Here is a 144,179-nt window from a genome sequence, read left to right on the forward strand (position 1 = left end):
GATATGTGGTGAGAACTTTGAACCCACATGGGCTTCACAGAAGTTTATAACGTTCAGCGGTACAATTAAAAAATCAAAAAAATCATATTTTTTCCACAAAAATGATCTTCTCAGCACCAATTTTTATTTTCCCAATGGTAACAGGACCCTAAAAGTTATTGTGCAATATGTCCTGAGTACGCGGATACCCCACATGTGGGGATAACCCACTATTTGGGCGCATGGCAGAGCTCGGAAGGGAAGCAGCGCCATTTGACGTTTTTGGCTGGAATTGAGATCGGACACCATGTCGCGTTTGGAGAGCCCCTGATGTACCGAAACAGTGGAAACCCCCCACAAATGACACCATTTTGGAAACTAGACCCCCCCAAGGAACTTATCTAGATGTGTGGTGAGCACTTTGACCCCTCCAGTGCTTCACAGAAGTTTATAACGCTCGGTCGTGAAAATAAAAAAATCGTATTTTTTCCACAAACATGATCTTTAAGTCACCAATTTTTTTATTTTCCCAAGGGTGCCAGGATAAATTGGACCCCAAAAGTTGTTGTCCAATTTGTCCTGAGTACGCTGACACCCCATATGTGGGAGAAAACTACTGTATGGGCACACGTCGGGGCTCGGAAGGGAAGTAGTGACGTTTTGGAATGCAGACTTTGATGGAATGGTCTGCGGGTGTCATGTGCGTTTGGAGAGCCCCTGATGTACCTAAACTATTGAAACCCCCCCCACAAGTGACACCATTTTGGAAACTAGACCCCCAAGGAACTTATCTAGATGTGTGGTGAGTACTTTGAACCCCCAAGTGCTTCACAGAAGTTTATAACGCCCGGGCATGAAAATAAAAAAATCATTTTTTTCCACAAAAATGATATTTTTGCCCCCAATTTTTTATTTTCCTAAGGGTAACAGGAGAAATTGGACCCCAAAAGTTGCTTTGCAATTTGTCCTGAGTAGGCTGATACCCCATATGTGGGGGTAAAACACTGTTTGGGCGCATGGCAGAGCTTGGAAGGGAAGGACCACCATTTGACTTTTTCAACTCAGAATTGGCTGGAATTGAGATCAGACGCCATGTTGCATTTGGAGAGCACCTGATGTGCCCAAACAGTGGAAACCCCCCAATTATAACTCCAACCCTAACCCCAACACACCCCTAACCCTAATCTCAGCCCTAGCCCTGGCCCTAGCCCTAACCCTAATGGGAAAATGGAAATAAATACATTTTCTTTTAATTTTATTATTTTTCCCTAACTAAGGGGGTGATAACGGGGGGTTTGATTTACTATTTATGGCGGTTTTTATGTTTGGCAGCTGTCATACGCTAAAAGACGCTTTTTATTGTAAAAATAGTTTTTGCATCACCACATATTGAGAGCTATAATTTTTCTGTATTTTGACCCACAGAGTCATGTGAGGTCTTATTTTTTGCGGGACGAGTTGACGTTTTTATTGGTATCATTTTCGGGCCCGTGACATTTTTTGATCGCTTTTTATTCCGATTTTTGGGACGCAGAATGAACAAAAACCAGCGTTTCATGAATTTCTTTGGGGGGGGGGGTGGGTTTACACTGTTCCGTGTGCGATAAAATTGATAAAGCGGTTTTATTCTTCGGGTCAGTACGGTTACAGCGATACCTCATTTAGGTCATTTTTTTTATGTTTTGTCGGTTTTATGCAATGAAAACTATTTTATATAAATTATTATTTTTGCATCGCTTTATTCTGCGAGCTATAACTTTTTTTTATTTTTTCACTGATGATGCTGTATGGCGGTTCGTTTTTTGCGGGACAAGATGACGTTTTCAGCTGCACCATGGATATTTATATGCGTCTTTTTGATCGCGCGTTATTGCACTTTATGTTCGGCGGTATGATAATAAATCATTATTTTATTCGGTCGTCCATGACAGCACCACCTGAGAGAGGGGATCCGCCCTTTAGGAACAGGAAACCTACAGATACAAAAAGGGTGGCACCTCTCCCACGCATCAGTTGGTTTCCTGTTCCTAGAGGACAGGACTCTACAGATCGTCCGTCATGGAATCTTCATTGAATACCCAGGCCGGCTGACCGACCCAGGTAGCGAGGGGGTCTCCTACCTCGGTCAGTGCGGGGTCCCTGGAAGCGCCACGGTGGGGCCGGGTAGGTCACCACGGCAGTGGACGAAGCAGGTGGAGCAGGGGTCCGGTGGATGCCGTCTCCAAAGCCAGCACCTGGTATGTATGCCCCGGTGCGCTTCCCCAGGCCCGGTCCTTCCGGTCGGTGCTGTCCCCTGGCCGGGCTCATGGCGGCGGGCGCGTGGGGGGGCTGGCACTCCGGGCAGGGCTGCGCGGCTCCGCGCGCGCTCCCGCAGGGCTCTGTGAGCGGCGGAAGTGACGCGGCGGAAGGGGCGGAGCGATAGCGCCGATACCGGAAGTCGGGTGCCGGCCGACCTCCGGCGCGCGCCGCGGGTGCATGCCGATCCGGGGGTCGCGCGGCGACCCGGCGCAAGGGGGGCCGGAGCATGGCACGTGCGAGTGTTCTCCGACAATCGGGTCACCGTGGCATACATCAATCACCAAGGCGGGACCCGTTCCAGACCCTGATGTTTGTAGCAGAGCGGTTGTTCCATCTAGCAGAACAATACTTCCTATCTTTAACAGCATTGCATATAAAAGGAAAAGACAACATCACGGCAGACTTTTTAAGCCGCAATCGGCTAAAGCAAGGGGAATGGTCTTTAAACACCTCCATATTCAATCTGATTGTTCAAAAGTGGGGATATCCAGAGGTAGACCTATTCGCCACCAGAGACAACACGCAATTGAAACAATTCTGCTCCCTGAATCCCAGAGAAAATCCTCTGGCGGTAGATGCCTTCCTGATAAACTGGGACTTCAAACTAGCCTACGCCTTCCCTCCCCTATCTCTTCTACCCCTGGTGATGAGGAAAATCAGGAAAGACAGAGCGAGGGTTATAGTCATCGCTCCATTTTGGCCCAGGAGAGCATGGTTCTCATGCCTCAGGACCATGTCGGTGTCCGATCCTTGGGTTCTGCCGGACATCCCGGATCTCCTGTCCCAGGGCCCAGTCTTCCATCCTCAGGTGGCTGGCCTTCATCTGACGGCGTGGAGTTTGAACGGTCATTATTAGAAGAGAAGGGTTTCTCCGCAGACCTAATTAACACCCTACTTAAGAGTAGGAAAATCATTACCACAAAAATTTACGTTAGAATTTGGAAAAAATTCCTTCAAAACTCAGAAGTAATCGCTGGGGATTCAGCACCTATAATGCAGATATTAGAGTTCCTACAAAAAGGTCTAGACATGGGACTCTCTACCAGTACCCTTAAAGTACAAGTGTCAGCCTTGGGGGCTCTGTTTAGCTGTAACATTGCTGGTAATTATTGGATAAGCAGATTCATTAAGGCAGCAGGTAGATCCAGGCCAATAATGAAGGATAGGTTTATGCCGTGGGACTTGAACCTAGTCCTCACTGCTATGACAGAGACTCCATTCGAACCTATCTCGTTGGCTTTTTATTTTTTAAGGGGTTCTCTAAAGGGGTTAACTAATGGGACAGTTTAATAGGGCAGGTCGTTACGGACGCGGCGATACCAAATATGTGTACTTTTATTGGGTTTTTTCTTTTCCAAAAAATGAATTTATTGGGGGAACATTTTTTTTTTCCAATGTATTTGGCGATTTATTTTTATTTATTTTTTTTTTAAACTTTATTACATTGTCCCAGGTGGGACATCACTGTCCTGTGACAGATCGCTGATCAGTCACATCACAGATCACTGTGACAGATCAGCGATCTGTCACAGGCAGTGCAGAAGGCTTCCTCATGCCTGCACTTTGCAGGCACTGAGGAAGCCAGCTCCCTGCAGGCCCCCAAAGGTCCCCGTCGCCATCTTGGATTCGGGGGCCTGCAGGGAAGGAGCTCCCCGCAGCAGCGCTGCACATTGCGCTGCCATGGGGGGCTCAGGGAAGCACGGAAGGAGCCCCCTCCCTGCCGATGCTTCCCTTTAACCCCCGGTACACCGCGATCGTGTTTGATCGCGGTGTGCAAGGGGTTAACGTGTCGGGTTGTGCCGGGTGTCAGCTGTGATAATCAGCTGACACCCGGCCGCGATCATCGGCGGATCTCACCATGTGGGCGCCGCTGATTGCTATGACGTACTATCCCGTCCCTGGGAAATTAAGTCCCAGGGCACATGGACGGGATAGTACGTCATATGGGATTAAGGGGTTAATCTTTGATCTACAGGTACATTAGCATCCTTCTTTATAAGTAGCTCTCCTAGATTTCTCTAGAACACATGATGCCCACAGGTGATGGTCATTTTACATTTATCCACATTGAACCTTATCTGCTAAATAGATGCCCAAACACTCAGTTTGTCCATGTCTTCTTGCTTCCACAGACTGCACTATACTACAACCCCAATTCCAAAAAAGTTAAGACACTGTAAAGTGTAGAGAAAACAATGCAATTAAATTTCATATAGCCATATTTTATTCACAGCAGAACAGAACATATATCAGAATCTTAAAGTTAGTCATTGTCTCTTTTATCTGAAAAAAAATAAATGCCTTTTAGGAATTAATGGCAGGAAAACGGTTGATACTTATCAAAAGTCAGGAAAAATAAGTGGTCCTAATGAAAAACATTAATGGTGCATAGTGAAAAAAAAAAAAAAAGCTTGAGGGCTAATTTTCAACAAAGTCTGTGTGTAAAAAGAGCATGTTAGGCTACTTTCACATTAGCGTTTTTTAGCTTTTTAGCACTGCGCTTCGTGTGCAATAGAAATGCTTGCAAAAAACGCATCATGCATTTTGCATGCGTTTGTGGTTTTTAGGCGCATGCGTTTTAACCAGTTTCTAGCCATGTTAACTCTTAAAACGCATGCGATTTCAAACGCAGGCATGCGCATATCCATGCGCACGCCTGCGTTCCTAGACTGTAATGTGTTATTTTTGCGCATTCTATGTGCCGTTGGACGGACCCCAAAATGCAACAGATTGCGTCGGGCGCGCCTAGGCGCGCACTACAAAAGCGCATGCGCGCGAAAACGCATACGAACGCGTGCAAACGCTTGACCATGCGCCCGCCATGTTAAACAGAGGGGCGCATGGATACGCACGATGCGCTGCGCTAAAAAATGCTAAAGTGAAACCAGCCTTAGAGAGACAGAGCCTCTACCAAGCAAAGATGGTCAGAGGTCACCAATCTGCGAATAACTACAGTTGAAACCAGAAGTTTACATACACTATATTCAAAGACACATATGCATGTTTTTCTCAATATCTGACATGAAGTCAGAATGACCTAAAACGGGAAAGGATTAATTAGGATTACCATAATTATTATTTGCCAAATGCCAGAATAATGAGAGATAATGTTTTAAGGTATTTTTATTACTTACTGCGACGTCAAAAGTTTACATACATTTCATTAGTCTTTGGTACTATTGCCCTTAAACTAAATGACTTGGGCCAAATGTTTGGGTTATACTTCAACCCCTTCTTACAATAGTTGGTTGGAATTTGGGCTCATTCCCCCTGACAAAACTGGTGTAACTGATCCAGGTTTGTAGGTCGCCATGCTCGCACCTGCCTTTTTAGCTTTACCCATAAACTTTCAATAGGATCGAGATCAGAGCTTTGTGATGGCCCCTCCAAAACATTGGCTTTGTTAACCTTAAGCCACTTTGTTACCATTTTGGTAGTATGTTTTGCATCGTTGTCCTTTTGGAAGACCCACTTCCACCCAAGCTTTAACTTCCTGGCTGATGTCTTGAGATGTTGCTTCAGTATGCCTGAGGAGGTGGTGATGGCGAAGTCAGACGAAGGGTTCAAGAGAGGCCTGGATGTCTTCCTGGTGCGTAACAATATTGTATCTTACAATTATTGTTAGGTTCTTTAGAAGGACGTAGATCTGGGGATTTATTCTGACAGAATTTTATAGGCTGAACTGGATGGAGTAATGTCTTATCTCTTCCTCCCACAACCGCATACAAGACTTCTCCCGTGCTTCCCCCATACTCTGGAATTCTCTACCTCAACACATCAGTCTCTCGCCTACCATGGAAACCTTCAAAAAGAACCTGAAGACCCACCTCTTCCGACAAGCCTATAACCTGCAGTGATCCTCCACCTACTGAACCGCAGCATGACCAGTTCTACCCTCTCCTAGTGTATCCTCATCCATCCCCTGTAGACTGTGAGCCCTTGCGGGCAAGGACCTCTCCTCCTGTACTTAAGTGTGTTCTGTATTGCTCAAGTTTATTGTACTTGTCCATATCTGCCCCTTTTCACATGTAAAGCGCCATAGAATAAATGGCGCTATAAAAATGTATAATAAAAATATAGTGATGTCCCATACTGGGACAATGTAAAAATAATACATATTGTAAAAATATTTTTTTTTAAATTCCCTAAGAAAAAATATTTTTCCAATACATTTGGTGTCCATCACCACCCGCTCTATAAAACTGTCTCGCTAGTTAACCCCTTCAGTGAACACTGTAAAAAATAAACTAGGCAAAAAAAAATGCTTTATCATCATACCGCCGAACAAAAACAAAAAGTGCAATAACACGCGATCGAAAAGACAATGTAAATGAAAATGGTACTGCTGAAAATGTCATCTTGTTCCGCAAACAAGCCATCAAACAGCTCCATCAGCAGAAAAATAAAAAAGTTATAGCTCTCAGAAAAAAGCGATGCAGAAATTATTTTTTCTATAAAAGTACCAAAACATAAAAAAAACATGTAAATGAGGGATCACTGTAATCGTACTGACCCAAAGAATAAAATGCCTTACAAATTTTACCACACACGGAACGATATAAAAAAAGCAATTCCTGAATTCCTGGTTTTTGTTCATTCTGTCTCCCAAAAATCGTAATAGAACACAATCAAAAAATGTAATGTGCCCAAAAATGGGACCAATAGAAACGTCAGCTCATCCCAAAAAAAACAAGACCTCGCATGACCCTGTCAGCCGAAATCTAAAAAAATTATAGCTCTCAAAATATGGCGATGCAAAAACTAGTTTTAGCAATAAAAAACGTCTTTTAGTGTGTGACAGCTGCCAAACATAAAAACCCAATATAAATCTGGTATCGCTGTAATCGCACCGACCCAAAGAATAAAGTTGCCTAATCACTTATACCACACGAGGAACGGCATAAAAAATAAATAAAACCAATTCTTCACATGCTGTTTATTTTTTATTCTGCCTCCCGAAGATCACAGTAAGGCTCGGCGCACATTTATCCTGTGCCCTGCGCTGAGCGCTTACACCGGAGTTTCCATGTAAATCTCTGAAATATGTGATTCAGACAGAACCTCTGGCTGAATATTCCCTACAATGAGGCAGATGGAGGCACTGTGGACTCTGTCTGACCTGCGATCCGGTGGCGTCCATCTTTCTAGGATTGCATAAGTGCCATTGGCCACAGTGTTGTGCACTTCTGAAAAGAAGGTACCGCGGAACAGAGGTCAGACGGAGTCCAGAGTAACTGCTGCCTCATTATAGTGAATGGATCCCTTGGGGGTTTCATCGGAATCATGTCACTCAGAGATTTAGATGGAAACCCCAAAGTAAGTGGTCAGCGTAGAGCGCCGGATAACTGTGATCCCAAACATTATGCAAAATGTTTCCAATAAAAGCTTCCACTCAATCCACAAAAAAAGCAAGTCCCCACTCAGATCTGTCATCTGTTAATGGAAATATAGGGGGCTTCCACGTTGCTGGTAGCACAAAGGCTCTGGAAAAGCTAAATGGCTCCTCACCCGCCAAAAGAAATTCAGCAAATTCTCTGCTCCCAAATCCCCCCCCTACACACACACTTCTGAGGCCTAGTGTGCATAAACCATATATAGCGCCCGCATGTTTGGCATTTCTGTGGTGATGAGTACCCGCCTAATTTACAGGTGCGTGTCTACAGAAGCATGAGCTGGGCATAATGTACTGGTGACTGCAACGTACTAATCACCATAACAGCAGTTTGCAATTTTCAGTCAGTAACATCCACTGCTGCTTGTTTCTGGAAAACATCCACGGAGTCAAAATCGTCACTACAGCTGTAGATAAATTCCGAAAGGGTTATAATTTCCAAAATGGGGTCACTTTAGGGGGATTCTGCTTTTCTAGCACTTAGGGGCTCTTTATATGGCATCCACAAACTAGTCTAGGAAAATCTGCACTCCAGGAGGCAAATGGTGCTCTGTACCTCCCGAGTCACGTCGTATGGCAAAGTAGTACTGTACAACCACATTCAGCAGAAATTGTGGGACCAATTCTGGTGCCATTTTTATCCATTTCCCAGTGTGAAAATGTAAATCTTGGTGGTAAAAATGTAAACTATTTTTTCTTCACTGCCCAATGGTATAAAAGTTATTGACACCTATGGTGTCAATATAATCACTGCACCCCTAGATGCGCTGTAATATGGCGCTAAATCTCTTTTGAGTTTTGACTACATATGGGGTATTGGTGAATTCAGAAGAAGTTGCACAACAAACTTTGGGGTCCATTTTCTCCTTTTGCCCTTGTGAAAATACAAAATTCGTAGCTAAAAAAGATTTTTGTGGGAAAAATGTGATTTTTATTTTAATTTTCACGGCTTAATGTTTGAAAACTTCTGTGAAGCACATGGAGGTTCAATGTGCTCAATACACATCTAGATAAGGTCCCAAAGGGGTCTAGCTTCCAAAATGGTGTCTCTTGTGGGGTGTTTCCACTGTTTAGGCACATCAGGGGCTACAAGCATGGCGTCCGCTAATTATTCCATCAAATTTTGCATTCCAAAGATCAAATGGCGCTCCTTTCCTTACAAGCCCTGCCATGTGCCCAAACAGTTGTTTTCCTCCACATATTGGGTATCGGCGTACTCAGGAGAAATTGCACAACAAATTGCATGGCAAAATTTCTCCTTTTACAATTATTTAAATGCAAAATTTGGAGCTAAAAGATTTATTTGGGAAAAATGTAATTTTTTTTATTTCCACGGCTCTACGTTATAAACTTCTGCGAAGCACCTGTGGGTTTAGGGTGCTCAATACACATCTAGTTAAGTTCCATAAAGGGTCTAGTTTCCAAAATGGTGTCACTTGTGGGGGGTTTCCACTGTTTAGGCACATCAGGGGCTCTCTAAATGCAACATGGTGTCCGCTAATCATTCCATCAAATTTTGCATTCCAAAACTCTAGTGGCGCTCCTTACCTTCCAGGCCCTGCCGTGTGGCAAAACAGTTGTTTTACACCACATATTGGGTATCGGCATGCTCAGGAGAAATTGCTCAACAAAACGTATGGTCCATTTACTCCTGTTACCCTTGTGAAAGAAAGAAAATTAGGTCTGAAGGAAAATTTTTGTGAAAGAAAAGTAAATGTTTATTTTTTCATTCCACATTCCAAAAATTCCTGTGATCACTTGAAGGGTTAATAAAGTTCTTGAATGTGGTTTGTGCACATTGAGGGGTGCAGTTTTGAGAATGGCATAACTTTTGGATATTTTCTGTCATATAGGCCCCTCAAAGTGACTTCAAATGTTATGTGGTCCCTAAAAAAATGGTTTTGTAAAATTTGCTGAGAAAATGAAAAATTGCTGGACAACTTAACCCTTATAACTTCCTAAGAAAAAAAAAATTGGTTCCAAAATTGTGCTGATGTAAAGTAGACATGTGGGAAATATTATTTATTAAACTATTTTGTGCGATATGACTCTCTGATTTAAGGGCATAAAAATTTAAAGTTTGAAAATTGCAAAATTTTCTTCTAATTTCCGTTTTTTTTTCACAAATAAATGCAAGTCATATCGACAAAATTTTACTGCTATCATAAAGTACAATATGTCACTAGAAAACAGTCATAGAATCACCGGGATCCATTGAAGCGTTCCAGAGTAATTACCTCATAAAGTGACAGTGGTCAGAATTGAAAAACTTTGCCTGGTCAGGAAGGTGAAAACAGGCTTCGTCTCAAAGGGGTTAAAGGCATAATAATCTTAGTGTATGTAAACTTTTGACTTTGCAGTAAGTAATAAAAATGCCTTAAAACATTCTCTCTCTCTCATTATTCTGGCATTTGGCAAATATTAATAATTATGGTAATCTTAACTGACCTAAAACGGGAAAGGTTTATTCTGATTTCATGTCAGATATTGGGAAAGACCTGCATACAGTATGTGTCTTTTTGTATAGTGTATGTAAACGTCTAGTTTCAACCGTACATCTAGATATTGTGGAACAATTTCATAAAACTGTAGGAGGAGGAGTTCCCGCTGTGTACCCGGCCCGGAACCAAGGGGACTGTCACCAAGGTTCCTAGGGGGACTGTTTCCGGGGGACATAATAAGGGGACGGAACACAGAGTTCTAGAAAGGTTGGGGGTGGAGCCAGTATAAAAGGGGCCGAGGACGCCACCAGAGGGCAGTCGAAGCAGGAGAGAAGGAGCAAGGAAGCTAGAGGGCGCTGGAGAGCCAGAGCAAGGAGGGGAGAGCAGCGACTGGAGTGACTGAAGGGAGACGGCACCGAGCCGTCCAGAGGAGAGACACCGACTGCCCGACCGCACTCCTAGCGGCCGCCACCGCTCCACTCCGGCCCACGGTTGTGGCCTGTCCGCTGCCGCCCGCGGCCGCGCCACCTCACTTCAGCCTGCGGCTGCGGCCTGTCCGCTGCCGCTCACGGCCCCCGCAGCTTGGCTCTGGCCCGCGGCTGAGGCCTGTTCGCCAACACCTGCGGCCACCGCGGCCCGTCCCCAGCTTGTGGCTGCGGCCTCCACCTTTCGGTCCCTGGGCAACGCTGTCCCGCCTTCCCAGGGAGGTGCAACGCAGTGGAAATCTTCAGGGGCCTGTTGTGCCCCCACTTTGCCTGGGCATAGGAACGTCCAAAGTCTCCGCTACATCCTCGTCGGCTGGGCCCAGTGGCTGAAACGCCGAAGCAGCACCAACCACCACTTTGCCGGACATCAGAGAGGATAAGTGACACGTTGTAGATAATACTCAGGACCCGTAGTCGGCCATACCGCGGCCCTATAGTGACCAGCCGTTGCCGGGTTAGTTTTGATCCCTGTGAGGATAACTATTGTTAGCTTGTTTGGTTGCTCTAGATAGCCCTATAGGCATATATATATATATATATATATATAAGTTACATCTTAAGTTTATCCCGTCTCCTGTCTCGTCACTGCATCCCGCGTACCTGCGATTACTACATTTGGCGTAGTCGGCAGGATACCGCAGACCAAGGAGGGGCCGTGGACTCGACAGGCAATGATGGCCCCTGGTCCAGTATATCCTTGGGGGCTATGCTGAGCAACTTGCCTAGGTTCTCTGGCACCAACACCATGCTGTAGAGCTGGACGGAATGGATGCGAGGGCTATTTAGAATGCACCCGACTTAGAAGCAGAGGTGGCCCTTATGACATTGGTCGGGGAGGCTCGGGATTCCGTAATGTTGAGACCCCCAGGACAACGCAACACCTTTGTTAGGGTCTTACAGATATTGGTGGAGACTCATTGGGGTCCGACGAATGTGGGGGAGCTGAGATCCCAGTTGTGCAGTCGTATGCAAGGGGAAGGGGAGACGGTCACCCAGTACATGAACGTCCTTCAGGAATTATACACGGCCACTGAGCGGAAGGACGGCGTAGGTGTGGGACCCATCGACATCACTCTACGCGACCTTTTAGTGACCGGACTCCGAGACCCTCTGACTAAGCAGGCATTACGGGAGCCAGTCTGGGTAAACCCGCGTATGGCTTTCTCCGAGGTGGGAAGGTCCGGAGCACGGAGGTCTCCGTGAATGCCAATGGAGAGCCCCAATGGGTGGAAGAAATTAAACGGGAGCTGAAGAACATCAGGGGCGAACTGGCCGAGGTGAAGAGAAGGGCCGAGGCCACCAGTAAATGACCTGGTGTGTGCCTGGGGTCCTCGCAATCCCAGAGGCGGTCGGCCCCTGTGGCCTCGGGAATGTTATGAATGTGGAGAACCTGGCACCTCGCCCGAGAGTGCCCGCGGCGTGGGAGATACCCACTCAGAAACCACGACATGGAGTAGTGGAAGTCCCGAAGGTCTGATCGCGAAGTGTCCAGTGATATGGGCAGAGTACGAAGGCCGTGCTGTACAATGCCTAGTAGATACAGGGTCGCAAGTAACGACCATGCCAGAGACTTATTTTCGACAGCATTTTCCCGAAGCAGTGAGACCTCAGTGGGGGTCTGTGATAAAGTTGCTTGCCACCAACCAGCTACCAGTTCCTGTTGTTGGAGTAGTCTGGATGCAGATTTCATTATGCTTCAAACAACTCGGCCGCCGAGGAGTGATCCTGACCCAGGGAGACACAAATGACAAACATCCGGTTACCCTGAGTATGAATATACTGCGAGAGTTCGGCAGCCTACTCTTCAATGAGCCCACACAAGAGACTCTGAGCCAATGGGGTTCCCGCACGCCCCAAGGACAGGTCTTCCAACAGTTGGTGCGGGGAGCGCGAGTCCTACAGGACTGCCAGGAGGGCGAGGTGCTGGGGAAGGTGATCGTGCCGGCGGCCCCTCCACTCATGCTGCCACCCTGGCAAACGGTAGTGGCCTTGCCTGCCCTGGCCCCTGTGCCCCTGGAAGGAGTGGAGATGTAGGTGGAGCCGTGCTTCTCAGAGCGCCTGCCCCCTGGAGTCCTGCTGGCCCACATCTTGACCACTGTACGGAAAGGGACCGTCCTGGTGCGCTGCGTCAACCTAGAAGACCAAGACATCGTCCTGAAACCGCGGGCCGAAATGGCAAAACTGGTGAGACCTCTGGAGGAGATGCTTCCGACTCCTGCGTTCCAATTAAAAGTGCAAGTAGGGGACCCCTGGGCGATATCTATCCGATCTCTTCAGACCACCGTGTCCTCGGCCGAAGGAAAGGGCCGAGCCATCCTGGAGAAAATGTGAGCAGAATTTCATTGCTTTGAAATCTCTTTAATAGTAACAATATGGAAGAGGCCAGGAGCCATTTGGTGAGCTGCATTTCTTGCTACATGTTCACAGACTTACCAGTGGAAAAGCCAAACTTCACATGCCACAAATGCAAGCTTGTGTCCCTGTTGGAGGAAAAGTTGCAAAATATCGAAGAGAAGTTAGCTACATTGAAAATCATTAAGGAAGGTGAAGAGTTCTTAGACAGAGCAGAATTATCTCTTCATGTTACAGAAAGAGAAGAAATTCGAAGTGCACCTGAAGAAACAGAGGAATGGAAACGTGACCCAGAGAAGCAGGAGGACCGGGAGGCAGTCAGCGCCCATACTGCTCAGGAACCAGTACCAGGCTCTTACACAGGAGATCGATGAAGAAATACATCAGGATAAGACTTTGCCCACAAACAGCAACCTTGTACGCCCTCAGAGTCGTCCTGGATGGAGAAAGAAAAATGTTGTGAATAAGAAACAGAGTGGTGGTCATGGGGGATTCCCTGTTGAGAGGAACAGAGGCCGCTATCTGCAGACCGGATATAACCTCAAGAGAAATGTGCTGTCTTCCAGGTGCAAAAATTAAAGATGTGTCTGACAGGATATCAGGACTCTTCAGACCTACTGATGACTACCCATTCCTGCTAATACATGTGGGGACAAATGACACAGCAAGAAATAACCTGGAAACCATCTGCAGTGACTTTGAAAACTTAGGTAAGAAGGTGAAAGAACTAGGAGCGCAGGTGGTCTTCTCTTGCATACTCCCAGTGGATGGCCATGGAACAAGGAGGTGGAATAAGATTCTGCAGGTGAACAACTGGCTACGTCGATGGTGCCGTCAGCAAGGATTTAGATTTCTGGATCACGGAGTGAATTACCTATACGATGGACTACTTGCTAGAGATGGGGTGCACCTTGCAAAGACCAGAAAACATGTATTTGGAAGTCGCCTTGCTACACTTATAAGGAGAGCTGTAAACTAGAACAATGCGGGAAGGGAAGCAAAAGGCCAGAAAAGCCATACACCTGACAAATGCTATTGAGAAATCTGCTATTAGAAGTGGAAAGCAAGAACAAAGACAAAAGAATCTAAATAATAAAAATATTGGAGAAAGAGAAACCAATCACAAATCGAAATGTTTCTATACTAATGCACAAAGCATGGGCAACAAACAAGGAGAATTGGACCTACTAACGCAGGAAAAGAAATATGACGTCACTGGAATCACAGAAACTTGGTGGGACAATACACATGATTGGAATACAAGGCTAGAAGGATACAACTTATTTGCTAGAAACAAACTTGATAAACGAGGAGGAGGTGTTGCATTGTATGTTAGAAAGACGTACTGTATATCTGTACAGAGATTGAAGCTTCAGAGACTGGGAGTTCTGTGGAAACTGTTTGGGTAAGAATACAAGGACAGAACAATGGAAAGGACACCATTGTAGGCATTTACTACAGGCCGCTTGTGCAAGCTGAAGATATGGATGAATTTTTTATGCATCAAATAGCAGAGTTCTCCAAAAAATATGACATAGTTGTCATGGGAGATTTCAACCATCCAGACATTTGTTGGAAATCTCTCTCAGGCAAAACTAAGGAATCAAGGAAATTCTTATCCTCTCTTGCTGACAACTTTATCTTCCAAAAGGTAGGGGAGAAAACAAGGGGAACTGCTACCTTGGATCTAATCCTTATAAACAGGGAGGAAATGGTTGAGGAGGTAAAAGTGGCTGGGACCCTAGGAGGCAGCGACCATGCTATTTTAGAATTTTGGATAACTAGAGGAGGAAGACCTGTGAAGACTCAGACGTCAAGGTTAAATTTCAGAAAGGCAGATTTTAAGGGATTCAGAAAGAGAATTGGAGGGATCCAATGGCTGGATATCCTTAAGGACAAAAATGTCCAGGAAAGATGGGAAATCTTGAAAAATGAAATTCTCAAAGCACAATCGTTAACAATTCCGAAAAGAGGGAAGAATAGGAAGCATTTAAGGAAACCAGGATGGATGAACACAGAACTTAAGCACATGCTAAAAAGGAAGAAAGAAATGTTTATAAAATGGAAAGAGGGAGGCATATCTAAAGAAGAATATAATGCTGTCTGCAGAACCTGCAGGGCAAGAATCAGATTATCTAAAGCTGACAATGAATTGAGGCTTGCAAGAGACCTCAAAAGCAATAATAAAGGATTTTGGGGATATGTCAAAAGTAAAAGAAAAGTCAAAGATGCTATAGGATTTTTACAGGATGAAAATGATGAAATGGTAAGACAGGATGTTGAGAAGGCCGAACTTTTAAATTCCTATTTTGCATCTGTTTTCTCTCAGAAAGGAAATGTAACATCAACTATTCTTCACTGTCCTATTAAGGGAATAGAAGAATCCAGGATATCTATAAACAGAAATATAGTGAGGAAACACTTAGATAACCTAAATGAATTCAAGTCTCCAGGTCCAGATGAATTACACCCCAGAGTATTGAAGGAGATAGCAGAAGAAATTTTTGAACCGCTCTCCATAATATTGAAAATTCGTGGAGAACAGGAGAAGTCCCAGAAGACTGGAGAAGAGCAAATGTTGTTCCTATCTTCAAAAAGGGAAGAAGGTGGACTCAGGCAACTATAGGCCGGTGAGTCTGACTTCTATACCAGGAAATATCTTTGAACAAATTATTAAACAACATGTATGTCAGTACCTGGATAAGAATGAAGTGATTAAATAGAGTCAGCATGGATTTGTAACTAATAAGTCATGTCAGACTAACTTAATCAGGGAAATGCTGTAGATATAGTATATCTTGACTTCAGCAAAGCATTTGACAAAGTATCTCACACAATCCTTATTGAAAAAAATGACTAAGTATGGAATGGACAAGGCAACTGTTAGGTGGATTCATAACTGACTTAGTGATAGGACCCATAGAGTGGTCGTAAATGTCTGCACATCCAGTTGAAAGAATGTCTCAAGTGGGGTACCACAGGGCTCTGTCCTGGGCCCTGTATTGTTCAACATCTTTATCAACGATTCAGATGAAGGAATTAAGGGTAAACTGATTAAATTTGCTGATGACACAAAGCTGGGGGGATAGCTAATACTAGAAAAGAGAGAGAGAAGATTCAAAAATATATAAATAAACTGGAGCAGTGGGCAGCAACTAACAGAATGTTTCTTAATGGAAAAATCCAAAGTACTACATAAGGGCAATAAAAATGAAAAAAGCATATACAGAATGGGAGGAATAGGGCTAAGCAATAGCACATGTGAAAAAGACTTGGGTATACTAATAGATCACAGACTGAATATGAGTCAACAGTGTGATGCAGCAGCAAAAAAGGCAAATGCAATTCTAGGATGTATTAACAGAAGCATACAGTCTAGATCACGTGAAGTCATTATTGCCCTCTACTCCTCTTTGGTCAGACCTCATCTGGAATACTGTGTCCAGTTTTGGGCGTCTCATTTTAAAAAAGACATCAACAAACTGGAGCAAGTTCAGAAAAGAGCGACCAGAATGGTGACCGGTCTGCAAACCCTGTCTTATGAGGAAAGGTTACTCTGCATAGGAATACGTGGATTTCGTCCGCACTGCCCAAATGATGAAATTCCAGAAGGTTAATAAAATTTGACAGTGGTTTATTCTACGCATTTCAAGGTTTTTTGCAACCTCTTCTTCAGGAAATACCACATGAAGCATACATAGGTGGTGTATTAAGTACACACAGAAAAAAAAAATGAGCTCCAAACAGTCATAACAGTCAGATGACACATGTCAAAGTTCATAGTTAGCAGACAGTATAAAAATTCATAGTAATAGTTAGAAGCTGTTCTTATATTGACATGTCTATTTTAATTTCACAGGTTGTTGAACAAAAGGAAAAAAATAAGGAAAATTAAAAAACACATATATACTGAGCAAGAAAAGCAAATCTCGGACACAAACTCCTAAAGATATGCCTCAGTTTCCTACAGATCTGCCACCTGATATTTTGACCACTCGGCTATACTAACAAGTTCCTGCAAGCGTGTCCAATGTGGGGTTGGCCGGATATTACCGTCGCTTCGTAAAGAACTTCACCCGTCGAGCCCCAGCCCTGCAGGACCTGCTGAAGGGGGCCCCTGCCGGAGCAAATGGATGGAAGATTCAGTGGCGAGAATCGCAGGTGGAGACCTTCCGAGATCTCAAAACCGCACTCTCGGACGCCCCAGTGTTAGCTTATGTGGATTTCTCGCAGCCGTTCATACTGTACACCGACGGGAGTCTACACGGGCTAGGAGCTGTGTTGTCACAAGTCCAAGATGGCCGGGAAAGAGTGATCGCTTACGGCAGTCGATCACTCCATGACTCCGAACGTAAACCCGACAATACAGCTCCTTTACGCTCGAGCTCCTCGCGGTAGTGTGGGCCATGACGGAGCGGTTCGCAGAGTACATGGCGGGCTCTGAGGTGGTGGTACGAACTGACAACAACCCGCTGGCCCACCTAGATAATGCCAAACTAGGAGCCCTGGAGCAACGATGGGTGGCGCGAATGGCCAAGTTCAAGTACAATATCATCTATAAACGGGGAGCGGAGAATGTACATGCTGACTCCCTCTCCAGGATTCGACGTACAACCCCGGGGCGAAGCCAAGAGGACGAGCTAGAAGGAGAAGTGACACCATTCGCTCTGACCCCTGCCAGAGTCACAGCTATGACCCGAGAACAATCCCACAGAGGACTCACTAGGGGCATGTTAGAACAATCCCAGGACAAATGGATCCAGCAGCAACAAGAAGATGGTGAGATTGGGCCCCTGCGTCAATGGGTGGCCACAGGCAAAATACCTAATGACTCTCAGAGACAGACTTTGACTCAGAACACTTTGTTAATGTTACATCAGTGGGAGAAATTGGTAATCAAAGGAGGACTATTGTACCGAAAAGCAGTATCGCGGATGACATCAACGATAGCATGGCAGGTGCAGGTAGTAGTACCGGGAGCCCAACTTAGTGAACTAGCTCGAGAGGCCCATGAAAAAGGGGCTCATTTTGGGGCTCAGAAGACTTTTCAATGGTTGCAACAAATGGCCTACCATCCTCGCTTGCAGACCGCAGTGGTAGAAACTTGCCGTGCGTGCCGCCTGTGTGAGCTAATTAAACCACCCGAACAACGGGCCCCAGTACAGACAATAGTAACGTCAGCACCCCTCGAACTCTTGATGATAGACTATTTGACCATTGGCCTCGCGCACCAGGGGTATGAACACTGTCTCGTCATGGTGGACCATTTCACCAAATTCGCCGTGGTTACCCCTACTCAAGATCAAACTGCGGAGTCGTCCGCCTACGCGATTTGTAAAAACTTTATCCACGTATACGGCTGCCCCCAACGAATTTATTCAGATCAGGGTGCGTGCTTCTTGGGAAAAGTCATGGAAGAACTACACCGTCTATATGGTATTGATAAATCCCGAACCACTACGTACCACCCACACGGGAATGGGGCCTGCGAACGATTCAATCGGACATTGCTCCAAATGTTACGCACCCTGAAGAGCAGCCGAAAGGCCCGCTGGCCTGAATACATCCTTGAACTGATATTTATAACAACCGGGTACACCTAGTCACCCGTTACACTCCTTACTCGCTGCTATTTGGCCGGGAAGGCAAGGGAATCACGGAGGTGGAGTTAAACCCGGAAGAGAAACAACCATGGACGGGTCTCCTCGTGGGTCTGGAATCACCGGCATCGGCTGCAAACCCTGCACCGTATCGTCCACACAAAACTTCAGGACCTGGAACATCCAGGGGGGACTCTGTCTCAGTTCATCAACCTCCAGGCTGGAGATCGGGTACTCGTATGAGATCAGTGGCCCAAAAACAAGTTGGAACCCCGCTGTGAAGAAAATCCCTATCGGATGTTGCGCCGAGTAAGCCCCGATGCACCGGTGTACAAAATACAATCTGAAAAAGACGGGGATCACCCTACCCTTACCGTGCACCGTAATATGTTACGACCCTGTACCTCCACCGACCCTGCACGACCCAAGGCGCCTCCTCAGGTCTCAGAACCCCCGCCAGCAGTATGGGATGAGGACGACGAGGAAGACCTCCCAGGAGTACAAGCGGACACTTCGAGAAATAATACTCCAGCGGAACCAGTCGACCCACCAGGCCCGGTTGACACACCACCGTCCACCACCCCAGAGGACTCCACCACAGTCGAACCATCACGCTCCGAGCGGTCAACAGCTGGCAAACCCAGCGAAAGCTACGAACAGGATCAGTTTGTGTGGCAGAAAAACTGTCGACGCAAGAAACCGGCCCAGGTCTCTCCAAGCCGTCGCCCGAGGACTGGTGAGCATACAGGATGGGGGAGTGTAGGAGGAGGAGTCCCTGCCCCGGAACCAAGGGGACTGTCACCAAGGTTCTTAGGGGGACTGTTTCCAAGGGACATAATTAGGGGACAGAATACAGAGAGTTCTAGAAAGGTTGGCGGTGGAGCCAGTATAAAAGGGGCTGAGGACGCCAGCAGAAGGCAGTCGACGAAGCAGGAGGGAAGGAGCAAGGAAGCTAGAGGGCACCAGAGAGCAAAAGCCAGAGCAAGGAGGGGAGAGCAGCGACTGAAGCGACTGAAGGGAGACTCAAGGCAGACAGAAGGGAGATGGCACCGAGCCGTCCAGCGGAGAGACACCAACCACCCGACCGCGCTCCTAGCGGCCTCCACCGCTCCACTCCAGCCCACGTTTGCGGCCTGTCTGCTGCCACCCTCGGCCGCCGCCAGACTCCAGTCCGTGGCCGCGGCCTGACCCGCTCCACTCCAGCCTCCCATGTAACAGTTAGAATGGGGAGAACCCCATGGATTCTTGGGGCACCTCGCGATAGGCAAACAGGAGGTGTGGCAAGAATTTCTCCCAGTCCCTGTGTCATGATCCATGCTGGATCATGTCAGATAAGAGCACTGGTAGCCTTTTTTTCTTCCTCTCTCTAAGCTTTGTGCTTAGAGATAGTTTTGCCCCCGGTGGCCAGTATGGTCATTGCACTGGTGTTTTTAGAGATAGTTTTGCCCCCCGGGGGTGGTTAGTGTAATTGCACGGGAATCACTAACAGGTGTGTTTACTCAATAAAGGTGTGTCAGTTGTGCTCACTCACGTTGGTGATATTGTTGGGCTTTTCCAACCATCCTGGGTGAAGGAAGGAGCTAGGAGAGTCCTGGAGTGGCAGCTATGGTGTCAGCGAGGAGTTCGTGTAAAGCATGGTGGAGTGGCAGCTATGGTGTCAGCGAGGAGTTCGTGTAAAGCATGATGGAGTGGCAGCTATGGTGTCAGTGAAGAATCCTTGCAAAGCTTGGTGGAGTGGCAGCTATGGTGTAGAGCTGCACTCAGTTGCTGGACTCCGTTGCTGGACAGTTGCACTCAAGTGCTGGATACTGTTGCTGGACAGCTGCACTCAGGTGCTGGACTCTGTTGCTCCAAAGCGGCACTCGGGTGCTGGACGCTGTTGCTGTGGAGCTGTACCCAGGTGTTGGACACGGTGGGTGGAAGATGCACACAGGTGTTGGACTCTGTTGCCGGGAGCAAGTGCATCAGAGCAAAGATAAATGTTTCCCTGTTTGTCACTTTTCCTCATGTTGGTGTTAGTGCAGCGGTGGGGCCAGTGCCTGCGCCACCCAGCTCCCTAGCAAGGGATAGGTGTAGGGTGTGCCAGGGCTACAGGTTCCTGAGCGGCGCCCGGTGCGGAACCGGCATAGGGAACGTTAGGAGTGTTAGGGACACTGACTCAGGGGAGTGCAGGAGGTCTCCACGGGCCCCGTTCCCTATCGCAGGGCCCACCGTTGTAAATGTTTCCCTATCCCCTTTGTCTTGTTGTATTAGTTACCGGCCTTCGGGCCGCGTCACACTGGACAATTACACGTGCCGTGTCCTGTTGTATTAGTTACCGGCCTGCTGGCCATGTCACACAGGACGGGGAATGTGACATTCTGTAGGTCCTGGTAAAAGTCCCAATGAGTTGTTTTAATGTTCCGTTAAAACGGTCACACAACCCATTGGTTTGCGGGTGGTATGGGGCGCTTCTAATGGACTTTACGCCGCACAGCTTCCACAGTTGGTTGGTCACCTCTGCTGTAAACTGGGTACCCTGGTCCGAGATAACCTCCCGGGGAAATCCAACCCATGAGAAAACCTGGAGCAGGGCAGCCGCCATTGTCTCTGCCAATATGTTAGGTAATGCAACCGCCTCTGGATACCATGTGGCATAATCTACCACTGTCAATATATATTTTTTCCCTGATGGACTGGGTTTGGCTAACGGCCCTATCAGATCGACCGCTACTCGGCTAAATGGCCCCTCCACAATGGGAAGGGGGTGTAGTTTGGCCTTGCAGTGATCTCCCCTCTTGCCAATGCGCTGGCAACTGTCACAGGTCTGGCAGTACTGACGAACATCATAGGTTACCCCCGGCCAAAAGAAGTTTTGTGTCAGACGATGCCTGGTACGACTGACGCCGAGGTGCCCGGCCAAGGGTATGTCATGAGAGATGCTCAGTAGCTCCTGCCTATACTTCTTGGGAACTACCAGCTGTCATTTTATAGTGGGGCTCGTCCCTGTGTGGTGCTGCTTTGTAACCCGGTAGAGGAGTCCCTGATGCCATACAAACTGTTCGCCTTCCAGTACTCCTCTCCCCTCCTGTGCCTTCCCACGATACCCCTGTACAGTAATGAGGGATCCTCAATTACCTCCCTTTTAAACTCAGCTGGGGTGGCCCAAGAAATGTGTCTGGCTATGGGGATACGTGTAGGGCTGGGGTGTCTTACCTGGGCCTCCTCTGAGTGTGATTCAGCCTCCTCAGCTCGAGCTTGTCTCCGGGTGGTCACAGGATAGGTCTGAGCCAGAGGGGCGACCGAGAATGCAGACAACATGGGCCCCAAGTCATTTCCCAGCAAGACGTCTGCAGGCAAATCCTCCATCAGGCCGACCTCAACAAGGCCAACCCCGACTCCCCAGTTCAGGTGAATCCTGGCAGTGGGCAGTTGATGTATGGCTCCCCCTGCTACACGGACGGCCACTGTCCGGTCTGTCTTCTCTTGGTCCCGGACGAGATGAGGCTTCACAAGGGTCAAAGTTGCTCCGGAATCTCTTAGTCCCTTCATACATTTCCCATTAACCCACACCGCCTGTCGATGCTGTTGTCGATTATCTGCCCGGGCCGCCTGCACGGGGTCTACTTCATGCAGAACTTCCTCCATCTCTTTCATCCCCGGATTAGTCATAGCACCCAATGCCGGGTCAGCTTTTCCCTGGTAGTAGTGTAAAGCGTCCAGGTTGACGGTAGCCCTTCCCGCCTTTGGCCACTGGGTACGCTGAGTCCGGTTGGGACATTGTCTTTACAGGTGGCCCAGCTGATGGCAGGTTTGGCATCGCACCCCAGGGGGACTCTGGTAAGCCGGGGTTTTAGCTGGTCCCCCGACAATCTTCTGTGGTTTAGGGGCCTCAAGACCCAGTGGCAGTCTTTGATCCTGACAACTGAGACCTCCTGGCATCATGATGTTCATCGGCCAGACGAGCGGCCTCCTCAAGAGTCATTGGCCGTCTGTCCTGAAGCCATTCTTGTGTCTCGGGGTTTAATCCAGTAAAGAATCGCTCTAACAAGAAGAGCTGGAGGACGTCCTCCTTAGTGGTTGCTTGGCTCCCTTGTGTGACGAGCGTCAGCTTACGCTGAGTCATTTTTCTTCTTAGAGTGAACCCTCTGGGCCGTGGCACCCACCCACCTAGGGCGAGCTGACCTAGTGAGAACCCACCCCCTGTACAGGGAGTGTCAGGGGCAAGACCAAGGGGGTGAGCCACCACGGCAGCTGGACCAGACGGCCGGCTCAGGGAGACACTATTGAGTGTCTAGCAACAGGACGAACAGGATACGAAACATAAAGCGAGGTCACAGGGTTTCTTCAACAAACGTGGTTTCACACTTTAATCAGGTGCAAGGCATAAACAGAGAATCCGGTGCAGGGCACAAACAGTGAAACACGGCAAGGCGCGTGCAAGGGCACGCCAAATGTTCCAGACATAACACGTGCTAGAAAACATACCAGGGTCCTGGGCAGGGTACGTGTTAGGGGTCACACCAGAGTTCCTAGGAAGGATGCGTGCTAGGGCACGCCAGAGTCCAAGACAAGGTGCGTGCTAGGAGACACGCCAGAGTCCAAGGCAGGTATGTGTGCTAGAAGACACGCCAGGGTCCAAGGCAGGTGTGAAGGCATCGGACTCCAAAAGACTGGCAAGGACTGAGAGGATCCAGGCATCAGGATGTAGTCATCTGGTTCCGGACCTCTGGCAGCGGTCGGCAGGCTTCGGGAATCCGGCAGACAAACCAGGATACGAGGCAGGGTGCGTACTAGGAGACACGCTAGGGTCAGATTCAAGGACGGAGGCCTGCGCGTGCAGTGGGCACGCCAGGGACAGGTACAAGGACAGAGGCCTGCGCATGTAGAGGGACACGCCAGGGACAGGTACAAGGACAGAGGCCTGCGTGTGCAGAGGGACATGCCAGGATCAGGTTCAAGGCAGAGTCCTGCGCATGCAGAGAGGTATGCCAGGGTCAGGTTCAAGGCAGAGTCCTGCGCATGCAGAGGGACACGCCAGGGTCAGGTTCCGAGACAGAGTGCGTGCTAAGAGACACGCAAGGGTTCAGACTAAGGAAAGAACCTGTGCATGCAAGGGGCACGCCAAGGTAAAGGATAGGGCCTGTGCGTGCAAGAGGGCATGACAGGTTACATGGCAAAACCTGCGCATACTTATACAGAAGCACGGGGAGGTATGCTTTAGAGAGCATGTAGAGTACAGTGCAGAAACAGCGTGAAGTGCAAGGAAGCACAGAAAGCACGGCTGGGGCACTGGCTAGCTGATCGGTCTGCAGCACTAACAGACGGGCAAGACTCCAGCGAACCCGACTGATTCATAGCAGGCGACACAGCTGTCACTGACCGACGAGCACGGCTGAGGTACAAGCAGGCGGGCACGACTAGGGCGGGCACGGCTGAGGCACAAGCAGGAAGCTAGGAAGGCCAGGTGCATGCAAAGGGCACACGAAGCAACAAAGCAAAGCAAGACAAGAAACAAGGCAGAGCTAGGCAGGTACGGAACACGGAGCGGAAACTTAGGCAGAAACACAGAGCGAGATCAGAGCTAGCAGCGGAGCACCATAGGTAAGAGAGGCGGAATGGTGCGTGTGCCAGGAGGCACAACAGAGCACCATAGGTAAGAGCAAGGAAGAACTTAGGCAAGATATAGCGAAACAGGCTAAGGCAGAGAACAGTGGAAGTACTACAAGGCTCAGAATAGCAAAGGCCAGACATGGCGAAACAGGCAAGGCAGAGAACAGAGGAAGGACTACAAGTCAAAGAATAGCTAAACTGAGACATAGCAAAACAGGCTAAGGCAGAGAACAGCGGAAGTACCACAAGGCAAAGCAAGGCAAAGACAAACATGGCACGAGAGACAACACAGGACATGGCACGAGACAAGAGACAGAGTACAAGCACAGAGCGTGTGCAGAGACGCACTACAGAGCAGAGTGCAGGGGCACAGAATACAGGGAGCGACTGAGCAGACCGAGCAGACCAAGCAGCCATGCAGGGAAGCAACACAATACTCAGGCCCTGACCATAGGGAGGGGCGGTCTGATATAGCACCATAGCACCAGTACTTCCGGGTCAGGACCAGGGAGGGACTTTGGGTTCAGATCCTCCAGGATCATAGAGAGCATCGCTAGAACAGCCTGGGTAGAACCATAGAGGAGGTCACATGATCAGGGGTTTCCAGGAATACAGCGGATTTCAGAATCAGAGCAGGACTGGAACATAGGAAAGGTCACATGATCACGGTTTCCAGGAATACAGCGGATTGCAGCGTCAGACAGAGACGGATGGTTACCCAGCAACAGCGTGCAGCCATGAGGTAAGGCACGCATGCACACTGCTCCAGGCATCTTGCGGCATGACAGACATGGGGGACATGACAGACATGGCGGACATGACACCTTGTACCCACTGTAGCAGTGACCGCCGTAGTTTACAGGCCCATTCAGCGTGGGTATCTGTTACCTGTTTTATAAGAGGCGGTATGCCTCTGGTGTCAGCACATATCACTTCTTTGACCCGCTAATAGTCCATACAGTTCTCATCAGGTACCGTGCGATAGGCGTCCGCTGCCCAGCCTGTCAGCTTGCTGGCCAGAACCTGAACCCAATCCTCCAGCTTCACTTGATGAAGGGCACACTGCCGCTCAAAGTCCTGCAGAAAGCCACCAATGTCTTCCTCTGCCTCCCCCAACTGTCGGAAGGCATTATACTAGATTTTTTTGTGGCTTACTGCTGACGGTACCTGGGCGGAGGCCAGAGCTCCCCCTGCTCGCTGAAACTCCTCTCTCCGCTCTGCCTTCTCCATCTTGGCTAGCTCTATCTTGGCTAGCTCTACTTTGGTCCACTCTGCCATCTCCATCTTGGCTAGCTCTATCCTGGTCCGCTCTGCCATCTTTTCCTTCAGATCAGTACGCACATCAGCCATCACCTCTCGTATGATCTCTACTTGCAGGGTTTGGGCCATAGAACGCCAGTCTGCTCTTTACCTCCCTCTGGAATTCAGTCTCTTCCACATTCACATTGGGGGGCGCTGCACTGTCGTATTCCATGATGGCTGCTATCAAATCCGCTTTTGTTTTGTTGCTGGCGATTAATCCTCGAGCTTCCACCAGGTCTTTTAATGTATTCCTCTTTAACTTCTGGTAGTTGTTTTCCATTCAGTCCTTTACTCCTATAGACAGGGTACCATATCCCGCTGTCTGCCACCAGTGTAACGGGGTCTTCTGGGCTGTAATACCTCTTACATTACCACCCTGTATTCCAGGAGGTCCACTCTGCTTTTCCTCACTTCTGGATGAAGGTTGCTGGCTCGAAAGGCTTTGTACCATGGGAACATATAAAAGATCACTGCTACTCCATGTATTTCCAGTATGACAACATTTTACTCATCTGTCTCAGAATATATATACATTCAGAGGGCAGGACAATCAATGTGTGTCAGGCCAGTAGATAACAGGCTCCAATTAAGACGCCAGACCTACATTACAATAGCCGTGGGAGTTACAAAGGTGGGGGGAGATCAGAAGTGGGATATCTTGTTTACCTCTGCCCAGGGGGTCGCAGCCGGTCGGTTGCTGCATTAAGGGCATACGGCACAGAGGTACACAGCACAGACGTGTACAGCACAAAGTCCCACAGCACAGAGGTGCAGAGCAGAGAAGTGTACAGTACAGAGGTGTACAGCACAGAGATGCACAGCACAGGGGTAACGTGTACAGCACAGACGTGTATGTCACAAAGACGCACAGCTCAGGCGTGTACAACACAGAGTCACACAGCACAGATGCACAGACGTGTGCAGCACAAAGTCACACAGCACAGACGTGTACAGCACAAAGTCACACAGCACAGACGTGTACAGCACAAAGATGCACAGCACAGACACGTACGGCACAGAGGTGCACAGCAGAGATGTGTACAGCACAGACGTGTACAGCACAGAGGTGCACAGCAGAGACGTGTACACCACAGAGTCACATAGGACAGACGTGTACAGCACAAAGACGCACAGCACAGACGTGTACAGCACAAAGACGCACAGCACAGATGTGTATAGCACAAAGATGCACAGCACAGACGTGTACAGCACAAAGACGCACAGCACATACTTGTACAGCACAAAGACACACAGCACAGACGTGTACAGCACAAAGACACACAGCACAGATGTGTACGGCACAGAGGTGCACAGACGTGTACAGCACAAAGACGCACAGCACAGACGTGTACGGCACAAAGACGCACAGCACAGACATGTACAGCACAGAGGTGCACATCACAGACATGTACAGCGCAAAGACGCACAGCACAGACGAGTACAGCACAAAGAAGCACAGCACAGACGTGTACAGCACAGACTTGTACAGCACAAAGACGCACAGCACAGACATGTACAGCACAAAGACGCACAGCACAGATGTGTACAGCACAAAGACGCACAGCACAGACGTGTACAGCACAAAGACGCACAGCACAGACGTGTACAGCACAAAGACGCACAGCACAGATGTGTACAGCACAACGACGCACAGCACTGACATGTACAGCACAAAGACGCACAGCACAGACATGTACAGCACAAAGACGCACAACACAGACGTGTACAGCAGAAAGACGCACAGCACAGACGTGTACAGCACAGAGGTGCACATCACAGACATGTACAACGCAAAGACGCACAGCACAGACGTGTACAGCACAAAGACGCACAGCACAGATGTGTACGGCACAGAGGTGCACAGACATGTACAGCACAGAGTCACACAGCACAGACCTGTGCAGCACAAAGACGCACAGCACAGCCGTGTACAGCACAAAGACGCACAGCACAGATGTGTACAGCACAAAGTCACACTGCACAGACGTGTACAGCACAAAGACGCACAGCACAGATGTGTACAGCACAAAGACGCACAGCACAAAGACGCACAGCACAGACATGTACAGCACAGAGGTGCACATCACAGATATGTACAGCACAAAGACGCACAGCACAGACGTGTACAGCACAAAGACGCACAGATGTGTACGGCACAGAGGTGCAGACTTGTACAGCACAAAGTCACACTGCACAGACGTGTACAGCACAAAGACGCACAGCACAGATGTGTACAGCACAAAGACGCACAGCACAGACGTGTTCAGGGCAGAGATGTACAGCACAGAGATGCACAGCACAGGGGTAACGTGTACAGCACAGACGTGTACGGCACAGAGGTACATATCACAGACGTGTACAGCACTGTCACACCGCACAAACACGCACAGCACAGACGTATACAGCACAAAGACGCATAGTACAGATGTGTACGGCACAGAGGTGCACAGCACAGACGTGCACAGCACAGAGGTGTTCAGCACAGATGTGTACACCATAGAGGTGGACGGCACAGAGGTGCACAGCAGAAACGCATTTACAATAAAGTATGAAATGAGTATTAAATGGTCCCTGCACTTTGCGTGAAACTTGATGTCATTTGATAATGTGATTAAATAGACAAATCTGGAAATCACTATTCACATGTTGCATTTTTGCTGTGCCTTTTTCAATGGTAAAAATGCTGCACTTTACAGTAACAGCCAAGTGAATGAGATTTATGAAATCTCATGCACACGCTGCTTATTTTTCCCTTTGGGGTTTTAACCATCAGAGTGTTTTCAAATCTGCAGCAGGTTTTTCATCCATTTAAATTATTGGGTGAAAAACACAAATAAAAAGATGTAAAAAATGTACAAATTTAACGCTGTGTTTTCCTTGCCAACACTTGATGCAGAAAAATCTACTGCAGAACACAAACCCATTATAGACTATGGGGCTAAGTGCCTGGAAAAAAATACATGTCTATTTGTGATCCGAATCACAAATCAAACTCGCCAATGCACGTCAATGGGTCCTTGTAAAAAAAATAAAAGAGGATTTACATGGTTTCATAGGCCTGCTGCCTGTTCTTTTCTTAGTAATGGGGAGGAGATATTTGGAGGTTTTTTTTTTTTCAATAGATGGAAATTGCATTCTGCACTGATGGAAACTGGATTAAGAGCTCTTAGGAAAAATGATCCAATTTTTCTTGAAAGATCCTACACCTAAAGTGCTGGCAGAATGCTGTTGAATAACCACCTACTCATAAAAAAGAGCAGGGGAGTCGGGATAGTTTCTGGATATACTGTAGTAGATGGTATGTGAAGTTTTAACTTGTTGTAGGCCATGATTTCTACAGTGCATACCAGAACTGTCAAAGTCTAGTGCACACAAGAACCATCAGAATTATTGAATTCGTAAAAAATTCCTTTTTTATTGACAAATATTAAAATACATAAATTCAATAAAATGAGTAATCGAGATGCCCCATAACCGAGGGAACACCATCTCCCGAGCATCAAGTAACATATAAATACAGTATGTATACACATGATACAATATAACAAAGGTGGACACTCCAAAAATTATATATATGGCCAAGGCAAAGTAATAGGAGTGACAAAATGGTTAAATAATCACTAGTAGTACACCTTACTGCAAATCGATAGTATATAATGTGCTGTGGTGGGAAAAGGTACAAGTGCCTCCTCATAAGCACCCACTACAATATTCATAGTAATATAACATATACTATTAAGTAAAGAAACAACCTGCAAGAACTTTACCTATATTACTGCCATAGTTGATAGGGGTCCACAGTGAGATGCCCAGTACATGCGGCATTACCTACCACCCCAACGCATGTTTCGGTATCTTCTTCCTCAGGGGGCGTATGTATGTAGGAAGAAAAAGTCACATGGACTTATATATGGATGTTAACCCCGTACCCTGTGCGCATGACCATTAAGGAGCTTGTAACTTCCGGTATGTGGAACTCAGAACAGCAGTGCAGTCAATTAAATGACGGCAGTGCGTTCCAGCTCGCCATGGTAACCGGAACCCAACGAGTCCAGGTCCCTGCACCAGAATCATCTTCGGGGCAAATGCTCAACTAGTAATATCGAGAGAATATTACATACAAGAAGCGTGGAAGGCACATATACTATCGTCATGTTGTAATAACTGTGACTAAAGTGCAGAGTGCTGATAAATGTCGTTATGGCAAAATTACATAAAGTATAATAAAGTGCAAATATAATTATATGGCAGAAACTACAGTGCTGTGTAAATTAATTGGGACAAAGCATTTTTTTTTTAAGAAAAATCGTAAGTTGGTTACCAGTCAGTGATTCAAACCAGTTTTAACTGCTTTGAACAGGCACTCACACCTGTTCAAAGCAGTTAAATCTGGTTTAAATCACTGACTGGTAACCAACTTATGATTTTACTTGAAAAAAATGCTTTGTCCCAATTAATTTGCATAGCACTGTATATATAAAGTGACTAAATATCACACAAAAAATCCTGCCAAAAAGTGCAAAGTGGTAGACAGCTCTAAATGCAACAAAATAGTATACAGATAATAATACAAAGTGACATGTGTGCATAGACAGTACAATAGATGGATATGTGCTATGACACAATATAACTCATAAGGACAAAAACCTTTTAGTGCAATGTAATTACAAAATAGTGGAAAATAAAAAATACAAAAATGATATGAAAAGACGTTTTGTCCAGTATATAGGTAGTCCTTCCATTCTTCATTAGGATGATGACCAAGTTAGAGGAATACAATTCAAGAGACTTTTTCAAGGATGCCAACTCTATCAGAGTAACACATTCCATGCAAATGGAAAATTATCAAAATGAGAGGCAAAAGAGTATAGGTCCACTGTGTTTTATCAAGACCAAAGTCAGCGCAGCCGTCTACCAGGAAACTTTAGAGCACTTCATGCTTCCCTCTGCCGACAAGCTTTTTGGAGATGGAAATTTCATTCTCCAGCAGGACTTGGCACCTGTCCACACTGCCAAAAGTACCAATACCAGGTTTACAAAAAACAGTATCACTGTGCTTGATTGGCAGCAAACTCGCCTGACCTTAACCCCATAGAGAATCTATGGGGTATTGTCAAGAGGAAGATGAGAGACACCCGACCCAACAATGCAGACGAGCTGAAGGCTTCTATCAAAGCAACCTGGGCTTCCATAACACCTCAGCAGTGCCACAGGCTGATCGCCTCCATGCCACACCGCATAGATGCAGTAACTGATGCAAAAGGAGCCCCGGCCAAGTATTGAGTGCATTTACTGAACATACGTTTCAGTAGGCCAACATTTTGGATTTTGAAATCATTTTTTCAAGCTGGTGTTATAAAGTATTCTACCGTAATTTACTGAGATAACGACTTCTGGGTTTTCATTGGCTGTAAGCCATAATCATCAATATTAACAGAAATAAATACTTGAAATAGATCACTCTGTCTGTAATGATTCTATGTAATATATGACTTTCACTTTTTGTATTGAAGAACTGAAATAAATTAACTTTTTGATGATATTCTAATTTTGTGAGATGCACCTGTACTTACCCATAAATGCAGGCACTGCTGAGAGAGTTGTCCACATTCACCCATAAATTCAGACCTCAGCCTAGGAGTGGTACCCATCCGTTTTTGAGGCCACCTTGACGATGGTTGATGTGCAGATATAATTTGGGCAAATTTTATGCTAAGAGTCTCAAATGTTTTTCCTAATATTCAAAAGCCGTATAGCTATTCACATTGCATATATTTCACATTGCCATGCTTTAGCATGATATGAGTGCAACCTTTTTTGTATACAGCAGTGATAGTCAGTGATATTTAAAGGGCTTTGTGCAAATTCTCCCATTTTAACCCCTTCATGACCAATGACGCAACGTAGGCGTCATGAAAACTGGTGCAAATCTGACCAGTGATGCCTATGTGGCGTCATGACTTTAAAGCCCCCCTGCGGGTCGGGTGACCTAGGTCACTGAAAGGTCACCCGACCCGCAGACACAGGGGGCTTTGTTCTTCAGCATAGGGGGTGTGGCTTCGCCCCCACGTGACTACGATTGCTCTGATTGGCTGTTAAAAGTGAAACAGCCAATCAGAGCGATAGTAATATTTCATCAATGAAAATTGAGGAAATATTACAATCCAGCTATGTCCGACGCTGCTGTAGCATTGGACATGGCTGGTGACAGCGATCCGACCCCCCCGCCCGTTAACGGGGGCGATCTGCCCCCCGCCACTGAATGACAGCGGCGATGTGCTGCCGCTGTCATCATCTCCCCCCGCCTTCCCTCCGCTCCCCCCCGGCTTCCGATTGCCCCCCTCCCACCTCCCGGTACTCACCGAGTGCCGTTATGGCTCCCGGTGTCCCGCGGTCCCGGACCATGGGCGCCGCCATATTGGAAAATGGCGGGCTCATGCGCAGTGCGCCCGCCGGCTCCAATTTCCATTCATTCATTTTGATCACTTTCACAGTGATCAAAATAGAATGAAATGTAAATAAACCCCCCCCCGTTTATCACCCCCATAGGCAGGATCAACTGATGAAATAAAGAAATTATTTTTATTTTTCCATTAGGGTTAGGGTTAGGGTTGGAAAGAGGGTTAGGGTTAGGGTTGGAAAGAGGGTTAGGGTTCGGGTTGGAAAGCGGGTTAGGGTTAGGGTAGGAAAGAGGGTTAGGGTTGGAAAGAGGGTTAGGGTTGGGAAGAGGGTTACGGTTAGGGTTGGAAAGAGGGTTAGGGTTGGAAAGAGGGTTAGGGTTGGAAAGAGGGTTAGGGTTGGAAAGAGGGTGAGGGTTGGAAAGAGGGTTAGGGTTAGGGTTGGAATTCGGGTTAGAATTAGGGTTAGGGTTGGAATTAGGGTTAGGGTTGGAATTAGGGTTAGGCTTGTGGTTAGGGTTGGGATTAGGGTTAGGGGTGTGTTGGGGTTAGGGTTGGGATTAGGGTTAGAGATGTGTTGGGGTTAGGTCTGTGGTTAGGGGTGTGTTGGGGTTAGGGTTGAAGTTAGAATTGAGGGGTTTCCACTGTTTAGGCACATCAGGGGGTCTCCAAACGCGACATGGTGCAACCATTGATTCCAGCCAATTTTGCGTTCAATAAGTTAAACGGTGCTCCCTCCCTTCCAAGCCCCGACGTGTTCCCAAACAGTGGTTTACCCCAACATATGGGGTATCAATGTACTCAGGAAAAATTGCACAACAACTTTGGGGGTCTAATTTCTCCTGGTACCCTTGGGGAAAAAAAAATTGGGGGCTAAAAAAATATTTTTGTGGAAAAATTTTTTTCTTTTATTTTCACATCTCTGCGTTATAAACTTCTATGAAGCACTAGGGGGTTCAAAGTGCTCACCAGACATCTAGATAAGTTCCTTGGGAGGTCTAGTTTCCAAAATGGGGTCACTTGTGGGGGGTTTCTATTGTTTAGGCACATCAGGGGCTCTGCAAACGTAACGACGACCGCAGACCATTCCATCAAAGTCTGCATTTCAAAACGTCACTACTTCCATTCCGAGCCCTTATGTGTGCCCAAACAATGGTTCCCCCCATATATGGGGCACCAGCGTACTCAGGACAAACTGTACAACAACTTTTGGGGTCAAATATATCCTGCTACCCCTGTGAAAATAAAAAATTGCTGGCTGAAAATCTTTTTTTTGAGGAAAAAAAATTATTTTTTATTTTCACGGCTCTGCGTTATAAACTTCTGTGACGCTCTTGGGGGTTCAAGGTGCTCACCACACATCTAGATAAGTTCCTTGGGGGGTCTAGTTTCCAAAATGGGGTCACTTGTGGGGGGGTTCCACAGTTTAGGTACATCAGGGGCTCTGCAAATGTTACGTGGTGCCCACAGACCATTCCATCAAAGTCAGCATTTCATAATGTCACTACTTCCCTTCCGAGCCCCGATGTGTACCCAAACAGTGGTCCCCACCCACATATGGGGTACCAGTGTACTCAGGACAAACTGGACAACAACTTTTGGGGTCTAATTTATCCTGGTACCCTTGTGAAAATAAAAAATTGAGCACTAAAAAATAATTTTTTGAGGAAAAAAAATATTTTTTATTTTCACGGCTCTGCGTTATAAACTTGTGTGAAGTGCTTGGGGGTTCAAGCTGCTCACCACACATCTAGATAAGTTCCTTGGGGGGTCTAGTCTCCAAAATGGGGTCACTTGTGGGGGGATTCCACAGTTTAGGTACATCAGGGGCTCTGCAAATGTAACATGATGCCCGCAGACCATTCCATCAAAGTCAGCATCTCAAGATGTCACTACTTCCCTTCTGAGCCCTGACATGTGCCCAAACAGTGGTTCCCCCCACATATGGGGTACCAGCACACTCAGGACAAACTACACAACAACTTTTGGGGTCTAACTTATCCTTGTACCCTTGTGAAAATAAAAAATTGCGCACTAAAAAATAATTTTTTGAGGAAAAAAAAATATTTTTTATTTTCATGGCTCTGCGTTATAAACTTTTGTGAAGCACTTGGGGGTTCAAAGTGCTCACTATGCATCTAGATAAGTTCCTTAGGGGGTCTAGTTTCCAAAATGGGGTCATTTGTGGGGGAGCTCCAATGTTTAGGCACACAGGGGCTCTCCAAACACGATATGGTGTTCGCTAACGATTAGAAGTAATTTGCATTTCAAAAAGTCAAATGGCGCTCCTTCCCTTCTGAGCCCTGGCGTGTGCCCAAACAGTGGTTCCCCCCACATATGGGGTACCAGCGTACTCAGGACAAACTGGACAACAACTTTTGTGGTCCAATTTCTCCTGTTAGCCTTGTGAAAATTAAAAATAGTGTGCTAAAAATCATTTTTGAGGAAAAAAACATATTTTTTATTTTCATTGCTCTGTGTTATAAACTTTTGTGAAGCATTTGGGGGTTCAAAGCGCTCACTACACATCTAGATAAGTTCCTTAGGGGATCTACTTTCCAAAATGGGGTCACTTGTGGGGGAGCTCCAATGTTTAGGTACACAGGGTCTCTCCAAACGCGACATGGTGTTCGATAACGATTGGAGCTAATTTTCCATTCAAAAAGTCAAATGGTGCTCCTTCCCTTCCGGACCCTGCCGTGCGCTCAAACAGTGGTTTATGACCACATATGAGGTATCGGTGTACTCGGGAGAAATTTATTAACAAATTTTAGGATCCATTTTATCCTGTTGCCCATGTGAAAATGAAAAAACTGAGGCTAAAAGAAAATTTTTGTGAAAAAAAAGTACTTTTTTTTTTTACAGATCAATTTGTGAAGTACCTGGGGGTTCAAAGTGATCACTATGCATCTAGGTAAGTTCCTTGGGGGGTCTAGTTTCCAAAATGGGGTCACTTGTGGAGGAGCTCCAATGTTTATGCACACAGGGGCTCTCCAAACGTGACATGGCAACCGCTAAATATTCCAGCATATTTTCCATTCAAAAAGTCAAATGGTGCTCCTTCCCTTCTGAGGCCTGCCGTGCGCCCAAACAGTGGTTTATGACCACATATGAGGTATCAGTGTACTCAGGAGAAATTGCCCAACAATTTTTAGGATCCATTTTATCCTGTTGCCCATGTGAAAATGAAAAAATTGATGCTAAATGAAAATTTTTGTTGGAAAAATTAAAATGTCCATTTTTTCTTTCCACGTTGCTTTAGTTCCTGTGAAACACCTGAAGGGTTAATAATCTTCTTGAATGTAGTTTTGAGTAGCTTGAGGGGTGCAGTTTTTAGAATGGTGTCACTTTTGGGTATTTTCTGCCATATAGACCCCTCAAAGTGACTTCAAATGTGAGGTGGTCCCTAAAAAAAATGGCTTTGTAAATTTTATTGTAAAAATGAGAAATCGCTGGTCAACTTTTAACCCTTATAACTTCCTAACAAAAAAATATTTTGCTTCCAAAATTGTGCTGATGTAAAGTAGACATGTGGGAAATGTTATTTAGTAACCACTTTGTGTCACATAACTCTCTGGTTTAACAGAAAAAAAATTCAAAATTTGAAGATTGCGAAATTTTCTAAATTTTCGCCAAATTTCTGATTTTTTCACAAATAAACACAAAAATTATCGACCTAAATTTACCACTAACATGAAGCCCAATATGTCAGGAAAAAACCATCTCAGAATCGCTAAGATCCGTTGAAGCGTTCCTGAGTTATTACCTCATAAAGGGACACTGGTCAGAATTGCAAAAAATGGCCTGGTCATTAAGGTCAAAATAGGCTTGGTCTATCCTCAGGATCATCCCTATTAGAAGGGTCCCTTGACAATAGGCTGCTCAGCTCTATCCACTTGCCCACCAGATATTGCCATCAGTGGGCATCTGATGCGAGCACAAGGAAAGGATTTGTATTTGATGTTTTAGAGTCCATGATTGATTTCATGGTGATTAGAATTGAGCGAAACGGGTCGAAAAAATTCCAAAGTCGCACACTTTCGCCAAAGTCGGGTTTCATGAAACGAAACCCGACCTTAGCGTGAGGTCGGCCACAAGGTCGGCGACCATCGCGCCAAAGTCGCCTTTCAAAAGATGCTTTAGCGCCCTTTTTCAGCCAATCAGGAAGAACGGACACTGTGGGCAACGTGATGACATAGGCAGCGGTCACCACCATCTTTGAGAAGGGCATGCAAGTGATTGGCTTGCTTTGTGTGGCATCACAGGGGCTATAAAAGGGCGTGCACGCCGACCGCCATGTTACTTATGCTGATCTCACAATAGGGAGAGCTGCTGCTGCTGCTGATTCTGTAGGGAGAGCGTTAGGAAGGCCAAAAGAAAAAAAACCTGCTTCTGCTGATAGCGCTTTTCACTGTAGTTAGTGTGCAGTGAAAGGTGAAGATTTTTGCTTTTGTGCAGCAGCGCTGGTGGTGATTAGGCTGCCTTTTAAGGCTACCTGCATTGCTGTGTGCACACTGGTGTTCAAACTGCTTTTTTAAAAGCAATCCAAATTTTATTGTTTTGTCCTGGTGAGGTACTGAGCGTTCATTTTTTCACACACCGTACAGTGGTGTACGCTCCTCACACAGTACCGTGTACCGGCTGTTATCACGGCCAAATTGAAGCTACCTGTGTGGGACTCTGTAAGGAAAAGCCGAGGAGTTTGTCCGTTCTTACAGACCTACACCTTAGAGTTTTGTCCGTTTTTCAAACAGTTTTGTATATTTGCTGTTTGATTACATTGAAAACTAGAGAGAGCGTGTGTCAGTCCGTATACAAAAACACGGAGCTTGACAATTTTACATACACACACCGTACAGCGGTGTACGTGTACGCTCCTCACACAGTACCATGTACCGGCTGTTATCACAGCCAAATTGAAGCTGTGTGTGACTCTGTAAGGAAAAGCTGAGAGGTTTGTCCGTTCTTACAGACCTACACCTTAGAGTTTTGTCCGTTTTTCAAACAGTTTCGTATATCTGCTGTTTGATTACATTCAAAACTAGAGAGAGACAGCGTGTGTCAGTCCGTATACAAAAACACGGAGCTTGACAATTTTACATACATACACCATACAGTGGTGTACGTGTATGCTCCTCACACAGTACCGTGTACCGGCTGGTATCACGGCCAAATTGAAGCAATCTGGGTGTGACTCTGTAAGAAAAAGCCGAGGAGTTTGTCCGTTCTTACAGACCTACACTCTAGGGAGTTTCCAATTCTGCCCAATTCTATATACACCTTGTAGTTTGTCATACACTAGGCAATTTCTGCCTGTTACATTGCGGTGTAATATACACAGGGCCTGACAGAATCCAACTGTGTCCTGAAGTCTGTAGAGAGATTCCATTTCTCCCCAGTCCTCTATACACCTTTTTACACCATCCAGAATCAGCCTGTTAATTTGAGGTGTAAAATACACAGGGCCTGACAGAATGCAACTGTGTCCTGAAGTCTGTAGAGAGATTGAATTTCTCCCCAGTCCTCTATACACCTTTTTTACACCATCCAGAATCAGCCTGTTACTTTGAGGTGTAATATACACAGGGCCTGACAGAATAAAACTGTGTCCTGAAGTCTGTAGAGAGATTCCATTTCTCCCCAGTCCTCTATACACCTTTTTTACACCATCCAGAATCAGCCTGTTACTTTGAGGTGTAATATACACAGGGCCTGACAGAATACAACTGTGTCCTGAAGTCTGTAGAGAGATTTCATTTCTCCCCAGTTCTCTATACACCTCTTTTACACCATCCAGAATCAGCCTGTTAATTTGAGGTGTAATATACCCAGGGCCTGACAGAATCCAACTGTGTCCTGAAGTCTGTAGAGAGATTCCATTTCTCCCCAGTCCTCTATACACCTTTTTTACACCATCCAGAATCAGCCTGTTACTTTGAGGTGTAATATACACAGGGCCTGACAGAATCCAACTGTGTTCTGAAGTCTGTAGAGAGATTCAAATACTCCCCACTACTATATACACCTTGTACCTTGTTTTACAGTACCATATAGTTGGTGGTATTTTGGGTACATTTTCCCCAAAAATGAGGAAGTGTGGTGGAAGAGTCCGTGGAAGTGGGCGGGGGTTGCCAGCTGGTAATGATGGTGTTGGTGTTGGTGGTGGATCTGCTGGTAGTGGCAAAAGCAAAATAGCACCAAATGCAGGAGGTGTTGAGCATGCGTCATCGTCTGGCTCCACAAGGCCTCGAAGGCTCCCTTTTCTGGGAGGAGGTAAACCGCTTTTAAAGCCGGAGCTTCAGGAACAAGTTTTGGCTTACATTGCTGACTCAGCATCCAGCTCTATCGCCTCCTCTTCTGAAGTTTTAAAAAATAAAAGCACTGAGTCATCATTGGAGGCTCATGGTCATGAACCACACCTTTCCTTGTGTCCTTCACCCCAACCAAAATTGAAGGATGCGGCAGGCCACAATACAGATTACTCCATGGAGCTGTTTTCACATACCATGCCTGGAAAATCAAGTCAAATCGTGAATTACCCAGGCCAAGATGAATCTGACATGGAGTGCACTGATGCACAGCCACTGCTAGATTTATCTGCTGGTACATTCACTCAGAGCACTACCTTGTCCTCGCAGTGTACTGAGCCAGAATCTGACCCTGATGAAACTCATGTGCCCCTTCCCGCATACTATACCACCAGACACGGTGACACAGAGGAAGGTGCACATGACATTGAAGAGGAGGTGATGGATGACCCAGTTGTTGACCCAGATTGGCATCCATTGGGGGAAGAGGGTGCCGCTGCCAATAGCTCAGAAGAGGAGGAGGAGCATCCGCAGCAGGCATCGACATCGCAACAGCTGTTATCTGGCAGTCCCGGAGCAGTCCAAAAACGGGTTACAAAAACCAAAAGAGTTGCAGGACAGCTTGGCCAGACGGTCAAAACAGCACAGCGTGCAAGGCCTCAAAATGTCTTCCATAGTAGGAAGAGTGCAGTGTGGCCCTTTTTCAAACAAAATCCTAATGATCAGGCAAAGGTTATCTGTAAGAAGTGCGCAAAGACCTTTAGCCGAGGGAAAAATCTGAGAAACTTGAATACCAGTTGCATGCTTAGACATTTAACCACCATGCACTTGCAAGCGTGGACGGACAACCAAACCTCACATACCACATGTGCAACTGCTCCCAAAGAAGGTAGTCAGCAACGCTACATTTTTTCCCCCACTGTAAGCCCACCGGTTAGCACACCACCAGCAGCAAATGTTGAGGTGTCGTCGCAAGGCCAAAGCAGTCAGGGAATCACAATGTTTTATCAACGAAAGACTGAATCTAGGCCATCAGAAAGAACACCAACTCCATCACCATCATCAACCTTCTCTCAGTCCGCCATGTCCACTGCTAGTTCCACCATATGCAGCTCTCAAGTCCAGCTCACCCTACCAGAGACTATGAGTAGGACAAGAAAGTACTCATCCTCTCATCCGCGTACACTGGGTTCGAACGCCCACATTGCCAAACTAATCTCGTTTTGGGGAGATGCCCTATCGCTTGGTTGAAAGTGCAGCTTTCTGCGAACTCATGGCCTACGCAGTACCACGTTATGACCTAGCCAGTCGCCACTTCTTTTCTCGCAAAGCTATCTCAGCCCTCCACCTTCATGTGAAAGACCGCATTGTCCATGCACTCAAGCAATCAGTGAGTGGAAAGGTGCACCTCACAACTGATGCATGGTCCAGTAGGCATGGCCAGGGCCGTTACGTGTCCATCACTGCGCACTGGGTTAATGTGGTGGTTGCAGGATACACAGGGGACAGCGGTGGTGGGACAGTGCTGCCTAGCCCACGGTATAGGAAACAGTTGGCTGTAGGCGTTCGACCCTCCTCCTCCTCCAGAAGCGAAAGCTCGTCCACAGAGCGCAGTCGCACGAGCACTCCATCCGCAGCTGCCAGTGTTGCACACGAGGTGTCCCCCTATCGATCAGCTAGTGGAAAGTGTCAGCAGGCTGTGTTGAAGATAATGTGTTTGGGCGACAGACACACCGCGAAGGCTGGGCAGTCTACATCTTGAGGCAAGCAAGGTAGTTAGTGATAACGGCCGGAATTTTGAGGCAGGCATAGCCCTTTCAAAACTCAGACACATACCTTGCTTGGCTCACACCTTGAACCTGCTGGTGCAGTGCTTCCTCAATAATTATCCGGAGTTAACAGGCCTGCTCCATAAGGTTCGAAGACTGTGCGCGCACATCCGCCGGTCGCCGGTACACTCCAGTCATATACAGAAGCTGCAGTGATTGCTCCACCTTCCCAGGCACTGCCTAATTATCGACGTTGCAACAAGGTGGAACTCCACTCTGCACATGGTTGAGCGGCTGTGCGAACAGAGGCAGGCCATAATGCATTTGTGGGAGGATACACGGGCAGGCACTTTGAGGGCAGACATGGAGTTGACAGGTGTGCAGTGGTCGAAGCTGAAAGACCTCTGTAAAGTCCTTCAGTGTTTTGAGGAATGCACACGGCTGGTAAGCGCAGACGATGCCATCATAAGCATGAGCATCCCACTTATGCGTCTGCTCATGCAAACTTTGACGCACATTAAGGAGCAGGCGTCTGCAGCCGAGGTTGATGAGGAGGAAGAGGAGGAGGGAAGCCTTGATGACATTCAGCCATTGTCTGATCCGGGACCTCTCCTGGACGAGGTGGAGGAAGAAGAGGAAGAGGAGGAGGAGGAGGATGATGGGGATGATTATTTAGGGGAGGCGGATGCTTCTCGTGGGGCAAGAGAAAATGTTGGCGTGGCAAGGTCTGGTACAGGGTTTGTGCGTGACTGGAGGGATGTGGATTTGCCAGAAAGTGCTCCTCCACCCAGCACTCGCAGTGCAACATTGACACCGGGAACATTGGCCCACATGTCAGATTATGCCTTGCAGATCCTAAAAAGGGACCCCCGCATTGCCAAAATGAACGATGACGACTACTGGTTGGCCAGCATCCTGGATCCACGCTATAAAGGTAAATTCCAAAACATAATGCCACAGGAGAACCTTGACCTAATATTGGCTAACAAACAAGCAACTCTGGTAAACCGGTTGGTTGAGGCATTCCCAGCACAGAGCAGCGGTGATGGTTCTCACACGAGCCGTAGGGGCCGGGGGCAGCTTGGAAGAGGTGTTCGTGGTGCAAGCATCAGAAGTGGCGTTGGAGACAGGGGTTTCATGACCATGTTGTGGACTGATTTTTCAAGTCCCTCTCACACGACTGGTAATACTGCATCGATTGAAAGTGACAGGAGACAGCAGTTGTCAACTATGGTTACAAACTACTTCTCGTCCCATATCGATGTTCTCCCTCACAGGTCATTCCCATTTGACTATTGGGCCGCTAAACTGGACACCTGGCCTGAATTGGCACAATATGCCTTACAGGAGCTCGCTTGCCCAGCTGCAAGTGTGCTATCGGAAAGAGTCTTCAGTGCAGCTGGATCAATCCTGACAAAAAAAGGACCCGTCTGTCGACCCAAAATGTGGATGATCTAACCTTCATTAAAATGAACCATGCATGGGTTTCCAAGGATTTTGTCCCACCTTACCCTGATGACACCTAGGTTGCCAGAAAAATGGCTTGCTTTGGTCCTCCTTTTCCTCGGACTTGACCAATTTCGCCTTTAGCAGCAGCTGAATGTCCCACATCACCATATGCCATTTTGTAAACCTCCCTAACTGGGCTGCCTCCCCCCCCACATGGCCGGGGTCACCACCTAGCGCATGCAACCGTGCGAGTGCCGTTGCCCTGGACAGGTGGGTAGGCTGACTCTTGGGCGCGGGCACTGGCACAGGGTCCCTCATAGTGCAATCAAGTGTCTCTGACGGTGGGGGTGCACACCCGCCGTCAGACACACCGCCGCACTATGAGGGGCCCAGTGCCAGTACCGACGCTCACGAGTGTGCCCCCCTTGCTTGGGCAGGGCCACAGCATTTGCAATGTTTACCACTCCCTGCTCCTCTGCTGTGTAGTCTGGGCTGTCAAATCCTTCACTGGGACTGCCACTACAAATTTGTTGAACTGATAGATGATGGTTAAGACGTAGCTATGCCCTGTCCCACTGGCCAGGCTCTAGCTTCAGATGATCAATGGCTTCCATTTCTTATGGACGTCGACTCACAATGACATGCAGTGGTGGTTTATCATCAGCTTTCACAGTTTTCCTACTCACAGACGTGTGACATTCCGGCGCACATTTTTAAATGTGCCCTCTCATGCCAATCCCATAGAATTGCCTACGGCCTGTGACTTCTGTCTTTTGCACTCCAAAGTTAAGTGACAGTTCATGATAGGCAGTGAGCACCATGTTTACATCTCTCCCTGTGATCAAAATTTGATGGAGATGAGTAACGGTGATGGGATCAATGGTACTGCGATACAGCAACACTTTCTTCACAAAGAAATGTTTTCGCTGTCTCCACACACAAATTAATTGAGGGTCAGCATCGCCTCTGAGAATTGTGACGGAAGTTTTTCCCGTGACTAGTAATCCCTAGATTTCTGCAATCACTAGACTTTATGTCAGTAATTGTATGCATCTCATTTCCTATTGCGGAGAGGCTGGACTGTCTTACTGAGACAGAAATATATATGAAGATTTAAAAATACCACCAAAAGTGTATACTGGTGTACAGTTCAAATACATTTCCTTTTTTCTACTTTTTAGATTGCTGTCTAATCCATACTGAGAACACAGAGATTTTAAATGTTTAAACTATGCTATATATACCTGGTATCCAGTGATAATGTACCCTTTCTCAACTTTGTACAATCTGGTCAAATCCATACTGGGCCTGAGACCGTCTGAGCCTGCCTCCTGATCTATAGACATATATTTTTAATGTGTAAACTATGCTATACATACCTGTAATCTGGTGATACGTTACCCTTTCTCACCTTTGTCCAATCACGTCTAATCCATACTGGGCCTGAGACCGTCTGAGCCTGCCTCCTGATATCTAGACATAGGTTTTTAATGTGTAAACCATGCTACATATATACGTGTTATCCGGTGAAACTGTACCCTTTATCAACTTTCTACAATGTTGTTGAATCCATACTGGGCCTGAGAACGGCTGCCGAGCTGTTAAGCAAGCTACAGCACCTGTGGTTTGGACACGTAATTTTTTCATTTTTTCAGGAATGCCGGTTAGGCCTAATTCCGGAATTGCGGTTGACCTGCACTTACTGGGAAATCATCGTTCGCGGGGAATAATTAGAATCCCAGATCCCCATCACTAACGGTGTTCAGCGGGTTATCTGCACCTGTAAGCGACAAAAGCTGGTCCTTTCAGTGTAGCGCGCATGCAGCCCCGGACATGTAAGGGCATGATAGACCTGTTATTGCTCCATCTCGCGTGCCAGAACCTCGCGTATCCCTCTAGTAAGCTTGACGCGTACCGTGTACTTAAGGCTGAGTTCACACGTGGCGTTTTTTTTCGCGTTTCCGCGGCTGTTTTAACCGCGCGATTTTGCCGCGAAAACGCGAAAAATAAGCATCCCATGCATTCCTATGGGATTCCGCAATGCTGTGCTAATGCTGCGGTTTTTACCGCGGCGGAATCGCTTTGCGGTAAAAACCGCAGCATGCTCATTAATTTGCGGAATCGCGGCGATCCCGCACCCATAGGAATGCATTGTTCCGCTTACTTCCCGCATGTGGCTGTGCACACCATGCGGAAAGTAAGCAGAACAATGGCGGATGGTACCCACGGTCCGGAGGAGAGGAGACTGTCCTCCGGGCTTTGGGTACCATATCCCTGTAAAAAATAGAATTTAAAAATAAAAAATATTGTTATTCTCACCCTCCGACGTCCCGCGCAGTCTTTCCGCTTCTCTTCACGCTCCCGTTCCCAGTAGTCCTTTGCGAAAATGCCCGCGATGGCGTCCGTTCTCGCGGGATCGCGAAGTCTCGCGTTCATTCGCGTGACGTCATTGCGAATTACCGCGAGACATCGCGATCCCGCGAGAACGGACGTCATCGCGGGCATTTTCGCAAAGGACTACTGGGATCGGATGCGCGGGACGTCGGAGGGTGAGAATAACACCATTTTTTATTTTTTTTTACATTTTATCTTTTACTACTGATGCTGCATAGGCGGCCTCAGTAGTAAAATGTTGGTCACACTTGTCAAACACTATGTTTGACGAGTGTGACCAATCTGTCAATTAGTTCTCCCAGCGATTACTACAGATCGCTTGGAGAACGCTAGCATTTTGCAAGCTAAATACGCTTGCAAAATGCTAGTTTTTCCGCGGGAAAATTGCGGGAATTTAAAATGCGATTTTCCCGCGGACTGGAATTCCGGAATTCTCGCGGTAATTTCCGCGAGAGTTCCGGTACGTGTGCACATAGCCTTAAGGTTCAGCTTTGCAATCATACTGCCCCCGGAAACCAAACACTTTGCCTTCATGGACGCTGTTTGGAGGTTCGTGGGAATAACGCCGCCCGATCGGCAGTTGGCATAATTTATTGGTGGGAAGTCCGACGGTATATGATCGTGTTCGATTTCAGAATTTTTTTTTTTTGTGTTTGTATTTTACATTTTTATTCCAGCCTTTCTTGACTTCATAAGGGCATGACAAGCCTATATCTGTGTCTCCTCCACCTCCTCCTTTTACTCCTCCACCTCTTTTCTAAATGTAGTTGCCCTTTTCCATATGTTATTTTTGTCTTCTGAGCATTTTGTCTGCTTTGGGACACCTTTTAAGGTGTTTTGTAATTGTTTTCTATGTGTTTGTGTTTGCCTGCCATTGTTTTCAATGGGGTTCGACGAACATTCGACGAACTTGCCTCCTGTGCGATGAACCAAAACACTAGCGGGGTGGCTCAACACTACTCCTGATATATAGACGTACATTGTTAATGTTTAAACTATGCTATATATACCTGGTATCAGCTGATACTGTACCCTTTCTGCCAGGAAGTCCTCCTCCAACCAACACTCTAAGTGTATCATTGACACCTGTAACATTGTCCCACATGTGTGATTATTTCTTGCGGATCTTCTTGTTATATTGTGGTGTGATCCATCCTGAGCGTTTGAGTGTCTATGGGTTACTCCTGCAATTTAGATGTACATTTAAAAATTACCCCAACACTGTATACAGCTCTACGCTTGTGATACATTACCCATTTACTTCTTGTTATATTCTGGTCTAATCCAAACTGACCAAGTGAGAGTTATTTTCTGACTGTGGAAATAAATACTGAAATTGACAACAATGACACCTACACTGTGTACAGCTGTACTCTTGAGATCCATTACTGATTTACGGCTTGCTTTTTAGATTGTGTTGTAATCCATACTGAGCCTGAGAGCGTCTGTGTCTGCCTCCTCAAATAGCTACGGAGATTTAGAATGTTTAAACTATACTATATATAACTGCTATCTGATGATACTGTACACTTTGTCTAATTTTTATATTCTTGTCTAATCCATAGTGAGCCTGTGAGCGTCTCTGTGTGACTGATGGAATATATAGGGAGATTGACAATTATCCTTTGACTGAATAGAGCTTTACGCTTCTGATACAGTGCCATATATCTGATGTTATGCTGGGTCTATTTTCTGCAAAATTTTGAAGTTTGGTGGAAGAGGCCGCAGACGTGGGCGTGGGGGGGGGGGGGCAGCTGGTGCTGATGGTGGTGGTGCATCTGCTGGTAGTGGCAAAAGCACAATAGCAGCTAAGGCAGGAGGTGTTGAGCCTGCGTCATGGTCTAGCTCTGGAACGCCTGGAAGGCTACCTTTTCTGGGAGTAGGTTAACCGCTTTTAAAGGCGGAGCATGAGGAACTGGTTTTGGCTTACATTGCCGAAACAGACTCCAGCAAATATGCCCTCCTCTTCTGAAGTTTCAAAAAATGCAAGCACTGAGTCGTCAAGTGCTGGCTCCTGGTCAGGAAGGACCCCTTTCCTTGTGTCCTTCACCCCCACCAAAAGTGAATGATGCAGCAGGCCACACTTCACATTAGTCCATGTAGCTCTTTCTATCATACCAGGCCTGGGTTATCAAGTCAAATCGTGAATTCCCAAGTCCAAAATGAATCAGACATGGAGTGTGGGTGGCCAGCCAGGGCAGTGGGGTTAATCGGTACCCGGCCGGTGTCTCACAGGAATGTGTCACGGTGGTGGTGACCCGTTCCGCGGCCCTGGGCGTCCATGCAAAGGGGTGAATTACGTTTATAGGTGAATGATACGTGACGCCACCTGTGGTTTCTGATTAGATTGACCAGTGCTGCAGTGTCGCTTCTCTGGGACAGATGTTGTGGTGCAGCTAAGATGTAGAAGCCCTGGACAGGTAGGGCCGTAGTCGCAGAGCAGATGAAAGATTTGGTAGATGGTGTGCAGTGCAGGATGTAGCAGAGCCGTGCGCCAGGCGCAGGAGAAAGATTACAGACACAGTCGTGCAGTTCCTTTACCTGTACTTGGTAAGTGCCGTCCAGTACCCAGAGTACAGATGGAGAAGGAGTTGGTCAGCCTGGAAGCCAATTTCGAATTCTCTCTCTGCAGATAGGTAGTGTGGCCTCCGTTCTAGCGCTTATCTAAGGTACTCGCAGTGCTGAGTTCAATGAAGTTCCCCCTGTTGACTCTCTTTTGGAACTTTCTCGTATGGCAGGCAGCCGTAGCCTTTTCCTTCTGGCTCCCACACGTCGATGCTGGGGCCTCCGAGCCTTAGTTGGGTACAGAGCATTTACAGCTGCTACTTCCTCCGGTTTCTGCTGCAGGAACGTCAGTGTCCCTACAAACTCGGAGACCGGAATCCGGACCATGCGCTGCGCTCATCCTCCAGCTCCCCTTCTCACGTCCACACACTTCCCCTTCCCTGCACAGAGTGCCCTAACTTACCTCCTCCTGACCACTGAGAGCAGCTCCTCAGCAGTCAGGTTCAGAGGTCTCCCTGCTGGCCTGGAGTGGGAAATGTGTTGTGTGTTGGTTTAACTGCTAGAGAGATCCTTCGTTGCTCCCAAGCATGACACTCCCTAGGAGGAAGGTAATGCCACTGTGGCGACCGTACTCTTGGGGACGCCACAAGTGCACTGAGGCCCAGCCACAGCTGGATGATGCTGCTGGTACATTGACCCAGACCACTACATTCCCCTCACACTCTACACAGCCAGAATCTGACCCTGAGGAAACTCAGGTTCCTCTTCCCGCATACTATACCACCTTACACGGTGACAAAGAGGAAGGTGCACATGAAAGTGCAGGTTCCTTGAGCAGGTGGGGGGGGCATACTCATGGGCGACGGCACTGGCATAGGGCCCCTCATAGTACACAAAAGTGTCTCTGCCGGTGGGAGGGGAGGCCCGCCGTCAGACACACCGCCGCACACTGCCGTACTATGAGGGGCCCTGTGCCAGTGCCGTCGCCAACGAGTGGGCCCCCCTGCTTGCTCAGGATCACAGCACTTGCAAAGTTGAAATACTTACCTCTCCCTGCTCCACCGCCATGACATCTTCAGCGTGTCCTGACAGTGATATTCTGATCAGAGAGCGCAATGACATCACGTCTGTACGCCCTCTGCCTAAACAGCCAAGTGCAGTGAGATGGAAGATGGGGACGACGAGGAGTCCAGACTAGTACAGGGATTCCCTAGTGAGGAGACTTATTTAATTGTTTTCAATGTTGGGACACCAATTTTTGGGGAGCACTATACTCTGGAGAATGATATATGGGGCCCACCATACACTGGAGCATTCCAAAGGTGGACATCAGACACTGGAGCAGCATTTACAGGGCACATTATACACTAGAGCATTAGAAATGGGACCCATTATATATGGAGCATTATTTGGGCCCATAAGACAGTGGAGCTTCATCCATGGGGACCAACATATACTGTAGCATTATGTGGAGCTCATCATATACTGTTTCAAACATTATATGGGACCAATGATTCTGTATGGAGAAATAGATGGGCCTCATTACTCTGTATAGCGCACTATGCGGTGCCCATAATACTGTATGGAGTAATATGCTGTCCGTTTTTGGAGCTATTGGAGAATTTAAAATCGATATCAGTCATGAGATGTAAAAAGTGAAGTATTTTTCATTGTACTATACCGCTATTTCTCTGCCGTATCGGAGCATGATGAGTTGTGGTATGTGTTAAAGGGGCGCTCTTTGGCCCAGGGCACATGAAAACCTGGAGCCAGCTCTACCCCCCCCACAACTTTAGCCAAATAACCCCCATTTTTCAGTGCGTAACTATTATTATGAAGTAAATTAAGGTTGACAAGCTTCAGTAACAAAAATTGATGTTTTTGACATTCAAATGGCCACTGTAGATGTGTTTACTGTCCTCCACTCCCTGCCGACTTTGCTTCCCCATTGACTTGCATTGGGTTTCGTGTTTCAGTCTGCCTTCGACTTTTCATGATAATCGGCCGATTTCGTTCGACCCGACTTTTGAGAAAGTCGGGTTTCATGAAACCCGACTCGACCCAAAAAAGGCAAAGTCGCTCATCTCTAATGGTGATGTATCTGTGTGGTCTGATCACTGCAGGACGCAGATTTGCAACACCCAGCAAGTCACAGGATGACGGGGGGTAGGGAATGGGCACATCGGTTCTCCGAGATCACATGCAACAGAAAAACCCCACCTGAAATCATACAGGTGCCCTCGATCCAGTAATACCAAGACCCCCCCAATCCAGTAATACAAGGACGCCCCCGGTCCAGTAATACCAAGACCCCCCCGATCCAGTAATAGTGGGACACCCCCGGTCAAGAAATACCAGAACCCCCCTGATCCAGTAATACCAGGACGCCCCCGGTACAGTAATACCATGACGTCCCCGATCCAGCAATACCAGGACGCCCCCGGTCCAGTAATATCGGGACGCCCCCGATCCAGTAATACCGGGACACCCCCGATCCAGTAATACCAGGACGCCCCCGGTGCAGTAATACCAGGACGCCCCCAATCCAGTAATACCGGGACACCCCCGATCCAGTAATACCAGGACGCCCCCGGTCCAGTAATACCAGGCAGCCCCCGATCCAGCAATACCAGGACGCCCCCGATCCAGTAATACCAGGACGCCCCCGATCCAGTAATACCAGGACGCCCCCAGTCCAGTAAAATCAGGACGCCCCCCGGTCCAGTAATACCAGGACCCCCGATCCAGTAATACTGGGATGCCCCCGATCCAGTAATACCAGGACCACCCCGATCCAGTAATACCAGGATGCCCCCGATCCAGTAATACCAGGACCACCCCGATCCAGTAATACCAGGATGCCCCCGATCCAGTAATACCAGGACGCCCCCGGTCCAGTAATACCGGGCAGTCTCCGAACCAGTAATACCAGGACCCCCGCGATCCAGTAATACCAGGACGCCCCCAGTCCAGTAATCCCGGGACACCCCCGATCCAGTAATACCAGGACGCCCCGGTCAAGTAATACCAGGACCCCCCCGATCCAGTAATACCAGGACGCCCCCGATCCAGTAATACTAGGACCCCCTGATCCAGTAATACCAGGACGCCCCCGGTCCAGTAATACCGGGCAGCCCCCAATCCAGTAATACCAGGACCCCCCCGATCCAGTAATACCAGGACTCCCCCGGTCCAGTAATACCGGGACAACCCTAGTCAAGTAATTCCAGGACCCCGTGATCCAGTAATACCAGGACTCCCTCAACCAGTAATATCAGGACCCCCCCGATCCAGTAATACCTGGACACCCCCGATCCAGTAATACCAGGACACCCCCTGTCCAGTAATACCAGGACACCCCCTGTCCAGTAATACCAGGACACCCCCGATCCAGTAATATCAGGACGCCCCCGGTCCAGTAATACCGGGCAGCCCCCGATCCAGTAATATCAGGACCCCCCCGATCCAGTAATACCGGGACACCCCCGATCCAGTAATACCAGGATGTCCTCGGTCCAGTAATACCAGGATGCCCTCGGTCCAGTAATACCAGGACACCCCCGATCCAGTAATACCATGATGCCCTCGGTCCAGTAATACCAGGATGCCCTCGGTCCAGTAATACCAGGACACCCCCCGATCCAGTAATACCAGGACGCCCCCCGGTCCAGTTATACCGGGCAGCCCCCGATCCAGTAATATCAGGAGCCCCCCCGATCCAGTAATCCCGGGACACCCCCGATCCAATAATACCAGGACACCCCCTGTCCAGTAATACCAGGACACCCCCCGATCCAGTAATACCAGGATGCCCTCGGTCCAGTAATACCAGGACACCCCCCGATCCAGTAATCCCGGGACACCCCCGATCCAATAATACCAGGACGCCCTCGGTCCAATAATCCCGGGACACCCCCTGTCCAGTAATACCGGGACACCCCCGATCCAGTAATACCAGGATGCCCTCGGTCCAGTAATACCAGGATGCCCTCGGTCCAGTAATACCAGGACACCCCCCCGATCCAGTAATACCAGGACGCCCCCCGGTCCAGTTATACCGGGCAGCCCCCGATCCAGTAATATCAGGAGCCCCCCCGATCCAGTAATCCCGGGACACCCCCGATCCAATAATACCAGGACGCCCTCGGTCCAGTAATACCAGGACGCCCCCCTGGTCCAGTTATACCGGGACACCCCCGGTCCAGTAATACCAGGCAGCCCATACACACATGGCTCTTTATTTTCCTTTCCGTAAAAAAGATTTAAGGAGTCCGCGATTTTGAGGCTGAAGAAAGTTCTAGATTATTCTGCCTAAGGGGAACTTCACACATAGCGAGATCGTTAGCGAGATTACTGAAACGTCACAGGTTTTGTGACGCAACATCGACCTCGCCAGCGATATCGCTACATGTGACACATAGCGGTGACCGGCCCCCCGCTGCGATGTCACTGAGGCTGGTTTCACATTTGCGTTTTTTAGCGCTGGAAAAAAACGCACACCTGCGCATGCGTTTTTTCCCCTATATTTAACATGGGTGCGCATACCTGCGCACTGGTCAGCGCATGTATGCGATTTTCATGCGCTGCGTTTTTTTGGGGTGTGCGATTGGATTTTCCAGACGCAGCATGTTGCATTTTTTGGCCCTGCAAAAAAGCGCATGCGCACATATGCGCACGTTTTGCGCTAAAAATGGCCATTATAGCCTATGGATGCGCATATGTGCGCACTGGCATGCTCATGTATGCGTTTTTTTGCATATGCGTTTTTTTTTTAAACCATGGAATTTAGGGGTTTGGGTTAGAGTTAGGGTTAGTTAAGGGGGTTTAGGGTTAGGGTTATGGTCAGGGTCAGGGTTAGGGTTAGGGTTAGGGTCAGGGTTAAGTATGGTTTTGTTAAGGATTAGGGTCATGGTTAGGGTCAGGATTAGGGTTAAGTATGGTTTTGTTAAAGGTTAGGGTCAGGGTTAGGGTTAGGGTTAGGGTCAGGGTTAGGGTTAGGGTCAGGGTTAGGGTCAGGATTAGGGTTAAGTATGGTTTTGTTAAGGATTAGGGTCAGGGTTAGGGTCAGGATTAGGGTTAAGTATGGTTTTGTTAAGGGTTAGGGTCAGGGTTAGGGTTAGGGTCAGGGTTAGGGTTAGGGTTAGGGTCAGGGTTAGGGTCAGGATTAGGGTTAAGTATGGTTTTGTTAAGGATTAGGGTCAGGGTTAGGGTCAGGATTAGGGTTAAGTATGGTTTTGTTAAGGGTTAGGGTCAGGGTTAGGGTTAGGGTCAGGGTTAGGGTCAGGATTAGGGTTAGGGTCAGGGTTAGGGTTAAGTATGGTTTTGTTAAGGGTTAGGGTCAGGGTTAGGGTTAGGGTCAGGGTTAGGGTTAGGGTTAGGGTCAGGGTTAGGGTTAGGGTTAGGGTTAGGGTTAGTTAGGGTTTAGGGTTTGGGTTAGGGTTAAGTATGATTTGGTTAAGGGTTAGGGTTAGGGTTAGGGTTAGGGTTAGGGTCAGGGTTAGGGTTAGGGTTAGGGTCAGGGTTAGGGTTAGTAAAGTCATGGTTTGGGTAGTGTGAGGGGCCACCTAAAAATGTTGGAAAAAAACGCAAACGCGGTAAAAACGCGCTAAAAACGCATACAAACGCATAAAAACGCTGCGTTTTTTTCATGCATGCTCATAAAAATGCTTGAAAAAAACGCAGCAGTTGTATGCTTACGCTAGTTTCACATTAGCGTTTTTTTGCGCAGCGCATCGTGCGCATAAAAAACGCAAAGAAAAACGCAAAACAAATGTGCGTTTTTTTTTCTTCATGCGCACGCTGATGCGTCAAAATAACGCAGTGTTACTTGCGTTTTACATGCGTTTTTGCATGCGGTTGCGTTTTTTATGCGCATGCGTTTTTAGGTGTGACATTTCACAATAGCAAAATCTTTGACCACCAATGGGTCACCAGTGGGCGTGTTTCATTGGAATGTTTTATAGACCCTGTACTGCTGAATTCATCAGATTTTGCTGCTGTTTCCGGTGTCAAGATGGACTTGCGTCTGGATAATTTCCGCTTCAAGCTGGATCTTGACATTGCGCTGTCTCAGGCGTATGTCTTTTGTTGCCAGCAAGAAAGGGAGAGGGAGAGACAGCAGAGACGGCAGCGGCGTAGGTTTTGGAGGCATCCAATCATCGAACTCCGGCCAAGCCGTGGAGCATATCACACGCTGTACAGCGAGCTACAGGAAAACCCGGAGAAATTTGCTGACTATACACGGATGTCCCAGGAAAGCTTCCTTGACTTGCTGGGTATGGTTGAAGGAAACATCCGGAGAAGGGACACTCAGCTCCGGCGTGCCATTCCTCCCGAAGAAAGGCTCCTTGTCACCTTACGGTATGTATGTTGTTATGTTTGCATAATTTTTTTGGCTTTTTATTTTTTTTTTTTTTGGTCCAAAAAATTAGGTTTTTTTTGGCTATTGATTTTTAACATTATTTTTGTGAAATTGCTTTTTTGCATAATGGTTTTTCTTCTGGCATGTACTAATCCCAAGCCTTTATAAAATGTTTTTTTGCTATGTTGTATTAAAAAAACATGCAAAATAGTTAGGCCATGTACTTTTTTATTTTCAGTGTTTTTAGTAATACCCAAGACAGAAATATAATTATTTTTTCTTTTTATGTTTGGCAGGTTCCTGGCAACTGGAGAGAGTCTTTCATCCCTGCATTTCCAGTACCGGCTGGGAATCTCAACTTTATCTGGGATTGTTGCCGACACCTGCAGGGCTCTGTGGGATGTTCTGTGTCCGGAGTTTCTGCCATTGCCCACTGCCGAAAAGTGGCTTCAAATATCGGAGAAATTCTGGGCAGTCTGCAATTTCCCGAACTGCCTAGGAGCGGTGGACGGGAAGCACATCCGCATCACAAAACCCGCAAGAAGTGGCTCCGAGTACTACAACTACAAGAAGTACTTTTCCACAGTCCTAATGGCCATTGCGGATGCAGACTGCCGGTTTGTGGCGGTGGACATAGGGGCATTCGGACGGGGCAACGATTCACAGACTTTTAAGAACTCTGATATGGGCTGGAGGTTGTACGGCAACCATTTCAATTTTCCACTGGCACGGCCTCTTCCCCAAACCCAAACTCCACCACTGCCATTTGTAGTGGTTGGGGATGAGGCATTTCAGATGTGCCCAAACCTGCTGAAGCCGTACTCCAGCCGTGACTTGGACCACCGCAAGAAAATTTTCAACTACAGGCTTACGAGGGCTCGCAGGACTGTAGAGTGCGCCTTTGGCATTCTAGTGTCCAGATGGCGAATTCTCAGCACCGCCATCAATCTCAAAATGGAAACAGTTGATGAGGTCGTGAAGGCATGCGTGGTTCTCCACAATTTTGTTATGGCAAAGGAGCGGCCGAACTTTGACATGGATGAGCCTGCTGCCAACCCTTTGCCAGATTTTACTCAGCACCCTCTTCGGTCCTCAGTCGAAGTTGCCCAAATGAGGGACCAATTTGCGGACTACTTTTTATCCGATGTTGGTCGTGTAGCATGGCAGGATCAAATGGTTTAATAGTTTTGTTAAAAATAAAATACATGGTTTTTTATACCTGTACCCAGTGTACTGTGTCTTAATAAACTCCACTACTCATCTGCCCAGGTTAAATTGAAGAAAGGGAAACCACCATAAAAAAAAATAATATATATATATAAATATATATATATAAATATATAAATATATATATATAAATATATATATATATATATATATATATATATATATATATATATATATATATATATATATATATATAGAAAGTAAAGAAAGGGAAACCACCAAAAAAAAAAAAAAATTTATATATATATATAAATATATATATATAAATATATTTATATATATATATATATTTATATATATTTAAATATATTTATATAAATATATATATATAAATATATTTATATATATATAAATATATATATATATATTTTTATATAAATATATATCTATATAAATATATATATATATATATATAAATATAAATATATATTTATATAAATATATATTTATATATTTATATATATATATTTTTATATATATATATATATATATATATATATATATATATATATATATATATATATATATATATAAATTTTTTTTTTTTTTTTGGTGGTTTCCCTTTCTTTACTTTCTACCGGATGGTCAGCCATCCAACTCTGAAAGGGATACTATATTTCATTTTTGTTTTATTTATATATATATATATAAATATATATATATATATATATATATATATATATATATATAGAAAGTAAAGAAAGGGAAACCACCAAAAAAAAAAAAAAATTTATATATATATATATATATAAATATATATATATAAATATATTTATATATATATATATATTTATATATATTTAAATATATTTATATATATAAATATATTTATATATATATAAATATATATATATATATTTTTATATAAATATATATCTATATAAATATATATATATATATATATAAATATAAATATATATTTATATAAATATATATTTATATATTTATATATTTATATATATATATTTATTTTTATATATATATATATATATATATATATATATATATATATATATATATATATATATATATATATATAAATTTTTTTTTTTTTTTTGGTGGTTTCCCTTTCTTTACTTTCTACCGGATGGTCAGCCATCCAACTCTGAAAGGGATACTATATTTCATTTTTGTTTTATTTATATATATATATATATAAATATATATATATATATATATATTTATATATATATATATATAATATATATATATATATATATATATATATATATATATATATATATATATATATATATAGAAAGTAAAGAAAGGGAAACCACCAAAAAAAAAAAAAATTTATATATATATATAAATATATATATATAAATATATTTATATATATATGCACTGGAGGCTGTGATCATCCAACTGTGTGTGATGATAGAAACTCCATGGAGTTAATAGCATCACACACAGTTGGGTGATCCCGGCCAAGATCACTGCTGCATCACACTGCATTTATATATATATATATATAAATTTTTTTTTTTTTTTGGTGGTTTCCCTTTCTTTACTTTCTACCGGATGGTCAGCCATCCAACTCTGAAAGGGATACTATATTTCATTTTTGTTTTATTTATATATATATATATATATATTTATATATATAAAAAAAAAAAAAAGAAATATAGTATCCCTTTCAGAGTTGGATGGCTGACCATCCGGTATAAAGTAAAGAAAGGGAAACCATAGTGTAGGGCGCAGTGTGTGCAGGCGGCGAAAGACACAATAACCAAACATTATTTTGAAAAAAAAATATAACATTTATTTAAATTATTTTTTAGTTGCTGGAAACTGAGGGGTGTGGAGGGATGAGGAACGGCTTTGGGTGGAGTAAGGGGTTCTAGGGGAAGGAGGAACCAAAGAAGTGGGGGAAGGGAGCTGAGGCAAGGAAAGTTGTGAAGTGGGAGGTGAGGGAGGAGGGAGGGTAAGAGTCCTCCTCTTTGTTTTTTTAGGACGGTGGCCCGTCGTCTTCCTGCTGTCCTCGCTTGAGCCTGAGGACTGGCTAGACCCCGGGGACCGCCTTGAGCCTCTGGACCGCCTTGAGCCTCTGGACTGCCTTGAGCCTCTGGAACGCCTGGAGGCTGGGGACTGGCTGGAGCTGGGGGACCGCCTGGCACTTGTTGACCGCCTGCCAGGATATTGTTCCAGCTGTGGCATGCTGGAGGTGGTGGATGTCCTGGCAGGGGCCGTAAATATTGAATGCGGGTCCCCCAGCTGATGCTGCTCCGAGGTGGTGGTGGTGGTGGTGGCGGTCCATGCAGGCGTGGTGGCTGTGGCGGTCCATACCGGGGTGGTCCTCCCGCTGGTGGTGGTGGTTGCGGCGCTCAAGGCAGGGGTGGTGACGACGGGCCATCCAGTGGTGGTGGCGGCAGCAGTGGTGGGCCAGGCAGGAGCAGCGCTTGGCATGGTGTTGGCGGGTAAGTGTCCAGCTGCACTCGGACTTGGGGCGGTATATTGGTGTCCGGCGAGGCTTGGAAGTGTGGTGGCTGTGCAGTGATATGCAGCAGAAGTAGGTAATGCTGTAAAACGAGTCAGTGGTGGCACCGGTGGAAATGCCACCACTGACTGCTGCATAATCCTACTCTGCTGCATAGCCTGCATAAAAGCATTGTTGCAGGCCTGCATGACAGTCAACTGGAGGTCAGGGGTAAGGTGTTCCGCCGTGTCCCGAGCTATTTGGGTATAAAAATGATGCGCTGGTCTGGCGAGGTCGACTTCCAGGCGCTCAAGGCGACCCTCGATAGACTTGTAGCGTTGGTCCAAAAGGAGGAAACCACTCTCAAGTCTATCGGAGAGTGCCTTGAGGCTACTCTGAAAGACCGAGCTCAATTCAACGAACTCGGGCATGAGAGGCCTGTCCAAGGTCCTCTGCCGCTGCTGGCGGGAAGTGCCCGCAAAACCAGTGGCAGAGACCTGGGACAGGGGAACACCTGAGCGACCAGCTTCCTGGTCTCCAGATGACTGTGGTGCAGACCTGCAAGGTGCTTCCTCGCTGATGGATGGCTGGGAGGGGTCCGGGGCAGCTTGATGAAGGACCGCTTCGGGACCAGGTTGCAGGGTGCTGCTCCAGGTGCTGTGAAAAGAAAAGAAAGAAATTACTACCATAAATTAACAATCGCCAACTCCTGTGGAATAGAAAAGCACAGAATAAAACACAATACAACTAGAAAATACTTACGTTCGGGAGGCAAGGACCGGTCTTAAAAATGCCAAGGCACGATGGTATCGGTACTTCGTGCCGGTCCTTGCCGCAGCACCACTGCGAACCTTATTCTCCTGACGGATATCCCTGTTGAAGCGGTCCTTCATCGAGCGCCAACGGGTTCTGACTTTGTTCACTGTGATGAAAAAAAAAAAAAAAAAGAAAAAAAGTAAGACTATGCACTGGAGGCTGTGATCATCCAACTGTGTGTGATGATAGAAACTCCATGGAGTTAATAGCATCACACACAGTTGGGTGATCCCGGCCAAGATCACTGCTGCATCACACTGCATTTAAATACTTACGAAAATCCTTGCGGACCCGGGGAGAGGCGTTGTCCCAGCCATCCATCAGCGATGCGGCCACCTCGTTCCAGAGCCGCCGGATCACCACGTTGTCCGAGTGCAGTTGGTGACGGGTGTCCCACAACGGGACTCGCTCCTGGACTAGACGGATGAGCTCGTCGTTGTCCAGGGCGAGGTCCTCCTCCCGCTGTGGAGCCTAGAAAAGAAAGACAAACATTAATCTTTGAAAGATTTTTAAAAAAAAAATATCGATAACTAGCTGAAGAGCCCGGCGCTGCCCGGGCATAGTAACTAACTGTGGTTAGTTATATAAATTTAAAATTATCCTCCATCCCATAGTCCCGTGCCCATATTCCATCATACATATCCTCCATCCCATAGTCCTGTGCCCATATACCCATCATACATATTCGCCATCTCATATGCCTGTGCCCATATACACATGATACATGTTCGCCATCCCATAGTCCCGTGCCCATATACCATCATACATATCCTCCATCCCATGCCCATATACCCATCATATATATCCTCCATCCCATAGTCCCGTGCCCATATTCCATCATACATATCCTCCATCCCATAGTCCTGTGCCCATATACCCATCATACATATTCGCCATCTCATATGCCTGTGCCCATATACACATGATACATGTTCGCCATCCCATAGTCCCGTGCCCATATACCATCATACATATCCTCTATCCCATGCCCATATACCCATCATATATATCCTCCATCCCATAGTCCCGTGCCCATATACCCAAACAAACAAACATACACACACACACACACAAACACACACACACACACACTTTGAGCCCTAGATATTGATAAACAATCCATGAAAAAATTATTTGTTTTAAATGGAAATAAATGGAAAAAAAACAACAAACATCGAAAAAAACAACCATGAAAATTTAAAAAAAAACAACTAAAAAATACCAAAAAAAAAAAAAAAAAAAAAAAACCAGACTAGAAAATAAGTAAAAAAAAAAAAAAAAACAGTCCGTCTGTACTTACATCACGTCTACCCGCCCGCACTTGGCCTTGCTGCTCCTGCCGTTCCTCCGGTGGTGGTGGCGTGATGGAGGATGAGCTCTGAAAATTAAACCAAAAAAATTAATCACATGTGTTTATTTTTTCAAATCCATACGGAAGCATAGTACTCACTTCTTCTGCCTCTTGCCCTGTCCCGGGGACATATTCTTCACCAGATGAAGACATGCTGCAATAAAAAAAAAAAAGAGACATAAGTACATAGAAATGTATTGAAATTTCAGCCAGACATTAGGTTTTTCATACTTACATTGGTGCAGCTTGTGCTGTGTGTCCACTAGTGAGCAATCCTTAAAGTATTGTGGAATCCCAGTGCCCACACCATTTTATCACCTTGGTTCAATTTTTTTTTTTTACTGTCTAGACCAAATTTCAGTCATGTTTATGTAAAAAACGCATGCGCATAAAAACGCAAGACCATGCGCAAGTATTGCGCTCCCATAGGCTCCAATGTGGTGTTTTTGCGCATTCCGTGCGCATTCCGTGCGCATGCGTTGTTTTAACGAGACAGGGCGGAACCAAAAATGCAACATGTTGCGTCTGACGCGCCTGGCGCAAAAGACAAAAAAACGCATGCGCACGAAAGCGCAAATATGCGCAAGACCATGCGCACATCATGTAAAATATAGGTGCGCAGTGCGCATGCGCACTGGTGCGCCCGATGCGCTGCGCACAAAAGCGCTAATGTGAAACCAGCCTTATGTATGCGTTTTTTCAATGCGTTTTTTTGCGGGAAAAACGCGCTGCAAAAAAAAGCAAGTGTGAAACTAGCCTGATCATGCTGGAATGTCCTAGGCCATTTTTTGATCGTTGGCGTCCCGCTGGCCAGCATGCATCACTGTGTTTGACGCCGGCGAGCGACCTCGTTGGCGATGCAGAACTCAGGGACGCAGGCGGGAGGTGTCAGAATAGCTGCTGTGTGACAAGATCCCAACGACCGCCGAGGTCGTTATACGGATCGCGGTATCGTTGCTGCGTTGGTGAGTAGATCTGCCTGTGTGACAGCTCACTAGCGACCGTTTAGCGACGTACCAGTGATCCTTACCAGGTCGTATCGTTGTCGGGATCACCGGAGCATCGCTATGTGTAACGGGACCCCTATTCTCCCACATTACAGATCCCAGTGATGACGCCACTATTCAGATCTGTGGGCCGGAGACGCCGAGCTCTGATCAACACATTATGGTTTACCACTGTGACTGTAAAATATTGTCTGCCTGATAATATCTGATAAGGAGTCCAGGAACATAAAGAGTCAAGACGGAGACTCTGCTGCGATATCAGCGCAGTGATCACTGACACTGCGGTACCGCGCCAATACCGCACACAGAGCGCAGCCATTACCGCACACAGAGCGCAGTAATCTTTATTTTTTTTGTAATAAAAACATTAGCTAAAAGTTTCAGAAATCAATAAAAGCTGGAGAAAGGAGTCCGCCATCTTTCCTGCTGCACAGCCACAGAGCAAGCAGATGAACACAGTCCGAAACGCAGGCGCTCTACACGCGGTTACAACGCGCATGCGGGAAAAGGCTTCGGACATGCAGATCACGTGAGACGTGACGTCACCGCAGGCGGGAGGGGGAGGGTTCCCATCATGGCGTCAATGCAGGTGAGTGCTGCGCGACCGTAACACCCGGATGACCCTGGTCCGCGCCTTCCTGTAGCGCAGATTGTAGGGGTGTCCTCCCGGTGCGGGGCCTGGAGTCACGGCCGTCACTACACAACTCCGTCAGCGTGGAGGTCCGTGCTGTGACCGATTGGCTCCGGCACCTGTCGTGTCATGGCGTAGAAAGTAGAGTCTCCCACTTATACCGACACGGGACGTGACCCCAACGCTGGCCCACGTCCCCGGACACAGAGCCCGCACGTGTGTGCGGTCCCACCATCTGCCCTAGATGCAGTCACAGCTCTAATAGTGGCTGTATATATGTGTGTGGTTCCTGTGTGTGTGCACGTATATACACAGACCTGGGTAATGTTATATACTGCAGCTCCTACACACGGGCGGGTCTCTCTATACACATCTCCTGTAATATGTGTACACAGACATACTGTATATACAGCTAATACACGTGTGTACACATATATGTCCTACATACCGGTCCAGTAATGGGGATACACTGTAAAGATGATGTGTACAGATCACACGCCTGTTATATCCTAGCAGTAGAGCCGGCGGTGCCCGGGCATAGTACCTGTGGCAATGCTCTGTCTGCACATGCGCAGCCCACTGTGTTCCAAGGACCAGTGTGGGAACGCGTACAAGAACAAGAAATTGTCGCTGTTGAACATAGCAACGCTCACTCATTGGTACATGGAACACAACCGGCGCCATTTTGTTGAAGCAAAGTTTTTTTTTTTTTTTTTTTAAGCACAATATTAACCCCTTAACGACTGCCGATACAACTTAACAGCAGCAGTTAAGGGTCCTTATTCCTCCTGCTCCTTTTTACACAGCCTCCTCCTGCACCTCATGCTCCCGTTTACACAGCCTCCTCCTGCACCTCACACTTCTCCTTTATACACAGCATTTTTTTGCAGCACAGCGTTTCTCCTTTACAGTCGCCTCCTCCAGCAGCACCTCACACTTCTCTTCCATATACAGTTGGAAACACTTGATCCTGAGAGAAACTGCACTAATTGCAATAAAGCGTATTGTATACACAGCCTACTTCTTCTGCAGCACCACGCTTTTCACCTTTAGACCTCATTCACACGTTATTTGGTCGGTATTTGTAAGCTAAATCTTGGAGTAAAACAACCAGTGGAAAAGTAGAAACGTCACCACTTCTGTATTTTTCTCCCACTCCTGGTTTTGGCTTATAAATACTGACCAAATACTGAACGTGTGAATGTGGCCTTATACACAGCCTCCACCTGCAGCACCTCACACTTCTTTATACACAGCCTCATACTGCAGCAGCACCTCACTCCTCTCATTTCCCCCCCTCATTCCTCTCTTCCCCTCACACGTGCACAGCAACTTCTTGTTATGAGCACAGCGGTGTAGTACATGAGCCTCCTCCCTTTCCCTTGACGTCCTGCCTCACAGGAGCAACTCCGTTCTAGACACAACGGAGCTAGATGTGGCCTGTGGCCGCCGTGATACCGCACTGATACTTTGAATGTGTCGGCCCTGATTGTAGCTCGCAGCGCCTGTGACATCTCAGCCGGTGAGTTTTTCAGGGTGGCTTTCGAGGTGAATGTGTCTCCACCCATGTGCACTAACAACGTGGGCCATGTGGAGTGGGTGTGGCTTGACCGACCCACCTACCTACTACATGTGTATGCATGTGTATTTATATCTCCTATGCACCTAATGTACACCTGACCTATAAAATAGATATATATTTTGACAGGTGTATAGGATGTGTGTGTGCATACATGTATGAAGGTGTGTGTGTGTATATATATATATATATATATATATATATATATATATATATATATATATATATATATATATATATGTATGTATATTTGGCCAAACAAACATTTCAGTGCACTTTCCATCTTTCTCCGCCACCTCCCCTCCATTTTGATTGACAGCTGTGGCGAAGGGCAGAAATAGATGGGAAAACAAGGAGGTGGGAAGGTGCACTGAACCGTTTGACCGTATGAAGGTTGCACCAAGCGCCTGTACCTGGTTTGAAAAGTCATTCTGTGCTGGCCGTTTCTTTAAACCTCATGCTCCTCAGAGTACTCCTTTTGTACTCTGATCACAGCTTTGCACTCCCTAATATTCTCTTATCAGGTTGTCATCTGAAATGGCTTCCAAAAGTCTAGAAGGAGTCACCAAAGGTGCTAAGCACTTGTTGGCTGCTTTGCCTTCACTCTCTTGTCCAACTTATCCCACATCAACTCTATTGGGTTAATGTTGGGTGATTGCGGAGACAGTCATCTGACACAGCACTCTATCCCTTCCCTTCTTGGTCACGTAGCCCTTGCATAGCCTGGAGGGATGGTTTGAGTCATTGTACTAATTATGGTCACACTCAGTGCAAACAAGATGAGATGGTATTTTGTTGCAGAATGCTGTGGTAGCCATGCTGGGTAGGTGTACAATAAATTTGGAATAAATCACAAACCGTATCACCATCACACCTTCCCCACCATGATCCATGGTGGGCACCAAACATCTAGGAACCATCTGCTCACTTTTCTTGTGTTTCATAAAGATATGGCAGTTTGTAACAAAGGATAAATATGACTCATCTGACCATAGTACAGATTTTCATTGACCACACTTTAATCTAGTTTTGTTTCTCATAAAAAATCTTGTTTGCTGGCTTCAGTAGTGGCTTCTTTGCTGCTTCCCTCTGTCTCCTTTTGTACAGGTGTTGTTGAGATGTCTCTCTTAGGCTAGTTTCACACTAGCTTATTTTCCACGCAGCGCTCGGTGCCGGTTCCCTGCCCACCCCATCCGGTCATCGCCGCCTACTATCGCACACGGCTGCATGCGATCTGCGCACCCTATCTTTAGCATAGGGTGCGCAGACCGTGCGCTAGTAGAATTTTAGCGTGCACTGCGCACTTTTGAAGGTGCGCCGAGCGCGCCAAAATGCAACATGGTGCTTTCGGCGCACCTTCAAAAGTGCGCAGCGTATGCTAAAATCCTACTAGCGCACGGCCAGCGCACGGTCTGCGCACCCTATGCTAAAGATAGGGTGCGCAGATCGCATGCAGCCGTGTGCGATAGTAGGCGGAGATGACCGGATGGGGCGGGCAGGGAGCCGGCAGGGGGCGGGGCTTAGCGGCGCCAAGCGCTGCATGGAAATAAGCTAGTGTGAAACTAGCCTTACTTTGTCAGCATTGTTTCTGAGGCTGTTATCTAAGGTGTTGTTAATTTGCAGTTTTGGAGGCTGGTAACTGATGAACTTATCCTCTGCAGCAGATGTATTTCTTGGCCTTCCTTTCCTGGAGTGGTCATAATGAGACCCAGTTTCATCATAGCAATTCATGATTACACTTTAGAGTACTTTCAAGATTTAACAATTTTCTGTATTGACTGACCTTTTTGTCTTAGTTGAGTGATTCCTGCCATATTCTGGCTTAGAACTTGATGAAGCTGCTTGAGAGAATGCCAAGGGTGTGTAAAGTTGTCATCAGAGTCAAAGGGGAGGTACTTTGAGGAATCTAATGTTTAACACACATTCTGGTTTCTTTTACTCCTTTTTTCATATGTTCCTTCATGGTTTTCTACCTCCAGTCTGATTGTACAATGTGCACACTCCAATAAGAACAAGTAAATCATTTCCTGAACAAGTGTCCAAACTTTTGACTGCTGCTGTAAATAGGGTAGCAACAATTCTGAAGTTCTATTCAAACCCGACCACATTTAGGAGGACCCCTGTTGTTGTGAATTGACCATCAGACTGCCAGGTAGACAGGCATGATTCGTCACTCTGCAGAAAACATTTTTACTGCTCTTCAGTCCAGTGGCGGCATGTTTTACAGCTCTCCACTCAATGCTCGGAATTGTGTTTGGTAATGTAAGGCTCACACACAGCTGATCGGCCATGGAAGCCCATACCATGAACATTCTGGCAGTTTGGAGCGCTGCAGTTATGGAGTCCGCAGTGTTGACGACTATTATGCACTATGCACCTCAGCACTCGGTGACCCTGCTCTGTAACATTGTGGTCTCTACGTCGTGCCTGAGTTGCTGCAGTTCTTAAACGCTTCCAGTTTTCAATGATGCTGCTTGTAGGTGATCGTGGAAATATTTAGAAAAGAAGAAATGTCATGAACTGACTTGTTACACCCGTAGCATCTTATTACAGGACCACCCTCAAATTCAGGGAGCTTTTAGAATTAGCCATTCTGTCATAAAGCTTAATAAAGGCAGAGGGCATGGCGAGGGGCCCAATGGTATATACATGTGGCAATGGCCCTGAGGGACAAACTCCAATTCAGTTATTAGGACGTATGTCCCAATACTTTTGTTTATATAGGGAATATCCGGTATATCTGTCTTGTTATACTCCTGTATGTACATTCTCTCCTCTAGTCCTCTTATTGCTATGCACCTTTTCTGTTACATCGCTTTGTCTATACAACCTAAACCAGCCCCATTATACTCCCTATACATCCCCTACACCAGCCCCATTATACTCCTTATACATCCCCTACACCAGCCCCATTATACTCCTTATACATCCCCTACACCAGCCCCATTATACTCCTTATACATCCCCTACACCAGCCCCATTATACTCCTTATACATCCCCTACACCAGCCCCATTATACTCCTTATACATCCCCCTACACCAGCCCCATTATACTCCTTATACATCCCCTACACCAGCCCCATTATACTCCCTATACATCCCCTATACCAGCCCCATTATACTCCTTATACATCCCCTACACCAGCCTCATTATACTCCCTATACATCCCCCTACACCAGCCCCATTATACTCCTTATACATCCTCTACACCAGCCCCATTATACTCCCTATACACCCCCTACACCAGCCCCATTATACTCCCTATACATCCCCTACACCAGCCACATTATACTCCCATTATACTCCTTATACATCCCCTACACCAGCCCCATTATACTCCCTATACATCCCCTACACCAGCCCCATTATACTCCTTATACATCCTCTACACCAGCCCCATTATACTCCCTATACACCCCCTACACCAGCCCCATTATACTCCTTATACATCCCCTACACCAGCCCCATTATACTCCTTATACATCCCCTACACCAGCCCCATTATACTCCTTATACATCCCCTACACAGCCCCATTATACTCCTTATACATCCCCTACACCAGCCCCATTATACTCCTTATACATCCCCTACACCAGCCCCATTATACTCCTTATACATCCCCCTACACCAGCCCCATTATACTCCTTATACATCCCCTACACCAGCCCCATTATACTCCCTATACATCCCCTACACCAGCCCCATTATACTCCTTATACATCCCCTACACCAGCCCCATTATACTCCTTATACATCCTCTACACCAGCCCCATTATACTCCCTATACATCCCCTACACCAGCCCCATTATACTCCTTATATAGCCCCTACACCAGCCCCATTATACTCCTTATACATCCCCTACACCAGCCCCATTATACTCCTTATACATCCCCTACACCAGCCCCATTATACTCCCTATACATCCCCTACACCATCCCCATTATACTCCTTATGCATCCCATACACCATCCCGATTATATTCCTTATACATCCCCTACACCAGCCCCATTATATTCCTTATACATCCCCTACACCAGCCCCATTATACTCCTTATACATCCCCTACACCAGCCCCATTATACTCCCTATACATCCCCTATATCAGCCCCATTATACTCCCTATACACCCCCTACACCAGCCCCATTTTACTCCTTATACATCCCCTACACCAGCCCCATTATACTCCCTATACATCACCCTACACAAGCGCCATTATACTCCCTATACATCCCCCTACACCATCCCCATTTTACTCCTTATACATCCCCTACACCAGCCCCATTATACTCCCTATACACTCCCTACACCAGCCCCATTATACTCCCTATACACTCCCTACACCAGCCCCATTATACTCCCTATACACTCCCTACACCAGCCCCATTATACTCCCTATACACTCCCTACACCAGCCCCATTATACTCCCTATACACTTCCTACACCAGCCCCATTATACTCCCTACACCAGCCCCATTATACTCCCTATACATCCCCTACACCAGCCCCATTATACTCCCTATACATCCCCTACACCAGCCCCATTATACTCCCTATACATCCCCTACACCATCCCCATTATACTCCTTATACATCCCCTACACCATCCCCATTATATTCCTTATACATCCCCTGCACCATCCCCATTATATTCCTTATACATCCCCTACACCAGCCCCATTATATTCCTATCCCCTACACCAGCCCCATTATACTCCCTATACATCCCCTACACCAGCCCCATTATACTCCCTATACATCCCCTATACCAGCCCCATTATACTCCCTATACACCCCCTACACCAGCCCCATTTTACTCCTTATACATCCACTACACCAGCCCCAATATACTCCCTATACACTCCCTACACCATCCCCATTATACTCCCTATACACTCCTTACACCAGCCCCATTATACTCCCTATACACTCCCTACACCAGCCCCATTATACTCCCTATACACTCCCTACACCAGCCCCATTATACTCCTTATACATCCCCTACACCAGCCCCATTATACTCCCCTATACACTCCCTACACCATCCCCATTATACTCCCTATACACTCCTTACACCAGCCCCATTATACTCCCTGTACACTCCCTACACCAGCCCCATTATACTCCCTATACACTCCCTACACCAGCCCCATTATACTCCCTATACACTCCCTACACCAGCCCCATTATACTCCTTATACATCCCCTACACCAGCCCCATTATACTCCTTATACATCCCCTACACCAGCCCCATTATACTCCTTATACATCCCCTACACCAGCCCCATTATACTCCTTATACATCCCCTACACCAGCCCCATTATACTCCTTATACATCCTCTACACCAGCCCCATTCTACTCCTTATACATCCCCTGCACCTGCCCTATTATATTACCTATATATCCCCTACACCTGCCCTATTACACTGCCCATACACCAGTCCCATTATACTCCCTATACATCCCTTACACCTGCCCTATTACACTCCTTACATGTTCTATTTTGCATCTGTAATATCTCTCTAAGTTGCTTCTTTAATAGATGTGATGTAACGTACTGAGCTGTGTGCAGGGCTCGGCTGCACAACATGGAGGTTTTGCCTCATCAGGTATGAATGTGAATATGAACCTGTAGAAATAAGAAGTAATTGTAGTAAAGGCTGCAGTAAAACCTTCCGAACTGTTACTGTTTGCTTCTTCTCTCTTCCTGTGTCTGGCTGTAACAGATATGGATTCTGGTGGCCTAGACCAGTATGACCAGTGCGTCTTTGCTGTCAGTCTATGATGCTGCCAGCAGACGTCCAGGCATCACATGAACCTTATAAACCATAGAAAAACTGGTTGTCCTGTATAGTGGAGCAGTGTAATAACAGCATTAACTCCGTGTTTGAGAGGTTACCACCTTCTTCTGCAGAACAACTATGTACTGTAACTGGATGGATCCAATTCTTTACAACCTTAGCACGACTTGGTGTCATAGCCTTGTTATGTCCCTGGCCTGGTGACAAGCCAACGTTTACATTCTATTCTCTACCAGTTTATTATCGGTTTTACTCTGAATGAGTGGAATTGGGGAAGGCAGTTTTCTGGCTATGTTATGTACTATATGGGAAGAAATAGTCCAGCTTCACAAGTAGGTTCTTTTTTTTATTTACCGTAAATGAAATACATACACAAGGCATGAAACGTTACATTATTGTATGTTATATACTGCCATTTTTTTTTATTACCTCTCCACTTTTTGGCATGTGATGAGAGCAGCCTTTGGATATGTTAAAGAATAGTCCTGGTTTGCATCTGTAGCTGAAAAATGAGATGTGACATAACCTTAGAGGGGCATTCCAGTGTACAAAATGTATTTTATATATATATATATATATATATATATATATATATATATATATATATATATATATATTAGGAGGATCACTGGGAGTTACAGTATGAATGTTATTAATTACAAAAATTCATGGTTAGTAGAAAATATTTATGTACACAGAAAAAGACAAACGCTGGTGGATTTCATCTGAACAAGTGTGAAATCATATGCCCCTGGGCCTGAGTGGCGTCTCCAACAGTGGTGACATAATGGTCAAAATAGGGAAAAATCCACAGTACAGATCATATCTGCTCGCTTTCTCAAACTGAACATGGACAAAACAGAATTCATCATCTTTCCCCCATCTCACTCTACCCCTCCACCAGACCTATCCATCAATGTCAATGGCTGCTTTCTTTCCCCAGTCCCGTACTCTCGGTGCCATGGGGTGATTCTCGACTGCGCTCTTTGAATCCACATATCCAAGCCCTCACCTCCTCTTGCCCCCTCAAACTCAAAAATATTTCCTGGATCCGTTCATTCCTCAACCACGAAACCACAAAAACACTAGTGCATGCTCTTATCTTCTGCCTCGACTACTGCAACCTCCTAATCTCTGGCCTCCCCTCTAGCACTCTGGCTCCGCTCCAGTCCATCCTAAACTCTGCTGCCCGACTAATCCACCTGTCTCCCCGCTATTCCCCAGCCTCCCCCCTATGCCAGGCCCTTCACTGGCTTCCTATTGCCCAGAGGCTCCAATTCAAAACCCTAACCATGACATACAAAGCCATCCACAACCTGTCTCCTCCATACATCTGTGACATGGTCTCTAGGTACCTACCCGTATGCAACCTTCGATCATCTCGATCTCCTTCTCTACTCCCCGGTAATCTCTTCTTCCCACAACTGCATACAAGACTTCTCCCGTGCTTCCCCCATACTCTGGAACTCTCTGCTGCAACACATCAGACTCTCACCATCAACAGAAACCTTCAAGAAGAACCTGAAGACCCACCTGTTCCAACAAGCCTACAGCCTGCAATGATCCTCGGTCTACTGAACCACCGCACGACCTGCTCTACCATCTCCTACTGTATCCTCACCCATCCCTGTAGACTGTGAGCCCTCACGGGCAGGGTCCCCTCTCCTTATGTACTTGTGTGTCCCTTGTATTACACATATTTATTATACTTGTCTATATTTCCCCTTTTCACATGTAAAGCGCCATGGAATAAATGGCGCTATATAAATGCATAATAATAATATAGTTTCAATAACAAATTGAAGAACAAACCACCTTACCCATTCCTTAAGTCAGCTAAGTTTGTTGCCAGTGAAAGTAAAGTCCCCAACGCCCGTTTCGCTATTTGTCATCGGCTTTCTCAAGGGGAGTTGGTAACAGTAGTAGATGCTAGGACCTTTTATGGATCCATGGTAGCTGTCACGTGATCCGCCTCCACCAGTTAGCCATTGGCATATTTGGATTGCCGCTTCTTTGAAGCCTATGGTGCTAATGAAGATAGCTTATGTGTTGCCATCATTACTCTCCTATACAATACATTACCAGCCGCTCCAATCAGCGTCTTGGGTCAGGGTCAATTGAGGGACTGGCAGTGAAATAAGTCATCATTTTTGTGTTCAGGAATACCCCTCTGTGTTCCATTTCTTTCAAGACTATAGAAGGTCTTGGGTATGTACTAATGTGAATGGTCATTAACAAACCTTCTGTATAGTATTTTCTTCCTTCCACAAACCTTGCAAACTTTTCAGATTTTTAAAAAAAAATCTTAAAGTTTAAATAAAACTGTTCCTTTAAATGTAATTTGTATCATTGGTATACATAACGAGGCATTATTTATTTTATTTACTTATTCTTTGCTTACCTGATAAATCTCTTGCCTCTCCAATGTACCCTGACAGTCCTGGTTTACTTCCCTGGAGTGGTGTTGTGCCATCCACCTACATGATTGGTTTGGCCAATTACCGGCCAATGCAGTGGCACTAGATTGATGAAGCTAGTGATTGGCTGCAGTGGTCACACATTTACACTGCACATGATCCAAGCATGAACATAAACCACAAGCAGTGTTGCTGGAGCCGCAGGGGATTGATCCGAGTTGTAGCTGCTCTTTTCTTGTTTTATACCTTTAAGGCTTCTTTCACACATCCGGCTTTGTGTCTCCAGCGCCGTGCGGCGAAAAGCCGTAGGGGCGGATTCGGGATGTGCCGGAGACACCGGATGCCTGTGTGGCCGGATACGGTGGCGCCCACATTTAAAAGAGCACCGCGAGACTCAGTGTCCGCGCATGCGCTCTGAGAAAAACCGGTTCGGCGCTGTCAAAAAACGTTGCAGCGAACGTTTTTTGCAGACGCCGGACAGCTACTTTTTGCCGTATCCGGCAAAAACCGGATGCGCCGCATACCCATCCGGCACTGTGCAGTGACAATACAACTCTATGGGACAAAACCGGATCCGGTTGTTCCAAATTTTGCCGCATCGTGCCGGAAAGCCGGATGTGTGAAAGCAGCCTAAGCCCTTTATTTTTGCCTGTCCTAGAATACCTCTTTAAATACCGTGGGCAGATTTAGCAATGCAGTTTTCTATTGTGATTGCAGTGCAAGGATGAGTGTGGGATGTGTAAAGCTCTCTGACCTTTTTCTTGCCACTTCTGAATTGTCATTGACTTTGCACAGGGTATAAAGGTTTCGCTGTGAGAAGTGGCGGTGATCTACATGGAGAACAGCCTGACATACTTGATCAATGCGCGGTCACGTAATGGCAGATTCGGGCTGTTGGTATTGTATTGCCAGCGTTGTGCTGCTTGGTAGCAGAAGTGAAGAGGTTAAGTATGATGGGAAATCCCAAGATGGCCAATTCGTTCTTGCAGCTGAAGAGGAAAGCAGAAAGGCTCCATTTCTCAGGGCCTGATGAAACATTTGGATTTTATGTCCTCACTAGATTTCATTCATGCGATCGCTGTATTAGGAGGATGTGTAGGCCAGGGTTCACATGGTGCAATGTGGTACATAACGGTGCACGCTTTTGCAAGGTATGAATGTGGCCTTAACAGAGTTGTCTGGAGTATAAAGAAATGTACTGACTACAGGGAATTTGCCAAAATAAAAAATAACTCCTATTCTTCTATGAAATTCTCCACCATTGCTCTGATGCGCTCTCACATGCCCTGCAGAGATGGCATGCCCACCATGCACGTATCTGCTACATATAGTCATGGGCCTTGGCGCTCTCATGACGTATGATGGCTGCAGAGGTTGTGTGCACGCGGTTGGCACTCGCATGACATGAGAGGCTGGCGACCACCAGCGGAGCGGTGCTCAAGCAATGGGGGAAATAGCAGGTGAGTGTCTTTACCCTGCTTTTAGTGTAATATTGCCCAATAGTAGGTGTTCCTACATCAGGTCGGCAGTACCTCACCCTTGGGTACTCGCCATGAAGACACACATGGCATAAGTCATGACTATGAGATACACATACAGGACTGATGGATATAAGCAGAGAATGTGGGCGTATACAGGTAGGTGACCCTGGGGCCATGAAGATCAGTTCTGGAATTTTTGGGATATGGGAAAACCTGGGTGTTGTGTCCATAATATGGGTGCTACTGTATTACCCTCATCTAACAGCGGCCCCAGTCTGTAAAGCACGTGTTCTCCTTGGATCCTGCACAGTCCACACCCTGAGCGGACAGCTGCAATAACAGCATAGCAAACACATTTCCAGGATTTAAAAACCTATAAATTTCTGTTACCAAGGATGTCGGTGCTTTAATGATCCCTGTCGTCACCCAAGCAGTGTTTGCATGCTCGTTTATGCAAACTCCACATCGAAAGGACAATGAGAGGTTATGGGTGTGTTCACACTCAATATTTTTGGAGTTTTTGGAGCAGCAACTCTCCAGAAACAATGAGTTTTGATTGTAGAGGTGGCGAATTAAACTCAGCTCAGTGTTCATATATCCTAAAGGGCATGTCACACTAAGAGATATCGCTAGCAATATCGCTATAACTAGTGACGTTATAGCGATATTGCTAGCGATATCTCTGTGTCTGATACTTACCTACGACCGGCTCCCCCGCTGGTTATCGCTGATCGCGCGAGAACGTTCAGGACTGTTTCTCGTCGTCAGCTTCCTGTGGCGCTTCCTGCTGTGAGGACGAGCGACGCGTGGAGCCGGGCGGGAGGACGCAGGATCGCCTGGTGTGACAGGTAAGTAGCGATCCCCGTCCCCAGCGATGTCGCTAGTGAGATCTGCCTGTGTGGCAGCTCACTAGCGACCACTTAGCGATGTACCAGCGATCCTGACCGCGTCATATCAGTGGTGTGTTAGATAAAAATATTTTTTTCTAGTATATTTTTGATGCTGTTACAGAAAATGATGTTAAGAAATACGTACATGTACATTTAATTGCTTGTGAAGGTGTAATTTTTATAGATGTAGGATCATGAAAATGGGGGTTGTACGTCCTCTTGTGCTGAGACCGGGGCCAGCAGATGGGATCAGAGAGTTGGTCACACATAACATACAATACAGTCTGTCGGTCAGCGGTCACTACGATAAGTGACATAGAGATGTGGAAACCTTTCGGAGACTCCCCTCTTGTTCCATTTTCAGCATACAGAACTGGTGTCCACAACCTGAGGCTCGGGAGCCGGATGTGGCTTGTGGACCCATGACATGTGGCTCTTGGCTGTCTGCCAGCTTGGTGCATTATTATAGAGCAGCTCTCCAGATGGTGACTTTGGTGAATAGCCCAGCACAGAAGAGCACATCTGGATGGGCTTATACTTGGGGTCGGGAAATGGAGACACACAGATATGGTACGCTGGAGATCAGAAAATGTGGCCAGTTAAAGGGATGCTGGACACTGGATGCACTTGTGTGGTTGCAGTTCTTGATATGCGAATACCATGTGGGTGTAAGGTGGAAAGCCCTGGATGTAAGTATACTTACTATAAGGCCGGGGTCACACTTACGAGAAACTCGCACGAGTCTTGCGTCTCAATACCCGGCACTGCCGCCGGCACTCGGGACCAGAATGCGGTTGCATGTATTTCTATGCAGCTGAGCGCTCCGGTCCGAGTGCCAGCGGCAGTGCTGAGTATTGAGATGTGAGTTTCTCGCATGTGTGACCCCGGCCTAAGGGACAGGGGCACAAGGGCTCAGTGTGATTTTTGTGTGGAAGCTTTGACCAGTAATGGGGAGCTCTGGGTGTCACTATTTTGGGGTGGGGGCTGGATGTGCTTGTTACCATTTCTAATTTCACATGTCCAGTAATCATCCTTTAGAATGGAACCAGCAGCAATTCATTGACAAAAAAAAGTTGTGCAGACCCAACTTTTTTGTCTAAAACCTACAAGATAAAAAGTGAGCAAAAACCCTGCTGTAACGAAGTAAATAAAAGGCAAAGTGCATTTAAATAAGCGTTTTTAGGAATACTTTTTTTGATCAAAAATGGCATAAAAGCCGTCCCACCACGACAAGGTAACTCTTCCCGGGACAGTCCTACACTGTCTAATATTAAAAACCTTACCATGTGTCAATGTTGACCTCAGTGTGTGAATTAGGGCAGACAAAAGGACTGGGCCCAACCAGTGAACACCAGTCTGGGGAAGCCTTTAAATACAATTTCCAGCTCAGGAGAGGGAGGCCACACCCCAGCCTGCACAGAAAGCAATAAAACGAAAAAACACAAAAATTGAGCTTGAGTTGGTACACACTCAGAACATAAGCGCAGGGTCACATGGGCCACAAAACAGTAGGACCGTGTAGGACTGTCCCATACAGTTACCTTGTCACGGTGGGATGGCTTTTATGCTGTTTTTGATTAAAAAAAAAAAAAAAAAAAGTATTACTAAAAACTCTGTTATTTAAATGCACTTTTTGCTTTTTATTTCCGGTACTTAGTTACAGCAGGGTTTTTGCTCACTTTCTCTTGTAGGTTTTATATGTTTTGTGGCCAGTGTGAACATGCATTCATGTTCTGCATGTGTACCAACTCAAGTCAAGCTCAATTTTTGCTTGTTCCAACTTTTTTTTGTCTGAAAAAACTGATTTCAATTGGACTGGACATGTGAACTTACAAGAAATTATATATTTGAAACTGAGCCAGTAAGCAAAAATCAGACCCGTATGAAAAGGGAGCACAACGGATGGTTACTTCATAGATCTGTTTTCTATAGACTTCACTGTTAAATAGGATCCAGGTGAAATTAGTTTTTTTCAGGCGGGCAAAGTTGTGTCTGCACAACTTTTTTTGTCAGGATCTGTTCTAAGGAATGATTACTGGACATGTGAACATTGCCTAAGAAAGGTATTACTTTGCTCACTGTCCTGTTACAGATCCATTGTTTGCAGCCTGGTTGCATTGTTGCCATTCACATTTTTACTGTACTCCATGTGAGTTGTCTAAGGTATTTTTATTTAAAGGTCATGAACGTTCTCCTCCCTGCATAATGGGATTTATGAATGCTGTAATGAAGTACCTTCCTGTAGTGACTGGATATTTTAATAATCTGTAGCAGTAATTGTATGCGAGCTCATCTATTAATATGACGCCTGGTTTATTCTTTGCAGAAGCGGCTGCAGAAAGAACTGTTGGCTTTGCAGAACGAGCCTCCACCAGGGATGACCTTAAATGAAAAGAGCGTTCAGAATTCCATTACACAGTAAGTTAAATGAAAAGCATCTTCAACTGCTTCCTGTAAATGCGTGGCCGGCATCAATAGCTTACGTTTAATGGGCTTTTCATTACACACATGAAGGGGTTGGGGACGTCTGATTAGAGATATGTGAGCATTGTGCAGGATGTTGCAAAACTGTTGCAATGGAAAAGTAGAAGAGTCGCTCATGGAAACCATTAGATTACATATCTTTTTTTTTATTTTTTCTGGAGAAATTTTGCAAAATAAAAGTCCATTTGGTTGCTGTGGTCAACTTAGTAAAAGACAAATGTACCAGTTGTCTGCCAATCATGTATCCTCCTATGCTCATGCAATCATTATACAGGATGTATGCAGTTAGAGCATAAAAACCAGTACAGCTTCTCAATAGAAGTTTTTAAGGGGGTTCCTATTAAGTATGCTATGACATATGTCTGGGAGTGCTAACCTCTGGGATCACCACTGTTCTTGGGGATAAAAAAGGCCGCGGCTCTGGTCTAGCGCTCCCAACCATCTGTACCCCTGTACAAGGGGTGACTTGGAACAACTTTGTGCAGAGTAGAAGCTGTGATGGAGCAGTGCGAGTTCCAAAGTCAGACCCCTCAGCCATTATTAACTAATGCAAGACAGTTCATTTCTTTCTTAAACTGAAATCCAAGCTTTGCTATCATGGATGGAGCCTTTAGGTCGGTCTTTCTTTTTTTTCTTTTGCATTTGTAATATGACTAAGTTCAGATCACGTGTCTATATACGGTACCTGTTCCGTTTAGAAAAGACAAACACAACAGAACTGGAATTAACGTCTGGAAATTACTGTGCAGTAGAGGGGTCTCATAGCTTTATATGGGGTCCATCTGACTTCCTCATTTTTATAATAGGAAAAGAAAGTCCTGAATGCAGAACTTTTTTCTTTGGTTCTAAAAATGGACAACAGTCAGAAAGCAGACAGACGTTTTGACGCAGGAATTCAGAGGATGCTAATTATGGTTCTGTTCTGCTTGTCTACGCTAAATGGAAAAAAATAAACAGACATGTGAACAGAGTCTTAACAGTATTCTAGCAGTGTAGAAGTGTCTTCAGCCCAGTAGCATCTATGTGTTTTGACAGTATCGTTATCTGCAACTGTGCCACATGCTCTCCAGTCATACCACCAGTCCAGTACATGTGCTGCTGTGAAAATAGGTCAGTCTCCCCTGTTTGATGAACTATGTCACTACAGTGCTGCTAAATATATAAATTCTACCCTACATAAGTGAGCTAGATTATAGAGAAATAGGCGAATCCCTACAAAGTCCCCCTGACTTGCACTGCATGACTAAACTATGTGTGTGCATAATCTCCAGTTTATTCTATTAGGTGCAGCTTTAGTCTATGTATCCTGCGACCTGCTTGTAAGAAGTAAGAGGGGAAAGAACTATCACAAGCAGGAGGCAGGGAGAGGGCCTGAAGTTGCATCACATAGTATACACTGAAACTGGAGGTACAGCAATGCGTTACGTGAGCATATCCTTAGGATGATCCATGGTTTTTGCTATGATTTTCTGTTAAACACAATTTGACCAGGATATTGATTTTTTTTTTTTTTTTTTTTTCATTGTGACCATTAGTGAATCATTCACTCTCTCTATTTGATAAATGTCACAAGCTCTTTATTTACTAGACTGCACCTAAATAGATTAGGACAGCAACCTAAAAACGAGTGACTCTTTTGGTTGGTGTTGCTGCTGAATTTCTCCGCTCCTTTGGAGATCTGAATGTCGCTCATTATTTTGTACAACAGCTGATTTTGCTCTATTTCTTATTCTGCATTATTTTTCGTCTTCCATAAATGTATATGTCTTGCGGTAACAGCTGCCAGCCATGACGTACCAACACTTCCCCTGATCTGATCAGCAATACTTAATGGTGCTGCGGGTATGTCCAGAATAGTAGGAGTCTCAGTAGTGCATTGTACTTGTGTATGGTAATGTTGGTGGCAGGGCTGAAATATAATGCAATGTGTTTGCGTATCCCATCAGAGAGGCGGCTAATGTGTCACATTGTCAGGACTGATCTCCTGATTCAATATGCGCAGAGCTCTCTCTTGTAGCATGCAGCTTAGTTTTGATGTTTTCTATGAAGTAGCGGGATTATTGCAGTGTATTTCAGGAGGCGGTGTCATTGAGGAACTTAAAAAGTGCTTTGTCCTCTCTTGAGAAAAAGCAGAATGTGCAGTTATCTTTATGACGCCTGAATAGCATTTATTCATGGTGACTGGACAACGATTATAACCACAGGAAAAATAACATTCTTAAATAGTCACTGTGGTATTTAGCATATGTCAGTATACAAGTGAATATAAACTTTGTACTATATATTTTATCAGTGAAATATGCTTCTTTATCCACTTATAAGTCTTTTCTCCTGCCTCCTGAACTCAGCATCCACTCTGAAAAACAGCTCAAATCCATCCCTGAGCCCGGTTCAGACATCTGCATTTCACGGTTTGATTACAGACCGCAATGCTTGGACCAACTATGGGTCTTCTCACCTGAATGAAAAGTCTCATAGACATTTATGAGGCTGTTTGTTCAGGTCAGGAAACCTGTGAACTGAAGATGGCCTTGGTCTAAGCAAGACAGACTGTCAGCACAGTGAAATGTCAGGCTGGGTTCACACGTTGCGGAACTCCCGTGGAAGTTACCGCGAAAATTCCCGAATTCCATTCTGCGGGAAAATCGCATTTTAAATTCCCACGATTTTCCCGTGGAAAAACTAGCGATTTGCAAGCGTAATTAGCTTGCAGAATGCTAGCGTTTTCTAAGCGATCTGTAGCATCGCTTGGAGAACTGACTGACAGGTTGGTCACATGAGTGTGACCAACTTTTTACTATTGAGGCTGTCTATGCAGCATCAGTAGTAAAAAGATATAAAGTTAAAAATAATTTAAAAAATAATCGGGTTATATTCACCTTCCGATGTCCCGCACAGCGTCCCCAGGCCTCTGCGATGCTCCGGCAGGTCCCGTTCCCAGTGATGCATTGCGGCAATTACCTTTGATGACGAGACCGCTACAGCATCGCGAGACAGCGACGTCAGCAAAGGTCATTATCGCAATGCATTACTGGGAACGGGACCTGCCGCGTGTATCGCTGAAGTCTGGGGATACTGCGCGAGACATCGGAAGGTGAATATAACCCGATTTTTTTTATGTTTTATTCTATTTTTTACAGGGATATGGTACCCACAGCCCGGAGGACAGGCTCCTCTCCTCCGGACCGTGGGTACCATCCGCAAATGTTCTGCTTACTTTTCGCATGGTGGGCACAGCCACATGCGGGAAGTAAGCAGAACAATGCATTCCTATGTGGGTGGAATTGCCGTGATTCCACAAAATAATGGGCATGCTGCGTATTTTTCCGCAATGCGATTCCGCCGCGGGAAAATCCGCAGCATTAGCACAGCATTGCAGAATCCCATAGGATTGCATGGGATGCTGTTTTTTTCCGTTTTCGTGGCAAAATCGTGCATTAAAAACCGTGACATGTGAACGCAGCCTTAGGTTACTTGGCTTATTAAACTGTTTATAGAGAGGAGCACTTAGCATAGTGAGGGACCGGACAGATCAAACAGAATAAATGTTAGCTTTCAACAAATATATTACACTTCAATGCTGGATTCACAGCCACACAGCTCAGTACTGCTATACCATTCTCCACCCTACTGTTGCTTCTCTCATTGTATTAAAGAGAAAGAAGAGCCAGAATCCATCACAGAATACATAACATCTGGGCTCCTCTCAGCAGCTCAGAGAGAATTGAAAATTAGAGAGAGAGAATGGAAAATTAGAGAGAGCCTGCAGAGGGCAAACTGGTGAAAATGCACCATACAGGTCCTATTTAATGGCCACCTAAGAAATAGTGGTGTTTCTCATGTACACAAACAGGACAGTTTACTATGAAAAGTCACCTGAAATGACAGATGTGCTTTAACTTGTGTTGGATTATTTTTACAAATGTGTCATTTGTGTGTGTATATGTATGTGTGTATGTGTATATATATATATATATATATATATATATATATCATTGTCACTGGGTGTTTGCATCATAAAGTGGGGACATAAACCCTGATTCTTGCAGTAAGTCACTTGCTGGGATGCTTGCTGCAGTTTTGCTATAATTAGGTCTCCCTCCTCCATTGATTCACAGGTTGCTGTCTAGGCAGAAAGCTGCCAATCTATAGAAGGGGGCATGTTAGACAGACTCATGGACAATGTAGCAGGAGTTCTTCAATGAGAGAACTGGCAGAGTTGCAACAGATAATCCTGCAGCAAGAAGCCCAGTATGTGATACATCTCTTCAATCAGGATCTTTGTCCGAACTATTTGTTGCTTTAATATGAGGCAGCAAAAATCTCTTTAACTTCCCGACATGACGTACTGGTACATTATAATTTGCAAGTACTTTCTGCAAATGGATGTACCGGAAAGTGATGGTGATTATGCGTGCACAGGAGCTGTGCCAGCAAAAGTGATGCCGGCAGACAATAGTCTCATGCCAGCACCGACCCTGGCTGTTTAACCTTCCAAATGGCGCGTTCAATAGCAATAAGGGCATTTATAGCAGACTCCCTCTCTCATCCCAGTGACATCCCTGCCACTTTATTGTGGGGTTCCGATTGTATTCATGGCAGCCATAGCTCAAATAATGACCTACAGGTCTGCCAAGTACAGTGGCCTGTAAGACCATGCCAAATGCAGGATTGAACAGATGTTCTGCCACTGTTAAACTTGCCAGTCTAATGCATTGTAAGTAATCAGATAGATAAGTAAAAGTCCAGCAGAGGGACTAAGTTGAAATGAAAAACTTAACATTTCTATAAATAATAAACAAACAAAATAAACAACGAAAGAAAATTGTGAAAAAATATTATACCCATATACATATTCATGGAAAACAAAAAAGTACACATACAGTTGGGTGAAAAAGTGTTTGCCTCCTACCTGATTTTGTATTCTTTTGCATGTTTGCCACACTTAAATACTTCGAATCACCAAACAAATTTAAATATTAATAAAGATAACACAAGTAGACACAAAATGCAGTTTTTAAATGAAGGTCTTTATTATTAAGTCAAAAAGAAATCCAAATCTACAGGGCCTTGACTAAAAAAGTGATTCCCCTCCATCCCACTCTAAAACCTAAATTAATTGTGGTTTATCACATCTTTGGGAACTTGTTCTCAATCAAGAAATCTCTTAAATAGGACCTGCATGACAAACTGAAGTAGACCAAAAATTTCTCAAAGGCTAGACATCATGCGGCAATCCAAAGATCGTCTGGAACAAAGTAATTGACACCTATCACTATCAGTCTGGAAAAGGTTATAAAGCCATTTCTCAAGCTTTGGGACTCCAGCAAACCACAGTTAGAGCCATTACCCACAAATGGCGAAAATATGGAACAGTGGTGAACCTTTCTGGGAGTGGCTGGCCGACCGAAAGTACCCCCAGGTAACAAAAGACCCCGCAACAACATTCAAAGAACTGCAGGTCTCACTTGCCTCAGTTAAGGTCAATTTTCATGACTCCAACATAAGAAAGAGATTAGGCAAAATGGCCTGCATGGCAGAATTCCAAGACAAAAACCATTACTGATCCCCAAGCCTTTTGGAGAATACTCTATGGACTGAAGAGACAAAAGTTGAACTTTTTGGAAGGTGTATGTCTCATTACATCTGGCGTAGAAGTAACACAACATTTCAGAAAAAGAACATCATACCAGCAGTAAAATAGGGTGGTGGTAGTGTGATGGTCTGGGGCTGTTTTGCTGCTTCAGGACCTGGAAGACTTGCTGTGGCAAATGAAGCAATGAATTTTGCTGTCTACCAAAAAATCCTGAAGAATGTCCAGTCATCTGTTTGTGACCTGAAGCTGAAGCACATGCCCGGGACTACAGCGCCCGCAATTGCACGTCACAGGTAAGCATGACGTGCATGGAAGAGGGGTGCCATTATATGGAAGAGAGGAGGCAGGGTTTTCTTTCAGGCACTGCACACCCCAGAGCCTGGAAGAAATTTTTTCACAATCAATAAAATCACAACAATTAAAGACTGTCGTTGAGAAGACTTTACTTTCATGTTATTAGTGTGCCGGGGTTACTCCTATACTTTGGAAGAAATTATTAACATAAAACATTATAACTGCATTTCTCAAGATCTTCACCACAACTATGAGGTATACAGGCAAGACTGGTTTAATAATTCTATTACCTGTATGCCCATAGTAATAGCTCAAAATCTTATGGGGGGCTGACAGAATATCTTTAAAGGGGTTTTCTATATTACTAAGTAGTATCCCGAACGATAGGATTCATGTTAAATAACATCAGATAGTACTCTCCCTCCAATACTGTCAATCGCTGATCTGGTCTGTGACATAGATGTAGACAGTATGGACCGCACCATGATTGGCTGCAGTGGTGATGTCAGCCGCCAACCTGATATTACCGCTACAGCTAAAACATAAAGGCAGGAGCAGTGGTGGAGAGCGTGCACTGGACCAATTTTTTTGGAGACCACTTTTTAAAAGTGGAAAAACATTTTAGGTCAAGTTCACACTGGGCGTTTTTGATGCTTTTTTTTTTTTTAAATGCCCTTTTTATGCTAATTTTCAGCTGCATTTTCCATTACCAGCAAAGCCTATGAGAGTTCAGAAATCTCATGCACACAGCTTGTTTTTTTGTGATCAGGATTTTGTGCTTTGCATGGTTTATTGCACAATGGAGCATGTCTCTTTCCACGTTTTTTCAGCGTTTTTCACCCGTTGAAATGCATGGGTGGTGAAAAAATGCACCAAAAACGCAGGTATCATGATTTGCAGCATGTTTTGTGTCAAAACATGATTCTATAGAATAAGACTTTTTTTTTCTCTCACCCATGACAGCACCACGGAGAGAGGGGATCCGCCCTTCAGGGACAGGAACCTACAGAAAAAGGGCGGTACCTCTCCTCCGCCTTCAGTTGGGTTCCTGTCCCTGACGGAGGGACCCACAGTACGGCGTACCTGTGAGGAATCCGGGGCCGGCCTGTCCGGGTATCGGCAGCGGGGGAGGCCCCTGTCGCGGCAGGTGCGGTGCCCGAAGCCGTCACCGCCGGGGCCGATGCGGGCTGCCGAGTGAGCGGGGGGGAGAGACGCCGGAGTCGCCGCTCCGGAAAGGAGGTCGGGGCTCAGCGGGACCCGGTGGAGCGTGGGCAGCGCCATGGTACGGAGAGTACCAAGATGGCCGCTGCCCCGGAAGTAGACTAACGACTTCCGGGTCCCGGAACCGGGCGCATGCGCAGGAGCGCGCTCCCCGACCAGCGCGTGCAGGGGGAGCGGTGACGTCACACGGCGCCAAGTTTAAAAAAGGTGAGGTGCAGAAACTCCTGGCTGGAAGCGATCCTAATAATGGAGGATAGCGACCAGCAACAGGAGCAGAGGCAGCAGCTGAAACAGCAGCAGCAGCACCACCAACACCACCACCGACAAAAGGAACGAAACACAGAGTGCCGTTCCAGCAGTCACTCCACGCGGCGTAGCACGTCAGCAGCGAGGAGCAGAACGCCACCAGGAGATCAGCCTATACAGGACCTGACTCCGTCTCCCGAACCGGTACCTGCAGCCGCGCGCCTTTTTTTGGGGGGTAAGTGATCTTCGTGAATGTCACCCTTGTAATGCAATCCCTCTCCCTTATTAGGGAAAGAAGAAGGCTAAAAAGAACAGGGAATGTCCCACTTGCGCTAAACCCCTACCGGTATCATGGGAGAAAAAACTATGCGAGTCCTGTACAAAAGAAATTGTTTGTCAGGAGACTCCGGATTTCGCATCTGACCTAAGGGCCGCAATTAAATCAGAGGTCCAGAGTGCCCTCGAATCCCTTAAACATAAGGATAAAACGAGGAAAAAAGACACGGTAGAAACCTCCCAGTCATACTCTTCCACGTCGGGAGAAATCTCGACTAAACCCTCAGAATCCGGCTCCTCATCCTCAGACGAGAAAACAGGAGGACGCCATTGTTTTCCCCTAGAAGAGGTAGACAAACTGGTGAAAGCTGTAAGGTCTACCATGGGGGTATTGGACCCGAGGCCGGATAAGACAGTCCAGGACATAATGTTCGGGGGGGCTAGGCCAGAAAAAACGGAGAGTATTTCCGCTAAACGAAATCGTCAAGGGTCTAATCAAAAGGGAATGGGACAAGCCAGACAGGAAAAATACTACAGTCCCTTCCCTTAAAAGGAAATGTCCCTTTGAGGAGGAGGCATCCACGTCTTGGGACAGAGCCCCGAAACTCGATGTGGCAGTCGCTAAATCCTCAAAGAAATTCGCCCTTCCCTTTGAGGACATAGGCACCCTCAGGGACCCCCTAGATAAGAAGGCAGATACCTTTCTAAAGGGGGCTTGGGAGTCTGCAGGCGGTAACCTCAGGCCAGCGATAGCGGCGACATGTACCTCAAGAGCCCTAATGGTATGGGTGGACCAACTTGAGAAACAGCTGAGGGAAGGGACACCTAGAGATAAAATTCTAGATTCTATCCCAGTAATAAGGGGAGCGGCTGCATTCCTAGCAGACTCATCGGCCGATTCAGTCAGACTGTCGTCCAAACCAGCAGCACTTTCAAACGCGGCCCGAAGGACACTATGGCTTAAAAGTTGGCCAGGGGACCTTCAGACCAAAATGAAATTATGCTCCATCCCCTGTGAAGGAAAATTCCTTTTTGGGGAAACGTTAGATGACATCCTCCAGAAAGCAGGGGACAAGAAAAAAGGATTCCCAAATTTAGGGCCAGCGGCATTTAAAAGACCCTTTCGGAATAGGAGGTTTTTTCAGAGAAGACCACCAAGGGAACAAAAGTGGGATGATAAAAGAAGAGCTAGAGGCTTCTTCTTTAGTAACTCTCCCCGGGACAAAAAGCCCCCCAAGTGACAGTACGCCAAGGGTGGGAGGAAGGTTATCCTTTTTCCTTCCAGCCTGGAGGAGAATTTCAACAAACCCCTGGATAATAAACCTAATCCAGGAGGGCCTAAGGATAAACTTTTTCTCTCTCCCGCCTCAAAAATATGTAGTAACGCCGCTGACATCCAGCGTGCGAGAACAGGAAGCGCTAGAAAGCGAGGTTCTAGACCTAGTAAAAAAAGGAGTCCTCCAGGAGGTCCCCCTGCAGGATATGGGCAGAGGGTTCTACTCCCCTCTTTTTCTAGTGACCAAACCAGACGGCACCTTTCGTACAATTATAAATCTGAGAAAGCTAAACAAATACGTCAAGAACCAGAGCTTCAAAATGGAGTCAATCAAATCTACCACCAAAGTCCTGTTCCCAAACTGCTACATGACGGTGTTGGACCTCAGCGACGCTTATTATCACGTCCCTATCCACAAAGACTCCAGGAAGTATCTGAGGTTAGCCGTCTCAATAAAAGGCAAGGTCAAAGAATTTCAGTACAGAGCCCTGCCGTTCGGAATATCGATAGCCCCGCGAGTATTCACCAAAATAGTAGCGGAAATGATGGCTCATATAAGGGAACAAGATATAATAATAATCCCGTATCTAGACGATTTCCTAATAGCAGGCAGCTCGGCTCAAGAATGCAGGGAACAGAGAGACAGGGTGATGAACACTCTACAAGACCTGGGCTGGCTTCTAAATCTAAAAAAAATCAAGATTGGAGCCCAGCAGGGTTCAAGAATTCTTGGGCCTAACACTAGACTCAAACATTCAAGAGTGTCGCCTCCCAAACCACAAAAAAGAGAAGATCGCTCAAATTACAGCAAGAGCAATCCAAAATCCCTCCATGACACTAAGGAAGGCCATGTCACTGTTGGGTTCACTATCTGCCTGCCTACCAGCAGTTCAATGGGCTCAGTTACACATGAGAAATCTCCAGTGGGACGTATTGGCCAACCAGGCAGTAGTAGGGGGACACCTAGAGGGTCGCATTACCCTAAATTCAAGCACTATTCATTCCCTAGCTTGGTGGGGAAACCAGGAGAACCTGTCCAAAGGGATCCCCTGGGCACCAAAGATAACACACGTGGTGACAACAGATGCCAGTCCCACAGGATGGGGAGCGCACATGAACAACGAGGTGACTCAGAGCGAATGGGGAAGTCAAGAACTAAGAGCCTCCTCAAATCAAAAGGAGCTTCTAGCAGTAGGCTATGCCCTAACACACTTCCTACCCCTACTCCAGAACCACCATGTCCGTATCCTTTCGGACAATCGGATCACAGTGGCCTATATAAACCACCAGGGGGGAACCAGGTCCCGAACCCTAATGGACACATCCGCCAAAATCCTCAAACTAGCGGAGGCAAACCTATTATCTCTGACAGCCATACACATCCGCGGTACAGAGAATCAAAGGGCAGACTTTCTGAGCCGCACCCAATTGCGACAGGGGGAATGGGTACTAAAGCAGTCCATTTTTCGGCAGATTGTAAAAATGTGGGGGACCCCAGACGTGGATCTGTTCGCCGACTTCAAAAACAAAAAAGTAGACGCCTTCTGCTCCCTAGATCCCAGGGGGAATCCTCTAACTCTGGATGCATTTATGCTCCCATGGACACAGAATCTAACATATGCATTTCCCCCAATCATGCTCATTCCAGCAGTCCTAAAGAAAGTCAGGCAGGACAGGGCAAGAATGATACTGATAGCCCCCTTCTGGCCCAAAAGAACCTGGTTTTCCTGGCTAAGAATGCTCTCAGTAACCGACCCATGGGTCCTACCGGATCTCCCGGACCTGCTATCGCAGGGCCCATTGCTACATCCTCAGGCACCGAACCTCCATTTAACAGCATGGAATTTGAGAGGGCACTGATGAGGGACAGGGGTTTTTCAGAAAACCTGATAACTACACTACAAAAGAGTAGGAAACCGGTTACAATGAGAGCTTATGGTAGAATATGGAAAAAATTTCTATCCACCTCTAGGGCAAAGGTTCAGGACGGGGTTCAGATTGATAAGATCCTAGAATTCCTACAAGTGGGCCTAGAACAGGGTCTGGCGGTCAACACATTAAAAGTACAAATAGCGGCATTAGGCGCCCTCTATAACCATGATGTGGCAGGTGACTCCTGGGTAGCACGGTTTATTAAAGCCGCAACCAGATCGAGGCCAATAGCCAGTCAAAGATTACCATCATGGGACCTGAATCTGGTACTTTCAACACTGACAGGCCCTCCGTTTGAACCAATTCACTCGGCACCCCTAAAAATCCTATCTCTTAAAACGGTGCTTCTGGTGGCACTAACATCAGCCCGAAGAGTGAGCGATATTCAAGCCTTGTCAGCGGGGCCTCCTTTCACAAAAATTCTAGAGGATAGAGTTATCTTAAAACCTGACCCAGCCTATTTGCCCAAAGTGTCATCACATTTTCACAGATCCCAGGAGGTCGTCCTTCCTTCCTTCTGCCCGAATCAAAAAAATAAGGGGGAAGAAAAGTTTCACACTTTTAGATGTTAAAAGGTGCCTAGTACAGTACTTAGAGGCCACCAAAAAGTGTAGGAAGGAAGGCTCTCTCTTTGTATGTTTCCAGGGTCCTCGGAAGGGGCTCAAAGCATCCAAGAGTACCCTGGCAAGGTGGATAAGGGATGCGATTGCCCTGGCATATTCATCCAGCGGGAATACCATCCCAGAAGGGCTGAGAGCTCATTCCACAAGGGCAATGGCGACCTCATGGGCTGAAAGATCTGAGGTATCAATAGAACAAATCTGTAAGGCGGCCACCTGGTCATCACCTTCGACCTTTTTTAGGCACTATAGATTAGATCTAGCCTCTACATCTGACCTGACCTTCGGGAGAAGGGTCCTTCAGGCGGTGGTCCCTCCCTAAGCTACCAATCTCTGAAATTCTCTCTGTGGTGCTGTCATGGGTGAGAGAGAATAGCTTAGTTACTCACCGATAACGGTGTTTCTCGGAACCCATGACAGCACCCGCTTATTCCCCTCCCCTTCATGAGTATGGTGAGCACGTTTTTACTGTTAGTAGAGTGTTTCTGTTTAGGCACGGTGCTTTGATAAGTAAGCAGTATTATAATATTGTGTATGTATTTCTGTTGTCTAACTAACCTGGAGACCCTCTGATGCTCTGTAACCAACTGAAGGCGGAGGAGAGGTACCGCCCTTTTTCTGTAGGTTCCTGTCCCTGAAGGGCGGATCCCCTCTCTCCGTGGTGCTGTCATGGGTTCCGAGAAACACCGTTATCGGTGAGTAACTAAGCTATTCCAACACTAAACTGTATCAGCATGCACAAGAGACAAATCTAGCATGCCAAAACTGCAGGAAAACAAAAAGAAGAAAAAAACAAGGAAAATCTGCTTTTTTTTTTTTTTTCTGCAGCTTCTTTCCTGCCAAGAGATTGGGTTTTGCTGCAGAAAAAAACACTGAAAAAAATGCCTATTGTGAACTTACCCTTAAAATCCTATAAAATAACATATGTACTTTATTAGACTTTCAGGATGCTATGCTCTTTCCATTTTATATGGACAGGTCTGAATGGGGTTTTGCTTGCTAGTAAGTGATGATATATCGCTAAGCTATGCTTCATTTACTGATCACTAGGGGTCCTACTTCGGCTATGTGCACATGCTGCGGATTCCGCTGCGTTTTTTTCCGCGCGGAAACGCAGGTAAAACCGCAGGTAAAGTGACCTGCGGTTTTGCTGCGTTTTGGCCTGCGGTTTCACACCTCTACTATGTTAAAGGTGTGAAACCGCAGCAGAATCCGCAGAAATAATTGACATGCTGCGGAAAAAAAACCGCAGCAAAACCGCGCAGAAAAAACCGCAGCGTGAGCACTGCGGTTTTGAAAACCCATAGGGTTACATGGTAAAGTACCATGTCTGCGGAACTGCTGCGGTTCCGCAGGGCCAAAACCGCAGCGGAACCGCAGCAAAAACCGCAGCGTGTGCACATACCCTTCTGGGTCCACCACGGATTCTTCAGATGAAAGGGTGGTAGACTTGCTTTCATTGAATGCTATTATGTACTAAGATGTGGAATACCCTGTTACGGTGAGTGCACACATTGCGGATTGCGCTGCAGATTTTTCCACCCGGATTTGCCTAAATCCATAGGTCAAAAGATCTGCGTTATATCTGCGGATTAGCCTGTGGTTTTCCCCTGCTGTTTGATACCTGTACAATGGAGAAGGTTTGAAACCGCTGCAGATTCAGCACAAAGAATTGACATGCTGCGAATTGAAAACCGTAGCAAATCCGCGTGGAAAAATCCACAGCTTGTTCACTGCGTTTTTTATTTTCCATTGAATATACAGGTACTGTCCAGCGCAGCAGAAACTGCTGCGGATCTGCAGGGCCAAAAACGCTGCGGATCTGCAGCAGAATCCGCAACGTGTGCACACAGCCTTAAATGTTTTTATTTTTTCTCTATTTATTGTGTCAATTTATTTGGTCTTCTGTGCTTGCTTCCAAGACGCCGGCTGTGTAAACCTAGAAATAAATGAGAAAAGCTTGATAAAGTCCCTAAAGCACTTGGTCTGGTACAGAATATGGCATTGGTATCTTCTTATCTGTTCTGTTTATGGCTGTCACTTCATGGAGGAGATGATACTTACCAATGAGGAGGGGCTTATGTGTGTTCCTGGTTAGGGCCAACATTCAGCAAGCGTTGTGACTTGCCGAATCCTAATCATATGTACCATATTCACTGTTAGGATTCTGCCCCGCTTATTAGTTAGAGCGGATGTCATGTGACTGAAAGTATGCGACTAACTTTCTTGCAGTCTTGTGCCGACTAGCATCTTTTCCTGCTTCTCTCTGAACTTTCAGGTAAGTAATAATACAAGTATGCAAATTGTGACAACCACTCAAACCGGCAAGCAGAGCGGAGTCCTAACATTTGATATATTACACACAGTTAGGATTCGTAATCCTACAGTGCTTGCCAAAAATTTGCCCTTGCAGAGAAAAAAACCCATTTTGGCTCAGTTAATCAAGACTGGTGTTCTGTACTTCAGTCTTGATGAAGCGTGCATTGGAGCAAGATGCCCTAAATTCATTATGAGGCATACTCCTAATAACTGGCACATCTTTCAACTGCTGCCAAACGCCATCTTAAGAAACGTGCTTCAGTCAAAGTTTGGGCACCCCTGGTCAAAATTGCTGTTATTGTGAACAGTTAAACAAGTTGAAGATAAAATGATCTCTAAATGGCCTAACTTTAAAGATTACACTTTTTCCTTTGCATTTTAGGCCAAAAAAATTTGTGTATAATTTTTCTTCATCTTTTACATTTTAAAAATTACAAAAAGGAAAATGGGCTGATGGAAAATGCTTTTTGTAGCCAGACAAGAGTCTTTCAATTAATGTTTGAGGCATTTTCATCCATTCTTCCTTGGAAAATTCTTCCAGTTCGGTGAGATTCCTGGGTCGTCTTCCATGCACTGCTATTTTGAAGTCTAGCCACAGATTTTCAATGATCAGGTCAGGGGACTGTGAGGGCCATTGTAAAACCTTCAGCTTGCACCTTTTGAGGTAGTCTATTGTGGATTTTGTTGTGTGTTTTAAGATCATTATCCATTTGTAGAAGCCATCCTCTTTTCAACTTCAGCTTTTTTACAGATGGTGTTATATTTGCATCAAGAATTTGTTGAAATTTCAGTGAATGCATTCTTCCCTCTACCCGTGAAATGTTCCTTGTTGGCGAGAGATGTTGTTTTTCTGAAATTATGTGCCCTTTTTTCTACACACAACTTTTTGATCGTCATAGCCAAAGAGTTCTAATTTAACCTCATCAGTCCACTTGTTTTCAATATGCATCAGACTTATTTAGACGTTCTGTTACATAATTCTGACTCTTAATTTTATGGTGAGGACGCAGGAGAGGTTTTCTTCTGATGACTCTTCCATGAAGGCCATATCTGTGTAGGTGTCTGAACAGTTGAACAATGTACCACACCCAACTCCAGAGTCTGCTAAATTTTTCTGAAAATTTTTTGCAGTCAAACGGGGGTTCTGATTTTCTTCTCTAGCAATCCTATAAGCAGCTCTCACTGAAAATTTGCTTTGTCTTCCAGACCTTATCGTGACTTGTTCCTATTAACTGCCATTTCTTAATTATATTTCGAACTGAGGAAAAGGCAACTTGAAAACACCTTGCTATTTTCTTATAGTCTTCTCCTAATTTGTGGGCCTCCACCATTTTCCTTTACAGAGTGCCAGGCAGCTGCCTAGAAGAATCCATGGCTGATGTTTTTTGATCATAGACATGGGGAATAAAAGGAAGTAATTGAGGTTTTCCTGACTCATGTTTCTGTAAAAGGATTGTCTTGGCAGAATAAAAGATTGTCCAGGATATGAAAAAATAACAAATTCAGTCATACTCACCAGCATCCAACTAGATACTGCACAGGCCGCTCCATGGTCTGTGCTGGGATAGGAAGTGGTAATGTTATAGCTCCAGCAGCCTCCGGACCAGTGTGGACTGTGATTGGCTGCAGTGGTCAGTTGGCTTTGAGCAGGTCATCATGACATGTTTTATGGGAACACACTACTCAAAGCCAGTTGACCGCTGCAGCCAAACACAGGCCGCAGCACTCTGGCTGGTGGTAGGATGGATGCATCAGCGCATCCTGTGTTTTTTGCAGACCTTGGAGCAGCTTGAGCAGGATGCAAGTTGATGCCAATAGCTTAGTTTGACCCGAGTTTGGTATTTATATATTTTTTTATTTTTTTTTATATATACCCTGTTCTTTGGCAAAATTTTATTTTGCCCTGACCACCCCTCAAAAGTCCAAGCCGTGATCATTGTATTGTATAGATTTTAAAGGGGTTGTCTAGCAAATCACAGGATGAGATATGTAGAAAAAAGTAAAAGGATCCGCACAATATATGATGACTTGCTGATAATCGGGGGTCCAACTGCTCGGACCTGCACCATTCAGCAGAACAGGGAATTTTTATTCTCACCAGGGTGCCTTCATCCTGGTTACAAAATGCAGCAGCAGGTTGGATGCCTGACCGCCACTCCATTCATTCTCCATGGGGCTGCCGGAAAGAAAGTGCTGGATGCAGTGCTCGGCTGCCCCATAGAAAATGAATGGAAAAGCTCTTGAGCATGCACATTACAGCGGAATAAAAGTTCCTTTGTTATGTAGATCGGTGTGAGTTCCTTCAGTCAGACATCATGGAATAAAAGTTCCTTTGTTATGCAGATCGGTGTGAGTTCCTTCAGTCGGACCTCATGGATCAACAAGTTGTCACCTAAGCTGCGGATAGGTGATGACTTCTTTATTCTGGACAATCCCTTTTAAAAATTAACAAAAAATTCCAGTAATGAGTTATGACATTTAGTTACACAGTATGGCAGTACTTGTTCTTACTGTACATCATTGAGCTAAGTGCTAGTGGTAACATGTGTTCAGGCACTCTCCCCACAGTGACGTCTTTGCATAGTGACCCTTTGTTTATTATAAAGCAGCCAATAGATATCCCATTCTGTCCTGATGTCAGGTAAGGAGCAGAGCCTCTGCAGTAGCATGGCATTATACTTGAGGACTGTAGAAAGGATTGTATTTTCAGATGCCAGAGGGGTGAAGGAGACTGATTTTGTTTAGAGTCCATCCCCAGCAGCACAGATTTGCAGCAGCAGCATCAGTGAAATACATGGAAGCAAAAACTATGCATTTATATAGCGCCATTTATTCCATGGCGCTTTACATGTGAAAAGGGGAAATATAGACAAGTATAATAAACATGTGTAAGACAAGGGACACACAAGTACATAAGGAGAGGGGACCCTGCCCGCGAGGGCTCACAGTCTACAGGGATGGGTGAGGATACAGTAGGAGAGGGTCGAGCAGGTCGTGCGGTGGTTCAGTAGACCGAGGATCATTGCAGGCTGTAGGCTTGTCGGAACAGGTGGGTCTTCAGGTTCTTCTTGAAGGTTTCCGTTGATGGTGAGAGTCTGATGTGTTGCCGCAGAGAGTTCCAGAGTATGGGGGAAGCACGGGAGAAATCTTGTATGCGGTTGTGGGAAGAAGAGATAAGCGGGGAGTAGAGAAGGAGATCTTGAGATGATCGTAGGTTGCGTGCGGGTAGGTACCTAGAGACCATGTCACAGATGTATGGAGGAGACAGGTTGTGGATGGCTTTGTATGTCATGGTTAGGGTTTTGAATTGGATCCTCTGGGCAATAGGAAGCCAGTGATGGGCCTGGCATAAGGGGGAGGCTGGGGAATAGCAGGGAGACAGGTGGATTAGTCGGGCAGCAGATTGTAGGTTGGACTGGAGCGGTGCCAGAGTGCTAGAGGGGAGGCCAGAGAGTAGGAGGTTGCAGTACTCGAGGCGGGAGATAAGAGCATGCACTAGTGTTTTTGTGGTTTCGTGGTTGAGGAATGAGTGGATCCGGGAAATATTTTTGAGTTTGAGGCGGCAGGAGGAGGCGAGGGCTTGGATATGTGGTTTGAAAGCGAGCGCAGAGTCGAGGATCACCCCAAGGCACCGAGAGTACGGGACTAGGGAAAGAGAGCAGCCATTGACATTGATGGATAGGTCTGGTGGAGGGGTAGAGTGAGATGGGGGAAAGATGATGAATTCTGTTTTGTCCATGTTCAGTTTGAGAAAGCGAGCAGAGAAGAAGGCCGCGATAATAGACAGACATTGTGGGATTTCAGTCAGTAAGGAGGCGAGGTTGGCTCCAGATAGATCTGCGTGTCCTCGACATAGAGGTGATACTGCAAACTGTGGGATTCTATGAGCTGTCCCAAGCTGAAGGTGTAGATGGAGAATAGTAGGGGTCCTAGGACAGAGCCTTGCGGAACACCCACAGACAGGGGGCGGGGTGAGGAGGTGGTGTGTGAGAGGGAGACACTAAATGTTAGGTGTGGTGAGATTCAGGATAGGGCCAAGTCTGTGATGCCAAGAGATGAGTCTGTAGCAGGAGGGAATTGTCTACGGTGTTGAAGGCAGAGGACAGGTCCAGGAGAAGGAGGACAGAGTAGCGTTGCTTGCTCTTGGCGGTTAGTAAGTCGTTAGAGACTTTAGTTAGGGCAGTTTCAGTTGAGTGATGCAGTTGGAAGCCAGATTATAACCGGTCAGAGAGGGAACAGGAGGAGAGGTGGGAGGACAGTTCAAGATATACATGCTGTTCCAGTAGTTTTGAGGCGTAAGGGAGAAGAGATATCGGGTGATAGTTAGACACAGAGGATGGGTCAAGGGAGGGCTTTTTGAGGGTGGGTGTGATTGAGGCATGTTTGAAGGATGATGGAAAGACACCATTTGTAAATGAAAGGTTGAGGAGGTGTGTTAGAGATGGGATGAAGACTGTGGCCAAGTTAGGGATGAGGTGAGACGGGAGTGGGTCGAGGGCACAAGTGGTGAGGTGTGATGTTGACAGAATGATGAAAAGTTGTCACATTCTAGTAAATTTTGTCGTTTTATCATTTTTGCTGGTCCGATAATCACATTCATGTACAAATGCCACCCCAGTACTATAGACATGATATATAAATGGCCAGGGCTGTGCGCACACCACAATGCAGCTCTATGTCATCACTCACTTTGCCTATTGAATAGGTTAGCGTGTTAACATTAGAATATCGGTATTGGTACTGGCCATATTGCCGCTGTTACAGACAGGTGTGAGTCTGGTAAATGAACATTACACAATGGTGTGTTATACAGACAGACTGCAAAAAGTAGAAAGAATGACTGCATATGTGTGCGACAGTCTCAGAGCCGTCTGTCGAGCAGTGTGTGCCATGTGATTGTCGTCTCCTGCGGCTTATTCTCCCTTACACTTTCAGGTGGATTGTAGACATGGAAGGAGCGCCAGGGACGCTGTACGAAGGAGAGAAGTTTCAGCTTTTATTTAAGTTCAGCAGTCGATATCCTTTTGATTCTCCTCAGGTAAAGATGTACATGACTGTTGTGATTTTATGCTGCACCTCTATATTTCTCTGGCTTCATAAGTAGTGCTGTGTAGTCTTTTTCATAGGATAATGCAAAATTCATGGTGTTTTACAGAGAATTTTCCACTCTAAAGAGGTTATCCCACATACAATGTTTAGAACGCGAGCCCTCTTTGTGAATGGAGCGCTAGTGCGTTTCTTTGATTAGCTGACCTGTCGCGGCCTCACGTGTGTCACGCCACAACATTGCTCCACGCTGTCTAATCAAGGGTATCTCTGGATGTAGTAGGCGGGTTACAGCGCTCCCGTCCAGTGGCCACAGAGTACTGATCTGGACACCGGACCAGGTTCCTGCCATCCTGTTGACTCATTTCTGCTAGTTCACATGCATGACCACCACGTCACTACCACCTATGGCAGCAGTGGGAACACTGCCACTTCCAGAAACCATAGGTTTCACATTCACTACTGCTTCAGTCACACAGGACTCGGGAACCCCCATATAAGGGATATTAGAATTAATTTACATTCTTAAAGGGGTTTTCCCATGAACAAAAAATTATTTTAATTAATAGATTTTGGAATAATAATAATTTCCACTATTGGATGTGTTTAAATAAAATGTTCCTGTGCAGAGATAATCTTATAAATGTGCCCCTGCTGTGTAATGGCCGTGTCTGACCGTACAAGAACATGGTCTGATCATACCACAGCTCCTGGGCAGGGGAGAATGGAAAAGAGAGTATTCAGACAGGACAGCAGGGGATTACAGATCATTCTTACTGTGAGGTAACACATTTTTTTATAAACGAGCAGTGTAGGTGTATGTTACTGCCGCCTGGAGGCTGACACTAAGTGGGAAAAAACGAGGTTGGCTCCTCCTCCGCCGTATTCACCCTCGCCCTGCTTGCGGGCGGAAATCGGTTCATGCTTGGTGTCCGTTGGAGGCACACGTCTGTTTCTCGCCAGCCTTTTTTTGGTTTCCTGTGAAGATGAGACAGGGGCGACGGACCCTATTGAAAGGGTTCGATCTCCCCAAACCAACAACGGGCGAGCACGTGCGAGTGTCGCCTCCACGTATCCTCTCCCGCAACGTGGGACACGTCTGGTCTTCTTTCCCAGACTTTTTTTCTTTTTCTTTTCCATGAAGATGAGATAGGGGCAACGGACCCTATTAAAAGGGTCCGATTTCACCAAACCATCAACGGGCGAGCACATGCGAGTGTTGCCTCCACGTATCCTCTCCCACGATGTTTAACATGATGCCGGACTTAGCCCTGACCACCCTAAGGTGTTGAAACCCTTGGCTGTACAGAGTCACAAGCATAGTCCTTGCGGCCTCCACTGCTCCACCAATGCTAGACTGCGGTGCTGCAAGGCGGCGTATGGTCCCTCTCCTCTTCCCGGGAGGGAAAGATGGAGATAGGGTGCCTGCACTGTCCTATATGTGTCCTCTACCTGAGCTGGGAAGCTGAAGCATCGTCACGGGGAGGGATGGCCAGGGAGGGCTCCTGCAGCAGCGTCCACAGGGCTGGAGCCCTTAGATTTTTGCTAGGGGGTCAGAACGGCAGCATCCGAATTTAGCGCCCCCCCCCCCCCGTCGCACAAGACGGCGGGTCCTAACATCCGGCCATGTATCTTTGGCCTGGAACTCCGTGGGAGGTGGGTCCGCACCCCCCATCGTGGGCAGGCGCTGTAAATTGAGCCCGCGGCTTCGGCCGGAGCTAGGCCACCTCCTTCTTTGCGTCACTTCTGGCGGCTTTGTCCCAGTGGCCTCGGCGGGCGCCGAAGAAATTGAGCCCCCGGCTTCGGACCAGCGCTAGGCTGCAAACCGGAAGTACTGCCCCCAGAACTCCTCTTCTGCCGACGGCCCGCCCCGCAGCTATTGCGTGCTTCTTTGAGCTAGAGCAATGCCCGGCACTTCCAGGACACGTGGGGGCACAGGACTGGGGTAAGTGCTGCCCCAACCCGAGAGGCCACACTACGGGAAAACGAGGAGTGCTCCCCCGCCCCCCCCCCCCCCCACACAGCGGTCTGCAGTGCTGATGCCTGGCAGATACAGCATGTCCGAAAAAGCAAAGACGCACACATTTCTATGCGCTGCATGCATCTCTTGTTGGGCTGTTTTCCGCGGTCGCAGAGCAAGCGATTATGCGAAGCCTGCGATTCCGAACCTGCCCAGGAGCCCTCCCCTGCGACCGAGCCAAGTCCCCCGGAGTGGGCCCTATCAATGTTGCAGTCCATGGCGTCGCTAACGAGAGCAATCGAGTCCCTTCACTCCCCAGATAGGGGCAGGGACAGTGGCTCGCCTGTCTTAGAGGGGTCCTCTACCTCACAAGAGCCTCTGGCCTGCAGGGGCCGCCCTCACTCCAGGCAGACGCGGGGGAAACGAACCAACACGGCGTCTCCCGTACCTCGGCATCCGTGAGTTCCACTTCTCGCTCAAATTCACTGGTAGTCGATAGCGAGCAAAGCTCAGATTTCGACTCGGACGAACCCCTTGACCTAGATACTCCGGGGTGTCGTGAAACAGTGGATAGCCTCATCGAAGCCGTCAACCAGACTTTGGGGATTGAGGATGATTCCACCTTGGCTTCGGGCCATAAGGTGTCATTTAAGCGAGTTAAGCGGCCGCATAGAGGATTTTGCACTCACCCAGAGTTCGAGGACCTAGTGCAATGACACAGGGAGCAGCCGGACAGACGCTTCTCGTGCCAGGCGCTTGAAGCGAGGTTTGCCCCGAACCTCTGTATAAAAAAAAAAAAAATGGACTGAATCCCCAACGGTGGATCAACCCATGTCACATTTGGCCTCTAAAACCCTGTTATCCGTACCTAGTGTTTCTTCTATTAAGGATCCCACGGATCGTCTCATAGAGTGCTTGGCTCGCTCATAATTTGAGGCATCAGTGTTATGAATGGGTCACCGAGGAGGAAAAAACCTAAACATGCAAAGCCCAGAAAAGCCAGTGAGGTTGGTAACTATGCAGATTGCAGATCCCTGTTCCTAACCACACAACTAGCAGCAGCTGTGGAGCGTACCTACGATGAACCTAGAAGCCTCGTCATGGCCGGAGGACTAAATAAGCTTAAAGCAAGAAAAGGGGAAAATAAGATAAAAACACAAACACAGGCAGGAAAATAGGCTGAGCAAACGATGGGGCCCAAACTAACTAGAAAGGAGAGGAAAGGAAATAAACTGTCTGCAATCTGCCCAAAACCCTACAAAATAATGTCCAACACTTCTGATAACAAAAATAACCCTGAAGTCACTAGACTTCTCCCACTATATTAGCACTCTGAAATATTCTGAGACAGAGCAAAAAGAGGCCAATCTAATAAGGGACAAAAAGCAAATTGGCAAATACAGATAAATAAGAGTGGAAATTCAGCACACCCCCAGCCGGGGCTGGCTGACCACACAAAAAACTGAATAGAACAACAAAATCAAGTGTGAACATTAGCAGAGAAACTTAGCTTGAGCTGACTGGAACAGAGCTGAGAACCAAGACCTGACAAGCAGAAGGAATCACCATCACCATAGTAGGGCGTCAGCTGTCTTAAATACAATCTGAGATTCCTGAGGTCCAATCGTCATCCTCATTATCAGGTGGCGGATCTCTACTGATTAAATCAGCCTCACTACCTCCTGTTACCACCAGAGGGAGCCTGGAAGGAGAACTCACAACTGGTAGACCAGAAAATGAACTCCCAACACATTAGGGTCAGCACTCTTTCCCTCGTTCGCGGCAACGTGGGTGGCCAAGGCCATGATTTCTTGGACAGAATCATTGAACAAAGTCTTGCAGGATAGGGACCTACCTGCGCAAGTATCAGAGATCGCGTGTCAGATCGCTATGGCTGGGGACTACTTAATCAATGCATGTTTGGATGCGGCCAATTGCGCGGCACTTGCTGCCGCAAATGCAATTTCCATTAGGAGAGCTCTATGGTTAAGGACATGGCGGGCTGATTCAACCTCCAAAACATCCTTGACTTCTCTATCGTATCAGTGCAGCTGCCTATTCGGAGAGAGGTTGGATAAGCTCACCTCTGACTCAGGAGGAAAGAGCGGTTTTCTCCCTCAACAAAAGGTCAAACCGCTGTTTCGTCGCCAGTTTCACGTTTTTGGGCCTTTCGCAACCCCGGGTGGACTACAGCGGCCAATTCCACCACTTCAGGTCGCCCCAACGAGGATAGAGATTGACAGGTATCATATAGAGCCAACCCGTTGGGGAGAATGCGTACTCACCAGTCCAGGTCGAGGGGATCCAGGTCCCAAAGATCTTCAGCCAAATGACTCGAGCCATTTGCCAGGCGACACCAGCAAGGTAGGCAGCTGCCTACTCTGGTTTCGCCACGTCTGGCTCACCGTCGCACACGACACATGGGTAAGAGAGCCGGTGTCATCAGGATACAAGATAGAGTTTGTCAGGTACCCCCCAAGACTGTTTTTTCTTTCCCGTTTTCCCAAGGTGGATACTCGGGCAAGAGCTTTGCTAGGAGACATCGAATCGCTTCAGCACAACGGAATCATTATTCCTGTGCCAGAACACGAAAAGGCCCATGGCTTCTATTCCAACATATTCTCAGTCCCCAAAGAGGACGGGACTGTCAGACCTGTTTTGGACCTGAAGCTCCCTGAACAAATTCATCAGGGTCAGACATTTCCGGATGGAGTCTCTCCATTCAGTCACTTCGGCCATGGGGCAGGGGGAATACTTGGCCTCTATCGATATCCAAGATGCCTACCTACATATCCCCATTTTCCCTCCGCATCAAAGATTTCTATGCTTCGCCATCAACAGTCTACATTTTCAGTTCGCAGCGCTGCCCTTCGGGCTTGCCACCGCCCCCAGAGTGTTCACGAAGGTCATGGCGGTCGTCATGGCCATCCTGCCCTCCCGGTGCATAGTCGTCTTGCCTTACTTAGACGAGCTCTTGGTCAAGGGCCCTTCAATTCGGGCATGTGAGGAAAGTGTCAACATCATACTCTTTCCCGCTTGGGGTGGTTGGTCAACATGAAGAAATCATCCCTTGTTCCAGCTCAGAGGATTTCCTTTTTAGGGATGATTTTCAACACCTTCCGAGGGTTGGTAATTCTCCCTCCGGGCAAATCCCTAGCTCTCCGGTAGGGAGTCCGGACACTTCGCCAACCAGGCCCTCATACCATCCGTATCGGGATGAGGATGCTAGGAAAAATGGTGGCGGCAATGGAAGCGATACCGTTCGCCCGGTTCCATCTTCGCCCCCTGCAGCACACCCTCTTGTCATCCTGGGACAAGAACCCATCCACGCTCGATCACCGATGCCGGTTGTCCTCTCAGGTCAGACAGTCACTTGAGTGGTGGATAACCAGTTCCTCCCTGCTTCAGGGGAGCCTTTTCCCCCAGACCATTGGTTGGTGGTCACAACCGACGCCAGCCTCCTCGGCTGGGAAGCGGTTTTTCGCCACCACACGACCCAAGGACGGTGGTTGCCGCAGGAGGCACGCCTCCCGATCAACTTGTTGGAGATACGAGCGATTCGGCGGGCTCTGCAACATTTTCATCACCTTCTAGCAGGCCGCCCCATCCGGATTCAGTCGGACAACGCCACGGCGGTGGCTTACGTAAATCATCAAGGGGGCACCCGCAGCAGGGCAACCATGCGCGAGGTAGGGCACGTTCTTCATTGGGCCGAGAGGAACCACTCGGTGATATCGGCAGTCCACATCCCGGGCGTGGAGAACTGGGCGGCAGCCTTCCTCAGCCGGCAGGGTCTTGCGTCCGGGGAGTGGTCACTACACCCTGAGATCTTCCAGCAGATTTGCCAACAGTGGGGGACACCAGATGTGGACCTGATGGCCTCCAGGGTGAATGCCACGTTTGTCGCTCAGTCCAGGGACACGCAGGCAATCGCTGTGGATGTGTTGGTTCTGCCATGGAACCAGTTTCGCCTCCCATATCTATTTCCCCTGCTGCCACTACTTCCGAGAGTCATCAAAAAGATCAAATCAGAGGGGGTTCCAGTGATTCTGCTGGCCCCAGAGTGGCCCCGTCGAGCGTGGTACGCAGATCTAGTACAGCTGCTCGCCGACGTTCCTTGGCGACTGCCAGAGATCTACTGTCCCAGGGCCCGATCTTCCACCCGAGCTCGGGCCCTGTGTTTGATGGCATGGCCGTTGAATCTTGGATTCTAACCCAGGTGGGGTTTGGGCGCGAGGTGGTCGCTGCAATGGTTAGCGCCCGGAATCTGGCCTCAGCACATATTTACCTTCACACCTTGAAGGTTTTCTTGGTGTCGAGGCTGCGGTTGTTCTCCACTAAGATTCACTATCCCTAACATCTTGGCCTTTCTCCTGTCTGACCTAGACTCGGGGTTAGCCCCAAGCTCCCTCAGGAGACAGACATCTGCGTTATCTGTCCTGTTTCAGCGCAGAATCGCTACCAATTTTCAGGTGAAGACTTTCATCCAGGGAGTCTCCCATTTGGTACCTCCCTATAGGGCGCCCCTGGATGCCTGGGACCTTAACCTTGTCTTAAGCGTTTTGAAGGAAGCCCCATTCGAACCGCTACAGGATGTCTCTTTGTTGTACTTTTCCTGGAAGGTGGTGTTCCCGGTAGCCATAACTTCTATCAAGCGGGTCTCGGAGCTGGCGGCCCTATCCTGCCGAGCCCCGTTTCTCAGTTTCCATAAGGATAAGGTTTTGCTCAGACCAGCCCCTCCCTTTCTGCCGAAGGTCGTTTCCTCATTTCACATTAATGAGGATATTGTCTTGCTCTTTTTGTCCAGCACCGGTACACCGTGTGGAAAAGGCTCTTCACACGTTAGACCTGGTAAGAGCCCTTCGGAGGTACGTGTCACAGACAGCACCCTTTCGTCAGACAGACACTCTGTTCGTGCTCCCCGAGGGGCGCAGGAAGGGACTCGCTGCCTCAAAATCGACCATAGCCAGATGGATTTGTTTGACTATTCAGGAGTCCTACTGCATCAGAGGTGCGCCAGTTCCAGTAGGGATCAGAGCACACTCTGATCGGGCAGTGGGCGCCTCTTGGGCGCTACGGCACCAGGCTTCGTCGGAAGAGGTTTGCAAGGTAGCGACCTGGTCCAGCCTGCACACATTTGCCAAACATTACAATATCCATACTCAGGCGTCAGCGGATGCGAGCCTGGGTAGAAGGATTCTCTGTTGTGATTGGGTCACCGAGGAGGAAAACAAGACCAAGCTAAGCCACAGAAAACCAGAGAGGTTGGTAACTAAGCGGATTGCAGACCCCTGATCTTATCTACACAACTAGCAGTAGCCGTGGAGCATACCTACATTGATTCTAGATGCCTCGACACAGCCGGAGGACCAAATAAGCCTAAAGCAAGAAAAGGGGAAATCTAAACTGCCCCAGAGCAGACCCCAAAGGAATAGATAGCCCCCAAATATATATTGTCGGTGAGACAAGATGAAAACTCAAACACAGGTAGGAAAATAGGCTGAGCAAACAATGGGGTCCACACTAACTAGAAAGGAAAGGAAAGATGCTGTCTGCAATCACACCAAAAAACCCTGCAAAAATGTCCTAACCCTTCTGATAACAAAAAATACCCTGAAGTCACTAGACTTCACCCACTATATCAGCACTCTGGCATATTCTGAAGACAGAGCAAAAAGAGGCCAATCTAATAAGGGACAAAAAGCAAACTGGCACAAACAGTAACAGTGGCTGACCACACTAAACTGAATAGACAAAACCAAATCAAATGTGAACAATAGCAAAGAACACTTAGTTTCCAGTTCAGTCCCTGCATTCTCAAGCTAAGACCTCAGGAGGCAGGAAAAATCACCAGCAGGGATAGAGGGAGTCGTCTGTCTTAAATCCAGTCAGAGACTCCAGATATCCAATCGTCGTCCTCATCAGGTGGCAGGTCTCTGTTAATTAGATCCGCTTCATTACCTCCTGCAACCACCAGAGGGAGCCCGGAAAGAGATCTCACGACTCCTCTGTCAATACAACCAGCTCCACCACCCTCACCAGCAACCAGAGGCAGACCAAAAAGTGAATTCACAACAATTATCCAAGCAGCGGTGATGCACCTTTAAGACAGGAGATGCATGTAGCTTGGATCGGTGAGTCAACTTCCCACCCAGGGACTACTTTAGGACGTCCCACAGTACCTGTGTCCCCCAATGAGGCGAAGGAGAAACATGGATTTTTGTGATAAACTCGCCGTAAAATCCTTTTCTCCGAGACGCTCTTTGGGGTACACAGCACCCACCCTGTTAGCCAGTTGGCTCCTGTTTGTTTAATTAACATGCTTTTTCGTTTGATATTAGGGTGTTTTTTTTTACTGGACATGTTACCTGCATTAAGGCTGATTTTGTTGTTCTACTGCTTTTGCACTAAACTGATTTCCGCCTGCTAGCAGGGCGAGGGTGTATACGGCGGACGAGGAGCTAACCTTTTTTTTTCACTTCGTGTCAGCCTCCAGGCGGCAGTAGCATACACCCACAGTACCTGTGTCACCCAATGAGCGTCTCGGAGAAAAAGATTTTACGGTGAGTTTATCACAAAAATCCATGTTTCTTTTACATTCTCCCCTGCCCAGTTGTTGTGGTATGTTCAGACCATGTTCCTGTACGGTCAGACACAGCCATTACGTAGCAGGGGCACATTAATAAGATTTTCTCAGCACAGGAATATTTTATTTAACCCCTTAACGATCAGAGGTATTTTTGGTTTTACATTCTCATTTTTTTTGCTTCTCTTCTCAGAGCAATAACTTTTTTTTTTTTTTTTTTTGATCAAAATGGCCATGTGAGGGCTTGTTTTTTGCGGGACAAGTTGCACTTTTGAACGACGCTATTGGCTTTTACCATGTCGTGTTTTGTTTGACTTTTTTAATAGGTTCACTGAATGTTAAAACTGACCTTCCATTATGATTCTCCAGGTCATTACGAGTTTATAGACACCAAACATGTCTAGGTTCTTTATCTAAGTGGTGAAAAAAAATTCCAAAGTTTGTAAAAAAAAAAAAAATTGCCATTTTCTGAGTGTCTCCATTTTTCGGGTTCTGGTGCCGAATGAGGGCTTATTTTTTGCGCGCTGATCTGACGTTTTTATTTATACCATTTTGGTGCAGATATGACCTCTTGATCGCCCGTTACTGCATTTTATTGCAATGTTGTAGCGACTAAAGACGTAATTCTGGCTTTTTTTTCTCTCGCTATGCCGTTTACCGATTCTTTTTATATATTGATAGACTGTACGATTCTGAATATGTGTACATTTGATTTTTTTTAATTGTTTTATTTTGAATGGGGAGAAAGGGGGGTGATTTGATCGTTTATATTTTTTTTTACATATATCTTTAAAAACATTTTTTTTTTACTTGCTTCAGTAGTCTCCATGAGAGACTAGAAGCTGCGATCATCCGATCGCCTCTGCTACATACAGCAGAGCTGCAGCCCTGCTCTATGTAACAGAAATGCTCACTTGCTATGAGTGCTGACCACCATGCGGTGCTCATATCAATCCAGCAATGACAACCACAGGGTCCTTCTCATGACCTCGGGTTGTCATGCCAACCAATTGGCGTCCCTCGGTCATGTGACACAGACGCCGATGGGAGGAGGGAGTGACGTGCTTCCTGCCAGGGCTGTGGAGTCGGTAAGCCAAACCTGCAACTCCGACTCCTCAATTTCCCTTCCACTGACTCCACGACTCCGACTCCAACATATATTGCTTATATTTAAGTTAAAAATTTATTGTAGTACAATGTGAACATCAGACATTTAATAATTGTTATGATACAATAATCAAGACATTTAGATATATATTATGTTCTATTTATTGGAATACAACTTTAGAACACAAAAAACCTGTAATAAATTGTAAATATGTAATACACTATGTAATATCGAATATATATATATATATATATATATATATATATATATATATATATATATATATATATATATATATATATATATATATATATATATTCACTATGTAATAAACTATGTAAGTGGCAAAAAACAGTTTTCAACAAAAACATACTAAATAACATTTGTGCAGTCTATGAATTTGTTCTAAGAAATAGAGTTGCCTCCATCAGATCCTCCTTCATAGATGACCTCAAATCTGACCTAATAATTTTAAGGCTAGAGAACAACCTCTCTACACTAACTTGGGTTGGAGGCAAAGCCATAACCACATGGGAACATCTCTAACAATTTCCGGATATAAAGGAATTGCCTCATGCACAGTCAGTTTTGATGAACGGTCGAATTTTTCTTTTTCTTTGAGAGCAAGTGAAAAATGTTGCTGAAATATGGTCAATCTGCTTGCTATAGGAGACGGAGTGAAATCTTCTTCCTTGCAGCAACGCTTTGCCTGCTCCATATCATCCAAATACTTGTCAAAGTCACCTGATGAGGATAAAGATATGGTAGCAGTAGCACTGTCAGGACCCAAGTCCTATTGCGCCTGGCAGTCCTCCTGTAGGCCACTCATCCTAACTGCTACCTCAGTCAGAGCGTCTTTTCCTTTAGTAAGCTGTTGATCATCAAGCAATATACGATGACTTGTGTCCACATAAACAGCTGCCAGAAAATTTTTATTTTCCAATAGCTGTGTCTCTCTCTGTTTTATTGAAGCAGAAATGCCATCTTCGATTAAATCTCCTCTTTGGGACAGGCAACATAGCAGGTTCTTCCACTCCCTTATGAAAATTCCAGGAGTTAAATCCTCAGCTTGTAATTTTTTAGTCACGGTAAATAGGTGATTAAGCAATTCCTTCAATTCAGTCACCTGTGTCCATTAACCTTCATTTAGGATTACCTGAGGGTTCGCCATATCTATAAGAAACGGTTTTAGCCAGGATGAAAACTAGGGGGGGCAGAACCTCATACTGTTCCACAGAATCTCATACTGCACACCTTAGCTGATGCAGAACCTTATACTGCACACCCCTACACTTGAAAATAAAGCCTGCACCTTAAGATGTGGTGAATGCAGTCTATTTATTCCAACTATCAATTGATTCAATTGATGTTGATGTATTACTGAAGACAAGCAATGCCTGTTCTGGGCGTCCTTTTTGGCAGCTATGAGGTGTACCTGACTGGTGCTAAAAAAAAAAAGAGTGTTAGTCTGTGTGCTACCCGGCTTTCATTCTTTTTGGTACAGATAAGATATGGATAGACAGATATGGATAAATGGATAGAGCAGATTTCTAATCTGCTTTTGCTATTGAAAACATTATCTGTGAGCTCAAAAACCTTTCAGGTGATGCGGTTTTTTAAAAACCTGGTCTGCTTTTGCAGCTGAAAAACGTATCCTCAAAAAACGCTGTGTGTGAATGTAGCCTTAGATCAGGAATAGAACAGCCATTTATAGGACATTTCATAACTTTCACAAATTCCTATGAAAAAATATTCAGCACATTGTGCATTGAACTACTGTACCCAATTTATTATATATTTTAGGAGTCGGACCATTTTATTCCGACTCCACCAAAATGAGCTCCGACTCCACGACTCTGACTCCACAGCCCTGCTTCCTGCGCTGTTCCGGGCACATGTCAGCTGATCAGACCAACTGTCATGTCCCAGAAAAGGTGCAGGCTCATCGCCGGAGCCCGCACCCAATGGGGGAGGCGCCTCGTCCAATGACGTTAAGAGGTTAGACATCCAATTGTGGAAGTTGTTATTATTCCAAAATATGTTGACTAAAATTAACTTTTGTTCGTGGGAAAGCCCCTATAAGTTCTGTCTCTAGTGGGAGGTTTACCGCTATGTCTCACATTTGCTGTACTGATTGTGATATATTTCTGGCTGTCCATATTTTCCTTAGATATTCTTTAGAGATCGGATTCTACAAATCCATTTAAGATTAAACTTGTTTCTAGTCGGGCGTACATGGAGGGATACCTTTTTGTTGCGCGTTGCCGATGTAATGATCCTGTGTCCTAGCCTGTGATAATACTGAGTAAATTTTCTCATTAGATGCAACAGTCTCCAGTGTGAGGGCCGATAAGCCATGGTGTCATTTAGATGCCAGTTTGGTCCCCAGGTTTTCCCAGCCATTTCAGATAAACTTCAGAGATCAGTGTCCGGAGGCGACTGTGCACTTGCAGCTTCTCCAGCGCTCTCCTCTTTCACTCTATACTGTTGGGTATACCGAGCGGGAATCCTCCCAGCTGGAGCCGCCGGTAGAATCCGCATGTCACCTCTTTGAGCTGCTTCATTGTTTGTGAATCCTGCATCGGTCACAGGTGACATAGGACAGGACTCATGTCATGTGTACACTGCCGGCACTGTGCTCATTTTATGGGACACTTGCTGTGCTTTTTCACCTATAATCCCTCTAAAAAATTATGCCGTGTGCACGTACCCGAAGTACAATTACACAATTCAGTCACTTGATAGAAACCATCTAACTTCTGAATTTCATTTCTGTTCTGTCATGGAAACAGAAAAACGTAGTTGTGCTGAACCCATCATGTGACGGTAGTGATGCCACCTGACAGATCCATAGACATTTAATGAGCTCCGTCCTGGTCCGTCTAGTGCCCATGGGCTGAGGAAGACTACTGTCATTGTCACACTGGAATATTACACAGGGGAGGACTGTGCTTGGTAGTGAAGCTCAGGAGGACATTCGACTGTTTGTTAGCTGCCAAATATCTTGAATTTTGTCCCTAATTTTCATTGCAGGTCATGTTCACCGGTGATAATATCCCTGTCCATCCTCACGTTTATAGCAACGGTCATATCTGTCTATCTATTTTAACGGAAGATTGGTCTCCTGCGCTGTCCGTGCAATCTGTCTGTCTTAGTATAATCAGCATGCTGTCCAGCTGCAAAGAAAAGGTACCATGGGGTTTTCCTTCTAGCTATAAAGTATAGTTTGGATACAAAATATAAAAAAATGTATATATATCAGTTGTGGCTATGCTGATCCATCAGTTTACATGCAGGAATAATATATTACACGGAGCGTTAATGGCATTCTGTATCTCTCACGCTTGCTTGAATGCACTGGAAGAATACAGTCTGCTGTAAAAGGAATCTGGTGGTGATCAGTACTTAGCGAGGGATTGAAAGGGGTTACTCCACTTTCAGTGGGTAAAATAGCAAAACCAGATAGTACTGGCCCTCAGCGAATCCAGTGCCTTCTCCCCAATCCTGCTCCGGTCTCTGTGTTTTGCCTGCAGTGGTGAAGTCGTGTTGACAGCGCTCATCACCGCTGCTGCCGCTCGCTGACATCAGTGGCTCAGCTTATGGCGATGACCCTGAGCCGTTGAGCTCAGTGATTGGTTGCAGCACCAATGCGGACTGTAGTCATAATGTCACCTCTGCAGTCAAAACGCAAGATACCCAAGCAGCGTTTGGGGTTCACTTTATTGAAAATGAAAACCCCTTTAATAGTGATAAACATTATGGTGGTGAATTACTACTTTTAGAATTCCCAGTCCTTTTCTATGATTTATTATTCATGGCCTGTTCTTACAGGGTATCCATGTTATGTGATTGGTGAGAGTATGGCGGTTACTGAGACACCTTCACTCCAATAGCGCTGCCCTCCCTGCTGCAGCTTGGCCTTGCTCTAACGAATAGAGCTCAGCTTCAAAACCATTCTGTGCTGTGGATCTGGATGCATGAAGGGGCTACCAGGCTGGAGTACTGTGATACACACTTGATAGGCATTTTTGGTCTATGTTCGTTTTGTTAAAGAGAACCTTTCACCAGTTTGAGCATGTTAAACCGACCACCTCATGGAATAGTGGCTGCAGAGCTTTGTAAAACGTAGTTTTTATTCTTTAACTTCGCCTCTTTGTTGCAGACATGTTAGCAGGTAAAGTTTAGGTTATAATTTATAAGTCCAAGGGGGCGTTACCAGATATTTGTCTCTGGGGATGTGTGTTGCTGCCATTGCATGAGGTTAACCAATCACAACCATGCAGCTACTTACTGGGGAAAAATGAACACATCTCAAAAACAATTTAAACTTGGTTTCTCAGTGTGAGACACGTAAAAACTGACAGTCTGATCTTGTCACAGCAGTGCTGTGTGCTATTACAAAGTTCTTGGCGTAGTGCAGAGATATGTATGATTATTAACACCATTGGATATTTCATCTCACAGCAGCCAGCCTGGGAGAGGTACAGAATAGCAAAGTGAACAGAGCTGTGAGAGGAGAGCTGCAGTTGTGTTTGTAATGAGACAAAACTCGGCTCTGCTGCATCCCCCCCGCCCACACACACTGACTGGACTGCTGTGAGAGGAAAGATGTAATCACAGTCATCTCTACACTTCTCTCAACCACTTTATAATCACACACAGCTCCACAGTGAGGAAAGCAGACTGTCTGTCGTTACATGTCTCGTTTTGAGAAACGTGCTCCAAGCTATTCTGGGATGTTTTTGTTTTCTTCTTTATGATGCTGCCTGCTTATAATTGGTCAATGATGTGCAGGGGAAGAATTACACGCCCCAGTGAAAAACCTCTAGTGACGCTCCCTCATACTTAACATAAATTCTAACCTAAACGTTACAAGCTAATATTTCTGTGACGGAAAGGATAAATTAAGAGAACTGTTTTTACCCTGCTCTGCCACTACTATCCCGTAAAATTACTTTCTACTATGCTCAGACTGGTGAAAGGTACAGTGTTTGTAACATATGCAGTATGTAAGCAGAGTTACTGCAGGATAGGGCTGTGAAAAAAAGCACCAAGGAAACCAGTTTCTGTGCCATCTGGTGCTCTGAAATACATATTTTACTCGTAAGCCAGTTAGCTTACAAGTGCACTTGCAGTCCTCGGCTCTAGTTTGCGTTTCCGCACCAGTGCCACCGCACTTCACGATTAACAATGGAGTCAGCGGCTTAACTGCCTAGCGTCACCTCTACTCTCCTCTGTCAATCAAGAAATGGAGGGCGGTGCCAGCGGGGCAGAGTGAAGAGGAGCCGAGGACTGCAAGTGCACGTGTGAAGCTAAATTGCATATAACTAAAATACGAACTTCGGATTAAGGGAGCATCCGATAGTAACAAAAATGGTTTCTTTGGTAAGTTTTTATCAATGCTGAAACCTGCGTCATCTCTGCTTGTCTAGGGCAAATGTTACAGACTAATTTTATTTTTTTAAAAACCCATTTAATTTACCGATAAAAGCATAAAATGTTGCTACTTGCTCTATTTAGCCTAAACTGTTAGTGAATCCTGTACAGATCAAAGCCCAGATATTCACTCTGAGATAATATTCCCAATCTTGGCATCCTTATACATGGCGTTGTCAGCGCCTCTCGCTGCAGCAGGAGAGTTGTCCGGTGCAGGACAAAGCGTTTTATCTGTAAAGACTAAATGAGGTCATTTCATTTCTAGCACAGGAATGTAGCCTAGATTTCATTACTTCTTCATATGATCGATGAGCAGTCCCTGCATACTCTGCGGCCATCACCTGGGCTGCTTGTGTGAGACCAATCAGTGACCTGCTGGTTACATTGATAAATGAATGTCATTTCTCAATGTATCCTATCCTGTGGTGATCATGTAGCAGTGCTCCGCTCATTGTGCGTTTCCATACTGTGCAGCTCATGAAATGAAGGGCTCTGCTTTTTAGGTTCCTGTATGGGATTGTTGGTCTGTGCCTTCTGATATAATCAATATGAGCTCTGTCACAGACACATCACTGATTATCCTGAGGCCTTGTCCTCTATTTTACATAGGACTCATAATTTACAGCATGCGTCTTATAATATTTCTACTGATATTAATCATTTCTGATAGACCAGTTTCCAAATATTGTCATGGGCAGCTCAGAAGACGTCGTCCAGACTATCCGAGATTCCTCTACCAAAGTGATCAGTAGGTCTGAATTGTTGCTTTTAGCTATTTATTTATTTTCTTCTTGATTTCAGAGACGACCTCCAGATAACTCATTTTATGTAAGAACGTGCAACAAAAATCCAAAGAAAACAAAATGGTGGTATCACGGTAAGAGTGTAAGGCATTGCATAGATGCATACCTAGGAAACTAGTGGTCGGTCTACTTAACGGTCGCTCTGATGGTCGGTCCATCTATACTTCTACATTTTTATGATACAAATGTATTCCCATATTGCCCCTTCTGATAAAATCCATAAATATTTGCAACATAAAAAGGGTTTTGTTCCTTCAAGTGTATTGGGCTGTGTCGGTTACACCCATCACTAGCAGATAAATGAGAGCATGCTGCAGCATGCCTCATAAATTGCATTAGCGGTAGAGTTGTCACTGGCATGAGACACCACCGCTCCAACCAGACCATTTATTGAATGTGGGCCTTCCGATAGCTGCCCATGTTATGAAGTAGAGAGCTCCGAGGTAGGCCACACAGACTCATTGAATGGCACCTTTGAGTAACCGAAGCATATAGAATGTAGTAATTGTCCTTTGGGAGCACAGGGTCTGCGCCTCAGGAGCTTCTCAGGTTGGTTTCCATGGCTGAGCAGCATACACAAGCCTGAGATCAGGAATTGCCTGGAGTAGTATAAAACACAAAGCTGCAGAAGTGAAAATCTGGAGTTAATAAGTAACTGTGGTTCCTGGTGACTTTACAGAATAAGCCATCGTACTGTATGTGTGCATGAGAAGTGTCTCTATTTCTGACCATGACTTGTATCCTGCCATCAGATACACCACACAAAATAAAAGATAAATCATGTGTTGAGTACATACATGAAACTTAAACCTAGGTCTACATGCAGATATCTGAAAAATGACTCTACATACAGATATCACTGTCTACATGCAGATGTCTGAAAAATGACTGACTTGCAAATACAATATCCTAGGGTGTACTAAATCAATGAAACACTCCTCAACATTGAAGTTCCATCACCAAGAATAGACATATTTGTTAACGATCGGTAAATGATGAAAAATGGAAACAAAACATCTCAATTTACTCAATATAGAGAATGAGCGCCACACGGAGAAGAAAAACGCACTTGCACACTTTGGCTGCTAACCGTAAGGTTAATAATGGTTGTCTGGGGAATGTTTTACTACGATGAATGCAGTTGGGCAGCAAATAATCAAGATCACCTGCTGACAGCCTCCTTTGCAGTTGCCGACTAATGTTGACCCAGATGTGTTCGATGGGAGACAAGTCTGGAGACGCTGCAGACCAAGGTAGCACGTTTAGGCCATGCAGGGTGCTCACAGTATCAAGAGTAACATGCTGTCTGGAGCCTTGTGTACGACAACTTTTGGGATGCTGGCATCAATGGTTACACGAATGAGCTAATCTATCACCAAGCTGTTTGTGCACTTGGAACGGAGACTAGAGGGGTTCAGCCATTACACTGTCCCCTTCTTCTGGTAAATCAGACATCCAGAGTAAGTGAGAGCAGCCATAGCTCTCTTTTCCTCCAGATGTCATTTACTTTGGAAGGAGGGAGCAGTAATTTGGCCAATAATGGCCACCAAGATCACATGACATAGTGTCATGTGAGCCCTGGGAGAGCCAGTATTGACATCACTGTAACAGCATTGACAGCAGAGTATAGGTGTCATTACTTTATTTGGCGGAAACAGTGATTTGGAAGCTGTTGCCCAAGTAGTGGACAACTCCTTTTAAGACTGTAATATACATATACACAGTGTGCTCTGCAAAAAGTAAAAAACAATGCAAGGAGTTTACACTGTACACACATGTCTGTGTTCACATGTGCGTGCATTAAACAGATGCCAAAACTGGTTACTAATTTCTGGATGATGGATATCTGCTCCATCCGTCAGACCTGTATTGGACATGGTCCTCTAGTGAGCAATTTTTGTGCAAACGATCAGGTAGCTTTTATTATACTCAGGTAAATTATATTAAGTTTATTGTGGTTTTTGTGTTACGGGTATTTGGTGACGCCACGATCTGAATGCTGCTAAATATCGGGATTGTTCTGTCCATAAATGGCTTCATTTAGATGCAGGTGCTTTATTAGTTGAATTGCTCCTCATCTGCCTCCTTTCCTGGAGAAAGACCCCCGTATGTTTCGATCAGCATTAGTATGCACAGTGATGAGGGAAGCAATATCATGAGTAGTCCTTGTTACCTCCCAGAAGTCATGTACTGTAAGGCTATGTTCACATGTCCGGGTATCAATCGGATCCAGTAGCAATGCATTGACAAAAAAGTTGTACAAACAAAACTTTTTTGCCCAACTGGAAAAAAAACGATATCAACTTGATCCGTTCTTGTAAAATTGAATTCTGTTGTTCTTTTATTTGAAAAGGATCTGTTTTTTTGTTTACTGGATCACTTTCAAATAGAAGAAAACAGATGCAATATCTGGGGTGAATAACGGCTACAGCCGCGATCCCAGTCTTGTTTCCAAACTGAGATTTTTAGTTTTCAAACAAGCCATAGATGCAGACAGAAATGTGGCCATTAGTAGGCAGGACGTATCTCATGAGTCCTCGGCTAAGGAATTACTTTCCTGCACAGACATCTGAGATACATACTTAGGGAATGGAGTAAATGGAGAGTTGCCATGACTTCTGACATATGTAACGGTTGTTTTTTTTCTTGTTTTTTTTCCCTAAAGATGACACATGTTGATGTCAGCCCAAGTCCCTCTAGAAGATTAATCCTGCTGAAAATCATGCACTTTGATCCTTAAAGTCTTTGAACTTTTACCTTTAACAAGAGGTGACTGAGATGAAAGAAGACTACTTCCTTTTTACTGCATTTTTACTAGTGTGCATTGTGGCGCATGTTGATAGCTGTTTGAGCACATGCAGCTGACATGCTTTGTTAGTCATACTGGAGAAACGCAGGCATCGGGAGGAAATTCCATGTTACTTTTCTCTTATGCTTTCCAAGATTTCCCAGGTCCTCATGTATTGTGCAATAACAGTTCTAGATGCATGATAGGACCTCCTGGATGTGTAACCAAATGCATTGGGATAAGAAGGAACACTTCCATTACCTTGCCATCCGTGACATCATCGGGATACTATGCACTGTGGTTTGAACGATGGCAGCATGGCTCCTCATGCTTAACCCGAAGGACTGCGAAACAGGAACTCTGTATATTTATTATCTTGCTTCCTTCATGTGAATGTCTTCTGATGGGTGCAATGGACATGTACAAAAGTCTCAATCCCAGTCAGTAACATGTGTAAGCTGTACATAGCTACTGATAGTATAGAGGAGAGTGTGTGTGATATGCTAGGCTCTAGGCAAAATGTACTCTGCCTATAAAAACCTGGGGCCGCTGTTTTGTTAGGGCGGACTCATTCCGTAGTTCATTTTGCTATTTACTATCTGGACTAGTGACATCGCTAAAGTGCCTCGTACCTTAGTGAGGTCATAAGCATCGTTCTCTGAAATGTCAGGAATACCTACAAAGTAGCTGTCCCCCACGTCAGTGGTGGATGCACTTGAATCAGGGCTTTATCACAGAAGGGGTGGTGATCTGAATGTGCTGCAGTCTTTCCATAAGCCTGAGTACAACACGATAGCTTATGTTTTCTTCTCATCTGAAGCACCCAATATTTTTTTATTTTATTTGCCATTGGCGTGGACCCTGCTAAGTCTCATTTATTTATGTTGGAAAAATTTTTTACGTTTTGTCACTTTTTTTTCTCTATTGTACGTCATGTTTAATTAATAGAAAACTTTATGTAGACTGAGAAGCTATGTCATATTTTTTTTTTTTATGGTCACCAATGGCATCCACAAATTAGTACAGGAAGAATAATAAGTTGTTCCATAAATTTATTTACGTATTTTTCTTTTGGGAAAAGATTGGTACTCATCGCGCCTCCCAGAACCCTTTAATGCCAATTACCGAGCATGAGTTGTTTGTTTTTCTTAGACTACGCGGACAGTCCTCTTCGTCCAGAGCTTAAAGGGATATTCAAGCCTCATTGCCCTCCCTCCACTGCTAAACGAAAGATGAATTGTCAAATACAATCAATTGCCCCAAGTTATCCATGAATTTGCCCCAGCAAACAAAGAACAAAAAAAATCCAAAGTTACTTTATTTCTGCCGGTCGCCACTAGATAAGTTCTCTAATATATATATTTTCTTTTAATCCCTGTTTCTACTGCAGTAATTCTGTTTGTGGACTGCTGGGGTTATAATGGTGTGCCAGAATCTGTTGATATTGGCACAAGAGCCACAGGTTAATTCACCTGTCTCGTAACTTTCTTTTTATTGCATTTGTTTTTCCACCTGATATTTAGTATCAGCAATGGTAAAAGCTTTTGCTTTATTTCAGGCATACAAGTTATCTCACAGAATTTGTTGTACGTTTGATTTTTCATCGAGCATGTAGCTCTGTTCATATGTTATGAGTTTTCCTACAATACATAGTTATGGTATATCACTAGTTCCGACTGCTGATGCTATGACCTATTGTTAGAAAGTCCAGTGCAAAAAAATGAAAGGTCCCCTTCCATGTTTTTGTGCCCGGCCGCTATCCTGCTCCTCGTGCAGAGAATGTCAATGTAGCCCTATTGACATGAATAGAGTTGTTACTACGCACCGTATAGTGGGGAGGTCAGAGGGCGCAGAGGCTCCCACTAGACTTAATGTAATGGCATATCCTGTCTAATAAAAAAAAAACAAAAAGCTAAGTACTTTGAACTGGTAATGAATGAATTATTTTTTTTTCTTTTTTTATATTCAGTGAGACTTGGGGTTTTACAGGTTTACATAAAATTCCTAAAAATAAAGACTCATCCCTACATGCGAACAGTGTGGTCTCGGTAGCTGTAGACCCTGACATCTTTTCTGGGTGTTTGTGCTTTTTCCATTACAAGTTTTTGTACTCCTAAACCTATTGACCACTACTCAGACAACCCTTTTTCAAATACTATATTCCCTGTTGTATAATAAAAGTTACATATCCAATCCTACCGTTTCAACGATGTCTTACATCTCCCAGAGCTCCTGTAACATGTCACATGAGCCCTGCAGCCAATCAGCGGCCGCTATTCAGCTTCAATTCTCCCACTTCTGTTTGACATCCAAGGTTTGTGCAAAGGGAGTGTGAGTGAAGCAGTCCACTAGCGATCGTTGATTGGCTGCAGTGCTCACGTGGCATAACAATGGGAGACCTGGTGACGACATCACTGGAACAGCGATGTTGTAGGGGTGACTATTAGTGATGAGTCAGAATACTCGTTGCTCCGGTTTTCCCGAGCATGCTAGGGTGTCCTTCGAGTATTTTGGCGTGCTCGATTTAGTTTTTGTCGCCTCAACTGCATGATTTGCGGCTGCTGGACATCCTGAATACATGTGGAAATTCCCTAACAAACAGGCTTTCCACACACGTATTCAGGCTGTCTAGTAGCTGCATCAACAGAAACTAAATCTCCGAGCACGCCAAAATACTCGGAGGCCACCCGAGCATGCTCGGGAAAACCCGAGCAACGAGTATACTCGCTCATCACTAGTGACCACATGTTGTTTTTATTTTACCCTGGGGAATATAGCATTGAAGGAGTTGTCTTGAGTATTAGACAACCCTCTACCAGAGGCTGTTTTATCAGAGGATGATCTGAGGGGTGGTCTTCTGTTCAGGTTTTTTTCTGCTTGAACAGACCCTTTCAGACTGGATGTGGGGTGTAGACAACCCTCACTATTTTATTTTTTTAATACAGATTCAGAGAACCCCTTTAAAAGACATACTTGAAGGACCCCAGAATGTTACACATATAGTGTATAATTAGTTATCCTGTATTGTAGAAAACACATTTATTTTCTTTTACGCTTATAAATTGGGATTTTGACACTGTGACCAGTTCTTGAATTGACCTTTAAGATACTGAGCAGCAATTAAACCTTTGCAGGAAGGATGCAGAACGGAGTTGGCAACTTAGTCTGCAACAGACAAAGCGTTATTTCTTTACTGTCCTATCATTCTTTTCTGGGTTTAATGGATTATTCTTGGTAAAATAAATCCCTTTTCTTTATCTTATTGTTTGTGTCATTTAATATTCATTTTCTCAATTCATCCATTAGATATAGCTATACATCAAATTTAGGACAAGCCTGGTAGCCGTAAGAGACTGAGAGCCGTAAACAACTATTTGCTAATATGATTTGATGAGTAAAATAACAAAGTAACCTAAGTTTCTCCTTCGCCTCATTGGGGGACACAGAGACTGTGGGTATATGCTTTTGCCACTAGGAGGCTGACACTAAGCGAAAAAAAGAGGTTAGCTCCTCCTCCACAGTATACACCCTCGCCCCTATTGCGGGCAGAAATCAGTTTTTTGCTTAGTGTCCATGGAGGCACACGTCTGGTTTTGCTCCAGACTTTTTTCTTTTTTTATTTTATTTTTACTATGAAGATGAGACGGGCAACGGATCCTATTGAAAGGGTCCGATTTCCCCAAACCATCAACGGGTGAGCACGCGTTGAGTATCGTCTCCGCGTATCCTTTCCCGCACCGTGGGACATATCTGGGTCTTTTTCCCAAGACTTATTTTTTCTTTTTTATTTTATGAAGATAAGACAGGGCCAACGCATCCTATTGAAAGGATCTGATTTACCCAAACCATCAACGGGCGAGCACGTGCGAGTATCCCTCCACGTATCCTCTCCTGCGACGTTGGACAGAATGCCGGACTTAGCCCTGTGCAAGCCCTAGGTATTGAAACCATGGGCTTGCACAGAGGCACAATACTAGTCTGTGCGGCCCCCCCGCTCCACCAACGCTAGACGGCGGGGCTGCAAGGCGGCGGACGGTCCCTCTCAGCCCTAGAAGGTGACGGAGTTAGGGTGCCTGCACCGTCCTGGATGTTACCCCCCCCTACCCTCTACCTGGTCGGATCAAGGCGTCGGTATCCAGGGCACGGATGGAGGTACAGGCAGCGGGGAGGGCTCTGTGGTATCCGAGGCAGGCGGCCAGGTGGAGCACTTCATGCGGCGCTTCCCACAGTCCCCCATCTTGCCCCCCGGACGGCGGGACGGATGCTGTTTTCAGTACAGCCCCCGCTCGTCCGAGAGCGGCTGGTGGTATCCAGCCCGCGGCTTAGCTGGGTACTGTTCGGCGCCGTCCTCGGCCCCGCCGGCGGATTCTAAAAATCCAGCCCGCGGCTTCGGCTGGGGATAGGCCGCGGCCGGAAGCCCGGCGTGACGTCACTTCCGCCGGCCCGCCCTCCAGAGGAGGAGACACAGCGGGCTGGGCAAAAATTGAGTCCCCGGCTTCACGTCGGGATAGGCCGCGACCAGGCTCACAGGAACCTTCGCGGTCGGCCCGCCCCGCAGCATATCGGTGGAAAGGCAGCGGGTGCGGGGGACACAGGAGCGGGTAAGTGCAGCTCCGTCCACGAGGCACGCTACAGCTTGAGCGGTGCCCCCCCCTACTCAGGTCCCTGGCAGGGCAGAGCCTGCGACTCCGAACATACCCAGGAGCCCTCCCCCGCAACCAAGCCTAGTGATCAAATCCTCCGGAATGGGCCTATCACTATCGCAGTCTATGGCATCGCTTATAAAGGCGATCGAGTCTCTTCGCGCCTCAGATAGGGGCAAGAATAGTGGCTCGCTTATCTGGGTAGGTTCCTCCACCTCACAGGAGCCTTCTGCCTGCAGGGGCCACTTTCTCTCCAGGCAGACCCGGAGGAAACGAATCCACACGGTGTCGCCTAGTCCATCTGGTGCCTTGGCATCCATAAGCTCTGCTTCTCGCTCCCCGTCATCAGTGGTTGATAGCGAGCAGACCTCAGATTGCCACTCAGATGAGCCCCTTGACCTGGACACTCCAGGGTCACGTGAAACAGTGGACAGCCTCATAGAAGCCGTCAATCATACCCTGGGGATTAAGGATTGATCCCGCAGTGGCTACGGGGCATAAGGTGGCATTTAAGTGAGGGAAGCGGCCGCACAAAATCGTTTCCTCTCACCCTGAGTTTGAGGACATAGTGCAGCGGCACGGAGAATGTCTAGACCGGCGTTTTCTCGGGTCAAAAGGCACTCGAAACGAGGTATCCGTTTGCTCAGGACCTCCGTAAAAAATGGATGGAATCCCCGATAGTGGATCCTCCGGTTTCACGCCTGGCCACTAAGACCCTGTTATCGGTCCCTACTGTTTCCTTGATTAAGAGAGCCTAGCTCGTGCAGTATGAGGCGTCAGGGTCTGCAATCGCTCCCTCGTTTGCAGCAACTTGGGTAGCTAAGGCTATGGTATCATGGTCGGGAAGCAAGGTCACGCAGGAGCAGGATCTACCTGCAGAGATTTCGGAGGTCGCAGGTCAGATGGCGACGGCCGGAGACTGTGTAATTAATGTGTCTTTGGATGCGGCCAATTGTTCGGCACTTGCTGCCGCTAATGCAATCTCTATCAGAAGAGCCCTGTGGTTGAGGACATGGCGAGCCCATTCTACTTCCAAGGGGTCCTTGACTTCCCTGCCTTATCAGTGCAGCCGTCTATTTGGTGAAAAGTTTGATCAACCTATCTCAGACTCCACAGGAGGAAAGACACCCAATCTCCCTCAACAAATTGTTAAACCGCTTTTTTCGTCATTCAATTCAGGCACGTTTTCAGGCCTTTCGCAACCCCGGGTGGACTATGGGGCCCAATTCCGCCACCTCAGACGACCCAACCAGGATAGGGAGCGGCAGGTCTCGTATAGAGCCAACCCATTGGAGAGAATGCATGCTCAACAGGCCAGATCGAGAGGATCCAGATCCCAGAGATCATCGGCCAGATGGCTCGTGACCTTTGCCAGACGACACCGGCAGGGGAGGCGGCCGCCTACTCTGGTTTCACCATGTCTGGGTCAATGTCGCTCGCGACGCATGGGTAAAGGAATTGGTGTACTCAGGTTAATAATAATAATAATAATCTTTATTTATATAGCGCCAACATATTCCGCAGCGCTTTACAGTTGAACAGTTTCAAACACAACAGTCATAAGTAACAACGTTAACAATACAATAATTAAAGCGAAATAAGACGACCCTGCTTGTGGAGCTTACAATCTACAATACAAAATAGAATTTGTTAGTGGCCCTCCAAGACGGTTTTTTCCTTTCCCGACTTCCCAGGGTAGATGCCCAGGTAAGGGCTCTAGTGGGAGCCATCAAATCGCTCCAGCACAACGGAGTAATTGTTCCAGTGCCGGAACACGTAATAGCTCAGGGGTTCTATTCCAACCTCTTTGCGGTTCCCAAGAAGGACGGGTCGGTCAGGCCTGGGTTAGACCTGAAGCTTCTGAACAGATTCGTCAAGATCAGACATTTTCGGATGGAGTCTCCGCTCAGCCATCTCGGCCATAGAGCGGGGAGAATACTTGGCCTCCGTAGACATCCAGGATGCATATCTGCATATTTCCATTTTGTTCTCCTCATCAGAAGTTCTTACGCTTCGCCATCATCGATCAACATTTTCAGTTCATAGTGCTACCCTTTGGACTAGCCACGGCTCCCAGCAGTTATCATGGCCATACTGCATTCTCGAGGCATGGTCGTCTTGCCTTCTCGGGACGATCTCTTGATCAAAGGCCCTTCAATATGGTCATACGAGGAAGATATCAGCATCACGCTGGAGACCCTTGCCCGCTTAGGTTGGTTAGTCAAAGCGAAGAAGTCATCCCTTGTGCCAGCTCAGAAGATTTCCTTCTTGGGAATGATCTTCGGCACTGGCCGAGGGCTGGTGATTCTCCCTCAGGTAAAGGTACTGGCTCTCCGGCAGGGAGTCTGGGCACTTTGCCAACCAGTCCCTCATACCATCCGAGCTGGGATGAGGAGTCTAGGGAAAATGGTGGCAGCAATGGAAGCGATGCCTTTCGCCCAGTTCCATCTTCGCCCCCTGCAGCATGCCCTCCTGTCGGCTTGGAACAAGAACCTTTTCACGCCCGATTGCAGTGTCGTCTTACCTCAGGTCAGGCAGTCTATCGGATGGTGGATAACCAGGTCCTCTCTGACCCAGGGGAAACCCCTTTCCCCCAGACTGTTGGCGGGTGGGGACAGCCGACGCCGGTCTCCTTGGCTGGGGAGCTGTGTGTCACCACCACACAACCCAGGGACGGTTGTCACACCAGGAGGCACGCCTCCCGATCAATTTATTGGAGATACGAGCAGTTCAGCTGGCACTCCAGAAGTTTGGGCACCTTCTAGCAGACCACCCTGTCCGAATTCAATCGGACAGCACCACGATGGTGGCTTAAATGAATCACCAAGGGGGCACCTGCAGCAGAGCAACCATGCGCGAGGTAGAGCTCATTCTTCAGTGGGCCGAAGCAAGCCACTCTGTGTTTTCGGCAGTTCGCATTCCGGGCGGAGAAGGCTGGGCAGCAGGCTTTCTCAGCCGAGAGGGTTTTGCATCCGGAGAGTGGTCCCTACATCCCCAAGCCTTCCAGCAGATTTGTTAGCGGTGGGGAATGCCGGATGTGGACCCGATGGCTTCCAGAGTGAATGCCAAGGTGCCCACATATGTCGCTCGGGCCAAGGATCCGAAGGCAGTCGCTGTAGATGCGTTGGTTCTGCCATGGAACCAGTTTCACCTCCCGTATCTCTTTCCCCCGCTGCCACTACTTCCAAGAGTCGTCAAGGGGATCAGGACGGAAAGTGTGCTGGCACTCCCGCTGGCCCCAGTTTGGCCATCGAGCGCGGTACGCAGATCTAATGCTGCTACTCACCGACGTCCTTGGCGTCTACTAGAGCGCCCAGGTCTACTTTTTCAAGGGCCAATTTGCCACACGATCCCAGAGGCCCTGGGTTCGACGGCATGGCCGTTGAATCTTGGATTCTAACCCAGGCAGGATTCGGGAGCAAGGGGGTCGCTACAATGATTAGCGCCTGAAAGCCCGCTTCAGCATGAATTTACCACCACACCTGGAGGTGTTCTTCGCTTGGTGTCGAGGCCGTGGTTGTTCTCCACTGAGATTCTCGATCCCCAACATCTTGGCTTTTCTCCAGTCGGGCTTGGAGAGCCTGGATAGCTCAGTCGGTAGAGCATTGGACTCGGGCTTTGCCCCAGGTTCCCTCAGGAGACAAATATCGGCTTTATCCATTCTGTTCCGGCGCAGAATTGTTACCGATTGGCAGGTGAAGACTTTCATCGAGGGAGTCTCCCACTTGGTACCTCCTTATAGGGCGCCCCTGGTCGCCTGGGACCTTAACCTGGTACTAAGTGTTCTGCAGGAAGCTCCATTTGAACCACTTCAGGTAGTTTCTTTGAGGTACCTTTCCTGGAAGGTGGTGTGCCTGATGGCCATCACTTCTGTCAGGTGGGTCTCGGAGCTGGCGGCCCTATCCTGCCGAGCTTCGTTCCTCACTTTCCATAAGGATAAGGTGGTGCTCAGACCATCCCCTCCTTTACTCCTGAAGGTCGTGTCCTCATTTCATTTTAATGAGGATATTGTTTTGCCTTCTTTTTGTCCAGCACCGGTGCACAAGGCTCTTTACACGTTAGACCTGATAAGGGCCCTATGGAGATACGTGTCGAGGACGGCATCCTTTCGTCAGACGGACACGCTGTTCGTGCTCCCCGAAGGGCGCAGGAAGGGACTCGCTGACTCAAAATCGACCAGAGCCAGATGGATTCGTTTGACTATTCAGAAGTCCTACTGCATTAGAGGCACACCGATTCCAGCAGGGATCAGAGCGCACTCTACTTGGGCAGTGGGCGCTTCGGCATCAGGCTTCGACAGAATAGGTTTGCAAAGCGCAACCTGGTCCAGCCTGCACACATTTGCCAGACATTGTAATAGTCATACTCAGGCCTTGGCGGATGCAAGCCTGGGTAGAAGGATTCTCCAAGCAGCGGTGGCGCACCTTTAAACAAGAGGTGCATGTAGCTTGGACCGGTGAGTCAATCTCCCACCCAGGGACTGCTTTAGGACGTCCCACAGTCTGTGTCCCCCAATGAGGCGAAGGAGAAACATGGATTTTTGTGAATACTCACCGTAAAATCCTTTTCTCCGAGATGCTCATTGGGTGACACCGCACCCACCCTAGTAGCAAGTTGGCTCTTGTTTTGTTTAAAGTTTATATGCATTTACTAATTTGATATAAGTGTGGTGTTTTTGGACATGTTGTACCTGTATTAAGGCTGATTTTGTTGTCCTCCTACTGCTTTGGCACCAAACTGATTTCCGCCCGCAATAGGAGCGAGGGTGTATACTGTGGAGGAGGAGCTAACCTCTTTTTTTCGCTTAGTGTCAGCCTCCTAGCGGCAGAAGCATACACCCACAGTCTCAGTGTCCCCCAATGAGCGTCTCTGAGAAAAGGATTTTACGGTGAGTACTCACAAAAATCCATGTTTTCCATTAAAAAATGGAGCACCGGTTATTTATTTTTATTAATTAACAAACTACAAAGTGAATGAACAAAAGAGAAATCCAAATCAATATTTGGTGTTACCGCCCTTTGCCTTCTGTAGAGACACCGGGGGTCAACGGGTGCTCTAGTCTGCAACCCCTCTCCTTTTACTGTGAGCATAATACTACTCAGACATCACGGTGTGGGTAAAACAGTGTGGCAATACTTTATTGAACCACAAAACAGGCAAATAACACACAAAATATCCAAGATAGTGCAAAATTACCTTCCCCTGGCACACAGAGATAAAAGCAGCTGTGAATTAAGAGCTTCCAGGTCCAACTTCCCCACCTGTGGAACGCATAGGGAGGAGGTAACAACAAGCTTAGGAAGCCGGCAGTCCATTGAGGTACTGGGCCTGGTGACCGGAGGGTCACAACCTGTTTTCTCCGAACATTTCCATGGAACCTGGTGGGTCCCAATCCTGGCTTTCCCAAATGTATCCATGGGGCTCAAGTGGCCGGTGGGTCAAAATCCTGACTTACCCCAAACTTATCCATGGGTTGAGTGATGGTGAATGGAGCAGATCAGTATTTTTTCAGCCTGGACCATGGTCCCCTAAGCTGGCATCCTGTAGAATGTCAAATCTGTGTCCCTCATGATGGAGCCATTATCTGGTAGCTATCCTGTACAGTGTTCCTGGCTGTGGTTTTGTAAAGTGTCTCTGGTTCTTTGGATGTCTTGTTACAGAGGCATGTTCCCTTTTTACAGTTAACAACTTTTGTCCTTGATGCCAACATCCAGAGGTCAAGAGGAAGGTGTGATGAAATTAACTTGCATTGTTTGAGTATTTTATAAATTTCCATAGCTTTTCCGTCTGTTTTGTAGGTCAACAAAGTAACTGGCCTGACAATGTGTAATCAACATATTAACAAACATCTATTGTTCAATTAACTTGCGTCTGTCATCCAGGATAACAACACAATATGTTACAACAAATGTCAACTTAAAAGTCAATATTACAGGCTTAAACAAACAAAAAGCTGTCTTCTTGACCAACCAAAAACTGACACATGAATTCATAAGTCAACATAAGTCTATGCCTCCTGTCTTACTGAAAATTGACATCTGAATAATTAAGATTAAATGCTGTGATGTCACACCTTCAAAGCAGCATCAATTCTTCTAGGTACACTTATATCAATGTAAATATTTTTATTCCCAAAAATGACAAAAGTATTCCAGGAGTGATACCCTTATTGACTAACCAGAAACATATTTGCAAGCTCTCAGAGCACAAAGGCTCCTTCAGGCAGGTTTACAAATGAATTACTGAGACAAAAGCACCACATTTAAGAGATGGTAAAGCAGGGCATTTGTGCATGAGGTGGATGGGGATGATGCCTCTTAAAGGTAAGTAAAAAAAAAATCTAAGGTCTTTTGTCACAAACGTAGAGGTGGTGGGAATGTTACCTTAATAATCTGTAATCACACGTCAAAAAAACATAAATGCCACCACCTCTTGTCTATAAATCAACCTCCTGGTGACACGTGTATCAAATTAAACTGTAGATGCGTATGTATCCTCAAATTATTCCTGTCTACCAGTGAGATGACCTTTTCCAATAAATATATGTATATGCAAAAATTTGGAACACACTCCCCCCGTATGCAGATTGCAGGAATCAAATGGCCTGGTCCGACACGCCCCTTAATAAGGACCCAGTTTTCAGTATGTCATGCATCAGAACATAGTGTGTGGTGAGCTGTTTCCAACGCGTTTTCTCTGGCAGCAGATTCTTCAGGAGTGTTTTGTATTTGTTTCACACTATCCCACCGTCATACCACCATGTCACCGCTGGTCTTTTTGTATGTGCGGTGATCGTAGGTCGGCGCTGTCTCATCTTTAAATTGGCCAGCAAACTCGCCTGATCTTAACCCTGTAGAAAATCTATGGGGTATTGTCAAGAAGAAGATGAGACACCAGACCCAACAATGCAGACGAGCTGAAGGCTGCTAGCAAAGCAACCTGGGCTTCCATAACACCTCAGCAGTGCCACAGGCTGATCGCCTCCATGCCACGACATATTGATGCAATAACTGATGCAAAAGGAGCCCCGACCAAGTATTGAGTGTGGGATATTAGGGGTAGTAGTCCAATAGCTCTGGCCGATGGGATGATGTGGGATAGTAGTCCGGGAGCTCTGGCTGGTGGGATGATGTAGAATATTATAGTGAATGTGGCTATGCAGAGTGGGCTGGGCTATACACTCAGCTAATATATATTATAACTTCTTATAACTAACCGTAGTTAGTTACTTGGCCTGGGCAGTGCCGGGCTCTTCAGCTAGTTCTATATATTATCCATCTTTCTATCCAGGGTCGGACTGGGACACTGGAGATTATTTTGTATGGAGCAATATATGGGGCCCATTATACTGTATGGAGCATTGTATGGGGCCCATTCTGTATGGAGCATTATATGGGGCCCATTATATACTGTATGGGGCTAATATACTATATGGAGCAATATAAGGGGCCTATTATAAAGCATGGAGCATTACATGGGGCCCATTATATATTGCATGCAACCTTTTATTGGGCCCATTATATATTGCATGGAGCATTATATGAGGCCCATTATATTGTACGGAGCCAATTATATACTGTATGGAGCATTATGAGGTTTATTATACTGTATGGAGCATTATATAAGGCCCATTACGGTATATATTGCAGGGAGCATTATATTGGGCTCATTATATATTAAAACACCAATAAACACTGGTGCTCACAGATGAAAGTGCTGCTGGCAACTTGATAGGCTGTGTGCAATCCTGTCTATGTAGGAAGAAAGTACTGTATCAGGTAAGCAGTTGTCGCGCTACCAGTACAAGGCCACACTGCACAAGTGAGTATACGCTGCAAAGGTGAAAAAAGTGGCTTCTAGCTAGCTGAACCATTGTATATATAGCATAGCACTTACTATGAAATGGCTAGGAATGTTTAAATGTCCTGTCGACCCAGTACTTTAAGCAGAGCTTCGTGTGAGGCATGTAGCGGTGGGGAGCATCCTCCCGTTGCACTCGCACAGACATGAGGTGGCAGTGAGCTCCGGCCGGAAGCGCCCCCCGTGCAGTAGCGGTGTGAGCGGAGGACGTTGTTTCGGTGACGTCACCAGTCGTTTGCAACGGGCTCGTGTATGGGCCAATTACTGACGCGTTTTGAAGGGCATAGTCCTTCCTCAAGGTATGGTCCATCAAAATGAGCTCTCTCTAAATACCCTCGCTCGCCTCCTGTGCTTTATGGTATTAGTCTGCAGTTCTCCCTGCATAGCTGCAGTTATTCTGTGAGTTTGCCACGTCATCAGTATCCCTGCGTTCCAGAGATGTGGGACCATGTGTAAAAGTATTTGTCCTTCTGGTAATCAGTATTCCTGTAGCTCATACTACTGTAGTTCCGACCATCATTGATTCATGCGTAAAATGGAATAAATGAATGGATAAATAATGAATCTCTGAGTCGTAAGCTGGCAGTGGTGATTCCTCAAATACAACTATGGATTGTGCTCATCCCTAATGCTGTATGGGATGGAAAGGTGAGTGTGAACATGGAACTCCTTAAAGTTTTTTTTTTTTTTTATTGCTTTTTATATTTTATTATGAATGCTTAATTATTGTTTGTGGTGCTTTTATCTGAAACAGGCTCCCCTTACAGAAATTTACACCTGACATAAGTGGTTGCTTGTTTGATTAAAACTCTTTATTGAATATATTTAATTAAAAACTATATTTAATTTAGAATAAAAAAACTATTAGTTTAAAATAAAGATAACTATAAAATACTCAACGAAAAAAATTAAAATAAATCTTCCCACTGAAATAGCACAAAAAGAGGACTTAAAAATACTCCAATAATAGAAGAAAACAGCAAAAAATCAGAAAGGTTTACCCATCCAGGCCTCCAGACAAATGCAGTGGACCCATATAATTAAGATGGCAACACAGGTGCAAGAATACCGATGAAAGAACCGCATACAGCCTACCAATACATGGAGGGGGCAGCTGCCTGGTATGTTAATGCGCAACAAAAAACTTGTATGGTGAGCGGTTGTTTCGTCGGTATTCTTGCACCTCTGTTGCCATCTTAATTACATGGGTCCACTGCATCCTGATAGTGCATTTGTCTGGAGGCCTGGACGGGTAAACTTTTCTGATTTTTTTGCTGTTTTCTTCTACTATTGGAGGATTTTTAAGTCCTCTTTTTATCTGCATCAGGAATCGTTGTTTGTGTTTAAAGGGGCCCACTGAGACTTTCACCCGATGCCCGTGAGAATCTGGACCTGGCCCTGGTGACAACACACTTCAAAATAAACGCTGGTTGCAGGTGTGACAGGGTGCTCTGCTCTGTGACAGGTGCGCCTATGTCACAAAGCAGTTGTGTTAAATGGCTGCTGGCCTATCAGAGGCTCCACGTTGACTCCTGCAGCCATTGATAGGCCGGCGGCCTTTCAATGTTACTGCTATATGACGTCAGAGTGTCACAGCTGCAATCGGCAGCCATTTTAATGACCACGCCGAATTTGAAGCCACAAGAGGACGCCGGGGAGTGCAGGAAGGTGAGAAGCATCTTCTTTTTTTTTTTTTTTTCTCCTCCCTGTGATTGGGCAGGGTAGTATACATATGGGATAACATAGGGGCCCAAGGTGGGGACATTATTAAAGTGGACATAAGGACCTAGAATGGGGGAAAATAGAGGTCTAGGATGGGGACATTAAATAAAGGGGCCCAGGATCTGTGAGCATATTAAATATAGGGGTGACATAATTACCGTATGGAGGTCAGGATGAGGAACATACATTATTGGTTTATGGTGCCAAGTGGGGACATAATTACTGTAGAGACCAATCGGGACATTACTGCTCTTATTTAATTTACTTTTCAGGATACGGTCATCCTATCACTTTTTTCTTCATCTGACGTAGTATAGTAGTTGGGGAATAAGTAATGAATGTTCTCTGGAAGTGATCATCTATAGATAACTGCCTTTTCTGCAGAGATGAGTCCTGGCTTGAAGAAGTGATGGTGGTCTACACTGGATGAAGAAAAATGAAGATAAAGAACTTCAGCTGCAGATGTCACTGGTGAGTCAGTGTGTTACCTGTACACTGACACTATACACTCTGTTATTTACAGAGTTCCTGTGTATAATGTCACCGATGGTCACTGTATTACCTGTACACAGTGGCGGATTAAGTGAACCATGGGCCCGGGGCTGTTCATAAAACCTGGGCCCCAGTACCCCCCTTCCCAGGAAAACATTTTCTGTCAAAATTTTGTGGCTCTTCTCACAAAAACACTGCATATGCTGATTTTTAGGTATACAAATTGTAACATTTATTAGACTATAAAAACAAAGAAAAATTACTTTTTTCGCACAAGAAATTGTATTGTATGGTCAAACAATATAAATAATATTAAATATTCCTCAAAATCAACAGTCAAAATATATAATGTGGTATATACTGGCCTGTATTTCTTCATACAAGGTAAACATAAGGCTACATTCACCGTACCACATGTAAGTGCAAATAAGAACATGTAAACATAATATTAAACAATAATTCAACATAATTATTCATCTATACAGATGTATATCTGTGTGGGTGGTAGCCTAACAGGAAAAGTGCAATGAGCACAGGCAACAATTTCTTAATGGACTAGAAACTCGGATTTTTTTTTGACACGGAAGATCATAAACTGCTCACAGACTTTTTCGGCGAGATTTTTTGGTGCTAAAGTCGTTGATGATTTCTGAGAGGTCTAGACTCTTCAAAAGCTCTTGTTCAATGCTCATTAAAGAGAGATGATTGAGTCTGTCTTGTCCCATTTGACTCCTCAACTCATTTTTAATTCGTTTAAGTTTTGAAAAGGATCTCTCACCTGTGCAGTTTGAAACCATCATGCATAAATATAGTCTCAGAATTATCTCTGTATTGAAAAATGTTTGCGTGAGGCCATGTTGATGAAGAAAAAAGAACATCTGGAGTTCGGCTCCTTTATCACCACAGCATGTTATTGATTGTGACTTGGACGAAAGAAAACTTGCAAACTGAATCAGCTCAGTTTCTGTCACACCTGGCATTAAGTCTTCTGGATATGACTGAACCAAATTTTCAGCAGTCATACGAATTTCGTGAGTGGACAGCGTACACAGATTAGATAAGAATCCAAACTTGGAGCACACATCATAAGCCTCCAGACGTTGCTGTAAACCACTATATAAGTGATCAATTACAGTGTTAAAAACTTCAATTTTAAACTTTTCCCTTGGTGTGAGTACAGTGTTTTCTCCTTCTCCATGATCATAACGTCAATTATGTGGCCGAAACCGTTTCTGAGCAGCACTGTATTCATTATGGCCACACAACTTAATTGCTTTTTCGTAGTGTTCAGATTCTTCTCGTTGACTCTGTACGAAGGTTGAAAGAGACTTCAGTAGAGCAACAACAGTGTTTAAATTCAAACCGGCTTCTTGCAGTGACAAATTTGTTTTATGAAATCTTTCCAAAATGGTGTTCCAAAAAACAACAAGAATAGTAGAATCCAATTCTGACAATTTATCCAGCAAAGAGCTAGCTTCATTTTTGCATGAACTGCAGTCTGGGTCAGAGGACATGCATTCTAGCAGACTGCAGATAGACTCATAACTTTTGCAAAGTGCTGATACAGCATCATATCTGGCAGACCATCTTGTAGCAGACAGATGCTTGACAACTGGTAGTCCTAAAGCTTTCTGTTTCTCCACCAGCAGTCTCCATCTATGAGATGAAGTTGAAAAGAAAACATAAAGCAGCTCACGATTGCTAAAAAATCTGTAAACAACTGGGTTGCACTCAGCACTGTTTTTACCCACTAAGTTGAGAGAGTGTGCAGCACATGGAATATATGTTGCATAAGGGCACTGCTCTCTTATAATTGTTTGGACACCAATGTACTTGCCACTCATGTTAGCTGCATTATCATAAGATTGTCCTCGACAATCTTTAATGTCAATTTTATGTTTGCTCAAGAAATCTAAAATTAGTTTTGCAATGTTTTGGCCACTGTGACCAAGAACTGGTAGAAACTGCAAAAACCGCTCCACAGGCCCACTTGGTAAAACATATCGTACAATGAAGGTTAGTTGATCACGGTGAGTGATGTCAGGTGTAGAATCTACAGATATGGAATAAAATTTGGCTTTCTTTATCTCCTGAACAATTATACACAGAACTTTTGTTCCCAAAATTTGTATGAGTTCTTCACAGACAGTAGAGGAAAGATGTGTGGCCTTTACCTTTGTTGGCATATTGTTTGATGTGTTCATCTAGAAATTCATCTACATTTGCCATAACTTCTAAGATCCCAGGTGCTGGATAACAATGAGACATCTCTTAAGTACCTTACGCCAGTACAGCGTTTCACCCTCCAATTGCAAAATTATCTGACTTTCAACTCGTCCAGAGCTTTGACCTCTTGCCACTATTGATAAGACAGATTGTTTGTGAGTATCACTACTTTCATGCCGAAAAAGCCGCTCCTCTGCATGTTTCCAGTCATTAAATCCAAGAGTAAAAAGGCCACGTTTACTGGCAATCAGTTTGCATGAAAAATAAAATAATTTTCCATCAGATGGTGAATAACATAACCAATTTCTTTCGGATATTTCTTTTGTTTTGGGGTTAACATGGGTGAAGAATGATTTTTTTTTTTTTGCAGTAGCGATAATATCCCTCAATTGTCAAAACACCAGAGTCTTTAAAGTCAGCATCAGCATTTTTGCAAAGTTTGCTTCCCTTTATAACCCAATACTCCAACAATTCTTTGGAGATATTTTCTCCCCACAATCCAATATCACAAGGAAATTGCAACATTTCCACATGTGCACCTAGCTCTTCAACACTTTCCACTGGATCTCTTTGAATGTCTAACACAGCATCAGCTAACTCTGAGTCAATAGATATATTAGTTGGGACAGATGCAGATGTAGAAGCTTCACTGCTGCTCGGCTCTTGGTGTTGTTCCGTTTGAGTTTTCTTTTTAAAAAATGTGTCTAACTTGGTCATTTTAGAAACCTCATATCTTTGTTGTTCTCTTAAATGTTGGTCTTTTCTTTTCTGAGCACCAGACTTGTGTGTTGAGTGCATCTATTAAAAGATAGTAAAATTCTGTAGTTAAAAATGGTGATGGTTGTGAAAATAAGTGTGAGAATAGTGCATTGTCTAATGTGTAATAGAGAGAAAAGTACCTACCTTCTAAAATGGAGGTCCCAATCCTGATATTTTGGAATTGGAGTCTTCAACTTAATGCACTGAATGCTCCTAAGATTCCCAGTCTGTGTCCAAGAGAGGGGGAAAAGGGTTGAATTCACTAAAGGGTTTTTATGAGCAGGACCCTCAACCTTATTTCCTCATAGAGTGTAATAAGTGATGATTCGGGGTCCGTACCGAACATTGCCCATTTGGGGTCGACTACATCGAACAGGTGATGTTTGTTACAGGTTCGCTCATCACTTTAGAAAAATAAATAAATCTCTTCTATCTTCTGTGTGCGAAGCGTCTGCTGGCCATGTCATCACACACACACGTCCTCTTCCGGCTGTGTGACCTGTGACCAGTGTCGACACGTTATCCCCCAACTCAAATATCAGAGCATACAAGCCCCCAAGTCTTCCAAGTGTCAGAGCGGGCCATTTTTTCCAGCATTGCTTAGTGATGTTGAGCTTTCCGATACCGCGAATATCGGCCGATATCCGATATTTTTTAGATATTGGACCAATTCAATCGAATCCGATATTTCATGGTATAAGAAAATATCGCTCAAGACTATTGCTTAGCAATGATCCGTGAATAACGGCGCACGAACTGATCTCTTCCACGTGCAATCAGATTTCTTTCGTGCAACCATTGATAGGTGACTGGCATCCAAGATGTCACACCACAGTAGGATATTCTGCAAATTTGTTTTTCGGGATCAGTCTAATTCTGGTGGTGCAAATCAGACCAATTTTTATAACTGATAATCCATACTATTCATCTTACTAATAATTGTGGCACCCAAGTCCCGAAAATCAATAAAGTGAGGGAGAGAGACAGAGGGGGAGAGAGAGAGATTTTCAACAGGGTAGGATTTTTAAGGTCTTAAAGTTGCCTGTGAATAGTGATGGGCTTACCGAGCTTGTTCGGTATTTTTTCATTCGGATGTTCGGTTCGGATCGATTTACCACACATGAATTTTGTTCGGTATTGCAATACCGAACAAAATTTGTTCGGTATTTCCAAACAAATGAAAGAGAGAAGAGAGAGAAGGAGAGATGAGAAAGGGAGAAGAGAGGAGAGAGAGAGACTCCAGCAATGCAATTTAACTGCAATTGCTATCGATACAGCGCATCAACACATTCACTGTTGCGAATATTCACAACAGCGACCGGTTAATTGGAAAAATGTTCGGTACTGATACCGAACATTCGGTACTGAACATCCGGTACTGAATGCGAACAAGAATTGCAGATTTCGTGTGGTTTGAATTTGTGGAAAAATTTAAATATCCCCGCCTTCCGCAATCACGTGGTGTTTTTGGTGCGGTTTTCATGCGGTTTTTGTGCGGAATGTATGTGGCCCCATAGGAGTCCATTATAGACTTTCCACAGCCGATCCGATGACAGCAATGACATGCTGCGGCCGGAAAAACCGCAATTGCGTACAAATCCGGTCGGTACGCAAGCAGGTGTGCACATTTAACATTGGTCCCTATAATAATAATAATATTTATTTTTATATAGCGCTAACATATTCCGCAGCGCTTTACAGTTTGCACACATTTCATCACTGTCCCCGATGGGGCTCACAATCTAAATTCCCTATCAATATGTCTTTGGAGTGTGGGAGGAAACCGGAGTGCCCGGAGGAAACCCACGCAAACACGGGGAGAACATACAAACTCCTTGCAGATGTTGTCCTTGGTGGGATTCGAACCCAGGACCCCAGCGCTGCAAGGTTAAGATTAAGGCCATGTCCACACGTGGCGGAATGGTGGCGGGTTTTCCGTACGGACCCGCAGCAATCCAAGTGCCGCGGTCTGTACGGCTGTCAATTCCCGGGCGGGGACCACAGCTAGCTGAGCGCTGCGGTCCCCGTGTGGGATTTGACAGCCGTACGGACCACAGCACTTGGTTTGCTGCGAGTCCGTACAGAAAACCCGCCACCATTCCGCCACGTGTGGACATGGCCTAAAAAGACGTTGCACATAAGCTGTAGGCCTACGGCCAATACGCACAAAATCGCCCAACGTGAACCTGGCCATAGGGGACGTGATGTGAGTACCTGAATGGGTTACGTTACATAATGCGTGCAGTGCACTTCTCACTGGTCCGAAGCTGTTCCTAAAGTCTGGGCACCCCACCCGGCACCCCTCTTGACCAAGGCCCCCCCTGCCCCCCCATGCCCCCCACTTCCACATAAAGTAGGTGAGAGAAAGATATGGTAGGCAAGGCAACTAAGAGCTAAAACACGTGTGCCGGCGATCAAGGACTGAGGCCCAGATGTTATGCGGTGTACTCTTAGAGAGGGTAATCATCAATAGGCAGGAAATGTACATTCAGTTTATAATATTTAATGAGCAATCAACATAGGGCTAAAATACATGTATAACAAAGAGTGTTTTTCCCCACATCCACATGAGTCAGTCATGACATACTTCCGCCCCACCCTGCTGCGACTTACCCCCAAGTTCGGAGAGGTGAGGAACAGGCAGTGCTACTGCTGCTGCAACACTGTCCACCAGGCACCAGAGAGTTCTTCCTCCTGTGATACACGGTGTCGGCTGGGCTGTCAGTTGCTGGGCCCCGCTGTATCTATGGACACCAACGAAGGGGAGGGAACAGAGGAGCCGCTGCCAGAGTGTGAGTGGCCAGCGTCACTCTGATGCAGCCACATGATGCCAGTTGCTGGCCGGAATGAGCGTGGATGCTGCGGAGAGGGATCAGGTGAGTGAGCCAGCCATTCAGCGCAGCCGCCGACAATTGCCGCGACACGCGACTATTGGGGGAAGCAAAAATTGCGCTGCGGTGGCGGCGGCTCACACATGAGATGCCGTCCGGATTGGCCCCTGGGCCCCCAAAAAAACCTTGGGCCCGGGGCGACCGCCCCTATTAAGATCCTCCACTGCCTGTACACTATATGGAGAACTCCAGTGTATAATGGCACTGGTGTTCATTGTATTACTTGTATACTGAATATACTGTAATGTCACTGGTGATCACTATTACCTGTACCCTGACTATATGCAGCGCTCCTCTGTATTATATGTCAGTGGTGATCACTGCATTACCTCTACACTGACATTATACACTGTATACTATATACAGAGCTCCTGTGTATAATGTCCCTGATGATCACTGCATTACCATATTATTATTGTACATTATATACTACAGATGCTTCTGACAAAATTAGAATATCAAAAGGTTAATATATTTCAGTTCTTCAATGCAAAAAAGTGAAACTCATATATTATAGTCATTACAGACAGAGTGATCTATTTCAAGTGTTTATGTTAATTTTGATGATTATGGCTTACAGCCAATGATAACCCAAAAGTCATTATTTCAGTAAATTAGAATACTTTTTAACACCAGCTTGAAAAATGATTTTAAAATCAGAAATGTTGGCCTACTGAAATGTATGTTCAGTAAATGCACTCAATACTTGGTTGGGGCTCCTTTTGCATAAATTACTGCACCAATGCGGCGTGGCATGGAGGCGATCAGCCTGTGGCACTGCTGAGGTGTTATGGAAGCCCAGGTTGCTTTGATAGCAGCCTTCATCTCATCTGCATTGTTGGGCCTGGTGTCTCTCATCTTCCTCTTGACAATACCCCATAGATTCTCTATGGGGTTAAGGTCAGGCGAGTTTGCTGCCAATCAAGCACAGTGATACTGTTTTTTGTAAACCAGGTATTGGTACTTTTGGCAGTGTGGACAGGTGCCAAGTCCTGCTGGAGAATGAAATTTCCATCTCCAAAAAGCTTGTCGGCAGAGGGAAGCATGAAGTGCTCTAAAGTTTCCTGGTAGACTGCTGCGCTGACTTTGGTCTTGATAAAACACAGTGAATCTACACCAGCAGATGACGTGGCTCCCCAAACCATCACTGATTGTGGAAACGCCACACTAGACCTCAAGCAGATTGGATTGTGGCCTCTCCCCTCTTCCCCCAGACTCTGGGACCTTGATTTCCAAATGAAATGCAAACTGAAAACAACACCTTGGACCACTGAGCAACAATCCAGTTCTTTTTCTCCTTGACCCAGGTAAGACGTTTCTGGCGTTGTCTATTGGTCATGAGTGGCTTGACACATGGAATGTGACACTTGTAGCCCATGTCCTGGATGCATCTGTGTGTGGTGGCTCTTGAAGCAATGACTCCAGCAGCAGTCCACTCCTTGTGAATCTCCACCAAATTTTTGAATGGCCTTTTCTTAACAACCCTTTCAAGGCTGTGGTTAGCCCGGTTGCTTGTGCACGTTTTTCTACCACACTTTTTCCTTCCACTCAATTTTCCGTTAATATGCTTTGATACAGCACTCTGTGAACAGCCAGCTTCTTTAGCGATGACCTTTTGTGGCTTACCCTCCTTGTGGAGTGTGTCAGTGACTGGCTTCTGGACATCTGTCAAGTCAGCAGTCTTCCCTATGATTGTGGAGCCTACTGAAACAGACTAAGGGTACTGTCACACTTAGCGATGTACCAGCGATCCCGACCAGCGATATGACGCGGTCAGGATCGCTGGTACATTGCTAAGTGGTCGCTAGTGAGCTGCCACACAGGCAGATCTCACCAGCGACATCGCAGGGGTCGGGGGTCGCTACTTAACTGTTAGACGAGGCGATCCTGAAGCGGACGACGAGAAACGGCTCAGGACGTTCTCGCGTGATCAGCGATAACCAGCGGGGGAGCGGTCGGAGGTAAGTATCACACATAGCGATATCGCTAGCAATATCGCCATAACGTCACAAAAACCAGTGACGTTATAGCGATATTGCTAGCGATATCGCTTAGTGTGACAGGCCCTTAACCCCTTTCTGACATGAGACGTACTATCCCGTCCATGGGCCCCGGGCCCCTATGCCCATGGACGGGATAGTACGTCTACCGCGATCAGCGGCGCCCACGTGGTGAGTGCCGCTGATCGCGGCCGGGTGTCAGCTGATTATCACAGCTGACACCCGGCACAATGTGTCAGGGGCGGTCACGGACCGCCCCCGACACGTTAACCCCTTGCACACCGCGATCAAACACGATCGCGGTGTACCGGGAGTTAAAGGGAAGCATCGGCAGGGAGGGGGCTCCCTCCGTGCTTCCCTAAGCCCCCCACGGCAGCGCAATGTGCAGCGCTGCTGCAGGGGGCTCCTTTCCTGCAGGCCCCCGAATCCAAGATGGCGACAGGGGCCTTCGGGGGCCTGCAGGAAGCTGGCTTCCTCAGTGCCTGCAAAGCGCAGGCATGAGGAAGCCTTCGGCATTGCCTGTGACAGATTGCTGATCTGTCACAGTGATCTGTGATGTGACAGATCAGCGATCTGTCACAGGACAGTGATGTCCCACCTGGGACTATGTAATAAAGTAAAAAAAAATAAAAAAAAAAAGTGTAAAAATAATTTTAAAAAAATCGCTAAATAAATTAGAAAAAAAAAAAAAATATTCCCCAATAAATTCATTTTTTGAAAATAAAAACAAAACAAAACAATAAAAGTACACATATTAGGTATTGCCGTGTCCGTAACGACCCACCCTATAAAACTGTCCCTTTAGTTAACCCCTTTAGCGAACTCCTTAAAAAATAAAAGTAAAAAACGAAGCAAAAAATAATGATTTATTATCATACCGCCAAACAAAAAGTGTAATAACGCGCGATCAAAAAGACGCATATAAATATCCATGGTATCGCTAAAAACGTCATCTTGTCCCGCAAAAAACGAGCCACCACACAGCATCATCAGGGAAAAAATAAAAAAGTTATAGCTCGCAGAATAAAGCGATGCAAAAATAATTATTTTTTATATAAAATAGTTTTCATTGCATAAAACCGACAAAACATAAAAAAACGACCTAAATGAGGTATCGCTGTAACCATACTGACCTGAAGAATAAAACTGATTTATCAATTTTACCGCACGCAGAACAGTGTAAACGCACTCCCCCAAAAGAAATTCATGGAACGCTGGTTTTTGTTCATTCTGCGTCCCAAAAATCGGAATAAAAAGCGATCAAAAAATGTCACGTGCCCGAAAATGGTACCGATAAAAACATCAACTCGTCCCGCAAAAAATAAGACCTCACATGACTCGGTGGGTCAAAATACGGAAAAATTATAGCTCTCAATATGTGGTGATGCAAAAACTATTTTTACAATAAAAAGCGTCTTTTAGCGTGCGACAGCTGCCAAACATAAAAACCGCCATAAATAGTAAATCAAACCCCCCGTTATCACCCCCTTAGTTAGGGAAAAATGATAAAATAAAAAAAAATGTATTTATTTCCATTTTTCCGTTAGGGTTAGGGCTAGGGTTAGGGCTTGGGTTAGGGCTAGGGTTAGGGGTGTGTTGGGGTTCGGGTTGGAGTTAGAATTGGGGGTTTCCACTGTTTGGGCACATCAGGGGCTCTCCAAATGCAACATTGCGTCTGATCTCAATTCCAGCCAATTCTGAGTTGAAAAAGTCATATGGTGCTCCTTCCCTTCCAAGCTCTGGTTTTACCCCCACATGTAGGGTATCAGCCTACTCAGGACAAATTGCAAAACAATTTTTGGGGTCCAATTTCTCCTGTTACCCTTAGGAAAATAAAAAATTGGGGGCAAAAAATATCATTTTTGTGGAAAAAAATGATTTTTTTATTTTCACGTCCGAGCGTTCTAAACTTCTGTGAAGCACTTGGGGGTTCAAAGTGCTCACCACACATCTAGATAAGTTCCGTGGGGGGGTCTAGTGTCCAAAATGGGGTCACTTGTGGGGAGTTTCAATAGTTTAGGTACATTAGGGGCTCTCCAAACGCACATGACACCCGCAGACCATTCCATCAAAGTCTGCATTCCAAAACGTCACTGCTTCCCTTCCGAGCCCCGACGTGTGTCCATACAGTAGTTTTCTCCCACATGTGGGGTGTCAGCGTACTCATGACAAATTGGACAACAACTTTTGGGGTTCAATTTCTCCTGTTACCCTTGGGAAAATAAAAAAATTGGGGACTAATTGATCATGTTTGTGGAAAAAATACGATTTTTTTATTTTCATGCCCTGGCATTATAAACTTCTGTGAAGCCCTTGGGGGTTCAAAGTGCTCACCTCACATCTAGATAAGTTCCTTAGGGGGTCTAGTTTTCAAAATGGGGTCATTTGTGGGGGGTTTCCTCTGCTTAGGTACATTAGGGGCTCTCCAAAGGCAACATGACACCCGCAGACCATTCCATCAATGTCTGCATTCCAAAACGTCACTACTTCCCTTCCGAGCCCTGACGTGTGTCCATACAGTAGTTTTCTCCCACATATAGGGTGTCAGCGTACTCAGGACAAATTGGACAACAACTTTTGGGGTCCAATTTCTCCTGTTACCCTTGGGAAAATAAAAAAATTGGTGACTAAAAGATCATGTTTGTTGAAAAAATACGAATTTTTTATTTTCACGCCCGGGCGTTATAAACTTCTGTGAAGCACTGGGGGGTTCAAAGTGCTCACCACACATCTAGATAAGTTCCTTAGGGGGTCTAGTTTCCAAAATGGTGTCATTTGTGGGGGGTTTCCACTGTTTAGGTACATCAGGGGTTTTCCAATCGCGACATGGTGTCCGATCTCAATTCCAGCCAAAAACGTCAAATGGCGCTGCTTCCCTTCTGAGCTCTGCCATGCGCCCAAATAGTGGTTTACCCCCACATGTGGGGTATGAGCATACTAAGGACAAATTGCACAATAACTTTTAGGGTCCTGTTACCCTTGGGAAAATAAAAATTGGGGTGAAAAGATCATTTTTGTGGAAAAAATATGATTTTTTAATTGTACCGCTGTACGTTATAAACTTCTGTAAAGCCCTTGTGGGTTCAAAGTTCTCACCACATATCTAGATAAGTTCCTTGGGGGGTCTAGTTTCCAAAATGGGGTCACTTGTAGGGGGTTTCCACTGTTTAGGTACATCAGGGACTCTCCAAACGTGACATGGCGTCCGATCTGAATTTCAGCCAATTTTGCATTGAAAAAGTCAAACGGCGCTCCTTCCATTCTGAGCTCTGCCATGCGCCGAAACAGTCGTTCCCCCCCACAAATCAGGTATCAGTGTACTCAGGACAAATTGCACAATAATTTTTGCAGTCCAATTTCTCCTGTTACACTTGGTAAAATAAAAAAAAATTGAACCTGAAGTATTTTTTTTGTGAAAAAAAGTTAGATGTTCATTTTTTTTTAAATATTCAAAAAAAGTCCTGTGACGCACCTAAAGGGTTAATAAACTTCTTGAATGTGGTTTTGAGCACCTTAAGGGGTTCAGTTTTTAGAATGGTGTCACTTTTGGGTATTTTCTATCATATAGACCCCTCAAAGTGGCTTCAAATGTGATGTGGTCCTAAAAATAAAATGGTGTTGTAAAAATGAGAAATCGCTGGTCAACTTTTAACCCTTATAACTTCCTAACAAAAAAAAATTTTGGTTCCAAAATTGTGCTGATGTAAAGTAAACATGTGGGAAATGTTAGTTATCAAGTTTTTTGTGTGCCGTATCTCTGTGATTTAAGGGCATAAAAATTCAAAGTTGGAAAATTGAGAAATTTTCAAAAATATTTGCCAAATTTCCGTTTTTTTCACAAATAAACGCAAGTTATTTGAATGAAATTTTACCACTAACATGAAGTACAATATGTCACGAGAAAACAATGTCAGAATCACCGGGATCCATGGAAGCGTTCCAGAGTTATGACCTCATAAATGTACAGTGGTCAGAATTGTAAAAATTGGCCCGGTCATGAACGTGCAAACCACCCTTGGGGGTGAAGGGGTTAAGGGACCTTTTTAACCCCGTCACTACCAAGGGTGGTTTGCACGTTAACTCCCGGGCCAATTTTTACAATTCTGACCACTGTCCCTTTATGAGGTAATAACTCTGAAACGCTTCCATGGATCCCGGTGATTCTGATATTGTTTTCTCGTGACATATTGTACTTCATGTTAGTGGTAAAATTTCATTCATATAACTTGCGTTTATTTGTGAGAAAAACGGAAATTTGGCGAAAATTTTGAAAATTCCGCAATTTTCCAACTTTGAATTTTTATGCCCTTACATCACAGAGATATGGCACAGAAAAAAGTTAATAAGTAACATTTGCCACATGTTTACTTTACATCAGCACAATTTTGGAACCAAAATTTTTATTTGTTAGTAAGATATAAGGGTTAAAAGTTGACCAGCGATCTCTCATTTTTGCAACACCATTTTATTTTTACGGACCACATCACATTTGAAGCCACTTTGAGGTGTCTATATGATAGAAAATACCCAAAAGTGACACCATTCTAAAAACTGCACCCCTTAAGGTGCTTAAAACCACATTCAAGGAGTTTATTAACCCTTCAGGTGCGTCACAGGAATTTTTTGAATATTTAAAAAAAATTAACATTTAACTTTTTTTCACAAAAAAAATTACTTCAGGTTCAATTTTTTTTATTTTACCAAGTGTAACAGGAGAAATTGGACTGCAAAAATTATTGTGCAATTTGTCCTGAGCACGCTGATACCTGATATGTGGGGGGGAACCACTGTTTCGGCGCATGGCAGAGCTCAGAAGGGAAGGAGCGCCGTTTGACTTTTTCCATGCAAAATTGGCTGGAATTCTGATCGGACGCCATGTCGTGTTTGGAGAGCCCCTGATGTACCTAAACAGTGGAAACCCCCCACAAGTGACCCCATTTTTGAAACTAGACCCCTTAAGGAACTTATCTAGATATGTGGTGAGAACTTTGAACCCACAAGGGCTTCACAGAAGTTAATAATGTACAGCGGTACAATTAAAAAATCATATTTTTTCCACAAAATGATCTTTTCACCCCCAATTTTTATTTTCCCAAGGGTAACAGGACCCTAAAAGTTATTGTGCAATTTGTCCTGAGTACACTGATACCCCATATGTGGGTGTAAATGACTATTTGGGCACATGGCAGAGCTCGGAAGGCAAGCAGCGCCATTTGACTTTTTTGGCTGGAATTGAGATCGGACACCATGTCGCGTTTGGAAAGCCCCTGATGTACCAAAACAGTGGAAACCCCCCACAATTGACACCATTTTGGAAACTAGACCCCCCAAGGAACTTATCTAGATGTGTGGTGAGAACTTTGAACCCCCAAGTGCTTCACAGAAGTTTATAACGCCCAGGCGTGAAAATAAAAAAAAAATTTTTTTTCCACAAAAATGATATTTCCAGGACGTCCACCTGACAGCACCATGGAGGACGTCCTCCTCCTCCTTACAGGGACAGGAAAAGCACACGAGAGGTTAAAAGGTCATGTCCCACCCCCTTTCCCTCAGTGTTTTTCCTGTCCCTGCACGGAGTGACACACGAGAGACTTACCGGAGGGGCTCAGGGGATCGTACGGCCAGTCCAAGCCTTCCCCTGTCAAGAGGTCCCGGGGCCGAAACTCTCCGAGGGGGAGTCCCTCTGCCCCAAAGACCAGGAGCAGGACGATGCTCCTGGAGGGAGCCGTTCCTCCCTAGGGGAGACTCTCGGCTCCAGGACGGACCGCCATAGAGGCGATGGTCGGCTCCCCGTAGGCGGCTGGCCGAACGGGCACCGACGAAAGGATGGCGCGGGGCAGGAGTGAAGCCGCAAGCAGCCGCCAGATCGGGCGAAAGCTGGGCCCCCGTGGCAGGACGCAGCAGACCGCCGCAGCAGACGGAGGTCGGTTCCCCGCGGCGGCAGGCCAGGGGGGCACCGACAGAATATCGAAGCGGTCGGCGCCGGGCGACGGCTCCAACAGGTCGCCATAGCAGGCGGAGGCCGTGCGCAGGTCAGCCCGGCAGGAAGTGGAGGAGGCGGCCTATCGCGAGAGGTCGCGCGTCACATCCGGTGACGTCACACGCCGGCCTTAAATCTCAGCGTGCGCTACTGAGGTCCACAGCGCGCGCTTCTGAGCCCACAGCGCACGCTTCGGAGGATCCACAGCGCTCTACAGAACCGCGCCAGATTGGAAGGAAATGCGCCAGCAGGTGGAAGGGTAAGTGCGCATAGCGCAGACCACCCTCCCCCATCCATCCCCACAACCCAGATCTAAGTAGAGCCCCATCTGTATTATTAGAAGGGAACCCCAGCAGAATCCCCCTCGGGGGTGAAGGACCTGGCAAAGGCCACCTCCAAATCAGTCCGATGCCCCGTATGCAGGGTAAAGCTGCCAGACACCTATAACAAGACCCTATGAGGACCCTGTACCTCAAGGGTCATAGGCGAGGAACAGCCATCCCTCCTTGCCGAAATGACATCGCTGATAAGGGAGGAAGTCCGGGCCTCTACAGCCAGCCGCGCACCTCGTCAGTCCCCCAGCCCAGGGCCGAGTCGCAAACGTCCAAGGTGGGAGGCAGACCCAGAGTCGGAAGCAAGCCCTACTGAGGAGTCTGACTTCCGGGACTCGGATCAGGAGGAAGAAGGCGAGATCCTGGGGGATAGACAGGATCAGAGCAGGAAGTACCTGTTCAGACTGGAGGACACGGACGAGTTGGTCCAGGCAGTCAGGAACACTATGCAAATAGAAGAAGCCCCTAAACCACAGTCCAGACAGGACTTGATGTTTGGAGGACTAGTGACCAGGAAACAGGTAGTGTTCCCCGTAAGTGAACACATCAAGACGATGGTCCAGGAGGAGTGGAAGGAGGCAGAGCGTCGGTTGATACTCTCCCGAGACTTTAAAAATAGACTGCCTTTTGATCCCGAGGAAACCCGGGCATGGGAAGAAGTCCTTAAAATAGATGTCCCAGTCGCCAAGGTTACCAAAAAAACGGCCATCCCATTCGAAGACTCATCAGGTCTCCGAGACCCGATGGATAGGAAGGCGGACGTCTTGTTAAAAAGAGCATGGGAGACGTCGGTGGCTCTTATTAGAGTCAACATAGCAGCCACCTCGGTGGCCAGGTCTATGTTTTTGTGGATGGGGCAGTTGGAGGAACGCCTAACCAACAGGACCCCTAGATCAGAGATCCTAGCATCTCTCCCTCTCATGAAATCGGCCACGGCGTTCCTATTGGATACGTCAGCCAAATCAGTAAGGTTTGCAGCCAGAAACGGCTCCCTCTCGAATGCGGCCCGAAGAGCAGTCTGGCTTAAATCCTGGTCGGGAGACAACGCTTCTAAAACTAAGCTATGCTCCATCCCTTTCTCGGGCCTGAGGGTATTCGGGCCAGCCTTAGATAACATTCTAGAGCTGGTGTCCGATAAAAATAAGGGTTTCCCAGAGGAAAAACCCAGGCGGCCCCAGCCCTTTCGGAGAGGCTCCTTTTCTAGGAGACAGACTGAATTCAGGGGTCGGGCAAGGTCCAATAGAAGCTCCTATAGGAGCTCCTTCAGCCAAGGTGGGAGGAACAGTGGTCCCTCATTCGCATCAACATCTAGATCGAGGAGGCAATGACGCCATAGGTATTGGGGGGAGACTTCGCTACTTCGCAACAAACTGGTCCCGAGTCACCCACAATCAATGGGTCTCTGAACCATCGCGGAAGGCTACAGCATAGAGCTTTATTCTCCTCCCGCCAAAGAGATATATTGCCCCCACTGTTGTCCTGGCGAACTCCGCAATGTGGAGGGACCTACAGGACATGGTAGACTCAAAGGTCATAGTACCAGTTCCCCCGACAGAAAGAGGAAGAGGGCACTACTCTTCCCTGTTTTTGATCACAAAGCCGTCGGGCGAGGCTCGTACAATCATAAACCTGAAACAGCTAAATACCTGGGTCAGGTACAAGAGATTCCGGATGGAATCGATCCGGTCCGCAATCCTCCTAATAGACAGGGACGCCGTCATGTGTACCCTAGACCTAAAAAAGGCTTACTACCAGGTCCCTATCCATCCCTCATCCCAGAGGCTTTTAAGGTTCGCGGTCAGTTTACTGGCCCGGACCTGCCACTTCCAGTTCCAGTGTCTTCCATTTGGGTTGGCCTCAGCTCCCAGAATCTTTACAAAGCTGGTGTTAGAAGTGGTGGCCTACCTGAGAGATCAGGGTATCATGATCATTCCATATTTGGACGACTTCCTCCTGGTGGCAAGATCCAAAGAAAAGCTCATTCGCGACACAAACCGAGCAATTACCGTAATGGAGTTCCTTGGCTGGGTGATCAATTGGGAGAAGTCGGACCTCAGGCCAGAGACCAGAAAAGTATTTCTTGGAGTCCTTCTACTCAGCCCACAGAATATCTTGGCTACCCGAGCAGAAGCAGAGGACCATTCAGGCCAGAACCAGAGACCTGTTGAGGCGTCAATGCTCCATAAGAGAGGCAATGGAGGTCTTGGGCCTCATGACGGCCTGCATCCAGTGTGTCCAATGGGCCCAATTCAACTCGAGATCATTACAGAAAGAGATCCTCGCGAGCTGGGACAGAAGTCAGGTATCGCTAGACAGACCCCTAAGGCTGCCAGAAAGAGTAAGGGAATCCCTTCGGTGGTGGACACAGTCCAGAAACCTTCAGGTGGGCGTACTATGGACAACCTCTCTATATGTGGTAGTCACCACAGACGCCAGCGCGTGGGGTTGGGGAGCCCACATAGAAGGGAAGATCTTCCAGGGGAGATGGCCAGTAGACATCATGACCAGATCCTTCAACTTCAGAGTGCTCTTCGCGGTCTGGGAAGCGTTGCGGAGAAACCAGTCGTACTAAAGAATCGTCACGTCCGCATACTATCCGACAATATGACGACAGTGGCATTCCTGAAGCACCAGGGAGGGCCCAGACATCAACCACTACAGGCCCTAGCGGGAAAGATATTCGCGTGGGCGGAACGAACAGTCCGATCTGTGACCGCAGTACACCTAGAAGGCTCTCAGAACGAAGTAGCAGACTACTTAAGCAGACAACGGATCCACCCGACAGTGGGAACTGAACGAAGAGATCTTTGACCATCTCTGTCAGCGTTGGGGGACCCCCAGTATAGATCTTTTCGCAAGCCGAAATAACTCGAAGGTCCCCAGATTCTATTCCCTGAATCCGACGGACCACCCGGAAGGCGTGGATGCCCTGAGCCAGACTTGGGGAGAATCCCTCGCTTATGCATTCCCACCACTGGCTCTTATACCGGCAGTGCTCAGGAAGATACGCGAGGACCACGCAAGAGTGATGT

At 46.1% G+C, this 144,179-nt stretch overlaps 1 protein-coding gene across 2 annotated transcripts; it reads left to right on the forward strand.

Moving 5' to 3' along the window:
- Positions 1-59,880: 59,880 nt before the first annotated feature.
- Positions 59,881-115,499, forward strand: UBE2W (ubiquitin conjugating enzyme E2 W). Of its 2 annotated transcripts, none has more exons than XM_073550786.1 (6): positions 59,881-60,034; positions 74,578-74,669; positions 93,451-93,553; positions 106,249-106,404; positions 109,453-109,528; positions 112,120-115,499. In XM_073550786.1, exons 1-6 carry the CDS (start codon positions 60,020-60,022, stop codon positions 112,131-112,133), a joined length of 456 nt encoding a protein of 151 aa, XP_073406887.1. In that variant the 5' UTR covers positions 59,881-60,019; the 3' UTR covers positions 112,134-115,499. The 2 variants fall into 2 exon arrangements, with proteins under 2 accessions (XP_073406887.1, XP_073406888.1); XM_073550787.1 differs by lacking the exon at positions 59,881-60,034 and adding an exon at positions 60,865-61,598.
- Positions 115,500-144,179: the final 28,680 nt, after the last annotated feature.

The sequence above is a fragment of the Dendrobates tinctorius genome, unplaced genomic scaffold (assembly GCF_039654945.1).
Source record: "Dendrobates tinctorius isolate UK_male_01 unplaced genomic scaffold, ASM3965494v1 ptg000169l, whole genome shotgun sequence".
NCBI classification, from domain to species: Eukaryota; Metazoa; Chordata; class Amphibia; order Anura; family Dendrobatidae; genus Dendrobates; species Dendrobates tinctorius.

What these genes read in the sequence shown, in the direction of transcription:
- UBE2W (XM_073550786.1), top strand. An exon ending in ATCCTTTTGATTCTCCTCAG is followed by an intron (nt 93,554 to 106,248) that starts GTAAAGATGTAC and finishes TTTTCATTGCAG; the next exon opens with GTCATGTTCACCGGTGATAA. An exon ending in TGTCCAGCTGCAAAGAAAAG is followed by an intron (nt 106,405 to 109,452) that starts GTACCATGGGGT and finishes TCTTGATTTCAG; the next exon opens with AGACGACCTCCAGATAACTC.